At 40.1% G+C, this 144,179-nt stretch overlaps 2 protein-coding genes across 3 annotated transcripts in view; one reads left to right on the top strand and one right to left on the bottom strand.

Annotated features, from left to right (window-relative positions):
* ppm1j (protein phosphatase, Mg2+/Mn2+ dependent, 1J) overlaps positions 1-10,347 on the bottom strand; it is a 16,311-nt gene extending 5,964 nt beyond the window's left edge. The window contains exons 1-6 of the mRNA XM_069148318.1: positions 9,825-10,347; positions 2,920-3,034; positions 1,515-1,844; positions 1,117-1,229; positions 895-979; positions 372-490 (exon numbers count right to left, since the gene is read on the bottom strand). Of these exons, the coding sequence (XP_069004419.1) occupies positions 372-490; positions 895-979; positions 1,117-1,229; positions 1,515-1,844; positions 2,920-3,034; positions 9,825-10,087 (1,025 nt within the window). The 5' untranslated portion in view covers positions 10,088-10,347. The remainder of the gene's footprint in view (positions 1-371; positions 491-894; positions 980-1,116; positions 1,230-1,514; positions 1,845-2,919; positions 3,035-9,824) is intronic.
* A 7,616-nt stretch (positions 10,348-17,963) lies between these two features.
* On the top strand, positions 17,964-107,361 carry tafa3a (TAFA chemokine like family member 3a). 2 transcript variants are annotated; one of them, XM_069148342.1, is made up of 6 exons: positions 17,964-18,451; positions 19,141-19,266; positions 70,169-70,281; positions 96,955-97,104; positions 97,927-98,051; positions 106,414-107,361. In XM_069148342.1, exons 3-6 carry the CDS (start codon positions 70,170-70,172, stop codon positions 106,423-106,425), a joined length of 399 nt encoding a protein of 132 aa, XP_069004443.1. In that variant the 5' UTR covers positions 17,964-18,451; positions 19,141-19,266; position 70,169; the 3' UTR covers positions 106,426-107,361. The 2 variants fall into 2 exon arrangements, with proteins under 2 accessions (XP_069004443.1, XP_069004434.1); XM_069148333.1 differs by lacking the exon at positions 19,141-19,266 and having other exon boundaries at positions 17,965-18,451.
* Positions 107,362-144,179: the final 36,818 nt, after the last annotated feature.

The following is a 144,179-nucleotide window of genomic DNA, read 5'->3' on the forward strand; positions in this document are numbered from 1 at the left end:
CGAAGTCACAGAAACGGCTTGAAACAAAGATGACAGAATTGGTTGATTAGTTCGGAAACACAAAATACACTCTTCCTAAATTTCCCTATTGGCTGCTTTTCTTTATTTCATATCATTGTACACTGGATACTTAGGGTTTTGGAATTTTTGTTTAAAAAAGACTAAAAAAACTAACAGGAAATAACTGGAGTATTAATTGACATGATAATGATTGTGAGTTACTGCCCTAGTTTGCAAATTGTTTTTAATTTATTCAAAATACTCCACAGCAAAACTGTTCTGAACTTTTATATGACACCCAGTTCAGAGTGCCGTGTTGAAAAAAGTGATTAACTGTCAGAAATGTGATTAACAAGGATCTCGAGGTTTACCAGCCAGTCATGGTGTGGTCTCTGTAGAGCATCTTTTTGCCCACTTCGCTGTGCTGGATCCTGCGAGGAAACTCAATGTGAGTGAACTCATTACCCAGGAGCTCCGGCCTCAGGAAGCCCTGGAGTAACAGACAAAATAGGGAAGATCGTATTAAAGTGGAGAATGAAAAGCATTAAGTCACAACTTAGTGGGTTTTCTAAAACACGAAAGACTAGAGGACCGCATGTATGACAGAAGGTCTGCATTGCAGTACGCTGAAGATAAAATAGAGCACCCTATTTTAGCAGCAAACATCATCCACCTACTCAGTGAATCAGAACTACAAACAGTCACTAAAACAGGAAACAGATGATCGCTAATTTATTTCAGTGTGATAGGACTTTACACGAAACTGACGAGTCATATTTATACTCTTATTTTTACAGACAGCTGTGTACTTTCAAGATAAAAATATTCTGAAGCGGTACATGCACTGGTCTGTTGGTTAAATTTGCCATGTGTAACATCAAAGATAAAGAATACCAGATACTGTAGCCGCTGTCTCTCTGACTCTGGTGTGAATTCATTCGTCATAGGAATAGCTTCATTATTTCGTATGATTATGGCCCTGCAGAGAGACAGAGGGAGAGACGGCAGTGATGAGGCAGAACAATGGGAAACAGAGTTGATAGAAAAAGGTTACGTGATCTAAAGTTAACCTGAGGTGGCACATGAAGCTAATATGACGGATCCATTTCCTCTCACCTGCTGTCTCCAGCATTGGCTACGTAGAGTTTTCCCATTAAATCAATGGCGGCTAAGGCACAACACCCACCAGAAATGGCATATGAGGTTTTTTCCTTTTCAATTAGGTCATCCTGAAATACAGAGAGAAACATCAAAGTTTGAGCAAAAGGCTGCAAAATGTCATTGGTCTGAAAGCTCACTTTACCCCTCATCGCAATGAGTAGCTCATCATTTTCAATTACAGATGATAATGAGCAGCTACGTTAGTAAGCCACAAGTAAGTTGTGGGTGTGGAAGTTGAAATCGTTGATGTTCAAAGATGCAACTTGCCTAGTACAGCTTGAAATGTGAAAAGTGCTTTTTTAAAATTTTTTTACTTGTTTTTTCACATGCATTGTTAGTTATCATCTGCTCACCATTTGTTTAAAGGCGGTCTCTATGACTCCCATCACCAGGCTCTCCAAACTAACAACCTTCTCCATGTGGAAGCGCACTGTGGCGTCGCTGACGGCGTCGGGGTCCTCTGGTTCCTGTGCGGCTCCTTTCTTCGACTCTGCCTGGTACGGGCTGCCGTTCTTGGCCAGGCAGATGGGAGGTGCACTGCTGGGATTCTCCAGGAGGTGGCAGATCTCTCCAAGTCGGTCTCTGATGAGGCGGTGAAGAAGCTTGGAGGCCATGATGGCGGCGCCAGAACCCGCGTGTCCATCAAACACCCCCCAGAAGTGGAAAGGGATTCCTGTGCCATCCTAAAAAAAAAAAGGAGATGGACATAAAATGTTCCAAATAAATCTGGTAAGCGTAATAGTAGTAGGAATATATGACATAGTAGAAAAATAATTCCAATGTTTTCCAGGTTTAAAAAAAGCTCCCGCGAGATTACAACTCTGAGCAGAGGGCACAGATTTGTGAGGGTTTACAGGCTCTGAGACCACGGCTTTTGACATTTTTAATGCTAAGCAATATGTTTCTTCTATTTCAGGGCTCAATGAACAACAGCTACAGTCAGTCTTGACTAAAATATTATGGGAAACTCTTTGTGACATTGTTCAAGTCTCAAACAACATACTGCATTAGTGTTTGATTGGTACTGGATTAGTCCCGAAAACCACAAATGTTGACCCTCAGTATAAATCAAGTGCTCTGTTCTCCACAAGTGATGGAAAGACTAAAGGAAAATGATCTCCTTGTCCCATTAATGCTTCGTCTGCTCTAATATGAGGCAATAAGTGATGGAAGGGCGTTGCCACTTTTTTGTTTGCAGGCATGTTTATGAGCCAAGTTGGCCTGCCTGACGAACTAGCAGATAAACAGGCACAAGACATCTGCTCACCCCTCTGATGCTTGACTCAAGTGGGGGAAGGGTGCAACACGGGATGATGTCATTTATTTACACCAAATGGAGAAAATGCATGTTTGTGTGTCTGTGCAGACCCTGCAGGAGTTGTGGATCTCAAATAGATATACTGACCTGAATATAGTTTAGATTTCAGATTTCAGAACAACAGTCACTGAGGATGCACAGTCTGTCGTGTATATACACTTTTTATTTTATAATATCAAACCTGTAATGACTGACTTTTTGTCCACTTGGAGGCAGTGGAAACAAACTGTAAACACAACACAGACTCACTTTATTAGCATCTTTTAGGTTTATAGGGCATACGTGTTCCTCCATTTGAGCTCTTTTTAGGGGTTAAATGCAAAATTTATTCAAAAACATTATCACTGATTATTTACTATAGCTACCAGACCTTGAGCAGATATTTAATTCCTCATTGCCTGACTCCTGTTTTGTTAATCAGGAGTTTGTCCTTCGCTCACCCCGTTGTCCTCCTGCAGAGTGGAGTTGCGATGTTTGCCACTCGGCTTCTTCACGAACAGCTTCTCACAAGTGGCCTGGTCCTCGTTCAGCATGCTTTTCCCCGCATTGATCACCCTGAGGAGAAAGACACGAGGGAGAAAGGTGAGCCTGGACTCACATGATTTATAGTGTTTGCTCTCATACCTCTAACCACATGGAAACACAATAGGATTCAGAAAAATGGAGGGAGAGTCGAACGGTGAGGTAAAAAGTGGGGCAGGATGCAGTTATGTCCCAGAGGGAACTTGCAGGAGGGATTAAGTGTTTTTATTATGAGCTGATGCCTGTGGAGGATAATGGCTCTTGAGTAATGCACTGCCTCATACTCTCGTACCAAAATCTATCCTTGTGTGTGCTGCAGTGAAACTACCAATGCAAAACTGCGATGTTAAGATAGGCGAGTCTGCAGGAAAATCTCTTTAGCAAAATGGTGGTGAATTGTAAATAAAACATCCAGTTACATGTAATCTTCAGGTATGTTGAACAAGGGCTTTCTCAAACAATATCATGACACATTTAGTTTGGCCATACACGTATTTTCTCATGCTGTCTCTCTACAGATCATTTTACTTTATATTTTTAAACATTTTTAAATACAATAGTTTTCAGGCAGCCGCTAGTTATCAAATTCTCAATTGAAGCATGCTTGAGTTGCGATATAATTCATAGCTGATTAAAGTGATGGATTATATCACTACAGTTATACAGTGCAGTGACACTTCCAATCATTCTTAGACTTCCATAGCTGATTTCTCAGGGTATTTATGGGCACTTGAACAAGCTTCAAACACAATACTCTCACAGTATCCCCTTATCTTACAAAGTGGGAAACATTTTAGCCAACAGTTACACATCCAGCAGACACAGACCAACATTTGCGTACATTTGGAATCATGTTTTTGGCTTCCTGATGAACCTAAGACCAGTATTTAATGTTTTCACAGGTCTGTTTCCACCAGATGTTGGAGGGAAAACTCTAACTTTGTCTATCATTTGGAGTCCAGCAGTGAGACTGAACCAATGCAGCAAAGCGCTGGGCCTAAAATGGAAACATCTAAAAGACACCAGAAAGATCCATGAAGCTGAGGTGAGTTGGGAGATAATTCTTCGAGTTAATCCATTCAAACATGATATCATACATTGCTAATATCAAATATTGATCAGAGCTGCTGTAACTTCAGTTTAAGCAAGTTTCAAGTATCTCCTAATGGGTTTTCATACTGTAGTGAAGTAAATGGAAACTAATGGCTGTCTGGAGGAGTAGGAAAACTACATCTAGAATATGTTTTGCAGAACAGTGACTGTCCAAAATGGACCTCAGATTGAACAGAAGAATCTTGTATATGGTCAACAAAGAGTCAGATACAAGCCTAACACTAAAGTCAAGCTACGTCAGCGTCTGATTGCAGTTGCTTTCTAAGTGACAGTGGGCTCCATGGAAAAAGACCCAGGAGAACTCCACTGTTGAAAAAAAAACATAAAACAAAATAGCTGGTATTTACTCAAATGCATTTTAACAAGCCCTAATCGAATCCCGAATCTTTTGTCCAGACCATTTTTCTTTGTTTTCATTCGCAAATGTTAGCATGCTAACACAGTAAATTAAAATGCTAAATACAGTAAATATTATACCTGGTGAACATCAGCATGTTAGCGTGGTCATTATGAGCATGTTGGCACATAATTCCGTTATTTATTTTAAAAGGTCTGAAACAACTTTTATTACACCAAATGCATTCTGTTCAATAATAATAACTCTAACACTTTAGCCCTTTTAAAATCACAACCACCAATGTTTCTACAACAACAAACAGCCACAATGTGGTGCAGTTGTATTTTAGTATGTTTATACAGGAATGACGTGCAATTAGAAATATGATTTTTTTTTTCCTTCACAGATGTGGACAAATGTGTTTGTACCTTTATGGCTCAAACAATGTCTGTGTCTTAAATTGCGAAGTGAGATACAGCAAATGCGTCATTCCCCTGAAAAGTCATGGAATTTAAAGCAATCGTCTCATATACAGTATACCTACATGTCTTCGGTATTTCATAGACCTTTCATACACCTTTCATGTAAGTTGAGTTTTTTTTACAGCGTTTGGGATTTGTGGTGCATGGGCAGCAACATGCAAACACCCACTGGCACGGCCCTTTAAGCCTTGACATGAGGCAGACTTGGAAAAGGCTGCAGTCTGGACATCATGCTGGCATATTATGTAACATTTTCATTTTCAATTATAGATAAATGCCACATTAGCTGGATAATGGAGCATAATACCCATTGCGCAATTCAAGCATTGTCATTAAGATTCCCGCGGAAACTTCTGCAGAGAAGGGATTAGCAATTTATCAGTTACTGCTGGGATCACCAGAGGAAACATAAAAGAAACCGACTGAATAGAAAAATAAAAGGGAGGCTGACTGTGAATAGGAAAGAGGACAGACACGACAGTCAAACAAACTCGGCAGGAGAAATCTAAAGTAAAAGCTACGTCAAAGCAAAACTTATGAGCTCTCAATTTCCATATAATTCAACTGATTACAGTCATTACAGAAAATGGACACCGGCTGGCCAGAAGCCTTGATATCAGAGAGACACAAAAATAAGGCTCAAAATGCAACGGCTGCCCAGATCTGGATTATAAAAAGCCCTTCCACGTTCTAATCAGTTGAAAGCAGTGGACAGGCACCACAGTGTCCTGCACTGTGCTCCCTGCATTAGGACTAATGACACGGAAGAATTTAAAATCAGCCGATCGTCATCTAAACTTTCTGCCAAGGCCAGGACATTTTTCGCGCGATCTGGACGCAGGGTCGGGGAGAAACAACTCTTCATCTGTGTCAGAAGATGATCACAGTATATCCACAATGTTCTGACGGCACTCTTTGTTGGCCCAGCCATGTGTACTGCTTAGTTTACTGTGGCTTCACTCGGATTTAGCCAACAGCTTTTTGTTGAGGTCATATGCTATCTGTGAAGACTGAAAACTGCCCTGGAGTTGTGATGAAATATAAAACACATGCTTTTTTATTTGTTATTAAATACATCTGTTCTATTAACCATCGGAGGCCTACGGTATGTTTAGCTGGATAAAATGTCATACTAGAGAAATGATGAGACTTGGTTAAATGTAAAAGTAAATGCTTTCTTTTCCCCCTGTAATAAGCTCCAACACCAACAGTGAAGAATCAGCAATTACCCTGTTTAGAAAGCAGTCACATGGGCTTAATGAGCTATAATTGTACATAGTGTTGCCTGCGTGGGAGGATGCCTTTCCAAATGAAGATCTCAAGCCTTCCGATACTGTGACTTAACTTTTTCACATATCTGCCTTTCGGTCATATGTTTCCACAACCTGTGACTGAAAACCACATCGGGTCATGTCTGGTAAAGCAGCGTGTCTCTGTTCGATCCCTCCTACTGTATATTATGCAAGGAGAACTCAAAAGAGGAAGTTGAGAGTTCCAGTGAATTCTTGAGTTGCTTCTGCTGGGCGGTTTAACATCATACATTTGATGAAAATGTCCCTCTGTGGACATTATCTCACAGACAAAAGACACATTCTGTAGTAAACTTTTATAAACTACAGTTAATCTGTAAAAAAATGAAAAAAAACTGTTTGAAAAATTGTGACTTTGACTGTATAAGGTGCTATAATCAAAGATAGGTTTAAAAACAAAACAAAAAAACTTGTTTAAAAAAAAAGGTTTAGAGTCCACTTCCTGTATTATCATGACCTCTGACAGAGGAAGTTCGGTTTTAGTGACATAGACACAGCTTTGTGGTTCAATCCAAGGCAAATCAGTGGTGCATGTAATTTAGTGAATGGAAACCCCTCTGAAACAACCCTTTTAGATTTTGAGTTGTTTCCAGTCTGAAATATGGAGGTAACCCTTGTATCTGTGAGGCATGTTTGTATGTTCCTCTTTAGTTCAGGACTCATAACTGATTTAATAGAGGTTTAAATAACAACAGTGTGCCTGTCCCAGCAGTTTGGCCTGTTCTGGGTGTGTAATTAATCCCTGCATGTGACACAGACACATTTCAGAGTATAACAGTGGACTGTTACAAATTCAACATGAAAACGATGAATCCCTGGTTGCTGCTGAATGAAGCTGCCTGAGGTTGAAGTTGGCAGATTGACAAACACTGCAGGCCCTGTTATATAAAATCTTCTGCAGTGTCCAAGTAAAGACTTCATGAGGAACATTAAAGAATTACAACTAATCATACTCTGAATTCCTTTTCAGGGCGAGGGAGATTCTCTTCACATATGTAAGCCACATGATACAAGCAGGATGCGAAAGCTGACAGGCAAGATGTGACAAAACTGTATGTAGAATGAAAACAAACACTGCGGGGACTTGTGTATTCTTTAGAACACACAGCAAATACTTTAATCATAACATGCTGCAACTTGTATACTGCGTGTCACCACCAGTCTGGATCTGAACACAACACTGTCAGTTAAAGTGTGTGAACTATCAGAGTATAAATAAGGACAGTCATTCTTCACTGTTGTGCTCTTCTTGCATCTGTTTTTTCATGAATTGTTAATCATATCATATGGAGTTATATCATAGAGAATGATAAATTATATATGAGGTTATGAGTTTTTTTTTAAACTCGTTCCCATGCCGTTTTCAGCTTAAAACCAAATATATTTGTTATCCAAAATACTAAAATGATCTGAGTACATGAAATACTCTTTTAGCCTTTTGCATCTGAGGCTTTGCATCCTCAAACTCTCTTTTATGATCGCAGTGCCAGGGCCTGGAAGTGTGCCTCCTTATTAAAGAGTATTAAATAACCGTTTGATAAAAAGCCTTCTGAGTGGCTTACCGTAAGTGCACTCACATATTTATACCCACACAATGTTGCAGCACTAATGAGACTCATTATCTCGAGCATCCTACACCTGTGTGCTGTTAAAACTGTAGACACAATCTAGGTTCAACATTCCATTTGAAATTAAACCCCGTGTGTCAGTCTCATTTCTGAGAAAGTAATCTTGTGAACCGTTGTGCTGCAACCCTGAACCGAGACCAGTCTGACAGAAAACGTACTGAAAATCTGCTCGATCGCGATGAAGCCAGGCCAAGAAAACCGACCAACAATGAGCATGAATCCTCATTACCACCAGCATGACAGAGAGACACTAATTAAGTGTTATCAAAGAGAAGTTGCGCAGCATTTTGAACGCGAGCCAGAAGGGCAGCCTCCAACTGGACGGCATCCACCTGCACTGTTTGGTCATCATTGTTCTCACTCATTACAGCTCAAGGGGAGTAAACAGCACTGGGCAAAAGGGACGGAGCTGATAGATGCTTCAATTGATAAATCTTGCTCTGTGAAGATCATAATTTCAGCCACACTGATCCAGAATGGTCCTTTACAGCTAAATCACTGTTGACCACGCCACATGCATCTCAGTTAATTGAACACAGTTTAATAGCTTTGAATAGCCTTATCAGAGCTGTATCAATTGTGTGAGTGAATAAATAACTTCTCCAATCAATCCCGATAAACACTGCTGCACATTCCTGCATGTGTGCAACCTTTACAACCTGACAGCAGCAATAACAACGCTGCAGTTTAGAGAGTGGACAGAGTCTTAAGTTCTGGTTTTAAATGCTGACGTTTTAGTGCCATTAATTTGGGGCTGATGTTAAGTTTTGTCTGATCACAGTTTGAGCATTTAACACGGATGGGTGCAGATATTTTGGGGGGGATTTTTACTCCAAATGAGCAGCGGTGACTGCTGATGTGTGATCCGCTCAGCCGATTATGTTGTGTTGTAAACAGCACCGCTAATGCTGTGATTACAGCTTCAGTGACTTACATCAAAGTAATTTGGTGCAGTTGAATTTTGAGTCTGACGGTGCGATTTCCAAAAAAAAAAACGGACTTTTTGCATCAGGCTAACCTCATTTGACCCTTCTCATTCAGTCTTCTGAGACGGCTGTCGTCACAAATCTCATTGCCTGTCCCCTTGAGATATTCTGCATGAGTCAGCCTTTTTTTAATTTTTTTATTTCCACTCTGGGTCCAGGGGGACAGGCAGGGGGTGGTATAGCCCACATACTGTAAGACTGAAGCTATGCAGTCCTTCATAACGCTCCCCCCCCCCCCCCACTGTGGGAGAGTGGAATGTCTGAAAGTGTTGTTCCTCAGCAGGAATCACCCTTACAGCACTTTTTTTGGCCAATAGTGTGAATGAAGCGTTGCTGCATTGTTTCTACCTGTAAGAGCACTGCAGGTGTATTCGAGTATGAAAGCAAAGCAAGGACACAAGGAGCGGAGTTCTGCACTATAGGTCTACCTTACATATGTAAATGTATCATTGAGCCACAAAACCTTTTCTGTGTTTTTGAAAAAGACAAACACAACAAAGAGAAAGGCATTATATGCATCTTTTACCTATTAAAGACCATAACGGGTGAAAAGAAAACCCACAGACAGGTTTTGTCAGAGTAAGTAAACATTTCCTGTTTCACTTTTGTCTTGGCTTGCATTTTCAGTTGAAGCCTTTAACTTGAACTGAGGAGGAACCTGAAGATCTTTAATGACACTGTTTCACGATAGATGTTTTGTCTGATTACAGCAGAGACACACTGCTCCAAATGTACCCACATCATTTAGCCTTCAGCAGCTCAGAGGGAGAATACTGAGGCAGAAACTGTTCAATAGCAAAAGGCCATATTGGCCATCATTTGACTGCTGCAATGCACTCTCGGTGCTGCCGCAGCAACAAAACCACCTCACAGGCCTGGCACTCATCAAGCCTGTAAGGAAATTATTACATATCATTTGATGATTTTAATCAATGGATGATGTCACTGAATGCTTTGACCCACTCACTCTGCGTATCCTGTCTGCCAGTGAAGCCTGCTGCCTCTCTTTAACGTGAGCACCGGCCGTGATGCGTGCTCGGTGGAGTACTGCAGGAGCTCCGGGGTGAGGTCCAAGAAATCCGGCCGGCCGTAAGGGAAGCGCGGCGGCAGGCTGTCCGGTCCGCACGTCTGGCCGCCACCTGAGTGATGGTTGTGGTGGTGGTGGTGTCCGTGCGGCATCATCCCTCCCACCAGATTGGACATTGCGTTTTTAACTTTGCTGATCATCATCGGTACCGAGACTCGGCCAAAAAAAAGAGAGATCCGGACGGAAAATGAAACGCGATGCGAAATTACGTTAGAGAGGGAGAAAACAAAAACAACAATACATCGCCAGTGACGAGGATCATTTCAGGAAGCGATTTTTTTTTTTCCTCCTCGACCCCATGTGACAGCTCTCAGAGAGGCAGACGCGATGTTTTCCTCATTCACACAGAATAAAACCCTCACTGGCTGCGTGCAGGCTGTAATCCGGCAGGAGGCTATATCTCATCTCTCAGAAGGCAGGGCTTCACAGGGATGTGCAACCAGTCGTGAAATGTCATCAAAAAAACCTCTAACCACTCAAACCCTCCGCGGATACAAGAGAATACACAGAATTTAATGTGAAAGTCAGCTAAGAACAAATGCGGGATACATATGGGTTTACATGGACAGCTATAGCCTACAATACTGTAAGGGACTGAATTTATAATCCGTGCACACTATACCACCCTATAGGTTTTACAGATTAACAAACCTTCCTGGTACAGAATGTAATGTGGTGAAATGAAAACAAAATCAGTAGGTATACTGTATACTTAATTGTTCAGGTATAAGCCATAAATTAAAACAACTTTTTATTGTCAGCATGTGAAAAAAATATTTACTGACGTGACAGCTTTCAGCCAAATTAATAATAAAGGATAAGGACTGTCTAACTTTCAAATCATCAACTCTGCAGTTATAAATGTGAATGTGTAGTCACAGTGTACATAACTTTACATTATGTAATTTCTTTTATTCTAACTTAAACCATGGTCTCTTTCTAATGCTAAACCTATAGCCACATGGTTTTCGGTGGCTAAACTTAGAACACGTACTTTTCACGCCTATAAGCGATGCAAAAATATCCTATTCTGCAGACTGCTTGGTATATTATTTACTGGGTTGCATTTATCACAACGTAAGTGATGGGGGACACAATCTATTCTCGTTCCACGTAAAACTATGTTTCAAAGTTAATCGAAAGCCAATATGAGGCCTCAGCAGTCAAACAAGTACTGTCAAAGGTCAAGCCTTCCGTATTAGTGGGCTTGATACTGGCCTGATCGCAGGGGACTACCTGATGACCTGAAAAGTGTTTAAAAGACATGAGTGAATGGAAAACACCAGATTTCTGTCAACCCGGAAAGTTCATCCATAAAAATGGCTGATAACTGATCAATAAAGGACCGGTAAATACTCAATTAACCATTAAAGAAATTAATCGTACTGTATTGGCAGTTTATAGAGGGTACCTTATTAGAAAGTTCAGTATGAAAGGCCAGCGAACATATTTCACCATATTGCTGCCACTGTAGCAGCACAACCTTTCACAGTTATTCAGAGCACAAAGAAGCTGGAGTTTGGCATTAGACAAGAGTCCTTGTTTTGGTCCGATTTTCAAAGAAGAGCTGCACTCATGCGACATGAAGAGAAGCCTGTAATTGTGTTACATAAGTGTTTTTATCTGAGGTCACAGTCCATCTTTCAGCCAATCCCGCTCAAGGGCTGAGGCTGATATTTTTAAAAGCTCCGGTCGTGATTGTTTTTGCTCTTACGAATCAGTTTCCCCAGGTAATCACAACACCCATCGATCCATTTCTGCTTATTCCTACCAGTAATGTTATCTTTGTTATGGTTCTGCTGAAAATGAATCGCTTTGAAACTTTGTCTTGAAACACACGGTTTATTCTCTGTTACCATCTCTGCATTGTTTCTGCAGCACTTACTATTGTAGCAGTGCAGTGTACATCAGAGCTGCATGTCATCTGCAGTAATACTCATATATTATCGACTGTTATTTATTTCTTCCGCCAGTCCAACTGAAAGCAACACAGCGTCAAACCACTTTGGGTTTGTGCTGATTTGTTTATTTCAGTGATGCAAAGTACATTTACTTACTTAATATACGCATGTAAATTTATGAGGTACTCAACTATTTTCATTTTACTGTACACTTAATTTCATTGCATTTTTTTCACAGCTGAGATTTCTTACATATTAAGATTTTACTGCTCATAACCTATGATGACTTTGGAAATATGATGTCATATCACAGACTATGATCACAGTGTAAACAACAGTATATAGAGACGTTAAAGTTAATTCAGCCCTTAAATAACTAACATTAAAAGGATGCTCATGCTTAATGCATCAAGCATGATACACCAGTAACATAACCAGAACATGCAAATAACCCACTCTGCACAATGAGTGCTTTGACTTTTCATACTAACAATATTTTGATGGCAGTATTTCTTTAATATGACTCAATTTTGAAAGGATTTCTACTTGAATTGGAATATTTGTTGGCGATGCTTCATTTATTTGACTAAATAGTCTGAATCTAATCTAACCAGTTCTGTCTACATTACTTTGTGAAATAAATCTATATATTTCCCATGCTTCGCCACCACAAAACTGTGTTAAGTGAAGTAAAAAGAAAGCTGAAAATGTGTTTTGCTTTGTGTTAAGGTTGTGTATACTGTAATTTCCATGAGAGATGTTTGCGCCAGCATATGTTCTCCATTAGATGGAGCCAAAACACTACCAGGTGAAAAGAAACTTGAAAAGGAAAAACAATCTGATGTTGAACAAGAAACTAATAGGAATCTTTCCTTCATTGTGTTTGTTGGTATGTTTGTCATCTCTTAAACAGTTGAGATCATGTTTATCCTGCATGTAATATCTGACTCTGTATGAAACGTGTTTGTATGTTAACACATCTTTTCATCACATTTTTGTAAAAGCAGCTGTTCTGTTTCAAACGGCCTACAACACTACATGCTGGCAAGTGATAAAAGGAAATTAAATGATTTCCTTTGCCTCAAAGGATGGATTTTTTTTCTTGACTTTTATTTCCTCTTGCAAAGATAAAGTACTCCCAACATCCAGTGGCAGAGGATGAAGATTTAATCTCTTTCCTGATGAATGACCCACTACCTCTCTGACAGGGGCTGCTGAGGCAGACAACCCTGAATCCTAGTGAAACAGAGAAATGACAGGAGAATTTGTTTCTATGATTCCTCTAGCTTCCTCTGCATGTGTGCATGAGGTGGTGATAGCAGATGTTAGTCCCAGTTTAAAAATCCCTGGTGAGAAGAGACATTTGATATGCAGATCGTCAGGACGGAAAACAAGACAAAGGAAAAACAAGACATCTAAGGTTCATATTTTATGGTGTGACAGCGCGAAGTGAATGCTCTGTAGTCAGATCTACACCACGAAAAATGTTCATCCCAATGAGGTTTTCATCTCGTCTCATCTTTGTTTTGAATCACGTAAAAAAGACGTAGAAGGAAAACACACCGGTACTGTATTCTAGTGAGGTACTGGTTCACAGGTCGACATCAAGGAAAAGAGGGGAAAACCTCAAATCATAACTGAAATGTCATATTTATATTAGGTTTTAAGGCACTATTTTCATTTTTCTTATGCATGCATTACTTGACAGCTAAAGTTACCATTTTATGCAACTGTAAACTTTTATATTTAGTTAAATACTGTACCTTTCCCAACACTACATCTTTTTGACAGCTTTAGGTGCTAGTTACTTTTCATTCTACACAAAACAACACACAATCACCTCATGAAATAGGATTTATTTTTACATATTATTTCTGTGATTCCCAGAGTTTTTGGCTTGTGATGCCTGTCCATAAGTTATTTGCAGCGTTCCAGTGATTTTGCCTGGTCAAACTTATAATATAGGCCCAAAAAAAGTCACAACATCCAATGTTTTACAAAGAAAACTAGTTATTCGTTGTATGCCTCCACCAGCTGATCAAGTTACAGTTTACATTAATGTCTGTGTAGACTCATATAATATATGTGATGAAGACTGTGAAGGAATCCTTGTGCTCACATGCTTGGTCGATAAACCTGACTCACAGTAGACAATGCTTTGAATATGGATGCTATGGAGAAGCTATAAAGTCTCAAACGTGGATACTTGCACATCTTTAACCTGAAAGCTTAGAAGATCTATACCATCAAGGTGGACACCCAAGATGAGTGTCACCTATTCAGTATCCTACAAAGTATTAAATATGGTCACCATCTCCCCTTCTGTTCCTGACCCAGAAACGTTTTTTCCAGAACGTTATGATGTCACAGGGAAATTTACCTTTTGGATATAAAATGGCATCGCCTCACCGTGTTATCCTTTTAGACATTTGTGTAAACTTTTGTTAAAATTAGCAAATGACTTCCTGAGTTGCCACAAATCTGATTTGTGAGGTCACAGTGACCTTTAACCTTACTAAAATCGAATTGGTTCATCATTTAGTCCAAGCGAACGTTTGTGCCAAATTTGAAGAAAGCCTCTCAAGACATTCCTGATATGTCTGATTCTCAATAGGGGATAGAAATGAGATCAGAGCGACCTTGACCTTTGAACCTGCATCACCAAAATCGAATCACCTCGTCCTTGAGTCCAAGTAAATGTTTGTGCCAAATTTGAAGAGAGTTCCTACACACTGAATCACAAGTATTAACAATCCAATATTGTCAGATAATGACACGTCGCTTACAAGGGCCAATTTTCCACAGAACTACTACTTGTGCTTTCGACAAATACAATACATTTACTGACAATATCTCCATACTTTAAGTAGGATTTTGAATGTAACACTTTTGCTTGTAAAGGACTATTTGCGTATTGTTACTTTTAATTAAGTAAAGAAACTGACTCCACCACCAATTAAAATATAAAGTTTGCATCAGAGTAATGAATATGTGGCCTCCTCCGCCTTTCTTTGAATCAGTTGATTTATTGTTAAACTATTTTACCATGTTTTAAGGATGCTCTTATGATGACATTCTGAAAAACTAAAATCTCAGGACAGGAACATCACTGACATATTTGACATTTTATTACCTTGATAGCAAATATCTTTACTTGTGTTCCACTTGAATGCCAGACCTGCAGGACAACACAAGTTAGAGTTAGTTTTTGCTATGTAACACTTTCTGTTTTGGCGATGCCCTGCTTTTGTTCGTAAAAGGTGTACCCTCGGCGTTCACACTAAATTGAGCTCATATATTCTTACTTTATGTGGACATTATTTCTCTCTCTGCAGTTGCAGCGCCCCACTGGTATCTGAGAGTGTTGTTGAAGTTGGAAACTCCATTAGTGGGGGCCCCTGATGAAAACCCATTAATGGCTCTGCAATCGGGATTGAGGTCGGCCGAAGAGCTCGGCAGAGCAACCGCACACAAAGCCATAAAGCCTGATGTAGCTGCCTCTCATCGAGCATCTGCAGCTGAGGAAGAATGACTGTGTTGGTGTCTCCAGACCTGTTGAATTAAAGGGGGCATTAACTGCCGCTTCCTCTGCATTATTGATGGAGATCTCTATTCCTGAGGCCATAATGCCTCCTATTTTTCCCCTTGCAATTTTCTGCTAGATGCCTCACTGTCTTCAAACACACTTCCGCAATGGAGGCGCGTGAGGGTTCAGACAGAGTGCTCGCAATGCTCCCTGCAGGTCTCTGTTATTTTAAGCTGAACTACCAGAATCAATGCTGAGCCACGGAGCCCCAACAACTCCTGCTCCCTGTGTGAAGTGAAAGTAATCACAGGATGACAAGCAAGGGATGATGAGTGTTATGCAAGGTGCCACCTACAGCGACCAGACCTACAAAGGCAGCAAGGTTTCCTCCACAAGCTGTCAAATCACATGACGCCTCAAGTGCAGCGGATGTGTGTTCCTCCCTGTGGCGTGACCTCAAAGAGACAAAACCAGAGACTTCTATTAGGTTTTGATGCCAAATGCTCACCAACAGGTATTACCTTATAAGTCACCTCAGCTGCCACCTACAGCTGAGCCCTCTAACAGAGGCTTACACTTCAGGCTTTATCGGCTCTAACGCAGCTTGAGACTCCCTCACCTCACGGCTGACCTCATCCTGTCATATGATTTAATGAGCGGAGCTGTGTCACAAACCACAGTGTCAGGGGTGTGACAGGATAGGTCTATACAATGCACTAAAGATTAATGGGGTCACCTCCTCGCTCAGTGTGTGTGTGAGACACAAAGTGAGGAGGAAACTTGATGACTTTGGGGATCACATCATATAAATGATGCAAATAGAATAGAAATAACTGCATTTCTGTTCAAGTGTTATCATGTGAAACCGGGCGCTGGTCCTCATATCTGCCTTGAATGTTATAGCCCAGCCTCCTGGTCAGTGGTAATGAGCTGACATTTTTTTGTACTCTGTCTGCAGGGATTTGTGTGTTTTACCCTTTGATTCTGCTTGCTTGTGCGTGCGTGTGTGTGTGCGTGTGTGCGTGTGTGTGTGTGTGTGTGTGTGTGTGTGTGTGTGTGTGTGTGTGTGTGTGTGTGTGTATGGAGGCAGATGGCTTTGGCTTTATGATGATAACACTGTCTGAGGGTGGTCCAAAATCAATCAAATCCAAATGCTTGTCTCCCGTCTCTACAGGCGTTTCCAAAGGTAGGTATTGATTATTCCACTCGTTCCTGCCTTTCGGAGGGGCCAGAGGAAAGAGACTGTTTGAGAAATGGAGAGATGATAATGCAATTACAGCGGGGAAGCCTGTGTAGACCGGACAGTAATGCTTGAGGAGAGTGGAAGTTGAATGTTGAGAGACAAATTGTTGTGTAACCGTACACTCTGTGAGAAGTCGGGTGTCTGATATTAAAGTTCTTTAGCGTGAGGAAGTTTGCACAAATTGTGTTGTGCCGGTGGAATAAAAAAAAAAGGGGGAAGGGTTTTGCATTTTCTATTTTTGCTTATGGTGGTCTTCTTTGCTGAAACAGGGGAGGATCTTCTTTTTCTTACCCTGTAAGGATTCTATTCATTTCTATCTATTAAAGAAAGACAGATCAAATAGATTACAACAAAGCGGGGTGTTCATGTGCACCACAGAACAATGTTTTTCCCCATTTGCATTAAATATGGGTTGTAAAAATATTGCGGCACATAATTTTCACCTTTTCGCCGTTCACTCACATTTGGTGGCTACAACAAAGATTTATTTAACATCTTTTTTTTTTTATTCAAAGAGAAGACGAAGCCCTCCAGCAGCTGCATTTTTGATGAGAAAAAAAAGAGGAAGTGAGGTGAGATGACAGCAAAACACAGGAGACCTAATTTCCCATTTCCTTTTGACAGTCAGTTGTTTTTTTTCTTTTTAGAGCATGACCATGATTGTTCAACAATATTATCATTTATTTTGACTGAGCTTTTGAAGACACAGAAAACTGTGAGATTTATGAAACACGTCTTTGTGTTCTTGTCAAGGAAATGGGCAAACGATTTATTGTTTAATTCAGAAGATGTGTTTTTAAATATAGAAAATGTACTATTTTGAGATACTGGGGAGAAAGTTGCGAATGTCCTTATAATAATACTGGGGAGTGTCGTTATAAAATTAAAGAGAGCCTATTGCCTAAATTTAGCACTCTTCCTTACCTAAATAATTTTTACACAGCCCCGACATCTTTTTTTACGCCCACACGCTGATCCAAAATAGCTCAAAGCACTTCCTACGTCAAAAAAAACTGGTCTCTTTAGTTTGTTTGTATCTAAACATTAGAGCTGAAAACATCATATTAAATCGGATCTATCAACTTAAAAGGGCACAAATATTCCTGGAAATTACTCTGACGAAATTTAAGACATTTATGCTCTGAAACACTTTCTTTTTTTCTTCTTCTTTTGTAGTTTGTTCGCTGTTGCATTCAAGAGGGCACTCATCCGGTTTACCATCTTCTGAAGCTGGTTGAACTCTTTCCTGTCACCTCCACCACACACCACCACTGGATGGCGCTCAAACACCGGCGCAGCACCACCGGGCTCCCCCCCCCCCCACACACACACACACTGCGATGAATCCGGCTGCTCGCTCATCCGTCGGACACCTCAAAATCCATTTCTCTAACTGCACGAAGACGCTGCCAAAACCCGACTGCAAGCAGTATGTGGAAGAAAAGAGGATTGTGAAAGAAAGAAAAAAACAACCCCACCGTGCTTGAATGCAGAAACTATGAGTGACAGTCCGGCGTGGTGTCCAGCTGCCGAGGCGCTCTGGCGGATGGGAAGTTGTGAGTCAGAGCCGGAGGACCAGCAACTTTTATAGACTTTCAAGTCAACCGCCTGCAAGTAGCCAGCAGCTTCAATTTAGACTTCTTTGACTCGGGGATTGTGCGTCAGGAGAGCTTTGACATTAGAGCAGTGTGTTGCAGGTTATGTGTTGTCGGGGGCGTCTTGAAGCGACGAGGAAATGGCATTTCCCTGAAGAAGAGCTCTCTGGTTTTTGTGGTTGACAATGGAGAAATGAAATGAAAGGGACGTTTCCCGGGATTAACTGACAGAACAACGACAGGTACGTTCACATCGTACTTTGATTCATTTGTTCCATCAACTCGAGGCTTTTTTTTTTTTTTTTTTTAACAGACTACAAAATGACTTGTGGTTGTGAATTTTTAAAAACCTCGCAGCTCACGTGCGACTGCGAAATAGCCAAGTAGCAAACAGTCAAATCTATGATTAAGTTGGCGTATCAATTAAACTATTGATTGTTTCCACTGTGAGATATATATATATATATATAGTTATAGGCTACTGGAAACTAATAACTTAAGGTGGGGTACAGGTGTAGCCGCGGGCAGGTTCAAATTCATATTGTTTAAAGATTGAGAGCAAATCAGATCTGTGCAGCAACATGAAACCATCAGTGACTGCTTAAAATCGACAAAAAGTTTCCCCTCTGAGATATCTGCCTACTCCGATGGACCAAGGAACCAAATTAACTCCTTATTATGTGCAAATACATGCAGGAAACTTCCTTTTTTTTTTTAGTTTTAAAACACAAAGTGATCATCCCAAATGAGGGATTGCATTCAGACAAATGATCATCTGATTATGGTTTTAGAAATGAAGAGTTAAACCTCTGATCTTCTTTTACTGACAATAGTCTGTCTCTCTATCTGTCTATCTCTCTACAAAAAACAAACTAAATACAGTATAATATTCCTTTATCTCTCCGTTTCCATCACTTGTACCTTGGCTCAGGTAACCCCAGACATAAACATGGCTCCCCACCGTGAAGCACTATAACCAAATTAAACCTGGAGCTCACATCCTGGCCCGCTGTGCTTCCCCTCAACTCCAACGCAAGAGACAGAAGCAGCTCCAGCTGTAAGCAGCTTGTTTGTGTCTTAAGAAAAAGTCCAGTGCTGTTATTTTGTTGTATTATTTTGTGAATACGCGAGATGTCTCTTGTGTTTGCTGTCAGCTGCTCTGCACACAGACTGTAGACATTTATGATTATGCTTACACACCACTGTGAATATTTCTCTTTCTGCGACCCCCCCGTCTTTCCCCTTTCTCCCCCCTCCCACTTTGTCTCTTTCTCTCTTCTTCTTTATTTTTTTTTTTCCATCCCGGTCTATCTCCTTGTTCTTTTATCTGCCCTTCATCCCTTTGACAAGTGTTGTGCGGTCAGCTGTTTTTTTTTCTGTTTTTTTTCTTCCCCCTCAATTAGTGCTATCATCGCATTTCATCCTGCGGAATACGGGCATGGTAATAACCTTACACTCCTATTGCAGGGTGATACAATTCTGCTGTGATTAATTGAAGTTCCCTCAGAGAGTCAGAGGAGACGTAGATCTTCCCTTTCACACTCACTGTCAAGGCAGCCCATTATATTGTTTTATAGATCGCCGTCAGTAGCCCTTGAAGCTGCCTGCGGCACACTGTTGTTCTGGAGGGTTTTTATTGTGCAGGGTTATTGGTTGGTATTGCTGACAGGCAGAGCAAAGGCCACCCTGGGATTACTGGAGATGGGATTCCTGTGACAGTTCCACTGTATTTGGCAGTAACACTGGAAACTCAAAAAAGATTTGCTCGCTCTGCAGTGGCTGTTGTGAGAAATGGGAATTTGTTACGCAGCTGTAAAATAAAGTTGTGCCACCAAACCTTTGCCACACTGCGCTTTGGCACACATGTTTGTCCAACAAGTGGCGAAACAGATGTGGTGGCTCGTGCTGTGTGGAGGTGAGAAAAAAAAATACTGCATCTCTGCAAAATAAACATCTTGCAGAGGGAAGACAGATTAGTTTACAATTTCGTCTTTTTTTTTTTTTTTTTTTTTTTTGTAAAGCCACCATCACAGACATTGCAACAAACAGCAGTGCCTGAAGAAGGCAGAGCGCAGACTGAGGCTTGGAGAGTACTTGATATGCATAAGCCACCAGGTGATTTCCAGAGGAAGAGAACACCATGGATAAGAGGCTTGTCTCTAGTTTTAAGGAGCCACCCCAGGCAGTATTTGTGTTCTCCGCCAGCTTCCTGCTCCCTCTGTCAGATCAATAGGGCATACAATAAGAGGCCGGATTGTGTTTGTATGAGACACAACAACATGCACTGTAGTTTTTGCACTTTATACATCCATGTATGGTGCTGTGTAGCGGTACGTCTAAGATTGCCTCTTCATGTTGCAGTGCTTTCAGATGTCTCCCTGTGAGGCTGACTTTTTTTTTTTTTTTGCATTTCCTGTGGTGTGAGCATGCCTGATTATGCAGGATACATGTACAGTACATATGACAGCCCAGCGTGTTGTCACAGACTACATGGCACAGCAGCACCAGGAGTTAACCATAAAATCCCGGGTATTGCATCATTTCAGAAACTCTGTATTCACCACCAGCCCTGCAGATTTGGTTTAGTGGAACAATAAGAAGTCAGCCATCTAGCTACATGATTACACACGATTTCAGCACCTTAAGATTCGCTGCTCGCTGGTGTTTCATAGGCTAATGTGTTTAGAAAGCACAGTTTGTTCCACCTCTCGAAGCGTCGGCTTGAGCTGCTGGGGTGAATCCGTCGGGCGCTTAAAGGGAAAATTCAAAGCCCCACCGTAGCAAACGAAATGCAGCATTGTGACGCTCGTGTGCAGCTCCGTCATGTAAAGAGGAGGAGTAGGAGTACAAGTAGGAGGAGGACATGAGGAGAGCACATCCCATGTTTTATAGATGCCATTTAAAGGAGCATGCCCAAGGTGGGCTGGTTGAAATGAACTCTAACCGCAGACTAAACACGAAGACAATAAACAAGCAAATTGGTTTTGTGGGAGCCAGCAGTGTCCCACTCACTCGCCCCGGCTGATCCTCGCCGATGCGGCAAGCTGTTTTTTTCCTGAGAGATTAGGCTCTGAAGCCCAACTCCATCTCTTATTTATTCATGCTGATTTGCTGTGTGCATGTTTGGCTGTGTGTGTGTGAGAGAGAGAGAGGGAGAGAGAGCGAGCGAGAGAGAGAGAGAGAGAGAGAGAGAGAGAGAGAGTTGGGGTGCAGCAGTGTTTGTAGAAGTAGGTGTTTTCCTGAGAGGTTGTGTGAGTGATGTACGTGGGCACATCGTGCACGTGTGCGCAGGCTTCTGTATCTCCTGCTGCTCAATTAACTCCGTGCGTGTTCATTGTATTATATCAGCTGCCACCGTTGTCTGCCCAGTGTTCACAGACAACCATGTAAAGTTCATCCGACATTTCCGTTTACACCCAGAATAAACAGCTTGTACTTATCTTTAAGTATCTTTCCAATAGTGGCTTCACGTTCAAGTATTTTTTTTTTTTTTGGGGGACATTACGCCTGTTTCCACACTGCCAGTGATGTCACATTGTGCTGGAATACATCTTTTACATCACTGCAGCAGGTTAAACCTCTGGAGGTCAATAAAACAAGATAGCCAGGGGGCACGTTACACTTTAACTACAGTACAGCTCCCAAGATGCATTTCAGCATGAAACATCCAAACACAGAGTGATGATTGTTTGTGGAAGCTTAAAATAGCCGTTGAGAAAAGTAGTTGTACAGTTTTCTGCTAAACCTGTGGTGCAGATTTTGATATAAACAACAGAGTTTGTGGGGAATAATGTCTCTTTAAATTCCCTCCTTTGTTTGTTATATTTTACCTACTCGGATTGCTCTGAGTTTGGGCACCACTGATGTAAACAAACCTTTTAGTGTGTAGAGAAGTGTGACACTTCAAGATGATTTTTTTTTTTTTTTTTTTTTTTTTACATTTTGAAATAAATCCCACTTGATTCCCAGACTACTTGTTATTTAAGGACGACATATGCAAGGAAACCTGTATTTTCTAAGGCCAGATGTTCCTGTCCATCCTGAACTTATTCTCTATACAGCAAAGGAGTCACGAGACTCTGGCTGAGAATTTCTCCTGCTGGCTCTTAAAGTGTTGTGGACACTGAGGACAGTTAGGTTTGAGTGGAGAAGTGCTTCAGCAGAGAAATTCACTCTTCCATGGAGGTGGCTGTAAGCTCTGTTGGCCATCAGACTTTTCTACCAACCTTCCTCCGTCTCTCTCTCTCTCTCTCTCCTCCCTCAATCTCTGTCTGTGTTGCTTTTCCTTGTGGTAGTCTTTATTTGGCAGCTTTCACTCTCAATATTGTACCATTGTGCTGAATTCCCATCAACTTCTTCTCCAGCAGAGCACAGCAGCAAAGAAGTAAATTCTTCAAGCCCTTAACCGTGTGCCCAGTGAAAAGGTTGGGGAATTGCAGATTTTGAGAAGCCCCACTTCTAAGCCTTGGTTCCCAGGGGAGCAGGGTAGCAGGGGAGCTCTCTCTCTCTCTCTCTTTTTTTTTTTTTTTTTTTTGGCAGATTTTTTTCTTTCTCCATCTCTAGTGGTGCCTGAGGGTCCGTAGCAATAACTTTTTTTTTTTTCTCCTGACCCCCCCCCCCCCCCGCTTTTGCTGTCCAGCTCCACCTCGTGCCTGTAATCATTAGACTGTAATTTGGGCTAATGTAATACGGGTTTTAAAAATGGGCCTGTTATTTTCTACGCCTGTAATATCTTTGTTGGGAAAGAAAGAGAATTGCAGCCCTGATGTGATTATAATCAAACAAATCAGACTCAATAAGACTGGCAATTAATGTCAAAGGTCGCTGCTTGTGCCTCATGGAGGAGGGCTGGTTCTGTCTTTATTTTTTTCTTTAATTGAAAGATGGACGATTTCCTCCCGTGGTTTGTTTACATGATTCTGGCCCGTTTTTTTTTTTTCTGCCCTCCTGCCCCTCATCGTGTTAACAATCGGAGGTGGGGTGGATTCTCTGACCCGACATGGAGTGCCGGTTAGGTTTCTCATTACGAGAGCCCAACAATGGAAGAGCTGAGGACTCTTCAAAGCAGACTCCTGTTCTCAAAACGTCATTAAAAGCATTGTGCAGAAGCCAGCCTCTGAGCCTTGATCTGATGTACGAGATGAGAATGAGAGACAGAAATCTGGGTACTTGTGTTTTCTTTCCACCGTGACAGAATTAGCTCAGGGGTAGCTGTGGTTCATGCTCCTCTTTTATCCACTCAAACACGCCCCCTCTGGCAGTCAATAATGCGCAGTGTACGTGCACTATAAATACGTACAGAGTATTTCACTTTTATTTGTTCTTATGCAGTTTATTTTACCAGCTACATTTTAATATGACGAACAGATGAAGCGCGGCGGTGTGCGAGAGGAAACGGGGAACGTCTTGAGCTGGGTATGTCAGGTCGGAGGTCAGTCGGGCTCGTTAGTGCTTTTCTTGGTGGCCACTGGTCCATCGACGGGATCAGAAATAACTACCTTTGAAAACGGTTTTAAATGCCAAACGTTTCAAAATATTAGAATAATACAACAATTAATATTAGACATGAAACGTTCGACATAACTTATTTCACTTTATGTATTACAAGTTTTAAGATCACATGGATCCAAAATATGGGAAAGGACTCTCTTAATTTTAAAATTCATTTGTATCTAAACGTTTGGAAAAATTATTTTAGATATTTCAATTCAAGACTGTTTTTATTTTCACTGATAATTGCTGTGTAGTTCCCCCACTTGTGATAATAATGACAAACAGCTGGTATCTGACAGTTAAAGCTGAAGACATCAGGTATCACAACATCAACTGATGTTGACATGACTGAGGGCATCAGATGGGGAGGGGGGTTGTTGATACACGGAAAACAGAACAGAGCTTAACTGTGACAGAACCGCGGTGTAAAACATGGTAATCAAATTAACCCCGGTGTAAAGAAATTAGATTTATGAATAATTTGAGGTGTCATGAAGAGGTGTTTCTTGTCCTGTGCTCTGCCAAAAGATCACTTGTGGCAGTATGTTCTGGAGAATATGCTCACACTGTACAAGGAGAAAAATACAGGAAGCTTCCAGGCAGGCTTGTTGAATCAACCAGTGAGGTAGCTTTACACACATCTCCGCACGACTTGGTGAGATTGCGGAAGTGTGCAGGTTTTTATTATAGATTCCAGTTTAACCAACAAGATACAATATATTTCGATACAGCTTACGAAATCGCATCACAGATTCTGACCTCTCCATTGGCGACGACTGGGTTGAGGGAGGTTGCAGTGAATGTTTGTAATATTCCAAAGGGATCAATTTCATGGCATGCTCAGCCTCAAACCCTGTACGAGGCCGTGTGAACATCCAAGCATCGCTGCTCTTGTAGATTCTCTTATCGTTCTCAGTCGAACCTCTCGTGGCCACCGCTGTATGCGTACAGTTCAGTGAGGCTTTTCCTGTTACTGCGGCACAATATCTGATGCTGAGATTGATGTGCTTTTTCCACACCAGCATCAATTTTCAGATAGGAGGCGGAATTATAAGCCTTGGGATGAAAAACTATTTTGTTCTCTCATCTTCTCTGCTCTCTTTCGTCTTCCTCGCTCTCGCTCTTTCCTTCAAACACACACTAGGACGATCACAACAGCTCCCTCACTGCAGCGCGCGCGGTGACTAATTTCTCTTGGGCTTTAGACTTCGGCTTGAGAGAGGGTAAGAAGGAGAAAATGAAAGAGAGAAGAGAGGCAGTGGTGCGCTGGCAGCTTGGAGAAAGCCGCCCACATCGAAGCGCCTGATACCACCGCTCATGTCGCCTTTTGGCCGCCTGTCGGTCTGTTTTGTCTCATAAACCTGCGCGAGCCCTGAGCACCCTGCGTGCGTGTTGCCTCTGTGGGGCTGTGTCAATTTGATCACTGTTTACTCCCCAGTTTCAGGTACTGGAGATAAATCACAAGCACTGTGCATGGATATCCCATCTGTGGAGAGAAATTGAAATCTAAGTGTGCCATTTTTGCATCCAATTTGAGTTGTCTTGGCTGGATTCGGTGGAGTGGAACGGCTGCCAATGAGTGAGGCTTTGTTGACTCTCTGCGTCCTGCTGAGAAATGGCTGGTACAAATATCAGCTGCTGTAGTGTCTCACAGTGTGCCTTTGTACAATTTCATAAACACTGAACTCGAACAGGCTATTTGGCACAAAAATAACAGATTTATGTTGCGCACATGCATTAGTTACATAAGAAAACAACAGAGTGTTTTAGACTTAAAAGTCATTTTGGAATTCGTCTGTGGATTCATCATCAGATAAAATAATCAGCATTTGCGATGAAAGCTCAAGTCAAATAAATCTTCTTTTACTGAAATCTGTTTAAGAAGATAAAAGATAGCGGTTACAAATGAGTTGCAACCACAATTTCAAAGGCCAGAGTGCTTTTGCAGATCTGGATTGGGTGACGGAGATTGTTGAAAGTCTTGGCAGCAGCTCAGCAGGAACATTAAACTTAAAGACTTTCCTCAGATTTAGGAATATCAGTGAAATCTGGAGCTGCAGCGATAAGTTGATTATTTGATTAGTTCTACATCAGAATCCATTTATTCAAGACTAACATGCTATTAATGGAAGCATTAGTACATTATTTATTGAATATCATTAAAAACTTGAATGAGTGGTTGTATGATGGTACTGGCAATGTGGTGATGTACGTCAGAAAAAAAAAAAAAAAAAAGATGGCAGTCATCTCACTTGTTGGGACTACACCCAATGTACTGCTAAGACATTGAGCGGTGACTTCCTGTGATTGTCTGATTATCTGATACCCACTCCATGACACATGTATGCAAGTGTTTCCCATACCATTGTCTTGGCAGGGTGGGCCGCCCCGCCAATGGGACCTCCCGCCGCCCCTGAAAGAAAATAAATAGGACCATACTCGCAGAACTGCAGTTACGCACAGTACCTACTATTTATTTCATTAGTTCCTGTGCACCCGTTTCATTTCAGCTCAGTGTGAGAGTCGCTCATGCATTTTTCTGTCAGTAGAAGTCACTAATGTGTCTGTTTCTTCTGCTCTGTAGCGTGTCTGCGTATCATGAGGGGCGGGGCTGTGCCTCGGCTCACAGGCAACGCAGCAGTGCAGAGGGTGGACACGGGGGACCGTTACTTAAGTTGATGACAACTGCACTCATTACGTGACTATAAAAAAAAAAGCACAACACAAGTCTAAAGCTATAAATGGACAAAGCTCGATCTCAAACTGCTGAAAACCAGACCAGCATATTTTTTTTTTAAACACACCCTACCTGTACCTACTTAAAGTAGCAAGGATGCAAACGTTAGTGGCTCTGCTGCTGATCAAGCTAGCTGTCCAACACAGAGCTGCTGCAGGCCGTCGTAATCGTCAGGACCTCGATGTGTGTGCATGTGTGAAGATGACCCATCCGCCCCCCCATCCGCCCCCCCCCATCCCCCTACGCTGTCTGCCTTGGGGAAACACTCTGTGTATGCATTTTGTCAAAAATAATTTCCACAGCTTGAAATCTGAAGTCCCTGCTTGGGTGAAAAAAACAAAGCAGCGCTCTCGTATAATCCATCTGTCAAAGCTTAAATAGGACTTTGTTTGAACTTACTTAACACCACTAATGACATGACGTACAAGTCTTCCTTTTGACACAGACGACCTCTATGTTTCATGATTAGTGACACAATAGAGATATGTTGGCTGCAATTCCCTTTCTCCTTCTTGTACATCTCTTAACACCGCTTCCCCTGGCCCTAATGCATTTAAACATTTAAAATGGGGACCTTAATTATTCATGTCCCCCAGCCGTCTGTGGCCCTGGCCTGGCCTCCTGTGGCACCGTGGTGCAGAGTGTGTCTGGATGGACACATTCCCAGGCTGCTCATTAATTGATGCCTCAGTTGACACCGGAGGTCTAATGCAGTCTCGCTCTCGCTCTCCCTGCCGATCCAGCCTCTCTCTCGCTCTCTCTCTCTCTCACACTGAGGGCGTGAGGGGTTTTCACAGAGAGTGTGATGTCATGAAGTCGTGCTAAAAAGGTTCAAAGGGCGCCTTCACCCCAACGGACTGCTAAAAGGAAAGACTATGTTTGACAAGACTTTCGATCTGAAGGAAAACTCGGTTCATGGCCGGACCGCAGGAGTCAAGACTGGTGTAAGTGGACAACCTACATTTCTTTTTTTTCTTCCCTCCGTCTCTTAACTTCTGTCCTGGTTTTGTTTCTGTGGAGCCGGCACGGTATTCTTCCTCAAGCTCAGTGTGTGGGTAGCTGACACCTCCTCTGCTGTTGCCTAATTTAAAAAGCAGTCTGTACGAGAAGGGAGGGTTCGGGAGGGTCATTTTACTGAACATTTACTACAGAGAACATAAAACATGAAGAGTAAAAGATGATGAAAAGTTAAGTAATTAAGGACTGAAAAAAACGTACATGAAGAACTTTGTGTTGCTTCTACTCATGAAGGAAAGCATAAGATGGGCAGAACTGGCTTGCGGCAAAGAAAGAGTTAATGGTCTCTAGTCCTGATCATTTCTGAATATCAGTTGCTGAAAGTTCATCAAGAAATTTGTTTTTGTTATTCCATCAATTGTGTATTGGCATCTTTTTTCAGTCAACGACATTGTAGCAACCCAATGTCAACTTTGATGGTTATTGATAGAGTATGTTAAAGGGTAAATCATTGTTTTGATTTCAATACTTAAATCCAACACAGTTCATGTACTGTTTCTGCTACTGCCATGATATAACATTTATTCTAATCTGTGTTTAGCTTTTTGTCTGAAGGTCCCATATTTTTTCAGGTCCTGGCTCATCCAAGTACACTGGCTGCATGCCAGTCACCTGCTCTCTTACCCCTCATATCCTAGCCATAAAATACCAACAAAAATAATCTTTTAAAAGATAAATAATGTTTGTGCTTCTCATAGCAATCATAAAAAAAGTTGTTGTCAAAACACGTGCAATGGTTAACTGAGTTAAACACTGACACTTATTTCTGTCAGGCACTAAGCACATATTTTGTTTCAAATTTCTAAGTCATACAATGTCCCACAAACATGGTTCAGATATTGCCAGATAAGCTCCTTTACACAATTATGAAAAGATATCTCTACTTCCAGTATTTTATGGTGTGATAAATGAAAAAATATTTAAAAAAAAAAAGACTTATAAAATCTGTAAGCATTATCAACTCAAATAATGAAAGATTTGGATAGCCTAGACTGTTGTGAGAAAAACAAGATATAGCATGAATAGTTAGCTCCTATAATGACCAAGATATCAGTTTCAAAGTGAAGGTAGTGAAATTACCATGAAAATAGCTTAGAGTTCACAGGGTTAATGTAGTTTTACATGGCCTTTATAAGCTTCTCCGTAGCGCTCTAAAAACAACAGGTTGTTTTGTCTCTGTGTCTTTAAGGTGTGTTGATGTCAATGATCCTCTCTTCTGAGTGGCGCATGCTTCCCCAGCCAACCACAGGTTTTTTTTCACTCTCGTATCTCGTATCTCTATCTGTGATAGAACGGCCACGCAGCGTTTTCTTCAGTGGATGGTGGGCCGTGCTGAGAGCGGACATATGACATGAGCATTAGTTTGTGACATCACAAATCTAAGCAAGTCCAAATGACTTGTTTACAGGGACAATTGCTGAGTACCAGCTGTCTGCATTTCTCGGCGGACTGAGCGTTGTGACACTTCCACAGTATTTATATTTCACTTCAAAAAAAACTGTGTGTGGGGGGGGGCAGCTGTAGAGAAACTGTTGTGCGTTCAATGAAAATATCCAGTTTCACTTCACAGAGTTTATATTTAATTTGTAGACATACTGAGCTGACTTCATTTAGTTATTGATAACCTAAAACAAGGAAATGCCCCTTAGTGATCAGAGGGTTACACAACCACACGACGAATACTGCATATACATAACAAAAAAGAAAAAGACAGTGAATTTATACATAACCTACGAATTCATATTTGTAAAGGCTAATAATGCATGTATTGCTTTATTTCCACTCTGTTCTAGCACTTCCTGTTGTACTATTAAGACCGAATCAATGCAGAAGTTAAAAAAAGAAAACCCAGAACTGGATAGTTTTATACATTTAACGGTCTGGACCTGGTATGATATCAGTCCTTTTATAGTTTAACTTGAATAGATTAGGCATGAAAAGTTAAAATAATATATAAGCTTGAAGCACAGCAAAGCACAGATCTGAGAAAAGTCAAAAAAATTGTCAGAAAATGGTTTTGCTTTTTGCGTTTGCTTGTTAATCATCTCACGACCCCCCCCCCCCCCCCTCCCCGTCCACCCTGGCTCTTTCTGACCCTCAGGTTGGACATCATTTGTATATTTTTATACAATTAAAACATTTTTGTTTAATTATCAGTATTCATTTCATATAGTTTTAACTCCTACAGTATGTGCTTACTATGCAGCTTCAAATTTCCCAACTGGATTTTCTTCAAGGCATTTCTGTTTTGATTGCTCACACTTGACCTTGATAATAAACTGTAGGAAATTTGAAAAAGAAAAAGAAAACGAAGAAGCTTGACTCATAAGTGCTTCTTTTTTCTTAAAATACAAAGCCTGCAACACACAGGCCTGTCATGGATGCCTGAGTGCCAGCCTGACCACTGTATTAGAACTGTGCAAGAAATCAATTCGGGAAATATAGAGGCAATTATTTTGTCTCCCACATTCGCTGACAAAGTAGCAGCTAAGCGAGCCAAGAATAAAGATACAGAATTAAAGAGAAGAAAATAAATACGTCTGCTGTGGGGGCTTGGAGACTGTATAAAGAACATTTGTGTGATTTAAAATCCTGTATACCTCTGCAAACAGCTGTAATTAATGACGACTGAATGTTATTGATTTGCTGAAACCTGTACAGATATCTTACCGTGTGTGTGGTCGGAACAGAGTGTCAGAAAAGCATAAAATTTGAGGTCAAGTGAGAGTGTTAACTGTTCACTGTGGGTTTTTCTTTGTCTATCATTGTGTTGCTTATAGAGCCAGTGCTCAGTAACTGTTCTTTTGAGTGTATGAATCATGCACAGCCTCTGCGTTCATGCCCATCATGCCCATTCAGTGTTAGACAAGGCCACGCTGTAGAAAATAGATCTGGTTCTCTTTGTTATCCTCTTTTGGGAAAAGCCTATGTTTGTAGCGTACAGTTTAAGCTACTTATAGTTTCTGATGGGTGGAATTCATGGCAGGAAGACAGCAGCACAATAAACTTGGATGTTTACAGCTGGCGATTGGAAAGTTACTTGAGTTCAACTTGCATCGCCAAATCATCCCAATGTTGCAAGCTTCAGCCATCTGCTGCTACGATTAAATTAGATCTGATCAATACTTTGAATTTTAATTTATGAGTTCGCTGCCATAAAATCGTCATCATCGGTATCTTTTATTGTTCAAAATGAAATCCCCGATTGATTCCAACTTTCATTTCTGTCATTAACTTGTGTGAGTTCTAGCATTTAATCGGATCCCACAACTTCATTAAGCTCACAGGTCTCTCATGCGGAGCTTTCCAGCCTCTTATTTTCTTGTCAAATGAGGTGTGCAAAGATCAGCTGTAAGCCATCAGCAACAGAGGCCAAATGGAAGGGCAATATACCCCTCCTTATGCAAAGATGCACAGCTGCCATCTATGTGTTAGCATTTGGGAACAACTCAAACCTCATAATCCTCTGGATGATTAAAAAGAGCACTTTTCCCTTTGTATGGCCAATTATCTGCAAATGAGGTCTATAAGAAGAGAGCGAGAGTCAGAGAGACTGAGCGAGAGAAAACGGGAGCTGATATCTTGACAGCGAGCAGTTTGTGGAGGCTCCACAGAATTAATGGTGTGAGACTTGACAGGCAGTGATTTGGTATTAAGATATGGTATATCTTGGCCTGAAGGCCCTTTGGACACCGCTGGGACTAAAGAGTTTGACATGGACGGAGACATTTGCATTACACTGAGACTTGTGAAGGCATTTCCCGCTCACAGCTCCAGAGTGAAGCCAATAGAAGAGGCGGCTGCGGGCCGAGCATGTTCTTTCCAAAGAGCACATTCACTGACACAACTGTAGGAATTTGACAGGACATCATCCTGACCGCTGTGGGGAGGAGAATAAATGTTCGCTGAAAAGAGAATGAAACAGGTCTAGCTCACTGCTAATGACCTGTGATATGTTATAGAAGCTGTCTGTTCCATCTGTTAAGAAAAAGAAAGGAAAAACTGCAGGGATGGTGGTCTGTACTGTACGTCTCTTGTTCTTCCTTCTGTAGAGACATTCTGGTGTATACGCAACACAGCATAACAAAAAGCCACCTGTTCTTCAGGCGTGCCACGGATAAATAACGGTTCAATTTCCTGTTGGCACTACCGACCCGTATACATCAGCACTCAGGCAACATGGGTTTAAATCTGTAATTCTAACCATCAGCTCTATTGATGTTAACATATGGATATTAAGAGCAATTGTTAAGATAACTTTACGCCGTGTTTGTTGTTAACATCCATGACAGTTTAAAGACCAAATGTTTTCATTCTGCTTTGACCTCTCATACCTCGTTTGTACTCACAGATTTCCCGTGCGTGATTATTAGTGACATTACAGGTGTGCTCACTTTCACTTTAACCTCCAAATAAAACCTGGCTGAACGGCTGGCAGGTTTACTGCCTGTGTGATCATATTACTGCTCACGTTTCTCGACCCCTTAGTCTCATTTTTATAGTGTTGTTGTTTATTTTGAGATCAGCTTTGTACTTTGGTAAGTACAGTGTTGTCGTAACCAATAAAACTGTTGGGCAAAGCTACAAAAACAAAACCCAAGTTGGAATTAATTTGACTTTTACCAGAATACCACCAAGAGCACTATTGGGTACACTGACATTACTATATGCATTTGATATGCCTGCATTCCCCCCTGTAGCTTTTGAAAAGCACTTAGACAGTCAGACTGAACTACTTTCTCCTTTCACATTCATTCAGCCTGACATTGCATCCCGAAGGTCGTTTTACATTAAGACCAAGTCTGTAATAGTAGTTGATCCGAGCGGTTAAAGGAGCATTTTAGTGGCATCTAGTGGTGAGGTTGCAGATTGCAACTAAATGAACTCTCCCGCCCCAAGCGTCCCTTTCCAAGCATGTAGAAAAATCTACGGTGTCCTGGAAACGTCTCGAGAGCCAGTGTTTTCTTTTGTCCCTTCTGGGCTACCGTAGAAACATGGTGGCGTAACATGGTGGATCCATGGAGAATTTTGATCGGTACGCAAAAAAACAGCGACTTCACTTTTTCCACAGTAGAATCTGATCTACAAATCATGTACATAAAGCTCTTATACAGAGTGGGAAAAGAAAAATGTTCAGTCACTTTTTGCGCATTGTTTGTTATTATTTTAAGCATCAGTAGCGGAAGCCGTTTGCTTTTCTTCACTAATTGTCTTCAGATGCTCTGTGTGGTTCGAGGTTATGTTTATATGCCCTTTCATCTTTCAGTCTTTCTTGCCAAGAATTTCAGAGTTTGATCTATTTTACCCAAGAATACTGCTGCATTGATTATGTGTATCTTTTTATGTGAATGCACATATCGTTGTGTGTTTATTATATGTACACATAATTGTGTGTGTGTGTGTGTGTGTGTGTGTGTGTGTGTGGGAAGCACATGGGTCTGCTTATGCGAGTGCCCTGATAGTTGAGCCCACTGAAGGGGTGGAGCAGACACTGAGCTCAGACACACCTATTCATCACTCTGAAGCAGGGAGTTCATTAAAATAGCCCACGCAGCCTCCTCTGTGGCTCCTGAACCAAATCCAACCTTTCTTGCTAAACAAACAGGGTCAAAATGTGATCTCACCACACATCGATTCAGTTCAGCAACAACAAATGCCTAAAGAAAAAGAATAAACAGAAAAGTTTCTTAATGCAGATAAGATAAGATACAACATGTCACACTTTTTTTTGCTCAGAAACTTCCTCATTTAAATTAGATTCATCTTTATTTTATACAGACTTTATACATGCAAATGCCATGTATTGGTGTTACTAGAAGTTTTCAAATTTTTTTGTTTTAATATGCATGAGGCAATGTTTAACTAAACTGCACACATTTTCAGAACAGATATCTGAACATTGGATAAAGCCAGTCTTAAAAGTGTTGTTTTCTTTTGAGATAAGAACATTTTTTGCAACGTTTTTACAAATAAAGTGTTATATAAATCAGGAAATGATTGATATATGAACAAACTCTGATGTAAAAACCTTCATAATGTAGACGGAAATAAAATTGAGGAGTTTGGTGTGTCCAAGTGCGACATATCTTTTTATGTTCTTTTAGGTTGTGACACTGATATTGAACATTTTGTGGAGTACATTGATACATTATCGTGTCTTTTTGCAAAAGAAATTAAGATCCCAGTAGTTAGTAATCCATCTTGTTCTGCATGGTGCTGATTTTAAGAACTGTTCCAAGATATTTTACCGAGATATTTAAGCTAAAAGAGAACCACATTAGTGCAAGTACTTTGAAATATTAGGTTTTAACACCTTTATCTCGTATCAGACTTTTACATTTAAGGAGCTTAGTCTTATTGGATTCTCCACTTTGCACCAATCTTCAACAATACGGAGATAAAGAAGTATCAGCCAGAGAGAAACAATTTCTCTACTGACTTTTACTGACAATTTATGTGCCTAATTAACTAAATAAAAAAAAACAGAGGGACAGAAAATGCCAGCCTTGGTGGCTTGATGACCTTTTTACTTGTAATTAACTTATGATGAATCATAAATCTTCATCAGTTATTGAAAGTTGTCTCGGGGAAAAAAAAAAAGATTTAAAAAAAACAAACAGATTAGAGCTTCCGAATGTTGTTGCCATTAATGATGAAGCAGAATTGATCAAAGACCTCTACTATTACAGCAAAACAAAAACAAAATGTCCATTAAAAACAAGTTAAACGTCTCGAATAAGGACAGAAAGACAAAGCAGAAGGACGGGGAGCCGGTACACTGTAAAAGTCACAAAATAACCTCTGAAAATGATCACATTGAAGGCTGATAATAATCTTTACAGTGTCTTCCTCATGTAAACATGTGGTACAGCACAGTTCTGTATCTTGTAAACACTTTGTCGCTGCAGTCCGCCCATTCCTCAGTTGCGCTCTCTTTTAAATTCTGGCATCGTTTTGAGTATTAAAATGGTAACTTTAGAGGTAGAAGTTGCCAACATCCCTACAAAATGTATTTCATGTTGATGGAGACTTCTAACAATAACGGCAACAGCGGCGCGGCAGCTCCAGTTACAAATCGGAAAACTGAGCTAGAAATCACCCCGGAAAACATGTAGCTTTACAAACCCTGCACAGATGTTTAAATGTAGCTTAAAGCAGCAGTTGGATCAACACCACTCGTGTGTTTGAACGGTCAATATGAAGCCGGCAGCTAGTTAGCTTAACTCAGCATAAAGAAAGGAAACGGGGAAACGGCGAGCTTAACTCTGTCCAAAGATGACGAAATCGGCCTCCCAGCATCTCTGAAGCTCAAAACCCCCAACTAAAACTGCAGCTTATTGTATTACACTTTGTCTTATGTGCATAAACTCATGTGCTCACATGGTTCCCATGTGGAAAACATGGGAAACAGAGCATGAGTTTTTTTCTGTAAGGGCAGCTTAGCCTAATTTTGGAAACATTGTTGGTTTTATTTCAGGATAGAACAAACGATTATATTATACTGAAGTATTCTTTTCAGTTACATCTGCATTGATATTCATATTTATTGTCATAAACAATCAAGGATATGCGGTTTACAGGACAGTACTTCACGAGGAGATGGTTGAACCTGTCAAAACGTACAAAACAAATATTTCAAAAAAATGACTAGATCTGCTTTTTCTACTATCTTTTCATTGACGTTCATTAAAATCTGTCACGTCCCACTTTTTAAAAAGCATGAAAACAAACAAACATTCAGGACAACCCCCTAACAACAGGAAATATGAATCCTTGTGTGAATCTTGTTGTTAGTCCAAAGCAGAATAAGCAAAGCGCATTCGTTTAGTGTCCACTCCAGTGCAGTCCAGTTCAGACGATGAGCCAACCGAACACAGACAGTGGGTCAGATTTCGCTGGACCTCATGTGCTCTGTGACCAATGGGCTTTTGGTTCTCAGTGAGTGCAGCCAGGGTGACCTCTGAAGTTCTCCTCGGCCGTTTCTAAAACACATGACAGCTGCGTATGCATCATTTGGCTCCATGTGGAGCAAAAATGAGGTTATATATTTTTTTTATTTTTCCAAATGGTTGTCAGGATTCAGCATGAATACGTCCCCTGTGTGCATGCACTCCGTGTGCAAGTGTGCATTTACTGTATATATAGGAAATACTCTGTGTGCTCTGGGAGTGCTGGATTCGTGGTTCTTTTGTGTTTTACGGTTGGCGGATGGTGGTGCAGCAGAGCAGATGTGGCATTTAAATGGCCTTCTTTTTGGGGAAGCAGGTGGCTGAGTGTGATAGATCATAGATGCCATCTCTGGCTCCGCTTTGTTCTGTGTTAGCGCTACCCGAATGAGTGTCTGTCTTTGGTGCTTCACCCGCTGCACACGTCCTGCACGTACATGGACATCGAGCCATGCTGGCGCTGATAAAGGAGCGTTTCCAGTGCTGAAATCCCACAGTGTTAGACCCTTCCTCCTCTCTAATGACCTGTAAAAGTCCACCAGCACAAAGAGCAAATGTGTAACGTAGCTTGATGTGGAAAATGTCTGAGTCAGATGAACGCAATTTGGACAGAGACACGCGATTTCCAACTACGAGCCCGTAGTAGTTTCTTGCAGAATGCACCTAAGACCGTAATGACTTAACCCAACTGTAACAAATGAAACTAAGTGATTATTACTGTGTCTCTATCAGATTCCGTAATGATGTGTATGCCTGCGTGCGGTCTCCTCGGGGCCTGTTCCTTTTCGCTTCTCACGCTGCTGCTCTTTATTCCCGGGAAGGAGAGAGGGCGTTTCGAACGAGCCCACAGCAAACAGGACTAAAAATAATGACTCTGTGGCTCTGTTTGAGCTTTGCTGCTCTTTGCCTTCCCCTCAGGAATATCTCTCTAAATACACACAGCGCTGAAGCCGTGTTGCAGCTCTGGGCTGTCTGCGTGCCTCCTCAGTCATTTTCTTAAAATATCCAAAAGCTTTATTGATCTGGCCCCCCTTCAGACTCGGATGCGTGCGATCTCTCTTCTGACATTTTCGATATAACTTGTGTGTTTCTATGCATGTGTGAGCGTCTGGTTTGCTCAGGCTTTTGCAAACACTGAAGAAAACAAGTGAAGCAGAAAGTCGGGTGCGAGCCCTTGTGAAAGTGTGCTAAATTATTGTTATTATTAGCCCGAAATGACATCATCTCTCCGAGGGATCGTGAGCGCAGTTTGTGAGCAATCTTTCCAAAAACATCTGATTTCTTGTGCTGCCGCATGTTCTGACAGCACTCCCCGCTGCTCAATTAATTTTAATCAAATGTTTACAAAGCACTAACAGCTTGGAATTTTGTGTGTAATAATGATGCAAAATTAAACTTTGTTTGAAATGACTCCCCCAAACAAACATGAATTAGTTTGCGGTATGAGGTGATATATCGATGCTGTCCAATCACAGCCGGAGAGGGAAGCAGCGGGAAATGTGGATAATTGAGCTCCTACTGTTCTTCTGTCTGTCGCTATAGATCTTTGTGCCATACATTGATTTGTTTTTTCTCTTAGACTCATTTCACTGTGTCTTTTCCTCTCCTCTCTCCACTTAATTTCCCGTATCTCTTTCCCCCCTTCTCTTCAATTGTTTCTTAACTACGTCACCTCACCATTTTTACCCCGACTTTCTCCCTGTCTCCTGACTCCTTTCATCCCTAAAGTTCTGCCTTCCTCCTCGCCTCTCTCATCCTGCCGCTGCTGAATTCTTCATTTTCTGCCTCACCTCACCTGCCTCTTCACTCCCTCTTTGCTCAGTCAGCCTCCCTCTGCGCCCTCCTGAGTATCACTCCTTCAGCTTCTCCCACCTGTCTTCACTGAGCAGCACCGCCACACGTGGCCCTCTGGGCTTTGCCTGAGTACATTTTCTGTTTACTGACGCTCATCTCAGAGGTGGCTGATGCACTTTGACCCGGGATCTAGTCACCTGCAGCCACTGCGAGTTCGGTTTTTAACATCCAACTTTGCACCACAAATAAATAACATTTTGACAGATACGAAAGATGCACCTTCAAAAACACACTGGGCTTTCTTATTAAGTCGCTGTTGTGCTTTTGTATTTAAAGAATAGTTTTGATGCAATAGTTTAATCAGACTACATTTCCGAGGCTTGAGCTACTGAAAGGTGATTGTTCAGCTCTTTTCCTCTAAGCCACAAAAGGTTATGTCCTCTTTTCAAAGATAGTTTGGCTGGAAATAATTACAATGCTTAAAAAAAAGTGCCAACTCAGTGCAAGAGGAAGTTGGATGTCTTTGAGTTGACCCTTTAATAAATTAACATTAAAGCCTATGGATATTCCAAAATCAGAGAGTTATCAGAAGGAGTTCTGCAAAATCATGATTATCTCCATTTTTGTAATTGTGAAATTAAATGTGCCATTCATTTTCTTAACTAGTTAATTGGTTGAGATATAAAATATCAGGAGTAAGACCCGTTTTTTTACTGAGTTTTTTAAATCACTTTTTTTTTCCCCCTACCAAACTTAAAACTAATTACTAAACTAAAAACCTCAAACTGATAATTAAAACAGTTGACCAACATTTTTCTGTCGATCAATCTATCAATTAATCCTCCAACTGTTTGAGCTCTTTTACTGACCAAATGTTTATCATTTAATAAACTAAAAGTCTGATGCAAACTGAAATAGTTTATATTAATATTTAGATAGTTTATTCTAATCATGTGATTGCTTTCTTATTATTATTCATAGAACTTTAAGTGTTAATATAAATGCATCTTTTAGCTGCCGTTTGTGTTGTTGCCATTTTATAGTCTGCAGACTGAGCTTCAAGATGAGTTTGCAAATTCATAATAAAAGCCCTGTCGATTCTTCTGTGCATGTGCGGAACATTTTTCCAGCTCGTCTCAGAGAGCAGCTGAGGAGCGGGAGCACAGAGATCACACCTTTGCTGCTGAACTGAACTTGTTCTTTTCAGCTGAAGGTTGTCCGTGTAGGTGGAGAGAGCAAAAACGCAGTGATCGTATAATAAGGGTGAGAAAGCAAGTGTGTTTCTTCCCCAGAAGAAAGTGACAGATACACTGTTTAGTCAAACCTTCACATGTGTAGTGATTGCACCAGATTGTGTGCTAATAGTCCAGCGGCAACAGCTTGTGGACCAACTGTAAACTGTGTTTCTTCTGCGGCGGCTCTCTATCTGTGATTGCTGGGTGTAATCCAGGAAGGAATCCAGAAGCTTTCTGCTCTTTGATTGTGAGCGACTTACACCTACAACAAATCTGATGTTTACTGTTGATGTTACATCATGGTGGCTCTTCTGTTTTCAAACTTGTTTGTAGCTGCAAATATCGAAATGTCATGTTACTTCCCTTTTGCCAGGAAATGAGAAAAATAAACTACCGAGCAATGAACCCAGAGATGATACATTATTGTGCCAGTAGCTTTTTACAGTCACTGCTAGGTGTTGAAAGGTGGACTTTACAGCTGGAGTTGACAAAAAGGAAATAGCACTTGCATGTTATCTTTTTATATGGCTGTCTATTCATTCTCGCTGATAAATTGCCATCTGGTGGATTTCTCTTGTTGTTTTGCTTGAGAATTGTATTTCTACTGTTGGAAATTCCGGTCAATAAACAGTAGAGGAAGCAATAACTCACAAAACTCTTATTAAAAAAGATCATTATCAGCCTGAGACAACTGTTTAGTCCAAGCTGGATTGGCTTACTCAAAATCTGGATAATAGTGTGATGGATAAGACAATTCTTAAATGCTGTGAGAATCAGATGGTTGAGATTTCTCACTAATTCCATGAGAAATGATTTTCGTGGTGTGGATGTGTTGGTTTTTCGCTCGTTCAGTCCACCACTCCGGTCCCGACTAAAATAACTCAACATCTTCTTGAAGGATTGTAACTATGCCAGCGGATGTTCCTTGGTGGTGCAATGCCATATCCAACAACTCGGTAACTATCACTCACTTAACACCAGGTTTTAAATATAGATATTGGATTTATTTTCAAAATGATTTTCAGTTATATAAATATTGTACATACATACACCTGTCAGTCTACTACGGGTACCGGGTCAGTGTGATGTTTAGCGTATGACCAGTTTGACCTGGGTCAAAGAAGGAGGTGATAAGGCCAGCTTGGGGAGGAGGTCGAGGATGGTTGAATAAAACAAACATAGATCTTTCAACCAGAAAACCAGCGCTTGAGTCTGTAAGAAAGCAAAAGTCAATGTGAATTTCTTTTAAGTTACGCAAGTAAGTTACTTACATTACGCATCATATTTAACTTGCGTAATTACTTTAAGTAACATATTCAACATACTGTATGTTATGTTACTTATGTAAAATGACTTATTTTATTTTGGCAACTTACCCTAATTAAATTGTGACCATGTCACATTAGCACCTAAAGCTAAGGCAACTTAGTGTTTACATCAAGGTGAGGCCAACATGACCGTTGACCCGGCATGTCTTTTTTGGGGAATTCCATTCAATTATCTTTTGTTTTCAGGTTTCTTTAAATAAAAACAAAAACACGTTTGTCTTTTATGTACATTTTAATATAGTAAACTCTGCTGCAAACACATTGAGAAACGCGAACAACTGTGTGAAAATACATTTTGATCCAGATTTGCTTCCCACAGAATGTACAAACATTAAAACTCACTCAGAGCAGCCGGGACAAAGCAATCACGTCACGGCATTGATTGTGTGATTGCAGTATTAGCCTTGTCGACAGCTGTACTCGCTATGCCTTAACTAGCAGGAGGTAAATATTGTGCTCCATTGGGGGCTGATTAAATACGTACATAAAATTTTTGTCCGGAAGGGAGGCCGGCAGCCGCATCTCTAATTGCCTCAACCATTAATACAAAGTAACACTCTAAAGTTGAGAGATTTGGAAAACTGTGTGACCTCTGAAACACAAGGCTACAGCAGAAATAGAAATGCAGAGCATTTGTACCGTGATGGTGTAGACGTTCTGCTTCCTCTGGGTTTGATCCTTTTTGCAGCATAATGAATCTTTCTCCCGTCACTTGTATCTTGAATGCCTCCTCCAGGTGATTCACCGCCGCAGATCAGACTTTCTCTCAGTGCTCTCTCAAGCAAGACCAACTCCCTTTAACAGAATCTTCACACGGAAGATAGTCTGACAATAAAAGCAGATATTCATGCCCCGGCATAGCATTTTGTCAAAAGATAAAAGCTTTCCTCCCCTCTATCTCCCTTTTCATCAACACAAAAGAACACAGTGCGAAGGCAAACCCCATTTTCTTCAACACTGCGAGTATCTCCGCAGTGCAATGTGGAGGGTGTCATTTGTAATGAATAGCCCTGAGGTAATTAGAAACATGCCTCTCTTCCAGGAGAGAAACAAGATTGTGAAAAAGTGATGATGAATAAATAAAATAAATAACAAAAATTTAATAAAAGAACAAAAAAGAGTGAAAGAGGGAAGGGCCCTTCTGGCTGAGAAACAGATGCCGGGACTGTATTGTTGATAAGTCTCTGCTGTTTGGCAGAGGACGCGGGGGCTTCTGCCAATTCATTAACCAGTCTGGTAAGGAGGCTTCACACTGTCTCCAGCAGCACTCATAACACTACCTACTTGTCTTGTCACTCATGAGCATGTTTGGGATAACAGGGTGTTTGTGTGTTTTGGCATGTTTGCACAAAGTTCAAATCTCAGGCAGTGAACGAAAACTGAGACATGAGATGGGAAATTATTCATTTTAATTGAGAGCTACAAAGAGCAACGCTGTTTATCAGCCCCACAAACTACATTTATATTCTACTAATTGGCTTCTTCTCAACACGTTTAGGGGGAGTTGTAGTTGCTTCCTGTATCAACTTTTTATTCAGTGCACGGGGGGGATATTCCTGCACTGCACAAATGTCTGGAAACAATGTGGGGTGAATGGTTGTGTGTAGATTGTTCGTGACTTTGCCACCAGAAACAGTCTTTTGCACCCTGCTCCCTGAGTTAGGTTGGGATTACCAGTAAAATTTCACATAACACATCAAATAACTGTTTAATGTGAAAGGAGCCACTAAAGATGATGAACCCATTGAGGAAGATTACTCGACTCTGCAGCTCCTCTCAGCTCTGCAGAGCATTTTAGCTTCTTTCAGCTGGTATTGGTCTTGTAACATGCAGATTTATTTCTCTCTCAGCACCCACGGTAGGATCGTTTTTCACTGCAGGTGGCTGCTGCTTGAATCAAAACCGCTTTAGGAGATGGAAATAGAGAAACCAAAAAACAAATGTGACTATTGTTGCTCTGTCTGGTGGATGTGTGTTCAAAGGTTTGCTATAAAGTGGGCTATGTCAACTTTGATAATTGTTTCAGTGTTGTGGGTTTTTTAGCTTTCTTTTCTGCCCCCAATTGGCTCAAATGGTAATGCAGCTTTAAATTCCCTGCAGAGTTTTGGACTTCTAGTCTAATTTTCTGCCGCTTCGTTTCTCATGCAGTTGTAAAAGCACAAATGAAGCTGTATTATTATATTATTTCTTAAACCTGCAATAATGTTTTGCCCACTTGTTGGCAGTAAAAACCGGCTGCGAAAGCAACATTGGCAAATAATCACCTTTTTGATTTTGAAGTGATGAACTTGTTTGCAAACCGTTATTCCCACACCTACAGGAGCGACCTCATCGCAGCCTGACAGCAGAACTATGAGCTGAAGGCTCTGTGACGCTGAGGGAAGCTGCAAACTTGGGTGATAATTCTCTATAAACTTATCACCGTGAGCACCTTCCACACGATCACACTGACAAGCTCCACCAACGGTTTGAATACATTACCATGTCAAACTCGCTGCTTTGAGCTGTCTTGTTGTCAGACAGATTGATCCCACCTCACTTAAATGCAACATAAACTCCAGCCACATCGACGAGGGAAGGAGAGCGAGTTATCGCTGACTGTGACACATCAAGAAAGATGCAGACACTAATAGGGAAATCAATATTCACCATTTTGAATGTCGAATCAGGTTCCCCGGTCAAAAGATGGCTGACTTGACCTGATAACAGTCCCAGTGTTCACTCAGTCCTGTGCAGATGTGGTGAGGATGCACAGCTGTGCCTCAGGGCTCTTGAATGAGATCATCTTTGCACCCTTCGTATGTACGTGTTGATGAATATATACATGTGTGATTCTCTTGTGCGAATGTGTACGATATGTGAGTGTGAAGAGATTGTACTGGAGGAGGCATGATGTGTGAAAGATTGTCATCATCATGCGCGAGATGTCTGTATGTTTAAAGCTTCAGATTTCTATCCTTTGTTTTCTGGTCGTCCGATTGTCTGTTTGTCTCAGATGTGTCATTTTTAAAGGGCACGATACTCTTTTTTTTTTTTCTTTTTTTTTTTTTCCTGTTGTAGACACATCATTTATCATCCTGTGCATAATGCAGTTTTGTTGGGCGTGTGTAGTCAGATGCATGCAGAGTTTAAGTCTCCTTTGATTTCACAAAACAACGACGTCTAGTAAAAGTCCCTGGCTAAACTCAAAGTGGTGACATTGCTAGTTTTGGCCGTTGCCTTCAACCCATAAGGCAGTTGTGCAGTCTAGTTTGTGAAATAGTTATTTAAAGTGTGTGGGATTTTTTTGTAAATACTCCATGTTTCATTAAATTTGGAGGACCACCGAAGGATTTATAATAAATGAAGGGAATGAGTGTGAATCCTACCAGTTCCATCCTCGCCTAAAATAATTAGACTGTTCAAATACATGTCTAAACCCTGTTTAAGTGCCAGGACTTTGATTTTAAAGGGGCAATAAGAATATCCTTTATTAGGATTTGTTTACTTGCCTAAAATGGTCAAATTGCAGATTATTACTTAGAATTGCCCTTAAAAACTCACCACCTGTCAATAGCATGCGGTTGTTAAACGTAACCTAATCCTTGTTCAACCTCCCAAATTCCCAAATGCAACAGTGAGAACATCCAACCTCTACTGTAGCTACAGCTGTTGCTTGGAACCCTGGGCTATAACATGCTGTGTTCAATTAAAGGAGCCATTCTTCAAATATTTAATGCCCTGTTACATTTTATTTCATTAAGTAAAATAGTAATTGTGGCATGTGCAAAGGTTTGAGCACCCTCCTAAATCTGTATAGTCTCAGATATCACGTCTAGCAAACTATTTTTTTTTTATATAAAGAAACACTCTATTCTTGATTTAGGACGTTTAACCCACTCTTTTGCTTCAGCTTGTTTTTCCGGAAGTAATTTATTGTAGATTTTGAGGCCCGCTTTGGATCATTGTCTGTGTTTCACTTTCTCGACTTATTGCATTCACAGTTTGCTGATATTTAGTACAATCCATCCCTCCCTCTTTCTGTACGAGGTTTCCTACATCATTGGCTGCCACACAAAGCCGCATATTTTCCCTCCTTTGTCTTCAAACATAACTTTGTGATTGTACCGAAAGAGCTCACTTCTAACTTCATCTGTCCACAGCAACTGTTTCCAAAATGACTGTTTAGCCAGATGCTGCTTTGCAGACTTGTGTGAATAGTTCGCAGGTGTATTTTCCTTCTGATGCCTCCTCCTTCTGATGCCTCCTCCTTGTAAACCTTGTTTGTGCGTCAACGCCGCACAATGGGATGGTGCACTAACCTTCCTGCAGTCATAAGTGAGTTTTGTGTTGCCTTTTTTGTCCAGCCAATATGCAGTTTTATCTATCTGTATCTTTCAAGGTCCTCCACATTTTATCTTGACTTCCATAGTTCCTGTTACCCGCCATGTTTTCATAACATTTCAGAAAGTGGGAATTGCAAGCTGTAAGCACTCTGATATCTTTTTATGCTATGTAGGCATCAGTTAGCTTCATTTCCAGATGAGAACAGATTACTGTTGTTGAAGAGTCAGAGATGTATCAGCTCTGAAACTGTCATTAGCTGCGATTCCTAATGTCAATGCTTCATCCCCCTTACAAGTCTTAATGAGTCCATTAAGGTCTCACAAGTTAAGGAAGTTCTGAGACCAGTAAACAAAATAAATGATAGAATTAAAAATGTTTGTATACAACTTTATGGCTCTGTTTAGGGGAGATATGCAGATAGACTATTATTGTGGTTGAAGATTTGGACTGAAACCGTCTTTCAGTACCTGCTGTGCTAAAAACAGATCTTCACATTTCTGCCAACGTCACTGTCACTGATAGATATCCAACACGCTTTTCTATGTTTCACACAATACGACCTGTCATAAAATAACCTACCTGGAAATAGGTTTTATGAATGAATTTTATGAAGACGTGGAAATACTGACATTTATATTAAAACAAAAAATATCTGACAGATATTATAAATGTGTCAAAAATGAAAACGCGCTCACATTTTTCTTTGGCTAATATATCTGTGAACATATTGGTGCACAAAACAAGTAAACACAACATTATGTCCACATGAGGAATGAGTCAATGAAACATATCACTCATGTACAAACAAGCAGCGCTACCAAATGGAGCATGCCGGCTGTGTTAGTTGCTGTTATCTCCGTTTCTCCTCCTGGGTCAGAGCTGCAGTTCTGTGTGTGTCGTGTTTGTGCTCCTCTGTCAGGTGACACATTTCAGTTGTCCTTTGTAATGCAGTATAACAGAGCTGAGCATGACTCGATATGACAAGCCTCTCGGGTTGCAGGATGATGTCAATACCGGATCGCTACTCGGCTTCACAGCTGAGAAATGACCAGTAAACGTGCCAGGAATCAATGAAAGACTTGATTTCCTTTGGTAAATGATATCAGACGGAATGTATTGGTGTATGATGTATGCTGTTATGTTGCATGGCGTGTGGATACTTTGCATCAAGTCTACAACAAAGCCAGCGTGTTAAGTGCAACTTCTAAGGATGATTTCCAGTTTTTATAATAAAAACCTCATCTGAAGATTTTTAAAAAATCAAGAACAGCCACAAAACATCCAATAATTATTTAGAGACCAGCTCAGTGAAACAATTTCATTAAAATTAGTACATTTCCAAACTATTTAAGAAAAAGAAAGCTGAGACTAAAGGCCTTTACACACCGAGCTGTGACAATTAAATTAAACAAAACTGCGAACCACTCGCATGCAAATATTTAATTGTCAAACCTCTTCATACAAGCAGTGGTGTGAATTTGTGAAAAAAATTTTTTTGCAAAGATTCGCTGAACTCATTCTTCAGAAAAATTATGATTTCAACATCATCAAGTGATGAAGATCTTGTCCTACTCCTCCTGACTTTGCACTTTTTTGCTAATTAATCCCATAAAAAAAGCTCCGACTGTGTAGAGATGTTAAACTTTAGACGGATTGTTTCAGACAAATAAGTTTTGTACTTCTCTTAATTGTTAAGAAAGCTGGAACGTGTAGCCCAGTTGTTTGTCTCCCTGTCATGGCAATGTGCATCCACAAGTTTGGGGGGCAGATCTTTTAAAAGAGTACTAAAAGGAGAGGTGTATATGTTTGGCTGTTAAGTTCAAATGTTAACAATATTTCTCCAGAATCACTGACTCTACCTTAAATATAAGCTCCGGTTCTCTGGCTGGAATATTTTGTTCTTCAAAGAGAGTAAATCTGCACTGGGTTTATACAGTTTTATTTTTTTTTAACATTAAAAAGAACATATCTCACGTCCATATTTTATATTCACGCGGGCGGATTATTCACTTGATCCATGCTAATTCTTTGGTGTGCTTTTGCTTTTCTCAAACTACAAAAAAAAAAAAGGGTCATTCTCACAGCACCTCTCTCTCTTGGTTATCTGCACCTCTGCTGCGAAAACAGTAGTGCAGAAAAGAGGCTTAGTTTTGTGAGCTGCACCACACTCCTGTCTGGAAGGTGATACCGTACACTCGCAGGTAGCAGAACAGTCTGCTGCCAGGGAAAAAGAAGGCAGCAAAGGTGAGGAAGAGAAGGAGAAAGAAAGTACAGAGGATACTATAAAGGGAAAAAAGGAGGTGAGAAAAGTCAGCAGTACGCAACATGTCAAACAGCTCTTCAGATTTCTCTGCACAGACAAGAGGGCAAGGAGGTAGACGGCTACAGTAGCACACCTTGTTTTGTTATTTGAAATGAAATGAAATTCTCACTCCTCTGAACAAGACGTCTTTTGGAGTGCATCCAGTAAAAAAAACAACTAAATTTAAAAGTAATTCACCAATTAATTGGGAAGTAAGGTCATGGATCAACTTAAGTTTTAGCATGTTAGCAGCGAAAATGTGTGTGTGAGTTTTAGCATGCGGTGCATATGCTTACACCGCCGGGATTATGCTAAGCAAGCTTATACAATCCACTTAGCATACAGGCTGTAATAAAGTATTATCATGCACAGTCACAGGCCAAATAAATCCAGGATAAAAACAAAAAATTATGAAATTGCAACGCGTATTTCAGTCACACAATGGAGGGTTGATCAAAGAGACATCAAAAACAAAGCTAAGGCTTTGTTTTTTTCTTTAGTTAATCACAGTGTAAATGTATAAAACAACTGATTTTTAACTATTAGTGATGTAACCAGCTCGGATTGCAGCGCCCGTTAATCTATGATGATGTGCATCCCACCAAGGGTGAAAAATGTGACAATTATCATACAAGACAATGTGCAGGTCCTTCAGTATAACTAGAAGGATCTATTTTCATTTCTGGAAGCATCTCATTAAAATGCTCTGACAGGGACTATGATGTGTGCCATCTTCATCTCTGCCTCAAATCACACTCTCAGAAACGCGTCAATCGTTAAAGCGATTTAAAAAACACATGTAGAAATAAACCTCCATTAGCGTCCCGTCGGCTCAGATCAGCTGTCATTATTCTGCCTCTGTCACGTTGCTCTTTACACACAGCTTCTGTTGTTGCCGCTGTATGATTTTCTTTTCTCAGAGTTAAAAATGTGTGCGTCGTGAAGTGTCATCTATCCCATTGTTATCACGGTAACTGTTGACAGTCCAATCACAGCATTTGCATACGATGTCCCAGTGTTCACAGTGGATAACTATTACAAAAGCTAGAAGATAAGATGTGCTGTATGCATCAGTAGAATTTAGGTCGAAAATGATTGTCCACTAAGCCCCACTCTTCTTTTTTTACTATTGTTACATCTGCCAAGCTTTCCAGTCTCACACTGGTAATCTGCGAACAGTAGCAGGTTTATCTCTCAAATTCTTAGTAGTTTTTGAAACAATGAGTTTCAATGATTTTAGACGGAGTTATATAAAAGCAGCTTCTCGTTTCTAACTGTCAACCATTGATCTTTCAGACTGTCACAAATTTTTAGCTGCAGCTAGCTAATTAGGCCAACAGTTGTTCAATGAGTTGGTTGAAAACATGGTGTCTGACTGACTTTTTAATCTTTTTTTCCAACACAAACCATAAACAAAAAGGGTGTTAAATGTGTATATGACTGCTACGTAAATAAATCCTGTTTTGATACAAGACTGCAGCTAAAGTCCCAGGATAAAAGTAAGCATGCCCACGAGCTGACGAGTCTTGCAGAAGACATGGAAACAGAAAACAGAATTGTTCTTGCAAGGCAGTGTGAGCCAGTTAGTTTAATCATAAGTACGATAAACAGACATTTTACTTTTTCCACAAAGATGTGCTACTTGGACTTGGAAGTAACAGTAGTTAAGATTGCTAAGTAAGTCAGGTGACTTTCACATAGCAGTCAAACCACATTGCTCCAACTTCCATGTTCATCACACTGGCTCGAAAAGCCTTTTTGCCATAAACAATCATTAGAAAAGGAGCAACGGTAATAAGGTAAAAACCCCGTGAAAATACCCTTTAATTGTCAGAAAAAACAAGAAGGGCTGATTGTATGCTCTTTTTATTTTAATTTTTGAGAGGCAATAAAAAAGACACTGACCTATCTACATTACGTACTTTAAATACGTACATTATGTAATAAGCACGTTGTCTTTCGCTTTCACATAGACTCGGGCATCAGTCTCTCCGGTGAAGGACGTGTGTTTGTTCCATCCGACCTCCTCAAACCTTCTTCATATACCAGCATTTTGACTCTGACTACTTTGTCACATGACCTACTTCTTTGACCATGGTCATCCATGCGTGTACTTTTCACGACATCCTGTGATATACATTTGTATTACACACTGTAACTAGTTTAGCTCACTGAGCTGTGATTGGACAACTGCTGGAGGGACTGTAGGGGACAGTCAGTATGTCAAATTTTGTAACCATTCTTGGAAACAAATGGTGCACTGGGTTGGTAAATAATTATTATTTTTTTCCTCTGCACGTGTGCACTGACCCGAGGGCTCCCTGTTACCGGTAACCTACTGATCACAGCTGTTGCTGCATCTGCACTGCTTGCTACTGGATTCAGGCCTCCAGACAAATGCCGGTCCAGATGCCATTTTGAACACACAGTATATACACATGTGTGTGTGTGTGTGTGTGTGTGTGTGTATATACATATATAGTAACTTTATAGTATCTGTTGTTTTCCACTGCCGAATTAATTCAAACAAGGCTTTCTGTGTTTGCTCTGAAACGATCCGGTCAATAAAGAGCCAGACACAACAACACATAAATCAATTAGAGGATGTGAAAGTTTATTTAATATCACCCAACCTTCCCCTCTGCTCTCTCCTACTCTAAGCTCTAACATTTTCTCTGTAAACAGAGTGCAAACTGGATTGATTAAACCTTCCTTCTTCACTAAAACCCATCTGTTGGGCCAATCAGGCCTTTCCTAATGCATGACCCAGTCGATGTCCCAGAGCTGTGTTTAATCCGGCAGCTTACACGGAAGAGCACACGTAGAGTGGTGCCTCTCTGCTGCCGCCGCCGCCGCCACCGGCCGGGCAGACGCGTTCTGAGAGAAGTGGTTAAAGGAATTAGTGAGAGTCATGCACAGATCTGAGGCAGAGTGGACTCCTGATTTTGCGTTTAATAGCTGGCACTCTGCCTCTCCTCACCCTCCTCCCCCGACGCGCAGTATGTGCACGGCTAGTCCCCAGGGGGCCCGAGGAATATGGGCAACACTAAGTGGAAAAGAGTGTTAAGTGTGGTTAAAAGGAATAGAGGGGATAGGAAACAGGAGGAGAAGAGTGGAAATCAGCTGCTGCAGTACGGACAGCGTTGTTCACAGAGGTGGTGCAGTGTAAGGTAATATTTTAATGAGCAGTGTTTAGCAGATCATCACCGGAGCGCCGACTGAGTGTTCTCAGCTCTCGGGTCAAAGGAGAGAGACGAGAGGAACTGTCACTCTGAGAGGCTGTTAATGCTCAAAGAGCATGTTTGTTTGACTGATAACACTCTTCTTACTATTGCCCTTAATGGCATGTTTCCATTTCACAAACTCCTGTGTTGACTGTTGATATTTTGTGTTGCAGCCTGGCTCAGGGGATTGGTAGTCATTAAAGCAGTGTTACTGTTTACAGTGAAAGTTGGTGCCTCGTACGGTTTAAAAGAAGCGTTTTCTTCGCTGCTCCTCAAGGCTAACGAGACCTGTAAGACTCAACACGGTGACAAAACAATATTTCAGAGGTGTGTGGGGACCACAAACCGATGTCTGTATTACCTATCCATGTGCCTGTGATAGTAGAGCATAATTCATGTCAACAAATCTGGCAGGTTTCCTGAACATTTTCAAGGCTGCTTGATCACAAAGAAATATATTATGAAGCAGAACTTCTCAGTCCTGTGAGGGAAGAATTCAAGGCAGAGCTAGCATTCCTCACATTTCTGGGTCAGATAGCATCCATAAATCTTTCTTATTGAAAATGTCATTTCTGCCCCACCCAGCTTGCTCCCCAATTCAGCTACAAAAACAAAAAAAACAAGAGGATGAAATCAACAAAAATCGTCAGAAAAATAAAAAAGATTGTCTCGACGTGTTGTGGAGAGGCTCTCCGTCCTTTATGTGGAGATTAATTTTTCATTTATGGGATGAAGTACAAAGCTGAAGAAAAGCCTTCAAAGAGTCTCAGTGAAACTGATAACACAGCACATATCAACATTCACCTGACGTTAGGTAGAATGCCATTATAATATGTGCTGTGCTATCGTTTCAGGCCAAACGCAATGAAAGCAATTTTCAACCTTGGGGCCTTGAGCTCGCCTTGCAGGCTGGCAATTGTACTGCCAATTATTTCACCACAATGTCAAGGTTGCATACTTTCCACGTTTTGAGAACCTCCCCACACTATTGTCTCGAGCTGAATAACACTGTGTTTAAGTTTCATGACGTTAATGTTTGATTTTTATAATTTTATGTCTCGGCCTGATTGGCACTTGAGGCATTAATGTAAATGTCTTTTGTAAAGTGGTGTCAAACGTTGTCCGAGCTGCAGGATTAGACTGAGACGGTGATAAGTGAGCAGGCAGGAGCTAATTAAGTGTTGCTCATGCCTCCGAATATAGTTTCATATATCAGTAATCCTGTATGACCTCGGCCACTGGAGAGCAGGGATTGTTGGCTCAGGCGCAGAATGCTCACTTATATATAGAATGATGTAATAGATTTCACTTTGTCCATTAACAGATCATTTGACACTGTAATTAAAAACAGCTCGCAGTGATGAATTAATCAATTCCCCCGAGTGGGTTTGTAAGATAAGCTGAGAGCAGTTTCTCTCACTCAGGAGGTACACGCAGTTTTGAGATACTGTGGAGAGGAAATTGACAGGAACTGGGATTCTAGTGGCGCTGCAGCTGAACGAAAAGAGGGGCGAGGCGAAGTACGAAAGGGGGGAGTCGGGGTGAGAGAAAGCAGGAAATATTGGCAGCTAATGCAGTTGTTAAGCAAACACTTAACTTAAACACAGCAGGTAGTTCACATTGGATTCTATTGAAATCTTGCACCCCTTCTACTAGATTTGTATTAATTGTTTAATGTTGTATTAATTGTTTAATTGGCTGTATGTTATTGCTTGTTACTGAGCGACTGACTTGACACATTTTACAGTTGTATGTATGGGTTTTCTTTGATATTCTTTTATATTTACGGGGTTGTGCACCCAGGGTCAGACTGTCAACACTGAGTTCGACTGTGACCTTCTGAGGTATCTGAGGAAAACCTTTTGGCATGGACAATCTCAACTGAGGAGCTTTGGCACTCCGGTTCTTTAACATGACAACGTGCCCACTCAAGTTTCTTGCGGCAACAACCCCATCATAGCTTTCCACCATCCCTACTAGCTGGATTTTGCTCCCTGCAACTTCTTCTTCTTCTTTCTGTTTCCCAAAAATCTGATGCTCTTTGCTCAAGTTTCAATTCCATGGTTAAATTACAAACGCGCATATTTCAGGCGCTGACGTGGAATACTTACTCATAAAGGTTTTTGCTTTCCCCTGCTCCATGCATGTTACGGTGCTGCTCTCACGTCAGTGCGCAACAGGAAGGATCTTCCAACTATGTCATCAAACCTCGTAGAATAACCCTCATTATAGTTTGACACTTGCAACCCATCTTCATGAATATCTAGTTTATATTTAATTAATTTGCAGTACAAAATACAGTACGTCTTAGAAGCCACATTATTATTCAGACTGACTGTACACTACAGATCTGCAAAATGTTCGGAGTTCAAGTATTTAATTTGTTTTTGGTGCTGCTATATCTACGCTTGTGGCTACTAAAGCATGACAAATATTTGTACAGTTCCATTAGGAACGGCAATCAAAACATTTGGTCGGGGGTGAGGAAAGGTGATTTTGTTTAATATTCAAAAGGTGAATGTGTACCTAATGTATAAGCAGCAATTTCACTTCTAAGAAAATGTACCAAAATGTTATACAGATTGAAACTGTAGACTTCTACATATTTCTGTTTAATTGAAGCTGTTGCTGTGATTTGATTGCTTCCAGTGTTTTTGTGAAGGGTCATGAAAACATCATCCTTATCGTTATTTAATGTAATAAAGTTACACCAACTTCCACTTTATTTAATGCAGCTTATGAGTTTCATTGAAATCTGCAATTATATGCAGCATCCTCACACAGAAGTCAGTGGAGACCAAGCATCATCGCTCCAGTGACTATAGGTGAAATAAACAGTAAACTCTATTCCCACTTGCAATTGTCTGTGCACTCACCAAAAATGCAGCCTAATTTATACTTTAAATTAGCTTGCATAAATAGGCTGAAGTGTGCCCGGAAAACAGAAACACAAGGCTCCCCGCTGGAAAGGCACAAAGGAGCAGCACAGAACAAAATCTTTTGAAGGGACTCTAGAAGGGAATTAAGCAGGCCTGTCAAAAAATTAAACTGGCTCGAGTTTGAAAAGGGATTCTTTTAGCTCTTCTCTTCTTCCTCGCCATTCCTTCTCCCAGAATACATGGGGCCCTGCCAAGACACTGCAGTCCACACTGCAGATCTTTCTGCCACGGAGGAAAACCTCACACAGTCTGTTAATGCTGCTTATTGTTTCACAAAAACAATACTTGAGCTGTGTTTCTTCTTTTTTTTTAATCCAGACTTTAACGAATGGAGCCCGCGTTAAACCAGTTCATGTCTTGTTAATAAAATTAATTTGTAATAGTCCCCAATTGGTTAATTTAACCAGGGATTACCAGATTTATTTCTTTTTTAATCTAAATGATTATTTTTCAGATGTATTTTGTTGACTTGATAATTATTTTCTCTGAAAAGCAGAGGAGAGCTAAAGTAACTTTTGCCCGTCACAAATGATCTCATCACTTTATCTCAGATGGCAGTTTTATTGCGATATGATGTGCTGTATAAGAACAGCTTGTCCTTTTTTAAGTGGTCTATTATTATTTACAGCCTTTTTGATCAAAATGGTGACTTAGACCAAGGACTGTTCATACTACTGCACATGAATGAATGAAGTAAACAGAAACACATTTATGATGATGCTAACAAAAAGGAAAACAAAACCAAACTTGTATTTTCTGTGGAGCAGTCAGGTATGCCTGATCTTTTGTAATGTAATGTAATGTACCGTTTCTGAAAGCAGTCTGCTATATCAGATCATTGTCTTCCGAATGAATGACATCTACAACTGTATTTAGAAAGATATCAATATTTTATCAATATAGATTGAGTACACCAATATACATTATTATGATTATATTAGATAAACAGAGCAAGCTTAGATACCTCTAGTAGATGGAGATAGACTTTGTCAGTGCATGTTGATATAATATGATTCATGTCATAATTCTATTTCATGAATGGTTTTCCAGGCAAAGAAATGTTACCTTTAGGTTTATAAAATTAACTAGTTAAATTTTTTTTGATTTTCATTTATTCACAATGAGAACCAAGCTAAATCAAACACTTTGTGCTGTAAAAATATAGCCCAATACGTTCATATAAACTACACATGAAGAAATGTATCAATATCAATATCACATCAGAAAAACAGATAACATCAGCGTTTTATGCTGTTTATTAGAGGTTATAACCATAGACTGCATATGAAAATACATTTATATTCTATGTCTGAAAAGTGAGGCCAATGCAGAAGTGCTGTAAAGTGCAATACCACTGAGGTCCAATTGAGACTGGCTCCAAAAACCTTTGGCACCAATAGATTCCCATTCAAATCTGGTTGACATGATTGACATTCTTAGGGTGCAGTCAGGTTTCTGGTACAGGTGGGCGGGGCTAAATGTCCTCACGTTCTCAGTCAGATCCACCCCTCGTTCCTTACCAGCTCTTTTCTCTCCACGAAAACAAAATCGCAACGCACAAAATGCCAGACTTGAGGCTTCAAAACAGCAGTTCACAAACCAATGGGTGACACCACAGTGGGTTGCTGCTTCGTCAAACCATTGAATGTATATAAAAGTGGACGTAGCTTCTGGGTCTAAAAAGTGAGGCTAGTGTGAAAATCTGTATTTTTTGGGGGTGTGTCTGGTTGATTGACAGGCCTGTGGAGCTGTCAGGTTTCCACTATTGGTGGGCAGGTGTAGTGTCAGCTCGCTCCTTCCGAGCTCGTCCAAATATGGTCCCTTCTGGCTCCAACATAGTGAGACTGCAAAATCTGAAATTAAGGCTTCCAAAAAGCAGTTCACAAATCAATTGGCGACGTCATGGTCGGTTGCTGCTTGGTTCAACTGAGTTCGGTGCCCTTTACTGATTTGGAAATCAAACTGCTTCCAAAGGGGACGCCGATGCATTTTATGGCATGAATAATATCATTATCGACTTACCTAAAAACAATGAAAATAACAAACGACAAAGAGGCAAACGATGTCTCCAGCTCCAACTGTTGGCAGTATATTTCAATGCTCTCCAAACCAATAAGGAATTTGTAAAAATCTTAAGCAATATTTGTGAGGCTGCGATAAAAATCTACTACTGCCTTGTGATTATATTTTCATTTTACGTTGTTAACTGAACATCACTGGCATTACTTGCCTGCGTTTACTGAACTGTACCTCTGTGCCATTTAATTTGACCAAAATGAAAAATGACTGCTCACCAAACCCCAAACCAAAAATTGCACAAAGAAGCACGTAACTAATGTTTGTGTATGACTGTCAGGAGAGCACAGTGGCAGAGCTTTGTATAGAGTAAAACTAAAGTTCTAAATTGCTCTGAGAATTAGCTTGTCCAAACATGTCAGAGAACTCAGTTAGACATCCAATTACGGCTACTGCTCTCCCAGGGCTATCGGCTTGAACAACTTTTATTAACTACTCTCTTATGAAAAATGAATCCAAACATTCTGCAAATCCTCGCCAGTTTGGTGAGGGGTCGGGGTTGACGTCTAATCCCATTCGGAAGGTTTGTTCATATTCATGGCGTCAGTCACGACAGTCTGTGTGGAGCCCTCACCACGCAGCTTAAAAGAAGAATTAGATAAGAGGCAGCTGCATGAAAACATGCAATCGACCATGTCTCAGTGCATTTCAGCTTAGTTGTTGTAAGTGTCAGTGAAAGCCTCTCGTTGTACGTTATGAAATATCCATCTAAACTAGAGCCACCCTTCTCTGCTTTCTTCCTCCTGCCACACAGTGATTAGATTAGTTTAGTGGTGATGCGCCCAAATGCCACCAGAGATGCAAATTTAGGTTTTCTTTTTGTTGCCTGCTTGCCCTTGTTGGTTTTCTGTCTGCATTTTGTCATGGGGCGTTTAGTTCTCCACGGGTGATGCACTTGCATGGACAGTGTTTTACCATGCCCAGATTAAGCAGCCTTGTTCTCTTTCATGCTGTGTGACTGGGCTTCTCTTTTCGCTTGCTTTTCCCAGTTCCCACGTGTTGTGCTGCACGTTTATTATTTATGAATGCATGCAAAGCTACTTCTGCTGAAGCAAATAGAACGGGAACCTGCAATACTCCTGTGTAAATAATGTATTTGGCAGGAACTTGCAGTTTCTTAAAGGTATTTCGTGGACTTCTACACAATGGAGTACAGTGTCAACTTTGGAGCCCCATTTATACTGGCCCATGTCCCAAAAAGCTGCCCTTTGGAGTCTCTGGCATCTACTCTGCTGTCGTAGAGGGGGGCTAATGAGGTGCACTATGTAGTTCCAAGTTATTCTTTTGACCCTAAACCTATTATGATGCAGAACGGAGTGCAGCAGCAGCAGCAGCAGCAGCAGCATAGCAGCATGGGGACTCATTACTGAAGTGTTACTATGACTGCTTTTCCTAGAAAGCTCTACTCTGTCACCATCTTTTGATGAACTTAACAATTCGGTCAAATCATGCCTCTGAGAACAACAACAAAAAAAACTTCCTGATCTGAACAGAGAACCGTCACGCTGCTTATCGATGACTCAAAACTGATTAATCTGTAATGAGATCCAGAGCCATCGCCCCTGGTCAGCAGTTATGCAGAAGACCGTCCCCACTCCAACTCACTCTGCCAATATCTCACTTTATTAGAATCTCATTTCTTCTTACTGCTCATCTCTGGAATTGACCTATTTAAGACTCAGCTCAGCACTGTAACCGCTGGAGTGCACTGGGTAGCTCGCTGAATATAGACATGACATCATGAAACTGTCTTTTTTTCTGAGAGAATCACAACATTCACTTTAATATTGGTGCAAAATGTAGGTCAGACAAAGTTTGGATTCACCAGGTCCGAACAACATGGAGACATACAGGGGAAGGCTTGGTTTCTGTTTCTTTAGTTGTGTTTCTCCTTTTAACATAAAAAAAGAAATATATCGGCCATGGCTAAAAATTATTACACTTAATATGGGTTTCCCCCTACTTGCCAATTACAGAAGGCAATAAAAATAAATAGGAGCAGGAGTTTCCTGTTAAATTACAGCCATTGTAATGTTGGCCTCAGACTGCACCATTTTAAGATGCCACTGTGTGTTTTAGGAAGCCATGGAGTAGAAGTGTGCCAGAAGTGTGCCATATCATATTGTTCATTATAACATTGAATAATTTTCAATATGATAAAAAGAAAACATTTATATCGTGAAAATGGCAATATTTTGATTTCTTGTCGTAATGACGTCAGATTTTTCTGTATTTTGTCATTTCGCCAGGAGTGTTATCGTAGAAATACCCTGAAATATGGTGATATTATTATAAGGTTATTACACCCACTCCCTAATTGTAGTCGTATATTGTTGCGGTGACCTAGTGGAAAGTGCACAATAATTAATTCAGATCACGATTCTCTCTCACAAGATTTTTTCTTATATAAATGTATAGTGCCAAGAATGAAATTTTTCCTCACGAGATGTACCTCACATTTGAAGTCGTTTTGTGTCGACGGTTTGAATTTCACACATTTTATTATGACCTAAGATGAAATAACGGGATGTTTTGCTGAAAATTGCATGCACCTCTTATCACTCAATAATGAACACTTCAAATCCAAGTTTGATAGGAATCAAATAGATTTAGCAGCAAAATGTGTCATCATGGATGAATCTGACAAAAAAGATTGCATCTTTTTTAAACGTTAGACCTGCTACTTTGCCAAATCATTACAATGTCTAACTTTCCTTGCGGCTGTGCGCGATCCCGCGAGGTGCATGCAATTCTCAGCGGGCAGGCAGAATTTGGCATGACACTTAAATGCCATTTCATGAATCTCGTACTGAACATAAAAACAGTCAAATTCAGTTTGTCTTTTATCAATCATAACCTCTGAACAAGTATTTTTTTGTGTGTTTTCTTTTTCTTTCTGTCTCTCACTGCATTTATTTTCCTCACTGTAGGTTTTTTGCTGCTGCGCATCACAGGGTGTCACATCACGTTGTCACGTCGCGTCGTTATTTATTGCGGGAGAAAGCCGGTGCACTTGTTTTGATGCAGCTACAATCATTGCCTCTTAGGAATGAGATGGTGTACGGGCGTGAATCAGAATAGCTATTTTAATAGGATTAATTGTGCCGCCCGAGTGAAAAGACATCATCGGCTCTATGTTGAACACTCCCAGCTTTTCATATTTTACAACTTGCTTGATGTTCATTGGTGATTGCACCGTCAACAAATATTTATGCATGTAATCACAATTTTATCAATTTTGTTCCCAATGCCTCCATTGGCCCCCAATTGGCCTTTAGAGACGATATTATTTGGCAACTATAAAGACATTGCTCTCTCCGACTCCATTATTTTGTCTGCATGTTTGTTGATAAGAGTTGCTGTAGCTACAAGGAGGACTGCAGGGAGCAATCAGAGCTGCATTGGGCTGTTTGTGTTGTTAAAATCCAGTTTCATGTGGAAATGTGTTTGAAATGTTCCCCCACTTTACTATCTCCTGAAAATTGTTGAGGAGCAGCATTAACTTTACACAGAGACTGCTGGTCTGCCGGTTTATTGCCATCATTACTCATTTTTCTTTGGCTTCATTTCTCGATAGTTCTTATCTGCTCAGTCAGTCGTTGGAGCTTAATTGTACGAGTATGAGGATCGGAGTGAATACTGTTTATTCTAGAGTGACTTATATTGCTTTAAAGCAGCAGAATAATTTTCTGCTTCAGTAGACACATTGTTGGATGAAATGTGGAAATAAAGCTTGAAGATCCACTTGGCATTACTTTGATCTTATTAGAGCTTATGGCTGGCTCACACATTCAGTTTGTGTCAAAATACTTTTCACGGTTTTGAATATTCATTTAAGTCAGAGGTACACACAGCTCACACACTCCCAAACAGCATTTTGTGACTGACTCAATATCAGAAGTGACAACAGTGCTGCTGAGAGAAAATAATTTAGGAGAGTAACCCAGAACCATCAACAAACCTGTCTTAGTGTTTAAAATGCAAATTACTCAAACGTATCCACAAGATCATAAATTCTGTGTTAGCGAAATGTTGATGCAGCCAAGACCGCATTTATCACCATAATTTGGTTTCTGAATTCTGAATGGGTTTTAGGTTTTGAATTTTATTATTCTTTGGCAGCTGTGCCAGTATTTATGAAAAGGATCCTCACTCATACAATGGTACAAATTAGAGATTCAAACCTCAGAAAATCAAAACTGTAACCTTGTATATTGCACCAGTTATTAACTTAGAAGTACTCTGTTGGCAATGAAGAGCTGACTTCTACTAGACTCATGAAGCAAGCCTTTCATATTACAAACAGCAAAAATATGTGGCAAATACTTTTCTTTGATTACTTCATTTAGTATTTAGAAACAGTTAACCGCAAAATTAAATCTATTTATATCTTATATGGTGTGTATTTACATTGAATATAAAGATTTTATGTAAGTTTTTATGTAGCTATTTTAGAAAAAATACAGACCCTGATACATCAATCAACTCAAAAAGTCCTTCAAAGAAAATCAGCTAAGTTCATTTAATAAGGCCCCGGAGGGCCAGATGACTATTTAAACGGTAACCGCCCGTAAAGGATGCTGCCAGACGTAAAGCGAGTGCACCCCTAAGGAGGCAGTCACGATTTTATTGGTCAACGTCATACCTGGCATTCGATTGGTTGGTGAATTTCTTGTAGAGCCGAGTTCAGGATTTTTGCACGAGCACGGAAAAAGTCTGAGTGCGAGGTGGAGGGATTAAACTGGAGCACAGGAAAACTGAGTGCAGACATAAAGAGAGCTCTTCAAGTCGACTATTTGAGTCTGAGGGAAGTTTTTTGAGAGAGAATTTTACAATATTTTACTGTGAAAACAAGAAATCATGCTTTCAAATTGAAAGAGCATGTCCTGGATTTATGGCAGTAACACACCCCAATATGTAACTGTTGTACAAACAGTTGAATGACTAATAGATACTACAGTATATCAGCTGTTATCTTATGTACTGATATATAATGACACTCCTGAAAGAAAGCCTTTTAGTTATAAAATATTCCTGAACTTTTTATTAACTTTTGCTGCACATGTACAAATTACTCACAGCTGAGTTTGAAACCGTTGTGTTTAAAACTTTCAGCTTGAAGGTTGATAGATCGACTACATAATAGCTGCTACACCAGAGGTGGGTGAGTTATATTCACTCCCTTCATGTTACTGAGTTTCTTTTATAAGTTAATTGTACTTTGTGGAGAAGTTTTTATGCAGCTTACTTTTTACCCTGACTTGAGTAGATTTTTTTTTGGAGAAAAATATATGTAGTTTTACTTCTATGTATTAATTGGCTACATTTCTGACCTTGTGCGTTCGTGCACATTCTGTGAAAAGAGATGTCTGTGATCCCAGGTCTGCTGGCGCTCTGCGATTGTATCGCAGCACAATAATGGCTGAAGTTTACAACAGGAGATCCAGATGACCCTTTTTTTTTCCTTTTTCCACTGACGCTGGGAGCTCTTATTAACAGACCACAAGCGCAGAGGGCTGCAAGAGGATGAGTAAACACTGGTCTGAGGTCAGTACATCACAGAACCGCACTGACATTGAACTGACGGAGCAAAGTGGTCTCTGTTGTGTTTGCGCTAATGAGTTTAATACTGTATACACACAGTAGCCTATATTGCGCTTCCGAAGTACCACTGCTCCTCCTCATGTAAATACTGCAGCTAACAGTGTTTATCTGTCACGCAGCGTCCCGCGGCGAGACGTGGAAATGTTTCAACCACAGAAGGTCTTTTCAGGGTAAACTGAAGAGGCGAGCACATTCATATTTAGCAGATAAATCACGGTGAAACGTCACCTCATTATCCCCTAATGAGCCTAAATGGGCCATCTGATATCAGACAACAATATTCTTAATTGGCTGAGAAATGTTTCAACACACTGACCTCATATATCACACTGTTGTGGATTACATAGTTTTATGAATCGCTTTAATCAGGCGAATGGTCTGCCTGTGTGTGTGACTCCTTCTGTGTAAGCAAGGCAAGGCAAGTTTATCTTTATAGTACATTTCAACAACAAGGCAATTCAAAGTGCTTCACATAAAAAACATTAAAAGCATCAAAACATAACGCAAAAGAAAAGGACATTAAAAACAATTAAGAACAGTGATTAAAACATTAAAAACAGTCATTAAGAAATTAAACAAGCTAAAAACAGTCATAAAAGTTACAGTCCAATTTAAGAAATAAAATACAGTAGTAAGATGCAGAAATGCAAGAAATTAATCAACATCCTTACATCTGGTTCAATTAAAGGCAGCAGCAAAAAGAAAAATCTTCAATCTTGATTTAAAGGAGCTGAGGGTCTCAGCAGACCTGCAGCTTTCTGGGAGTTTGTTCCAGATATGTGGAGCATAAAAACTGAACGCTGCTTCTTCATGTTTAGTTCTGACTCTGGGAACAGAAAGGAGACGACCTGAAGGGTCGGGATGGTTCATAAGGTAGCAGCAGATCAGAAATGCTTTATAAACCAACAGAAGTATTTTAAAGTCGATTTTTTTTTTTGTTGGACAGTAAGCCAGTTTAAAGACCTCAGAACTGGAGTGATGTGATTTACTTTCTTGGTCTTAGTGAGGACTCGAGCTGCAGCGTTCTGAATCAGCTGCAGCTGTCTGGTTGACTTTTTAGAGAGACCGGTGAACACACCGTTACAGTAGTCGAGTCTACTGAACATAAATGCACGGACAAGTTTTTCAAAATCCTGTTGTGACATAAGTCCTCTAATCCTCGATATGTTCTTCAGGTGATAGCAGGCTGATTTTGTAATTGTCTTAATATAGCTGTTCAGATTGAGGTCTGAATCCATGACTACACCGAGATTTCTGGCTCGGTTTGTGTTTTTTCAGCATCAGTGATTGAAGCTGAGCGCTGACTTTCAATCGTTCTTCCTTGGCACCAAAAACAATTACTTCTGTTTTATGTTGTAAGATGTACAGTGTATGTAAACAAATAATGTGTAAACACTGGTGGACGTCTTTACCTTTCACTGAGGACGACGACTGAGAGGCGGCGTCAGGAAAATCTGCATCAATTGAAAGACCTGGGCAGTTTTTCCCACGTTATTCGTTACTCTGTGCTTTAACTGAAGTAATTATTTGACTACTTTTACTTGTTTTTACAAAGCAACAGTACTTTTAGTTTACTACAGTGTGGGGCTACTCACCCCACCCTTGACTGTTATAATGTTGAATTAATTATAATGTTATAAACTATTATTAGCAGGTTACGTAGTGCTTATTAATGCTGAATAGAGGGAAGTAAAATACAGTGTGACCATTTTATAATTTGAGGATGGAACCGTTTGTTTTAATCTTTAAGGCGTTTCAGGAGGACATGTTAATCTCATTGTTGCATATTAAAAAGTCCTGAATGGTGACTTATAAATATTAATGTAACTGTAAAGTCAGTCAATAATTAATTTCTCCCTTTTGATACTTGGATGGAGATGTAGAGTGTGCTGAATGCAGTTTGCCTTATTTACATAAAATGTGACTCGATAAAAAACAAAACAAAGGGCAGCGCTCTTATGGTAAACTTCCAGTTTGAACTTGCAGTGGCCGACTCTGCCTGTGTTCCCTCGTGCCCGTGCAGTGTGATGATGCAATAGGACAGCTATCTGATCCCTGCTGCGTTGTACCGTGTGTCCGGTGGCACAGAACATGCTGTGCGGACACAGGATGAGTCAGAAGCGAGTAGACCTTCGCTGAACCACAGCAGCGTAGGAGATAGAGAGATAGAGAGGGACAGAGCGAGATAGAGGGACTAGCCAAGTGTGTCAGAGTTCTGCAGCTCCACTGAGACGACCTCTGCCTCTGCACCGGAGGGGATGTTTTCCAACAGGTCTGAGCCTAATGTTGGCTTCTGGAACTAAGTACTCGGCCTCCTCTGGTCTGCCGCTTCCAAAATAACACCACATCAAGCCCAGCGGGGAGTAAATGCTGGAACGAGGCCACAGTCCTCCACCCCTGCCCACTAAATTTACTGCTGTTTTTCATATCTCCGTTTTTCTCTATCAGCATTAGACACAATGGGAGCCGGCGAGTCACATAGAGTTTGATTGTGGCTAGTTATTGAACCAGAAATATCTTGCTCCTTTATCTTCCTATCTAAATAACATACATTCATACCCACAAATTCACGGTCCAAAAAATAGTGTGACTGGAGGGCAGTTTGTTCACCAGTTGTCGGAGCCATTCTTAAATAGTGTGAACATAAAGGTCTTCAAACACTGTCGTTGTTCTCCCTGAAAGCACAGTGGGACAAGCTGTAATTGATTGGTCGAAAAACACAACTAAAGGAGCTTGACACACAAACTTGGCTACATAATATTCACTGAATTCAGACATCTTTCCAAAATACTACATATTGTTCTCTGCCTTTTTTCTCTTTTCATTACGTTTATTGTTATATTACCATCTGTACTGTAAAGTGCATCTTCCTTGACTGCGCTTTAGTTCTTGTCTATGTTTGTATTTACAGTTGTTCATATTTTGGCCTAAAAGTATAAAGAAGTACTTTATTTTTTAGCCAATAGGACTTTCCTGCAGTATTAGGCCGCATATTACCCAACAAACTCCACTAAAAATTATAGAACAGCATGTATGTTGTCTGAGAGGCAAAATAGTCGCCACTGTTTTGTAAAGTTTGCTGTGAGCACAGGCTAAAATTGATTTATCAACATGTAGATTAGCTCACAATTTCTTAAACTGAAACTGAAAGTGCAAATTATGCTCTTCTATAAAGAAAAGTAACCATGATCTAAAACCAAATGATTTCCATCTGTAGTTACTTGGGTGTGATGTAAAAACAATTGCCAATGCCATACTGCAAATATTTGGCCTTATATTAAGGATAATTATTAAATTGACAAAAAAGAATAAAAATGTAATATTATTGTCTCATCTTTCTGTTTATCATGAGCTCAAACCTGCAAGTTGAACACATTTTTTATTAAATTTATTGGATTTTGCAGCCCCTCCTTTTATATGATGCTGTTGTATTTACATACTTACATCAACATGCACTTGACTGCCAACTGAGCCATATGCTGCCATGTTAATTGTGCATTTGATTACATGCCTGCACTATTCCCTGAGAAGTTAGAATTTTGTCAGGTAATCAGTCCTGCTGAGGTAAAGCTGTCGCTGACAGGCTGTGTGAAGCTCATCTGTCACTTGTGACTTTTTTTTTTTTTTTTTTTTCTCAGCAGTCCGTTGTGTAACGTTCAAATCTTTTTCTTCTTTCTAGTTATCCGTGGGATTGCTCGGGATTTGTGGGTACAAAACCAAGCTCGGAGCAAATTCCATCACTTTATGGAAATGGCCATTCCCTCAATCCATTCATCTTGGGATTTAGCAGCACACTTTTCCCCTCATCCTGTCATTACAATCCTTTTGTTAAGCAGGCGTTCCAGCAGCGCTTTGGATCTGCTGCGTCTGTTTTCTGCATTTCAACTCATCGTTGTTATCAAGAGAGAGGTTTAAAAACGAGAAACAACTGCATTTCAGACATATGCCAGAGAAGATGAAAGCAAAATTAATTATCTTCATCGTAAAGATACTGTAAGCATTCATTTCACACCTCCATTAAATGAGGTATCTCCAGCAGTTCACCACTGACAGGTAAACCCGACATTACAAGTGCTGTATACAGCTGTGTCATACAGTAAGAGCATATAATGGTGTTTTGACAAAGTGATTCACTAAACTACTTAATAAAAAAATAATTGGGTTACGTATTTGCTAACAGCAGTACATTATGTACCTCAGAACATCCCTCAGGTCAAACTCTGAAAACTTACGACTCGGGTAAAGAAGAACTACCTAAAATGTTTTAATAACATGCGGTACTTAGGTACAACGCTGCAGATATTGTGAAACTGGATGGTTTTAACAACTCTAAAGCTACTAAAGCGTTTAAATTAATTCCATCGGGAACAGCACTGTAGACATAAAGTGTGTCATATAATATATAATAAATAAAGTCTGAGTTCTACCGTTCAACAGCTCCCAAACTTAAGATTTATTGAAGTGGAGTGATTTACTGTGTTTCAGGAGACTCTGTAATTCTGCACATATTTTTCGTGTCAGTGTAATAGCTGTTTGTGTGACTGAGGGGAGGCTTGGCCTCAGGCTTGACTCCTGGTACACAACCAACTGTGTGTCATATTTAGATAAGAGGTAAACAAAAATGCCTAACAAAAAACAACAGTAGTTTTGTTTTGCCGTCCAACCCCGCCAGCCACCTTGAGCTCATCCACTCTGTCATGTATCAGTTGTAAACACACTTCTCTGTCTTTTTGGTCCCATTGACTGGCTGCTGCACCAAGGCAAGGTGCTTGAGGGCAAGTTTGTTGTGTGAAAGATTTTGTGTGTGTGTGTGTGTGTGTGTGTGTGTGTGTGTGTGTGTGTGTGTGTGTGTGTGTGTGTGTGTGTGTGTGTGTGTGTGTCCATTATGTCTCTACATTAGCCTGCAATCAGAGAGGTGCCATTATTTCACAACGTGAGAATCACCAATAATAGAAAGAGCAGGGGATCAAGGGTTACTACATCTTAGGTGCTATCTTACTGTGGTTGCTATGCAACACAAGCATTCAAGATATCTATTTACTATCAAATGATTATGCCGATGTAATAATGTGGATAAAGTTATTGAAAAATGACTGCTGATTGACTTACAAGCTGAGTCTCTAGTTTAATGTGGTTTAATTATGCTTTCTGTTTGAAACCTGTATTTAGTCAGCATCTGTTTCAAGAGAAAAACACTCAGTAAATTAATTATATGGTGTTCATACATTATTTAGCTCATTTGTTCATATTGGAGCCAGCCAAGGCTGTCACCTAAAAACAGCTTTTATCTACTATTAAATAGGAAACATATTTCTCAGTCTGATTGGTTTGTTTGTTATTGTAAACAGTGAATGCGCTGTTTGCTTTTTAAACATCTAGCCATCATCTATACCTGCTTTATCCTCCAACACGTAGCTCATGAGCTATCAGTAGCTCACCACCTGTCTCTGAGTAGCTCAAGGAAGGTTTGAACGATATGCAGTGTTTCCCACACATAGAGTAACACGGGCGGGCCGCCCAGGTATAACGGCGGCTGCCCAAGTATATTTGGCGATCCAATTCAGTATTTTTTTTTTTTTTATTCAGTATTTTTTTTAACCTGTCCGAGAGAACAATGCTGTCAACACGATCAATTAATGAGTGGAAAATCTCCCCTCGCGCCCTTTACCTGTGTCTGCTCCGCACAGCAGACGTTTAGCTGCACCCCTTCAACCAATTTAAAATCACCAATTAAACTAGCACTCCCTGGAAATACCCGGGGAAAACCCACAAAGGAGAACATGGAAACTCTGGTGCTGTGTGGCAATAGTGTGAAACCCCTGTACCACCTTACGCTGAAAATATACATGTATATATTGTATATCAATCAATTTCATGTAAAGCACAGTATTAAAATGCAACATAATCCCAAGACTCTTTTCAATTACAAAGAATACATTGACCAGAACCAAACATTTACAATAATAAGTTATTGATATAGACAAATGTGGATAAATGTATAAATACTGAAATAAGACAACCAAATTAAAACACCAATGTTAAAAAAAGGTTAAAGCCACATGACAGGTAATAGTGGTATACAAACCAGTTGAGGAGAGGTGCTCTGTTCATCATCAGAAACTTTTTCTTAACCTTAAACAAAACATGACTGACACTTTGGTTGCTACAGCGATTTATTATTTTAATGAAATTTTTGTATTAATAATTGATTAAAGAGGTTAATGTTTTGATAGTGGATTCAATATGAATATTGTTGGTATTTGTAGTTAAAACGTGCTTATGTTGTTTAAAAAGGGGAAATCTGGAAGGTGTTGTGTTTAGTTCACAGTAAACTGCTCTTACAAAAGTTGCATTTTAAAAGTTGGCACAGTCACAAAACATCAGGCCTTTAGGCCTTAGTTTATCAAGAAGAACTCAAGAATCAAACTACTGTGAGAGCAAATTCACATTTTCATACTCTGTTGCTTCATCAAATGTACGCTGAGACGTTACATGCACAGTTGAAGAGGGTGTAACTGCCATCAATTTACTACAAAGTTTATGTATGAAAGGAAACCAAAGATGCACATGTTGGGGAAGACTTGTGGGCCGTAACATGACGAGGCTGCTTTCCAAACAGATCCCCACACTTAATGTGTGTGTGCGCTGCCGTCTTGTAAAAATCTGTCTTAACCCATCCCTAAAATAGGTTTACCCTGTTCAGGGCATTTCATGATGAGCCACCTGGTCTCAGTGTCACATCAGTCAGGTGGAATAATTTTCCTGTTAACCAGCTCCAATAAGCCACCTGAGCACTACCAGACACAAGATGGAAATTGCAGTATAAGATGCGGGAGTAGATTTAAATTTGGAATAAAACCTGGCATCCTGCAGCCCCGACCAAAAATCTGGCTCAGCTGTCAGAGCAGATTTATTAGTTTTCTCTCTTTCCTGTTATTAGTAACTGCAAATAAGTGAAACGAAGTGAAGAATCTTCTTTTTTAATCATGTTACCACTTCATCTGGTCTGGTGTCGGAGGCGGTATGTGTTGGTGTTGTACCGAAATTCAGGGACTACAAGTGAAAATGAGTTTTCTAACTCCGTAGGAGTTAATTTGCCTGGCCAGTCCCCGCTGAACCAACGGAAAGATTAAATCAACCACTTCGGTTACAATAGATGCAGCACAGAGTATCTGTTAGTAGTTTTTTAATGTACAGCTGAGGCCACACAAATTCAGATTGTGACTGTGGGCAGGTGTTAAAGCAGTTTGGAAGCAGACAGTGTTATGTTTACGTTGAGCGGCAACCAACAGTGATGTCACCCATTGGTTTGCGAACTGTCGTTATGAAGCCTCGAGTTCGTATTTTGGCCGCCGCCATCTTTTTAGTTCGGAACGTTTTAGAGCCAGAAATATATATATTTGGCCGAGTTTGGGAGGTGAGAGCGGTAGATCTGAATCGATCTGATTGGAACCCTGACCACATTACATCCCGCCCACTGACTGCTAAAACCTGACTGTGCTACAAGCCTGTCAATCAAAGAGATATGCCCTGAAAAACATCGCTTTTTGAGGCCTAAAATCAAATTAACGACGGGATTATTTTCAGATGGACTGCTAGAAAGAGAGACTTAAGCCAGAAACACCATAACAACTTGTGGACATTTTTTGGGGACTTTTTATTTAATGAGAAAAGTGGGAGTCTGTGGAGCCGGAGGGTTTTTGGAGCCTACTCCTATTGGCCCTCTGTGGTGCTGCAGTTTATAGCACCGCCACTTTAGTCTCATTTTTCAGACCTGGAAGCTACCTCCACTTCTTTATACAGTCTATAGTTTACAGTCACATCTTCTTACCAACATGAATTGTGGGATTCCTTAAAGTCTGTTATAAGTGAATGTATTTCCTTATTCATAAAACATTTTTTTTAAATAATCTAAAACTCACATCCAAGTTTGCTTCCTCTTATTTGTTGGCCTATTGCCTGCATTTTTTGGCAAAGTATTACCTCAATATCACATAACCAACATTTAACATCAGAAAGCTTTTTTTTTTTTGGAAGCTGTCGCAAGAAAAGCTGTCACAAGAAAAACAAATGCAGTCATTCATTTGACATTATGTTTACAATATTGTCTCAAAACTATAAGGATTATTAGATTAATGCGGTTTACGTGGACGTTCATTCGTAGGCACAGTTTGCCTTGATTGACAGGCAGGCGTGTCAGCCCTCACTTTCACCTCATCTCAGATCCACCATGCTCCTCTTCTTTCTCCAAACGCTTGATTATTTGGTTTGAGCACATGACCAGACAACAACAAGCGTCAACCTATAACACCCCAAGCTTCAAGTATTCCTTTGATGAATTTGTGGGTGATGTTACAGACGCCATGTCTATGTTTTTCTACAGTCTGCGTGCTCATAGCATCCTGATTGCGTCAGCCGTCTGAGCCTGTGCAGAATTAGAGCGTCCCGTTAAGATCTCACCAGCGCTGGCTGTCAGTACAAAGGCAGTCACAGCAAAATATCTCCTTCATATGCAAGCCTCTGCCAGATAAGCAAGAGTTGATCTCTTTGCCTGAAACCAAGCATTTCACTAATTTGAGTGGCTGCACTGGAACAGAGTTCAAAGCAGGGCTGTGATTTGCAGCTGCCTTCGCACGAGAGAGGAGGCCAGCTCTGTTGGCAGTACGATCAGCCACTGATTGCTTGTTCCACTCTCTGTGGGACTCTCAGATGGAGATGGAGAGTATTACTGGACAACAGTCTTCTGAAAGTGCATGAAGATTACTGAGCTTAGCACATTAACATGGACCACAAAAAAAAGCATCACTCACCTCCCAGGTAGTACGATAACAGCAAGTGGGAGAGAAAAGAAAACGACTCCATTTGTTCTCTAAATTGGTATTATATGAATTGCAATGTATTAATAGGTTCTAAAATAATCACTGTTTCTGCAAGAATGTAGCCAGATATTTACTCATCACACCCTACATGTCGGTAAATATCATGACACCTGAACACAACCTCATGTTTTGTTGAATCAATGTAATATGAATTAACGTTTTCTACTTATCTGTTTATTTTGTTCAAAAAAGCAACAAAGTATGAATCATCGTACGGTATAAGAATGTGCAGATGACTGTATGATAAGAAAGCCTCATTCACACCAGAGAGTGACACAGCAAAGTTCATCTGCAAATTGTTTCCTTTTTTTCTTAAAGCTCCATGAACTGCTGTGCCTACTGAGATATTTGGTGAACTCCAGTTCATGAGGAGCTAACAGCTAATGCATTAGACAGTTGGAACAAAAACCTCTTCAAGTTTCTTTCTCTCCCTGTTCTGTTTGGTGAAGATAACCCCGCTCGCTAATTGACAGCATGCAAGCTTAATAGCTTACTGGATCGATTTGTCGGATTTTGTGGCATCAAGCAGTAAAGTTTGCAGGTTGCAACCAGCGGACCACTGGGTCAAACACTGTCAAAACAAAGTGCAGTTGGTCAGTTGAACAGTTCATGCAGACTTACACATGACCCTCGGAGCGAATCCACCGGTCGCCACTATTCTTTTATATGGAACCAATTTCTCTCTGAAATTTCTCCTCTTTAAATGCTGCTGTGAAAGGATGTTCATAAAAGGCTTTTGTTGGTGTGTGCTGTCATGGCACTTATTTGAATCTCCTGGTGGTATGCTGCCACATTTTGTGCACGATGGGATGCCCTGTTGTGTGTGGCCCTCAGCAGGCTAATCCTTAATGCGGTCGAGGCGTCCAGTCAAAGCTCTGTCGATCCGAGCTTTGTGAATTTAGGAGTTACTCTAATTGACCACCTGTGAAGGCCAAGTCAAAGCTTTGGGAGCTTGTTGGCTTAAGGCCAAGTGAGTCAGCCTGCATATCTGAGTGTTCATGTGATGGAAATACTGTACGACTCACTGCTATGGTTTCTCTTCCATCCTATTTCTTTCAGAATGCCGGAGAGGGACCTACAGAGCATGTACAGAAGGGCGCTGCTGCTGACCGTCTGTATGGTGTCTCTCTGGGGACAACTGACCAGTGCATCATCACACAGAAGCCACATAGGTAAACTGCATGTGCTTCCCATTGTTATTTTTTCCAGGTAATGATGACTGAACCAGGATGTATTGCTTTGGGCATCTTGCCCAGAACAACCAAAGTCTGCTACCACAGGATAATCAACACCTCCACAGAAGAAGCTGAGAAACTGATGTACAGTAACTGTATTCATTCACACTTCTGACTGTTATGATCCATGAAAAGCCTAAAAAAACTGATCTTTTGACCGAAAACATTTTCTTTATGTACCTTTGAAAATAATGAGAGCTTTTGACAGCCAGGAGGGAAGGAGAGCAGAAAACAGCAGCTTCCGTCTGTGGCAAATACACCAGCAGGAGAGATATTTCATGGCAATTAATGGCAATAAGCACAAAAACATACAAACAAACAAACAGGGCTTCGGTACACTAGCAATATCCCTGAGGTTTCAGGTTGAATAGAATTGAATTATTTCATTCAATTTATTGATGGTAAACTAAGCATCAGTCATTGAATTTCCAATCATAAATTTTTTGGGAGATAATTTACCAGGATTTTAAACCAGTCAGTTCTCAGCCACAGATGTTGTGTTATTAAATAGTTTCTTGTTAACAGCTTTTTGAAAAAGTTGTATTAAAACAAAGAAAGACAGAGGTTTTTTTTGCTCCTAAAGACAGAATAATATGATTTTATTGCCATTTTTATTCACACTGAACTAAAACTCTTCGCAATAACATAAGGGAAGTGCATCAGAACAAATTCAATTCATTAAGGAGAGCTTATTAGGAGTGGAAAATGATTAATTAAAGTAATGACAGTTTGACTGTAGGGGATAGGCCAGGGCCCTCATGAGCCTGGGCGCTGGAAGTAGTGGAGTACAGTATGCGTATGTCAAAACTTTTTATTTATGTAGCACAGAATCACTTCATAAGAATTCTCAAGGCACCCAAAACAGGAACACAACAATTTAACAATTCCTACATGATCGACAGCTGGAAGGAAAAACTCCCTTTTAACAGGAAGAAAACCTTCGACAGAACCAGCCTCGGAGGTGGGCGATCATCTGCCTCGACCGGTTGGGGAGAGGGGAGATTGGAGATGACTCAAACCAGAAGGATGAGGTGGTGAATCAGAGGAACAGGGTTCAGGCTCCGGAGGTCTGAAAGGCCGAATGACCAAATTATAATGATATTTAAAGAACAGGGACGAAACACCGATTGGCTCAAAAAGCCCAGGCCGAAAGATCACGGGGAAAGTATGATGACGACGAGATTATGAATGAGTGATTAGACAGCGTGGGAAAGGGGAAGTGACGAAGAAAATAGAACAGCCAGAAATGCACGGCCACAGAGGAATGGAGATGAAACGTGAGGGAACAGATATTCTTATTGAATTTACACATACGCTTCAAGAATAATAGTGTGTCAGTAAATAGTAGGACATCATGTGTGGGGTGATGTGGAGGGATTACAGCTGACCTCTTTCACTGACTGCCTTCTGAATAAATCAGTATAGCAGTCCCAGGTCAGTCACATGTGCTGTCCACATTTCACCCCACGGACTCCGAACAAAAGGAATCGATATGATTAACTCGACATTCTTGGTTTTTGGGCTGAACAGCGAAGCAGAGATGAACTGCGAGGTTGTGTTTTGTGCACATTAGAATTCAAATGTTTAGCAGTCATGCAAGTCAAATGGCAAAAAGTAATACCGGTACACACTAAGTGTGTTCATGCATCTATCGCTACAGTATGCATGCGTGTTTGAAGCAGGGGAACAAGACCTTTCAAAGCGATTTTCCTTAATGGAGAGATGGCCTGATCCCTGGGCGTAACGTTAGAAACTGTGACTACACATTGAAATAATGAGCCTCATTCCACTGGAGGACAAACACCATCAATGGTTAGAGGGAAATGGTTCCACGTTAACCGAAAACAAAAACATGACCTGCAAAATACTCTGATTGGAGGAGAAGGTGCACATTATATGAAACAACATGGATTACAGCATGTACCTTGTCTGGCTGCGTTTCGAATCAAATCACAACACGATGAAAAGGTTTTGCAAATATAAATAATTTAAGTATTTAATATCTTTATTTCAGGTTCACCTGTGATACTTCAGGACATGGGAAGAGAGTAAATGTTTTTTTTTTATTATGTTATTGTTCCATTTTTTTATTGATAAGGAGGGTACGAGCACATTTCATTTCCTGTTAGTGTGTCCCAAATCCACACTTTTCACAATTACTTGTACGTTTTTCCATCTGTATGCAACCACACAATTTTAAACTAATACGGCACAGGAAGATCTCGGTAAATATAAATATTTAATGTTTAGCGTGTAAAGTTTGATTTACAGTGGGATGATCAACTCAATATATTAAATTATGTTTGTTTTTTTTTACAAATTATTCATGTCAATTTGATTTTTATGCCACTGCAGGGTCAGTCGTTGTAGCCGAAGGATTATGTTTTCAGGTTGCCTGTCTGATTGTTTTTACATACGTTCTTACGTACGTCCTGTTCTTGTGAATGCGATATATTAAGATCGCCTTGAGAGAATTTCTTTAAATTTGAGACAGATGTTCACTTGGACTCAAAAATGAATAGATTTTGGTAATCAAAGTTCAGAGGTCAAGGTGAGTGTGACTCGTTTGTGGCCATAACAGAAAATGCACGCAAATTGTGACAAAACTTCACACAAATGTCTGACAGGATCATTTTTTTTTTAATTTTATTTTTAAATTTTTACATATTTTTATATGTATATATTTTTAAACGGTTGCTCCAACTCTGTGGAAAGCTCTTCCTCTCGATGTATGTTTGGCAGCGTCAGTTGATGCCTTCAAAAGACATCTTAAGGCATATCTTTTCAGATTGGCCTTTGTCTCACCTCTTGATATCTAGTGCTTTTATTTCAGTAGTCTGTTGTTGTGTAGTGTGATTGTAGGTTGCTTTTAATATTGTTGTATTCTACTGTTATTTCTGCTGTGAAGCACTTTGTGACTTCGTCTGTGAAAGGTGCTATTTTAAATACACGTACTTACCTACATATATTATGAGTCTGGACAGATATAGATATAAACTAAAACTTGACTGATGGCCCGAGGCAGACAGCCGCAAGGCAGTAATTATATTTTTTATGATATAAAAGGATATCAAAGATAAAATACACGATATGGCCAAAAGGAATCTCTCCATATGCTTTTGTGTAGTTTTGCTATGGGTCTATTTTCCACATGATATTTTAAACGATAGTGTGCTTCTGACTTTGTGGCGACAGGGACACACATTTTCCTGTTTAAACAGGACTGTTCACGAAGCCAGTTCCATAAAGAAATGACTGGTCTGCAGAGGCCTCACCTCACCTCATCCAACAGCTTTGAGATTAACTGGAACACTACGTGACTGAACAGGAGGGAATCCCAGCAGAGGCATCGGTTGCTATAGCAAAACACGACCATTTTTTTTCGTCACATGCATGTATGATATGCATGTGTCCTTTTAGCCATGTTTAATACGTCTTTCGGGCCACTGAAAATACACATGACAAATCCTCTGTTTACTTTTAACCTTTTTATGTGATCATCTAATCACTTCATTTAATATTTTCTGAATATATTTCATCATTGTAGGCTGACAGTAGAGCACCAAATCCCACTTGTTTGACTGCAAACATGTCGGATAAACCATTTAATCTTCGGGCTTACATTGCACTCTCTTTGGTTTTGCATTTGTCCCGCTCCTTTGCTTTGTGCACTTATTCCTGTGATTTATTAGGACAGAGAGAGAGGGCCAGTACGAGTAGCCTGGCCCCGTTCTCCCCGGGCTACATCGACACTTCTGTAATCACGCAGCTTGTCCCTGAGCTGCAGAGGTCAAGCCAAGGTGGGCCCAATAAACAAACCTCTTTAGCCCTTCTGTTTATTGAGGTAGGGGGCTTTGCCAAAGCAATTGAACCTTTCGCCACAGCCTGGCTGGAGCATGCTGAGCTTACAGCGCGCACACATACCCTTGTAATAAGACCACTGCATCCCCCAGAGCACCATCTACATTCATTAGCTAGTCATGAAAGAGTGGAGAAGGAGAGGACGGGCGAGAGAGGGTGCCAGAAGAGAGTGGTCTGGAGAGAGAGTGAGCGCGATAACAAGTACCTTTCGGCTGTACAATTTGTTTCGGTCCCATCGATAGGGTTTAGACTGATGATGTTACCAGGTCAAATTGGAGCTTCATTACTCAGCTATTTAGATACTCGGACACTTTTTTCTTCGCCGTAACTCACTCTGTCTCATTTAAAAAATAGAAATCAAGCTCTGTGGTCTGTTGGTCAGTGTCTGCGAGGGCAAATGTGGTGGAGAGGAAAAGAGGCGTGAAAAGCACATTTCCCACCGAGGCTGTGTGATGCAACGTGACAGCAGCTCGCTCTTCTTGAGATAAAAATGCTCTAAGCACAGATGTTTACAGGTCGTAAACTCCGTTAGATTTTTAGATGTAAAGTATTTAGCCGCATGGCTCATGGATAGCTCCACAAATTGCAAAATGACTTTGGAGATCAAGTTAATTCTCCTGTTCTATATTCACACACACAAAAGGGGCCACGCTGCCTCATTAATAAGATGAAACCGTACACTGGCTCTCATTTGAATTGAGTTGAATATTTCCATATTTGCTTATGGTGGAGACTTTATAAAAACTGTGTGATGCACTCTAATGGCTCATTGTCAAGCTGGTTTTCATGCTAGAGGGGATTTTTTTTCATTCTATGCAAATTGCCTGAAACTTTTTTGTTTTGCTCTTCATTTTCAGTGTTTCATATTATGAACAAACTCAGGAGCCCAAATTAATGTCAGAATCCTACACCAAGTTATTATTTACTCCACACTGTCCCAGTCAGATTAATTTCTGGAAGAGATATATTAGGATGCGTCACATTAATAAAAAGAAATATAGATTAGAATATGCTTACGAGATGAATTAGCGTTGTCGCCGTCCTGCAGGGGAAAAAGCCGATGAAGAGAGCTTTTCATGCTTGATGGGCCTTGATGAGAGGCAGCAGCATAGTACGTTTTTTTGTTGTTTAAAGGCTCAGATTATTTTAGAAATTTAGAACATTATATTTTGTGACAGTCCAAATAACTCGGGTGGATTTAGTCATTGTGTTTTTGAGAAATGAATACCATTGGATTGTTTTGTTTTTCTCAGTGTGCTAGTAAAGAAATTTAAAAATAAATACGTTTATTTTTAAACTGCATGGCAGTTTCTTCTGGGCATATTTAACCATCTTCTAAAAGTAAAGTAAAGACTAAGTAAAAACAAAAGAAGATATGAATTGATGAAGACGATTAAATACATGCCCTCGAAGATGAAATCAACATGAAGATAGGCTAGTATACAAATATGCTTGCTTTTAACATATAATACAATATAATAGTTAAAATATACTTGCTGGTAACATGGTGCATGTGTGTAAGTAATTTATATCATGTGTCACAACACTGCATATTTTGTGTAAAGCTAACGCTGGACTGATGAATGAAATGGTAATATTTATGTCTAAAAGTGTACATGGTCCCTTTAAAATAAATAATGAATCTGATACATTTTGTTAATTTTAACTATATGTAAAAAAAACCCCAAAAAACATCATTCTAAGTATTTACATTTTTAGTAGTATCAGTCAAAGAACATAGTCACTGCCAAAGGAAAAAAAGGACCAAATTGTGGTGCTAAAAGAACTGTCAGATTAATTGTCAACTACAAAACACATCATTGGTTTTATTAGCGGCTCCACAGATCAGTTCGCGCCTCATTTGTCAGTTCCCCTACACAAACTAAGGCAAAGAATCTCAAATTATAAAACCTAGTATGGGATTATTTAAATCCCAGCCAAAGTGGATTTACACTTTGTGCATGTTCTACCTTATTATTTCTCATCAGCAGCTTCACCGTATGCGCTTTCTTCCAGTTTACTCGCTCGTAAGGAGTTTTGTAATGCAGCGCATGTACTGTATCTGGACCTCAGTTGGTGTTTGATAGCGTACATTAGCGTGCAGCACACTCCACATTGCAGGTCAGTGTGGAACCCTTGCCCAGAGATAGCATGACATTATACCGAGCGGCTGCGGAGCAGGTCACCCCCACCCTGGGGATGTGCAGGGATGCGGCTGTGGAGCATTCGTCCTGACATTTGGAGAGCAGGTGGACGACACAATGGTGGGGAGCTAGCAAGCAGAGGGAGATTGAGATGGAGATGCGGGGCTGTTTGAGATGCACTGTGGGGATGACAGGGGTCAGCTCGCCCCATCTCCCGGTGGCAGTTCCCGAGATTAGAAAACCATCAAACGTCCTCTGCTATACACATCTGAATGGCAGCTGTATAGATGAGCCATGAGTGGCTGCGTGTGGCCTGGGTTGTATCCTCTCTGTGTGTGTGGCTGGGTAGCCCACAGAGGGGAGCTGGGGGACAGTATGTGCTGAGAGAATATCAATAGTTTTATTCACAAACTCAGAGGAAATCAAAGTTTACGCCGGAGCCTGGGGGTTATGTTGCGGTGATAAAAAAAAAAAAAAAAAGAAGAAGAAAGAAGCTTAGATTACCATAATACAAAGTTTAAAAGGAAGTTCTAGTTTCACACAGGGTGGGTCATACGTTTGTGATTTTTGGCCAAATCAGAAGGTAAACGTCACAGTTTACAGCCTTTACTACTTAACTCTGACCAACCTCACAGCTGCTCAAATTTTACTTCCCTTGTGCCCCGACTGGCCGCATGCAAGGGCCAACATAATCTTATTTCATTGACTGTCTGTGCCCGTGAGCCCAAAATGACTAAATGAACTATAAGTAACTGTAACTGTACATGTATCAAGGATTTGCTCTTAAAAAGAAAACCAAGTGTCTGCCCCGTGGACTGTCGCTGTCAGTGACAGACAGGTCAAGCCGTGCTCGGGCCAAGCCCCCCTCATATTATCACAGCCGACCGACCCCTTACAACTCCTTCTAACTTTCTTCTCGTGAGAAACTACAATTAGCTCCCCCAGCGCTAATCAGGCTAGCTGCGTAACAGTTCTTAGCCGTCCCGTAAAGGAGCACGTCGCAGAACGCAGTTTCCTGGCGTCAGCTGGGCATTAGCTGGACGTTGCCGAGTAAGTCCTTCGTAACGAAGTGAGCTCATTTTTTTCCCCCGGTGGACAACAACAACCTGTACGAGGTGTGTAAACCGGCCACGGTATGCCCAGTCTCACCGCGGCCCGTTTACAAACCTCGTAGTCCAGGATGCCGAGGGAGCAGAACGTGACTTGTACGATGGTAAAAGGTTTCCACCAGCTTCGCCTCAAGCAAAGCAACTTTTACCAGCAGTCCCTGCTTGCATGAAAGCAATGAGCCGTTACTGGTCAAGCCCTTTCAAGAGCAAACTTCCCACAAAAGGCTGCTCGAAGCTGGAGATCCAGGGGATGGGTGAGCTAGGGTTGACCGAGCCCCCAGCGGTGGAGCCTTTAGTGGCTCATCAACTTCACCCTCACCGCCGTTCCATCTGAACTTCCTCAAGCATCTCCCTGCCTATTAAAATGGACCAGCTAACAGCGTCCATTTTTCAGAGGTCGTATAAGTATGCAGCGCAGTCGGTGGGGTCCCTCAACGCTGCCACACTGCTGTCGGCTTATCAGGGTGAGATCCTGGAGGAAATGGGACGGCAGCTGGATTCAGTTACACCCAACCCGGTCCTCTGGGATGACATATTGTATTGTGCGCTCCTCCAGGGGCGCAGTCCGGGGTTCTGGTCGAGTGATGGGGCTCTCAATCTCAGGTGAGAGAGCTCTATGGTTAAACCTGTCAGGCCTGGGTGACGCTCAGAAGGTTGAAGTCATGGATTCGGCCTATGACCCCACCAAGGGTCTCTTCGGCCCAGCCTGGGAGAAGATGAGGGAGACCAGCACCTTCAAAGGCTTTCAACCTCTGCCTTCCACGCAAGCCCACCGCCCACCCCCAGCAGGGGCTCAGAGCCTGCTTAAGGCCACAACGACAGCAGTGATGGGGCGCTAATTCCCATCGTGAAACACCTCGCTCTGTTATCAAAGAACCAGGGATTACGTTGAGTAACCCGACGTTCTGTGGCTGCACATATGAATCTGGGAAAGTCATAGCAATCCTGGAATTGTATTTTCATTCTTGGTATTTAACTTTTTCAGTTAGTTCTGTCATGGAGAACTAGAAACTGGATGTTTCAGCTGTTTATTCTGACAACCTCGTAGGTAATCTGAACAATTACTGTATATTGTGATAATATGTATATGATAGTTCATCCCACTTATTTGTAATCTTATTTTATTTTTAATGTTCATCCTAAACTAAATATGTGGCTATAAAAAGTATATATACTTTGTAAAAACATTATTTGTAGATGGTGGCTGTAAATCACTGGATAAACTGTTGGCTTGTTCTCAACCACTTTGATTGTCTGACTGGGGTGTTACAGTGTTCACCAGATCTCAACATTTAACTTGAAGAGAAGCCAAAATCTAACCAAAACTTTGGCCAAAAGATATTATGGTCAATTTACATCTAATCAACAAATGTCTTTACTTAACCTTAAAGATCCAAGTTATTATTAGCTTGTAAGTATCCCATTTGTGTTTTTGATTGCTTTATGCAAGTGATGTAACGAAACACAAACAATGGCGGCAACAAGAGCAATTAACTTCTGGAGGGAAAAAGTTTTGTCTTTCGTTAATGACAGAATTAAATATTCTGTGCAGTTTAGATGGAAAAAGCAATAAAATGCTGACCTACTAAAGTCTATTGTATACAGGACGTCAGTCACAGCTTCATGTTTTCATGCACTGCTCCCTTGTCCTACGATGTGGCAGTGACATCTTAACACCGGTCAAAGTAGAGGACATGTTTAATATTTTCTGTCAGTCTCTGCTCCCATTGCTGGCAATAAGGTGGATAAGCCAAAGCCGCAATGCGATCGTGGCATATAATAGTGCTAAGCCAAATAGCATGTAGTAATCAGTAACCAGGACATTGGTATTTATCCTGTAAACGGGGATATGAATAACCAGATTTCTCTGTGTCCCATGTAAATGTTACAGGCGCCATATCCCGAATATGATCAAAACCGAGATAAGCCTCATAACGGGGATACTTGAGTCCATGCAAACATGTTTTCAAGAAAACATTGGCTGGCGTTATAGCTCAAAGTTAAGTCTGTCCTTGTGTTTCTTTCCAACAGAAAGGACCCCCACTGTGTCAGAATCAGACCCGCCAGAAGTCTTCCATCTCCATTCTCTCTCTAATTACAACTCAAATGTAAACCCATTATCCCTCGCCACGTTATGAGTTACCTCTAGCTATTCTGAAACTCAAAAGAAATGAGGATTTTTGGCTTTTGATAGTCATCGAAGGAAAGCCTGGTGATAACGATTTGAGCTGATGAATGCAATTAGGGAAAAAGTGCTAACAGCATGGCAGTAATTGGGTCTTACAAACTAAAAGGCCTGCCCTTACCCAGCAATTAGAGCAACCTCCTTTAAAGTTAGTCAATTGCATTGCTGTTAATGGTCTATGCTTGGGTGAAGCTTAACAGAAGGAGATACAGTCCCCTTTCAAATTGGCCACGACTCTGTTCCTTATCACAAGGTTTCTGTGCCGTGTTGAAGTTTTAATGTATTGAGGAGTTTTTGAAATGAATAATGTGTTTGTGATGGTGATTCAGTGCTCCACAGACTGTTATATGGGCAGCTGTTTGGTGCATATTGCTCCATAACATTAACTTTGGAATGAGTTGCCTATCTGCAGTTTATGTTTCATAAAGCAGAACAGTGCGATTGTTCAGCTTTCAAACATATTGTTCTTAATGTGCTGGTAGCGTCGCTAGTATTAAATGAAGGAGGGGGTAGCAGCATACTCATTACTCCGATACAGTTTTTTAATTTGTGACTACACGACTTGTCACGGTGCATCATTCAGGTTTAAAACCACTGGAATAACTAGTATAGTTAGAATATTGAATATATAAAGGACATGTGATTGAAATTAATGAGCAAACAGGGAAATCATAGATAGACAGACAACAATGGGAAACAGCCTATTTACCTGCCATGTGCAGAGGAATCACTTTCAAGTTGAGAGAAATAGACAGTTCGATAGGAAGTTAAGGGTCACATAATAAATTGGTTGTTCAGACTCCACCAGACTGCTTCGTGCATCCTCTGTAATGTTCAGGCAGGTGATGTATGTCCTGCTCATGAATAAAAAATAAAAATCTAAAGCAGAAAATCATATATTACCCATCAACTTATCTGATGTGTGCTTTCAAAGAAAATTTCAAAGACACTCATTCTTGAAGAAGAAGCTCTGAGCAATGAGAATATAACATGTTAATACCTAGGGTGAGTCATGTTAAATGCTGTATAATTTTTTTTTTTTTTTTTTTTTTTTACTGTAGCTGAGTGTTTTCTGGAGGGATACACATATGTCTGTAGTGCGTATCATAGCAGTTTAATAGCTTAGGCAAGGACATGATGGAAAATGAAGCTGACAGGTGCAGCTGTACTCAGAGAAGCCTGAGATGTGTGAGTGCAGAACCAATTAGATGGAGGAAAAAAAATACAAGGGCAACCAAAAAACACTGTAAAATAAACACAGTAAAGACTTTCCATTTGTTGAAATTTTAAGGGAAGGTTTTTAAATTCAATGATGTACTTCCATATGCCGTAACAGCACGGGTCACACACCTTTTCTATCTACATTATCCAGTCTGCCACAACAGTGCAGCTTATCCAGATCCGGGGCATCAAAGTTTAACATTAACATTTTCATACAGAGCAGATGGGACAGAGGAAACAGGTATGAAATGATTGTCTGAGCAGATTGTTCAGTAGTTTGAGGGGGTTTGCATTTCAGTCCTAACTACAGTGACTGACTCACAGACTGATCTGTGAGGCCCCTATCTTATCAAGCATATTTGATATTTACAACCTGATGTCTGCACAGTTCCTGTGGAGCGGGGGGATTACAAACTTCAAAGAGCAAGACCAACTGCTGAGTTTATACTGAATTTGAGCCAAAGATTCATAAATAATGTCTGTAAGACACCGAAGGTGTTGATCTTTCTGGTGTGGTCCTAGTTATAAGTTACAAAAGTTTTGAAACAGTGGTTGATTATTTATGAATTTGCCCTGAGAACTCGGGTTTTAACACCAGTATCAACTTAATTTAAATTGCAGCGTGGTCAAGTCAACTGAACTAATGTAAAGTCTTTAGTAGCAAGTGCAATGGATATGACACTAATATCACCCAATGTTTGTTACAAAAAACAGAAATTAATTTAAAACCCATAAAACATTGCTGGGAATCAGAATGTTCTTCTGTATCAAACAGGGCTCAAATCAAACTTTACTTGAATAATCTGATATCGATTCATAAATCCAGAGAACCTTTAGTCACATAATGTTCTGACCGCCCACTCCCATGACAATGATCGACGCTTTGTATAGCCAATGAGATTCTGAACACGAGTATATGCGGCTTCAGTGGGTGGGGTTTATACCAGAAACAAAATCTTGTTGTTGAGAAGACTTGTTGTTGTTGAATAATAAGGTGCATTAATATGACTGCTTTGGGGTCTAGTCTTAATGTCAGCACAATGTTAGAGGGTTCCTTGTACAATTTACAGAATAATTTCTCTGAGATTCTGTTTCATAGCCAAGAAAAATTGGTATTGTAACTGAACCAAATCAAATCAAATCAAAGGGGGACCTTGTGAATCGGAATTGAATCGATTTGGGAAATCAGTGGCAATACCCAGCCCTAAAGTCATCCAGTAATTGTTACTTACAAGTATGTATGGGTAACCTGCAAATATTCCCTACATGCAAATAGCTAATTGGCAAATGTTAATTGTGTCAGTTTAGCAAACTACAAACAAATTGAGGCTACAAAAGTAGCTCAAGTGGCTCAAGTAGTAGCCCACAACTCACTGAATCAATACCACTGTCTGTTAACATCCCCCAAAGCATTATGGGAACTGTCTCAAAACTTCGGTTTCAGGTTTGAAAGCCTGTCTTTGTCTGAAGGGTAGCCATTATTGTCAGCTGTTAAAAACCCCTGTTTCAGATCAATTCCAAGTGAAAGATGTTGCTTTGAGTCGCGTTACGTGTTTGTCATGATCAATTGAAATTCATCTGAAGGATTCTCTTTTTCCTCTGAGGGCTGCTTTTTGTGGCTCCTCCATCATTACGGCCGGTGAAGGCTTTCCACCGGCTCAAACATCTGTCTCTAAATTGGCACATGCTATTATTTCAAGATGTCTGAGAACATGTTGGGAAAGTTTAACATCCTCTCTAAACGCTAATTCCCCGTACTTACTATTACAGATTTGCGGTCCCCAATCGTAAATTTGCCTTAGAAACTGTCCCTTGAAACCTCTTTTCCGTGCAGTTTGATCATATAAATCCTAACGGACATTTATGAGTTCTCATCTGTAGTCAGGCGACGTATGAGAGGAAGTCGAGGAGAAACTCTTTCGCCGTTCAGCCTTGGGTAGGTTCCTCTTTTCTTTTAAAGTAATGCTACGCTTCGGCCTGCTGGTTATTCACAAGAGGCTGGATACTGACTGAATAAAGTGAAATATAAGCTTCTGAAATGCAGTCCATCAATTGCTTTTCTCCATCTTCCGGCTGCGCTCCATGACTTTTCGCCTTCTGGCTCACATCTCCCCAGGAATGAAGTGCAGTGCTGAGTGTCCACGTCGGACCATAAAAACAGCAGCCGAGGCTGAGCATCAAGTTTATGTGAACGGACTGGAGCATAAAATGTAATGGGTGGGACCGTTGGAGTTCTCCTGAAATGGCTTTTTTAAAAGGTTTGTCGACATATTTTTCAGCAAGATGGTCTATTAAAAAGAGGAACATTTATATTGAGCTGTCAGTGGGTGGACGGGTCAGATGCTCCTTTAATAGTGTCCTCAGGCGGCCCGCAATTCAACAAGGGATCAGTGCCAGTGGCTGCCTCACCACTAACGAGAGGATATTGTTTCCAGAGCAAGGTTTGATTTAGAGCAACTGGTTAAATATACCTCTCAGTTAGGAGCGTTGTTAATGTAATTACATGACAGTTTGATTTAGAGGAGAATAATCTCTGATGCTCAGCTATGAATAATTTGAAGCCAAACCATCCTTTTTATTTTCAGACTCTGCTTGTTGCTCTAGTTTTAACGCAGTCTATCGTTTCCTCCGTCTAATGAAGATGGATCTGTCTGCAGCTCAGATCGCTGTGCTTCTGTCATTGCTGCAGAAATGTACAGTTTAACTGGAGACCCTCATCCCCCTTTTAGTTGAACCAATCCTCTGTGTTTCATGACACCGTGCCTGTCACTCAGCTCCGAGAGGCATCAATGGAATCTGCCCAAGATGAAAAACATGGGAATCCAGTTGGAGAGCAGAGATGGCAGCCGTTTAGAGCAGACATGACATCCTCTTGACAGATAACCAGTGTGTGTGCATGTCAGATGAGAGACCAGAGACGGGAGTAGAGGATCTCTGGCTTCTCTTTTGTCTGTCTCTGTGGAGCCCAACATAGACATGGGGAAAACTTGGCATAAAGAGCTATTGATAATGCTTAAAAAAAAAAAAAAAAAAAAAAAAAAAAAATCCAGTATCAGACATGCATTATATGAGTTATACCATGTATTTAAATTATTATACACAGAAGTGGGGTTTAGACCTCATGAATTTAAATGTGAATATTCTCCCTCTACATAAATAAAAGGGCTTGGGTCTTCTGTTGAGTTGGGCAGTCACTGATGTGAACTTAACATACAATGGAAACTCTGTCTGTTCATATTGAGCTCCCTTCCAATAGAAAATATCTAGTTTGTAGGAAAAGTAATTCTGCTGAGATTGTTGTGCAAAGTGTTTTTCTTTCATATCAATATATGTTTTGATCACTTGAGCCCTTGGTCAATTTTGTTGATGGCTAAATATTGAAGCTTGAAGCATGAGATGGAAACCGTTGATTTCTTCCCTGATGTTATATTTCCTCTGGAGTTTTGTTTTCACAGTTATATTTACATTGTTTTCCTTTAAAAAAAATAAAAATGCATTAGTATATGCTTAAGTCATAACAAACAGTCGCCAGGAATGTGTGTCTTTGTGTCAACAGTAGGGTTGGGAACCAAATTTTTTATACATATGTGGATACTATCTTCCACATTTCAACGCCTAAGAAGTACATTTCATGAGTGTCAGGGAGCCAATACAGCATTTACCATACATAAGCTATACTTTGGCAGCTCACCCAAATAAGACCACTATGTTTCAGCTGATTAAATCTTGCAAAGGAACCCCCCCATTTCACTGTTTTGGCCACAGACTTCTCTGAGTTGCATGTGCTCCTGCAACTGAGTGGGGACTAGAGCAGTGATGTGTTGTTTGCAAACTAGTTGCCCCTTTGAGTTAGCTCCTTTCTGTGTGAAAATAATTCCATCAATAGATATTAGTCCTCCCGGAGATGTATATTTGAGGGTGTGCCTGGTTTGATTGACATGCTTGGGGTGTAGTCAGGTTTTCAGGATAGGTGGGCAGGCATAGTCTTCTCAGGTTCTCAGTCGGATCCACCCCTCACTCCACCCCAACAAAATGGCAACCACCAAAATGCAATACTCTGGTTTACACTCTTCCCCTCTAAACTGCAAGAGTCTGCATGCACGTCTGTCACACACAGTGCCACCAACCAACAAAATAAATGCTTTACCTGTGGGAAATACTGCAGTACTCATGCAGCATGCTTGTACCAAGATCTAGTTTGGCTGTCTAACATTACACTTCGTAGAGGCATGCAGGAAAAACAGTTACGCCCAGGGAAACGGCTCACTTCTCAGTGTTGTTGTATTTTGAGGCCTAACTGTCAAAATGTAAAAATGGAGCAAATACAGCAGCCTACGATGCACAATCTTTAGATTTTTTTTTCTACTTTCTAGGTTTCTAGGTCTGAACGTGCATTCAAATACATGTAGTGGCTGTTTTCACTGGAGTACTTGCAGGTAACAAGAAAGAAAATGTACAAAAATGCCTTCTATCGAATCTTGTGTTAAATATTAAAATGAGATCATGAAAAATTTGCATACAGTACCATATGCTAAAAGTGCCGGAAAATCATGTGATGAAAAAGACTATAATGGGTGTTTGATCGTCTACCTGAACACTCCTTATTACATTTTAAGAGACTGTCTAGAGAATGAGTAACTGTGTCAAGACAACACTTTCTTTGCACAGGGCTTTGTGTCTGTGTATAGGTCTTTTTGTGCCTCTCTGCTGCTGCCGCTGCTGTCATTGGATTTAATAACTTCAGTAGCCTTTCACTTATAAGGCTGTATGATTCCTTAAGGGACTCCAATTGATCAGTCAGTGGTGGGCTCTTACATTGTGGCAGCCAGATGAATGGTACTGACATGGACTTCATCTAAACCACTAAAGCATACACTCTGCGAACATGAGAGCACACTCATCTGTTTCTATTTTCTTTCTCTTTAAAGACCGTCCTCAGTGAGTAAAAGATTAAATAATAAAAGAACATTTTGTCTTTTTCACATGGCCTAAGAGAATGAAGGCAGTTGAGCAAGCAATTTATTTTAGAAACTGAAAGTCTCCATGCTGCTCCCTCATTTTATACTCTCGGAACCTTAAATTGGGTTATGATTAGCTTGATTTTTGGTTTGGTTTTTCACACAGGATTACTGAACTACTGGATATAACACACTGCATGTATTCTCTAAAGGACAAAGCCTTGGGTGTTATTCTCCAATTTTTTTGTTCCATCGTCACCTTTTTCTCCGTGGTTTGTTTATAGATAATAAACTCATAGAATTCATCGACAACTCTGTTTAAATAGCAAAATTGCTGGCCAAAGAATATTGAGCCAAGTCAGTCTTAAATCACCCAGTCTTAAATACAGATACTGATCCCCTGGAAATTTCGGTGGCTGTTGTAGCAGACTACATACTGTAGCTGATTTACACAAACTCTGACAGTAATTGGTAACATTGGCTAGAAAGTGGACCCCTTTTGGGTCTGCTATGCTTAGCTACACAGATTTAAGATCTCATTTCAATTTAAAAGGCAATGACCAGTTTTTAGCCATTTTGTCAACTTGCAATTCAACAAGCTGTAAACACAACACTGACGATACAACATTATCATTTTATAAATTGGTAAGATGAAAGTTGCCTATTTGCATATCTAGCACACACAAAGCAACATTTATTAACATTCGAGTCATGTCTCTTTCCACCCGGCAAATTTAAGGCCAACGTATGTTCTCTTTTTAGCTTTGTTTTTGGTCTCCTCCAACTGGGAAATGTTTGTCTCTTATATGTCCACCAGCTTGTCGCTAATACAGTCTGTCTTGTGTTTGGTGCTAGTAAGCTTGTGTATAACAGTGATCAGAGAAGTCTTAAGTCACTGCACACACCCAACCTCGACAGACATGTAGCCAAAAATCTGTTTGAAAAGAGTGAAATAAAGAATTATAATAAAACATTTGGTTACACCTAAGTTAAAAACTGAGTGCTTTTTTTTTTTTTTTTTTATGTATATCTATAAGCTTAATAAGCCCCAGTTTGCGAGCGATCATCTACTCATCACGTGTGGCCTCCAAATTGCATGAAAATTAAAGATTTGTACAGTGATGTAAAATATAAATAATCGTGTTCTTTAAATGGATTTTATAAAATTCATATCAAAAAAAATATTAGAAGCTGGTGGTGCAGTCAGGGTATTGGTCCTGGTATTTTTTTTGAAGGCTACCCAGCTCTGATGTTTACGATCCCTTTTTTTTTTTTGAACACTATTTTGAACACTGTTTGAGGTTCACCATCCTTATATCTTTATAGTGTCTTCCCAGAATCCACATTTGTTTTATCTCTACAATCTTAGAGGAGAGCTAAATTTGATCTTAATCAATATTCATCATGTTCAAAAATATGAAGAATAACACCCAGGCTGATTAATACCAGAATTTCCCTCTGAACTAAACTTCAATTCCGTCTTTCTCGGATGTGAGTGCATTTCTTGACGCGTGCTGGGCCTGATTGTCAGCTCAGCAGGTTTACAGCTGGATAGAAATGAGTCAGTCTTTTCTGAATATGGTAATCCAATTAAACACTGGTCTTGCGAGAGATCACTTTGTGTTTCTCACCAGGCGAGAGGAATGAATGTTGCATAAACCAATACCTCAGTGTGTCTCTAGTATCTCTGCTGCCACATTCACAGATTTTTTTTTAATGTGGCCATTTGAATTGTTTCACGTGGATCTAGTTTTACTGCCCACTCACGTCTCCTTTTAATGACTTTTGGCTGCGTGAAGCTGGCAGCTGTGGTCCTTCATAGGCTCGGTTTTACCTGGAAAATATGCTGCATTTAGCTGTGTTCAGCATGTGGAGGCTTTTGTGTCGACCAAAATGAGTTATCGGCATTCGTCGGAGCAAACAGGATGATTTGAATCATTATTAATTCATAGGGTGTCTCTATTGTATGGCCTACAACCTCTGTTTTTATGGCTGCTGCTGCTTCTGCGGTCGGGCCCTGTGGCCAAGACGTGACTCTGTTTTCAGTGATTTGATCTGCTTCTGCATTCGTTGACTGAAAAAAGCTGACTGGCAGCACGCTGCGTGAGGCGGGAGGGAAACAGAAAATGCCCACTGCGTGTTTGGCTCTCTGTCCCTCTGTGGTGAAAGCACAGTGAAGCTGGACTTGTTGCTTCCTGCCTTAGAGGTTTGTTCCCTGTTTGGTGGCTACATCTGTTCATATCAACTTGATGCCAAAAAATAACATTGGGTTTGACGTTAATTCAACTGAACATTTTTGAGCAATCGATTTGGCCTCCTGGTTACTAGAATCTCTCGCGTGCTTGTTTGATCTCTGCACTTTCAGATGACCAGGTCCTGTGACTTATGGTAGAATATGGTCTAATTATTATGCTTTAATTAACTTTATTAATCATGTTTTTTTTTTCCCCACACAGTTTTACTTCCCTGAGCAGGTTTGCAGTACAGCTGATAACTATAACCTACTTTGTGATTTACAGTGCTTTAGTTCTTTTTAGTTTTCAAACAGTCATTAACCTTTTAAAAACACACCTATTTTTTTAGGCCTCTGCTCGAAAATTGCATACCCATAATAAAAAAAAGAGTATATCTATGCAACCACAATAAAAAATTATATACAAAAAATATTTGTAATAATAAAGGGAACACTTGTGAGATTTGTTCAGATGTCAGTATATATGTCCATATTTTAATAGTAGTTTTGTTAAGTCTTCTCCCTGGTCCCCAATTGGGGGCCTCTAGGGCTTGAAGGGTTAATAATCCGTACTGTTGTTGCTCTGATGTCATTGAATCAGCATGACACTGGTGTAGCAAACCATGAAATAATTGCCCAATGTGAATATTCCCCTGTCTGACGTTATGTCATTGATATTCCATATTTTGTGTCTTTTTTTAATTACCATGTGTCACTTCCTTGATTAACTCACTCGAGGACCGCGAGGGAGACTTGGTAGATTTCATTGTACACTTGTGAAAAAAACAAAACTATATATTTCATGACCTTCACTGTTTCCTTTGGCTGCCCATTGGAGCGTTGAAGCTTTAAATAAAATTTTAAAAAAAATGTCATGTTTATGTATTTGAATTTCTGACATTACAGAGTTTTACTGGAGTTGTAAAGATGTGCGTGATGTTGATCTCAGACAACTGCTACATGTAAAATGGTGACAACAGTAGTAACACAACAACAATTAAAATGTCATCACTTCCAATTGTAATCAGTGACTGTTGTAAAATATCAGCAATTAGACAGTTTTAAATTACTTTATAAATAAATGATCTATGATAATGTCAAATACTGAATATTTAACAACAATACAAATGTCAATTATTAATATCTTTAATGAAATTTATATATTTATTATGCTTGTCGTTTGTTTCTATCATTCAACAAAAGTTTGCGGAATCAAACTGATAACGCAGCAGTTTTACATGGTGTTGGCGTAAATCTTTAGGCCAATGGACCCCCTAAATACACCTTTATTACCATGAACAAATACCGTAAAAATATATTGTTCAACACTCTGTGGGAATACACTTATTTACTTTCTTGCCAAGAATTAGATGAGAAAATCGATGCCGCTCAGCTGAAACTATAACAAGCAGTAAACTAGCTTAGCTTATAGTATGAAGGCTGGAAACAAGAGTAATGAGCCAGCCTGACTCTGTCTAAAGGAAACAGACTTTGCCTTCTAACACCTCGTATTCACACTCGTTACGCATCGGTAATTCTGGTTTGTTTCATCTGTTTAAAAAAAAAAAAAAAAAAAAATGATATAAAAAAGACAGGTTGATGTGTGCAGGACTATACAGTATCTGGGCTTTTACCAGTAACTTGAGGGAGTCCCTTCCGGTTGCCTGGCAACTCTATGGTGCTGATGAGACTGCTCCCAGCCAAGGAAAAGATAAAATTGCACTTTTTTTCAACATACAGATGTATATGGATTGTTTTTGACATCCCTGTAATCTCATATCTGTATTCATGTGTGCTGAAATTCATAGTTTTTATGATAATCAAAGGTCAGCTTGTCCTTTAATCTATAGAGCACAGCTCAGGAACGGCATATTTACTCTTGTTGCAGACACATTCTTGCAGTTCAAACGTGTAGATTGGCTTTCCCAGGATGTACCTGTGTATTTAACAAGTTCCTCTGTCGTCAGTCTTTATCATTTCTGTAAAAAAAAAAAAACTAAAAAAAAATGTTCAGATGTAACATTAAAGGCCCTGGTACTGCCGATGTAGTGGTAAAATCAAGGCTATTGACTTTCATGTGTGCTTTGTGATGTTGTTTTGATGTTTGTTTTTTAATAAAGACAAACTTTGCCTGCGGTCTTAGATAATATTTTTCCTTTCTTTTGTACCTTGTTTCAGACATGTTAAAGTAATTAGCAGTTTTGAAAAGATGCTAACAAAAACTGCTGCACAAAGAAAATGACCCAATTCCAGGAGTTCAGACATGATTTCATCTCGTTGACAGACCTCTTTAGGACTTGATAACAGACTTGTAATAGATGTCTGGTTGACATTGGATGTCTTTTTTGAGACAGCTCCTGAGTGTCACCGTGACAAATGAAACATCCTGTGCATCAATTTTGGCACATGAAGTATTTCTGAGTCAGGTTTGTTGCGGTCGGTGGAGTCGCCCTGTCAGCATTAGAATGAACACCACGCTTCTGTTTTTCTCGTATCCCCTGCTGTGCTTCCATTACTGTATGTTGTGCTTGACTGTCCGGGTGAGGCTGATGCAGCCAGTCATGCAGCTGACAGCTGAACAGTGTGTTGTTCTTGAAGCCTCTCTACCTGCACGTTAGATCAATTGCTTGATTGCCGTAGAGGCTGAAAGCGACCTGTGGCTCTGTGTTCTAAGCCACATGATCAGGTCTGTGATAAGGACAACAGGAGAGCACTTTACACACTGACTGGCGACAACTTTTAGAAATGAATGCGCAGCGCTGTCCCAAACGGTTTCGGTCTCCAGTGGAATTTTTCAAGGGCTTTCTGCTCTGCTCAGAAAGCCCTTGAAATGTTTTTATTTTTAGTTGGAGGACAAATTACTGTATGTCCTATTTATGTATATATGGCCTATATAAATACAATTTTGCAGAGATCAGCAATATTGTATTCACAAACTTAATGTTAGCTTGATCTTTGATTTATAGTCATTGGTATACTTTTAAAAATTGTGAATATCTAAGTTTCTAATAAATGTTCTTCATGCATAACCAGAGTTAATCTATTCAGGCCTTTTTATTATTCCTTAATTGTGGGTGCATGTGAAGGGCAACTGATAGATTAAACAGATCATTTCCTTATCCACATTAGATTTTCCTGCTTTACATAACTGTTTTTTTTTAGCAATATGAAAATATGTTTTTGAAAAACCAAATGCCTGCAAATGCAAAAATGCTGCTTTTTAAAAATAAACTCAGGGGCTATGGTTCTCTTCTTCCTGCCTGCCTTTTGTCATCACGTTAGCAAGTGTCTATGTGAAAGATGATATGAAGTCAAAGCCAGTGGGCAAAGTGACAGGTAAAATAAGCAAACCGAAGGGAGAGTGCATCCCTCGACTTCCTTCTTTCTTTTTTTTTTTTATGCATCAGAGGATTCACAACCTGCAAATTATTTTAAATTGAAATGGCATTTTCCCCCATAAAAGTAATGACAGGTTCATATTTTCTACTTTTACATGTTCCCAACAAACCTGTGCAGAGTGCTGAAAAGTTCACGTTGTTTGTCACATACTGTTTACTGCAGTCAGTTTACTCACTGCTTGTCAGAAACATGGCTTTCATTCTTTGTCTGTTCATTTTAAAAGCTGTTAAACTTCACTTTGCATTAAAAATGCAAAAGAAAAAAGACTTTCTGCTTTACAGAGTAACAGAGTCAGTATAGCTCATCTGTTCCCTCAGGTGGATTACTTTTATGTTGTCCATATGTTGTATTGTTTCAAGTTTGGTAAATTAATTCTTCCTGCCCAGAATTTGATCTTTTTAAAGACATTTTAGGTTTTGCAATAACTTTGCATGACAGCTTTGCTCTGGTTAATGTTAGAGGAAAACTGTGATAATGGCAGATAAACTAAAGGGCTAATATTTAGTTAAAACTGGGCATCTAAAACAGTTAAGGTTTTGTAATGGTTATGAAAAATGCTTGCAGGGAATGTGGGTCTGTGATTGGATGCAAACTCAAGTCTCCCCCATGCAAGTCGTAGGAGCAATGAAACATGTTTTTTTGCCTCCATATACAATAGTAGTATATCTTGGAATAGGAAGCACAGGAAATCAGCCCATTTTCTAACTTCACTGTTAGCCTGGTCATAGCATTTAAGTAGCCTAAATTATATCTTTTTTCCAAATAATAAAGACACGTATTATGATCTATTCATCATTATTTAGGCATACAGCAAATTTAAGTTTGGTGACTCTCAGACCAGAAGTGATTAAGAAGATAAAAAAACAAACAAGATAATAACAAGGACAACCAACAATAAGCTGTGTTGTTTTTCTGTTTCTGAGTAAAAACAGATACAAATATATCCCATTAAATTAGAATTTGAATTAGATCAAATTTTTGTACATGGAACTTTCACTCCATCAGTAGCTCTTTTTGTCATGTAGGAATTATTGTTACTATCAGGAAATCTTAAAATCTACAATTTGGGATTACAACAGGAACACTGAATCAAATGGTGCTTCTTACTGAATTGCTGCTCATGAAGTTTTGCAAATTGAAGTTATAAAAGTGATTTATATCAGTCAAATTTCCATTAATTGGTCAGTGAGACGCTTCCCCATTTTTTTGTCTCAAATAACTTCACAGCCTCTAAGATGAAGGTGTTTTACTTCAAAAATGAGATAGTAGTTTTGTTCTTTTGCTGTTTTTGTTGTATTTCGTAAAATATGTGATGAAAGTATTAGTTTATGTCTATGCTGCCAAACTTGTGTCCTTTTAGGAAATAAAATACAGCAAATAAACATCTAAAAGATTCTTCGATTATTATCAGTTTAAACGTATACAGATTCAGGTTTTGCATGTTTTATGACCCAATCCAAATTCCAATCATTTAATGCTGGAGGACAACCTGGGTCCTCAAAAACAAAGGCTTTACTTCTGCTGTACTATGTATCTAATGTCCGAGCAGGTGTTGTAATAGAACATTGGGAGATTCCCTATTTTTCCCTCTCTAGCTCTGTGTGGGATCTGGTTGCATATTGGTATTTGTCAATCAGGGCTTGATGAATATGATTGTAGGACAGAGTGCTTTGCTTCAGAGTGGTATTGATTGGCTGAAGGGTTGGGCCTTGTGCCACTTCTCATTAGCGGCCTCTGTCCTTCCACCTTTCTTTGGCTCTCATGTCACCCTCCTGCTGACGTGGGTGCCTGCTTGTTCAAGCTGATGGTAGTCCTAAGTGCTTTAATAAAAGTGTATTGATCACAGGGCTTTTGAGCCATTTACATGGCTACCTGGATAGTCACGTGCAGAGCAGACAACAGCCAGCCTCTCTCCTTCATGTATGTGTTATACAACAGTTGCTGCCATTGATGGCATAAATATAAAGGCTGGTTTGTGCGAACAAGGTGACGGGGTGACCTTGGTTGTTAGACAGACCATTTTACAACCAGAGAATCAAAGGTTCAGTGGTCATCCCATCACTGCCGAGGTGTCCTTGAGGGAAACATTGACCTTTTACCTGCCCTCAGCGGCAGCTCTGAAATGTACGTAATCATGTTTTTTAGACTTAAAAGGGCGAGTATTTCACCGAAAAGTAGATGTGTGTGAGTCGGAAAAATTATTTAGGAGCACAACGTGTGAGTAAAGAGTACAACCTTCCATACTCTGTTGTTACAAACATGTCCGCTGAATACAAGACAACTAGGATTATTAAACCAGAACTGAATGAGTTTGCTCCGAATTAGCAAAATGGTGACGGCCAAAATCCAAACTCAAGGCTTTGTAACAGCTTTATGTTATAAGGTATGGTAGTTAGTGTTTTTTCTGATGGACACCAACTCCTCTAAATGATGGAAATGATCTGACAAAAGACAAGAGAAATCGACCAAACAGGGGAAATCTACTGCTGAGTTCACAGCATAAATTTGCATCAGCACCCTGGGTATTCCATTGAAGCACCCGTGGGCGGCTCCAAATCTGCCTTTTTGTATTACTGGATGTATTCAAACACACTGTATGGCTATGGCAGGAAAAATGCCCATCATAAATAACTAAAAACTGGTTTATTTTCAATAAAATCTTGATGATAATACCTTTAAATTCTTTCTTGAGTTTTTTTTTTAATACGCTTTCCCTGCTTCCATTGTGTCTCAGTGCCGGCACCCAGTATGTAGTTACAACAGTAGTCAGACAGTTCATGGTTGTTTCTACTCGTATTGATCGATACTGGGCTGACCACCACACCCTGCTCTCTGACCTCCCATCCTCTCCACACTGCATGGTGTTTTGGGGTCCAGCCTCCGAGTCAGCGACCTTGGCCAGCAGTTCCGGTTTTAATCAGCAGCTCTCTCCACACGGGCAACCCTAACCAGCTGCTTCCTGCACCTTAATGAGCCGAGAGTCCCAGGCCAGACCCAGACGCTGCCCATGCTGTAGATCTCCTTCCTGCTGTTCTGCTCGTGGTGGAGCGGGCGTACACACAGCATTACTACATGAATGAAGCCCTTCAACTCTTTGAGTGTGACATCTGGTCCTTGACGCTCCTTCTTTTTTTTTTTTTTGAGTAGTTATATTTCATAGTGTAATAGACGATTATCTTTTTACATCACAGTCTTTATTTGAGATTTGTAGCGACTGGCCTTTTAAAACAACGCAGTACTTTCTGTACACAAATTTGTTTTCCCTCACAATCAGGTGATTCACAATAATTGTCTTTGCCCACTCCACCTCCTGTGATTGCCTATTGTCCATGCGCATCTATCTCTTAAACAAACTTTGAATATTCTATCCAAGCTATTCCAACTTTTGAAATTAACTTTGACCGGGGGGCGTGCTGGTGGCTTAAAGATAATCACATCAAGGGCATGGAGCCTGACCTGTTTTTGCATCAGTAAGTTTCTGCTCAGTGAAAAGCACTCAATCGGCAATTGTTGTCTTGCCTTTCGTGGGAATGTGAATAGCACCTTATTGATTGGAAGCAAAATGTTTTTAATGTTGTAGATGAGATTTCTGGATTGCTAGCTAATGGGAAGATGGAAGCTTGCTGCAATCTATTTTCAAGTCAAGTTCCAAATTGAAAATCTTTACAGGCATAATTAAAGCTTATCTGAAAGGAATGTCAAAACTTTTCAGATGCTTTTTTTGGGGGGGATTTCTTTCACTCATCCAGTCCTGATTGTTATTGTATAATACACAAACATGCTCAGAATTGTGACAGGTCTACGGAGTCATGAATATAAAATAGACAGTAGTATTGATGTTTGATCCAACCTAATGGCAGTGAAAACAGTGTCCTTGTAATTTATATTGTGATGTTCGTTCACATAAATAAGCAGTCCATAAATGTTAATCAAGTCATTATCTTGAGGTACATATGCTCTTCATGTTATGTAATTGACCACATCGGCCATACCCCAACGGAGAGCTTCTCTTTTTGTCCTCTGGTTGGTGTGCCGGGTCAGTGGATTAAGTATGTTGTTCAAGGATATGTGGACAGTTGGGGCTGCACTGCGGTTCAAAGCCGGGCTCCTCCACTTGGGGGATGTCCTGGATTTAAAGTTGCGATTGTGTTCACGTTTGAAACAAAAATTCACTGAGGAAAGCGTCCTCGTAGACTCCGTTCGACCTTCTGTAGTGCCAGATTTATTTACTGACAAAACAAGAATCTCAGTGATCATCTCTATTGAACATTTGCTCAGAACTGCATGTTCTACACTGTATGAACACCTTGTGGATCTCTACATAATACATGGCTGGTTGGTGAGGTTTGAACACCTTAAGCATAAACACGGGAGATTATTAGAAATGAGTGGTTTGATAGATTTATTAGCTGGATGACTGCCAGCATATTTCAAAACAAGGCTGTGCAGCTTCCCTAAAGGAAAACATGAGCATTTTAGAAAATATGATTGGTTGCTTTCATACAAAATATCCTCATATCTGTACAATAAATATGAATCCACCACCTGCAGCTGGTTAATTTATCTTAATTAGTACAAAGACTGTAAATAGGGGCTAAGTGTCAAGTATAATCTCAGGGAAGACAACCAACAATGAAGTGAGCGCTCTAAGGAGCCAAAGCCTCATTTCGTGTATTATTCTTGGCCACAGACCTTTACTGTTGTTGAAAAACCTTAAAAAAACAAAACAAAAAAAAAAAAACCACATGTAAGCCACACTGTTGCACTGTTGGGTATTATATTCATTCTTTACCATCAACATGCACTGTATTACTTTATTTTTAGCTGATCCACATACATTGTCCTACTGCTGTAAATAGTCACCAACAAATGCACTATTCACTCCTGTAATAATGATATAATATTAAAAGTAATAAACTATATTTTTATGGCATCTTTCATACATCAAATGCAGCTCAAAAAGCTTTACAGGAGACATTAAAACAGAGACATTTAAAATGGAATAATGCTGGTAGTAATATAAGTTAATAACTACAAACAAACTTTAGATAAAAACATCTAACTTTACTAAAAGTAGAGAGAATGAGTTGTTTGCTAAAAGCTAAAGTGTCCATCTGTTGTAGGACATTACTTTGACTATATTAGAAATGAAACTATGTATTTGTGACCAGTTTTGAAAAATGTTTATCTTCAGTAGGTAAATAAAAAGTTTAAAAAAAAAAGTAAATAAAAATGACCTAATGCTTTTCATATTTTAATGTGATTTTATGGACTATTTAAAAAATATACAATAATACCAGCATTATGCAAATCTATTATACAAATTAAACAAAAAAATGTAATGGTTTTATACATACATAAAAGAAACGATACAAAGAGGTGTATACAAACCACATCATTACCGAGCTGTGGCTCTATTGTTGTGGTGAGAAACATTAAAAACACAAAGTGGATTTACTGTCGTATGCACTCTAACCATCGTGTATATTTGTGCTTCCAGTTCATGTGAAAGCAGGAACCTGCGAGGTAATTGCTGCACACCGATGCTGCAACAAGAACAAGATCGAAGAGAGATCCCAGACTGTCAAGTGCTCCTGCTTCCCCGGACAGGTGGCGGGAACAACGAGAGCGGCTCCATCCTGTGTAGACGGTATGCCAGGCTTCTCATTACAGTTTTGGTAATGATTTGAGACCAGCTTCTGATTAGGCTGGAAATGTGGCACGGTGCAAATCTGTCACACCTGTCACTGTGCCTCTGGTGCTTATTCCACTGATTATTTGGGTACGAGAGGTTTTATTGTATGAAAGAAGAAAAAAATACGGTGTTGAGATTTCCATGATCCTGCTGTTGTGTCACCCAAAGGCTCATAATCTTCCAAATCGAATCACCGACCAGTTCATTTACTCCACTCTTTGTCTGTTGAGCCTGTATCAGACGTGTTCAGCGGAGCAGACAGAAGGCCAGGTCATTTAATATCATGCCAAAAGTGGCCTCAGTTACAGGTGAATCGATCCCTATGTCCCCTTTTTCACTGCAATAGCTCTCACAGGCGCCTCCTCAATTTTGACAGTTCTCTCTTCACTTTAGAAATGTCAGAAGAAGCTCTTTCTTCCCTGCAGCCCTCCTCAAAGCAACACAAGACCTTGACGCGTCAGCCTCCTGTGTGCTTTCTTCCCCCTCCTCCATACAAACATGCACCCTCCTCACACTGAACGTACCTGCCCACAACACTCACTGGCCTGACATTGACCCATAGCCTGTAATTCAGACCTGAAAACACACCGGGGCAGGACTGACAGGTCTCCACCGTCAACCACAGATCAAGACCCTCTCTTCAATCACTGTGATGTATACAGAAGCCGAAGGCCCTTGTTGTTGCTTCAGCCAGGGCAGAGCCGCACTGCCCTCTCAAACAGCGTGTTTTTTTTTTGTTTTTTTTTAACTGTTTTTCTTCCTTTATTTCCCTCACAGCATCCATAGTTGCACAGAAGTGGTGGTGCCAGATGCATCCCTGCATGGATGGGGAGGAGTGTAAAGTGCTGCCAGATCTCAAAGGATGGAGCTGCAGTACAGGAAACAAAGTCAAGACAACCAAGGTGGGTTCAATTCTATATTTGCGGGCAAATAGTGGATATTCTTAAGGTATCTAACCCTTGATGTATAGATTCACAAGCATTTGAAGAGTTGATGACGTCACTACAAATTCCTGGCCCAGAAATAATAGTTGTAACACAATGTGATCTTGGAATAATAGAGGAGCGTCAGGGTAAAAGAAAGGAACAAGAGCTAAAGTGAGCACTGAGATTTTTTGTATTAACTTCAAATGAGTGCAGAGCAGAGTAGACAGAGTGGGAGGCAGCGGGAGAGGAGGATGTGACTCACAGGGGAGAGTCAGTGAAGTGTGTCTTGAAGTGATCAGCTTACAACACTAGAAAGAGATGAGGTAAGTTCAGCTATCTACATATTTAGCTACACACCCATTTTGTTGTAGAAGTCAAACTACAGTGGGGTATTGTATTTTACCTAAGCTGCTAATTGGGTTGAGCCAGGTAGATCAGCAACCCAGGAGCCTGTGGGACAGAGCAGGATGTACTGGTGAAACTGTTCCCAAACCAGCACCAAGACATCCCCTCCCATGCATTACAGTTAAAACCAAAGAATTCTGAACACAAAAGACAAGTGTCAGAATATGTTAAGTTGTTATATGACATTTTTGAACCTGCATTGTTTAATCCAATTATAGTTGAGACTGGTTCATTGTCCCTCTTGATACAATTTGTTTCAGACTCAGCAGTCATACCGGTGTGAACAAAAGCACCTACTAATGAGCAAAATCAACATATGAGAGCAGCTAGTCAAAAAATGAATCTCAGTCTGACCTCGACTTGAAACAAAGTTTGTTGTCTTCTTCACATCAGACCAGTGAGAAGATTGAACGTTCTCACGAGGCTTGGAGTTCGCCTAAATTTATTCTCTGCAAAAAGAACTAAACCAAACCACTGAACTTATCTAGTGTTTCACACCAGGTCAAACAAACTGTATGTAGAGGTCGGTAATTCAAACAATTTGTGGTATGTTTTCTCATTTGGTTGGATTAATTTATTCTGGAGTGAAAGCTGTCTTCTGAAATTTGTTGTGGACTCAACCAGCGGACTAAGACTGCCTGAAAGAGGAAGACGATGTTCTGGATCTGCTTCCAAGTGGTCTGTTTATGAATAGATTAATTAATATTTTCTTACTTAGCCCACATGGACTTAAAAAAATTATACTTATATTATCTTCAGAAACAAGAGAAGACAAACAGAAAATACTGCACACGTGTGTGAACCCTATTATATCAGATATAAACTGAACAAATGAAGGAAGCAGCGCTGTCATATGTTGATGGGAAGTTTGTTTAATGTCTTGTATGTAAATGTGCTGTAATCTCTGTTCATTACGCCTATCAAGTTCATACTAATATACTCCTTATTGTCTGCTTCATTTGGCATTAGTAGATGAGCTGTCTCACTTTATTGCATATTTAGTAACCGTTAACCATCATTCAGAATAATCTGTTAATATTTAGAAGTCATTTTTCCCTCTTTATGACATGATGTCATTCATTAAGATACATTTTTCTGACTTTTAGTTTTAAGCTGTCAAACTTTGTAATTTTTCAGGCAATTATAATTAAATGCATTTGATTAAAAAGTGACTCGTACTTAAAAACTCATTTTAGTTTGTCTGTTCTGTTTTGCCAGTGTTCTCATTAATAATCATAAAATAAACTCAGGGTTTTTATTACGAGCTGACATCTGAGATGGTTTTAAGACAGGACCTAACTACACCGCAGAATATTTTGTGTCAAAATTATTTGTGAATATTAATGATGTATGTCATTAGCATATGCAACAAGACATTTGTCTTGTTTCTGCGTGAACTGCTGTGTAATTTCACAAAACTCTGAATTACATGGTTGAAAGAATATATGAAGATGATTAAATCAGAACTAAACTTTCTGTTGATAGAATATATACAAGGCCATACTAAATAGGAAAAAAATATCATCACACCCTTTTGTCATTGGGTGGTTTAGGTGAGAAATGATATATGGATGCATATAGCACAAGACTACTTTGTAAATGGAAACGCAATTATCACTTCTGTAATAGAGTGATTTTACACCAGTGAGGTACAAGTTTGAAACTGCAGCCTCTGGGGAATAATAAAATGTTGCTGATGACTTCGCAGAAATCCCACTCACATGTATCCATCTCATCTCCGAGCTTTTAAGCATTAAGGGTAAAAGAGAGCCGGCTCGAGTCACGTCCTGCCTTTGAACAGGCTTGCATATGACTTCAAAAGTGCCAGCGAGATGCAAAACAAAGGCAAGCAAAGGCAGGAGAAAGACAAACAAAAACAAAAATCCCTCCAGGAAGCACAATTGTCGAGTGGGATGTGCTGATACCGGGCAGGAGGGCTCGAGCTGTAGCACTTCTAGGGATTAATAGAGGTTATGTGTACGTGTGTTTTGGGTTTCAGGGTGTGGTAAACCTGAGTGGATGGTAGGTGAGGAGGAGAGGGGGTGGCACAGTAGGCCCTCAGCCATCCATCACAGTCCACTGTTTGACTCACCAAATGCCTGTAGTTGAGCTGCCTCTTCCATTATTCATTGCTACAGGAGGCCTGGATGAAGCAGAGCTTTTTATTTTAGCTGGGTTAATAATTCATGCCCTCTCACACAGCCACGGGAAAGCAGAAACACAGCCACGGACAAGCAGGGGTCCAGGTGGCTAGTAGAACCCGTCAGAACCTCGACTCTTTTTTGATTAGGGAGTCAGAGGGGCTCGCTCCATGCTCATGGCCCTGCTGCCTCCCACAGAGAGCCAGCAAGGGACGGCTTGTGTTTGCTGGAGGGCTCTGTGCCCGAGCTTCCTGGACAGTTAACATCATTCTGAGGAATGAGCAGAGGGCTTTCTGAGGATGGAGCTCAGGTTCCCAAGTGGGCCTTTGGTGCAGCGACCCTTTCTGTCTTTTATTCTCTGAAGCAGCTTCTCAAAAATGTCTTCCAACATACAAAAATCAAACGTATAATGCCTCGTTTCCAACTTAGTTTAATAGATACAGAAAAAAACCTTACTTAAAGATGTGTTTTACATTTCTGTTTTCACATAATATGCCATATTTTAGCACGTTATCTCACCAAAATAACCTGCATTTTTTTTTTTTATCATTTAAAGTGTTCGATAGGTTTAGTCCAGTAGCAATCGGATCTTTGTCAAGTCTTAAGTCCTCTTTTTGCGTAGTATTCAATATTTTTAGAATACAATATGATCAAATAATTATGTGTCTGTGAAAGGGTAGTGACAACCCCCCAGAATATATTACCTCAGTCCACAATGTGTTTTAGTTCCTTTCAGCACATTGTTTTGTTTTTATTTTTTCCTTTAATGACTGGTGTTAGTGTTATCCATTTCAACATTTTCATTGTTTCTTGATCTTGATAAGCAGCCATTGGTTAACATGGTTGTCACAACAACTTTATGAGATGTCTATATATATGAATATATATATATAAAATGACAATATCTGTATTTACAGTTAATACAACTTAAAGTCCGACTTTATTCTGAAGCCTACAGCTTTGCAGAGTGTAAAGTAGCTCTATTGTACATTTTGAACATTAGAAGTAAAGTAAATATCATAGACACTGCAGATGTAAACAAACTCCTCACTGAGGTAGATGCCTCATACAGTACTATAAATCCTTACTTCTTTGATTTGTGACGGTGGCATTGTTGATAAGAAATGATGTTGTCGTTTCACCTCATGATGAAGTTACATCAGTAAATCAGACGTCTTAACGCCCTCTAGGCCCCTTCTCAGACAACTCCAGTTGTTCCCTCTGTTTTTTTGCATGTCTGGGAGCAGCTAGTTTTATAGTCCTGCTGGTAATGTCAGGAATTATAACCCCGGCGGCTCCTGCTTTTCACTTCCTATCAATCAGAGGACAGAAGGCAAAAGGACCACAGAGCCTTTCCACTTGACAGGTGTTATATTACGCTTGTAGGGAATGTGTTGAAGTTTGGTGATGGATAGCTGTCCGAGAGAGATTTCTTCTCAAGACACAATGAAAATAGGCCTCACATTTGCGGCACCACAAAAAAGATGTGTATTCTAGATTTAGTATTCCAAACACACTCTGAAGGTGCAGTTTATTTCTATGAAATTGACAGGTTGAGAAAATAAAAAAGTAAGCAAAGTTTGTATAGTATTGCACCTTTTATAGAGCGAATGTTACAAAGTGCTTGGCAAACATCAATTTATTTATACAAATATAAATATATAATATAAATATAAATATATTAATAAACAGCAAAAATGTATAATAAAAACACTTTTAAAAAAGTAATAAAAACAGTTAAAGACATGCAATAATAACCAGATATTGAATACAATCAATTCTATGGCCACATTCTAAACCAAGTTTATTACTCATAAAATGACAACTTATATTTTCAAGACAATATGATGAACAATATTTTGGGAAATAACAAAGATATTAAACAAACGACCAAATACATACATTACTCACTCCAGCCATTTGAAAATCCAGCCAATCTTTGAAATACTGAGGTGAATGCATTATAAATGTCATTACAATGCACAACACTTACTGTCTTGCAGTGATTTTACAATACAATCAAGTTCAAATTTAACATTCTCACGAGAAGATAATAATTCAAATGGAAGATCCCATTATACCCAGATTCCTGCTGTCCAAACCAACCAGTCGAAGCCGCCACTGCTGTGATGACATGATCGCTCACAAACACTATCAGATGTGTCTGTTACGACATGCCACCAAGACATGAACTGTACTCTGGTCTTGTGGACGCATGTTTCATCCTTCTCCTACCTACAAGCCTGATACCATGTGGTTTGACCAAATTCACACATACTGTTTCAGAGGGTTTTATTTGCTGATCCATCAGTAGCTGTACTCCCAGCTCACTCTTCAAACCGACTTCAAATAACGAACTGATGTATGAAAACACCTTCTGGGGTTGCGTGAAAAGGCGCATTTTCAAGAGCATTTTAGCTTTATGTTTATTTTTTCATGACAAATTAAAATTGATGAAGCTGAGGTCAGTTGTGTATATAACCTATTTCTCAACTGTGTTTTTCCTGTCAGAAACTACATGTGAATGAAACTGGTATTTAGTGTTTAAAGGCAGGAAAATGGTGTGAGATGTTCAATCAATGGATAGCTTGAAAAAAGGATCTAAATCATTCCATTGATGATCGATTTGTTTTTTGAGACATCGCTGCAGGCTGAAATCGTGTTATTTGTGATTTTATAGCAGCAATGAAGACTAACAAAATTTAGAATATACCTCAGGCTGAGTTCAAACATGCATTAAAACTGTGAATATTCAGAGATAATTAGTATTTTGTTACTTTATGTAAATAATGATGACCTCGGGATACACAAAAATGTGCACATGCACCCACACGTGTGCTTCAGAAGCTTTCCTTCAAAGGTAGGGTCTTAGTTTGTTTGTCAATGGGACTTTGAACCTACAGCTGACCAGTCAAGTGTGGTCTTTCATCTGAAAGAGCTTAAGCATCAAACCCTGTGGAGCTGCCCCGCGTTCATCTGATTCCACAGTGTGTTTACTCTCCGATAACCCTCACAGTGACACCCACAGCACCACAGCATGCTAATTGCTTTGATAAGGTTTCTCCATGCTTTACATTTTTGTTGCCGATGACTTTTTTTTTTGCTTTGTTTTTGTGTGTTTTCTCCTTTCATTTGTCTCTTTCGAGGTGAAATATCTGCTCTTCCTGTTAATTGTTTGTGTTATTATGTTTTGACTTTCCTTTTGCGCAAAGACAGCTCTTATATGTTTATAATAAGCTCCGATCATGTTTGAAGTAGAAATCTTGTGCAGGTATACGTAGCAATCATAACATAAATCAGTATCGCACTGCTTGTAGATACAGAGAGTGCTTGTTGCACCGCTGCAGCAGTAGAAATATGTTTTCTTTTTATAATGTTGAGACGAAATAACACGGCTTAACCTAATGCATGAATATGCTAGGTGTACAGCATGCTGCTGCAACTGTAGCGAGACCGACTCATTTTCAGATTCTCTCTCACCATGATTCCCGAGGATGGTCACATAGAAGTGAAAATTAAATTGTGGCTCCCCAAACAGCACGCACTGTCATCAGCTGCAGCTCAGAGCAACAGAAAAATCACACTTCCACTTAGTTTTAGAATTGCATTGTTCAGAAAACTGTTGTTCACAAAATTGTTTGTGTTAAGGCCCCGTTAATTCAGCTAGTGATCTCCCACTGAATGGCACGAATGTGCAAATATTCACAAGGGAACATTGGTGCGTACGTGCGTACGTGCGTGCGTGCGTGCGTGCGTGTTAAATTTTGGTTAAAAAACATATTTATGAGGAAAAACACTTTGTGAGGACGCTTAGGCTGGTCCTCACAACTTTAAAGTGGAGTTTCAGGGTTAAGACTTGGTTTTAGGGTTACGGTTAAAATAGAATTAGGTTAAGGTAGAATTAGGTTAAGGTTAGGGTTGAGGTTAGGCACATAGTCGTGATGGTTAAGGTAAGGGGCTAGGGAATGCATTATGTCAATGAGTGTCCTCGCAAATATAGAGAGACAAGCGTGTGTGTGTGTGTGTGTGTGTGTGTGTGTGTGTGTGTGTGTGTGTGTGTGTGTGTGTGTGTGTGTGTGTGTGTGTGTGTGTGTGTGTGTGTGTTAAAGTGCTTCCTACATCACAGGCCAAGTCAAAAAGTTACCTGTGTTCTACTTTTTAAAGGGCAGACCATAAAGGAGCAACATTCACCAGAGTATATTTAGAGTTTTGCTTAAAGTGAGAGAAGTCCAAACTGTATCTTTCAATCCTTTAGATTAATATTCATGAAAACGTCTGAGCCTACTTATGCCAGCGGTATGCCATCATGAATAATAATATTCCCCGTGTTTGCATGGAAATCATCGACCATGATGTACATTGCATTACATCTGACTTCTAACTGCTGAATGTCTTCCCAATTTCGCTGGGTAACACCACAGATGTTTGAATTATAAACATGCCAGCTGGGAATATGCTCACCTTGAACCTGTCACACTTTTGACAGATAGACTATTGCTAGTGGTGCAGCACCAAAACAAAAGCTTGTTTTATTAGGATCGCTTCAGTTTGAAGGAGAGATACGATTATATGCACTCAAAGCTGTTAGACAAACTCATGACGAAGAGTCTAGTGCCATCCTAATGAGTCTTTAAGATTATATTCATATACACAAGTGATTTGAGCTCAATGATAATGCAGCTATCCTCGTTACAGAAAATGCTAAATTGCTGATGTTTAGTGGGTATTGTTATCATCATATTTTAATATTAGATGATTATGATTATGTCCACTTTAGTTACGTGTTTGGCATGCTAACGTTGACTTATCAGCATCTGACAAAATGTTTTGAAGTTAAGACCTCTCGCAGCCATATAAATAATCACAATCTGTTGTCCTGGAGAAGCAACACAGTTCAGATCACGTCTGTGATTTTGTTCTAAGAAGGAGGCAGGTTGGATAAAGCAGTGGATTTGGGAGCGGGAGACCACCGTTCTTTTCCTGTTTACAACTGTGAGCTGGGACACTTTTGTAAAACCACGTTTACCGTTGCTGTAAAACTGTAAAGGGGTAGTAAGTATAGCGTAAAACATGGTCTAGTCATCAACCCAAGCATATTGCAAACATAGTGGTTTTTATACCTAAACATAACCAGGGTAAGTAATTTAGGAAACACTCCTGTGGGTCGTATTCGAGGGTCGGCACAAACTATGGTCGTATGGTTTGGATGAAATGTGACCTGATAAAAAAAAAAAAAAAAAAAGGGTTCGGGGGTTATTACAATTCATCCTGTGGGGGACACGATCCAGTCATTTGGATTCATTCTCAGGATGGTGTGTGTAATGAATGTCAAGGCAATCACAATTATAGAACTATTTTAGTCTGGTGGATGAAAAGATCAACACTGCCATTTCTGGAGCCATTCATTCTTTAGCCTGGCTAAAAAAGTCAGCAAAAAGTTTAACAATGAATTGTCATTTAAGCAAATTTGTATACAAAAACACCCAAAATCTATTGTTTTCTTTGTATTGAACTTGAGTATTTGTAAACTTTATTGGTCTTCTATCATATTAAACTAAATACATTGCATTCTACTGATGAAAATAACCTGTTTAACAATCTTAACTTGAGCTTTTGTGGGCATTTTTCTCTGTTTTATGACATTTTCTAAGCCAACATTTTATTGGTCAATCATTAGTTACAGCCAGAAGCTTGGATTTAATTTTTTTTTTACCTTTACCAAAGGGTTTTTGTCTTGATTTCAGTGTTTTTTTCTGTTTCCTAACTCTTTTTCCCTTTCTCTTTGTTTCTAGGTCACCCGATAGTCGTCTGTTTCTAGGATAACCTTATTTGGAACTAGACATTGTTTCTTTGACCAACACCGTAGGACATTTGGACATCATGTGTTTTGAGGAAACCCTGAAACCAGGGACCAAGAAGGAGGACAATAATCACGGACATTCCAGTGAGCAAATGGAGGAGAAGGACCAGGGAGCGTCACGTAAGACGACATATCCAAACAGATCCCTGACTTTCGATCCAGTATCAACAGTAGCCGTCTCTGAGCTCTACTGCCCACCAAATCTCTCTTTGTATCATAGTTTTATTCCTACGGACTAGAAGACTCAACATTGAAGATATTATTTATTGAATAAGAGACTGTGGATTACCCCAGAAAAAAAAAAAAAATCACCCTTAAAAACAAAACCATGTGATGTGAAACTTTCGTGTTATTTTCTTGCTACAAAGAGCCCCAGGACTCTTGATGCATATCTGTGTTGAAGATCTCATGAGATCATAAGCATTTCCATTCCTTTTAGCCTTATGGAGCAGATATCTCTTCTGGTTATTTTTGTTCATTCAAAGTGTCTGGCTTTTTTAAGTTTGTTAGGTCGTCGAGTCTTCTTTTCAAAGACAAAAGACGATGCCACAATAATAAAACCCAGAAAAAAAATGTAATGATGTTTGACTACCAGTCACCAAGGGTCAACATAGCTGAGTTCTGCCAAAATGTTTTAATGGTATCTGTTGTTTTCAAAGCCTGGTGACTACTATTCATTACAATGTCAGTATTATCTCAATAAATCTAACTCAATGGATATCGCTGTTAAGAAATTTTCTTTTTTTCCCCAGTCTGTGTTAATGCATAATGCATTTGTATATCAGGACATAGTGCTGTATAGGCAGAAGCTGTTGGGACTTAAAATTAGCTGGTCAAGCAAATAATCTGACAGAAGGAGGAGGAAGAAGAGGAGTAAGAGGAGGAGGAGGAAGAAGAGGAGGAGAGCTCACAGCTAATCAAGGTTGTGCTCATGTTGGAACTGAAATGTGAAAATCAGCAAATGTAAAATTAGGCCATGTTCAAAAATACAAATGGGAAAAATCTCACTAGTGTTTTTAAAATGAACAGACTTCACAAAAAGCCATCTGAAATCTGTTCCAGGGAGAGATGGCTAATTAGCTTGCACCCCGAAACAACCCTCATCCTGTCTGATTAATTTCCCAAACTATGTTGGTGTCATCCGAGCCTGTATTTACTGTTAAATTAATGCTATACCCATCACCAACCAAACTATACCACTTTTTTCTTTCTTTTGGGATTCCCTGAGGCATTTTCTGTTAAAAATCCCCAAAATGATTGTTACCGTGTCTCATTATATCTTATAGAAAGTTCGCCTTCTGAAGGAGTCAGGCAGGTCGGGTGGGAGATAGTGGATGAATGGAAAAGTGGATCAGTGAGGTTCAAGGGCAAATATAAATGTCCATCCATACTGACACGTATAATGTGGTTTCTATCAACGTGAAACTCCATTCTCCTCTCTGTGGAAGCCAAACATCAGAGACAGGTTTCTGTAAGGAGGCAGGAGACAACTGGGGATGTAGTTATATTTCACCTGCATGTAACATACTCCTTAGAGACAGGAAATCACATTATATAATGCAGGGACCCCCCCCCCCCTCTCATATGGTAATTAAATACATTTTTGAAATGTAAATTGTTTCTCTAGCTGTCATGTTTATGACTCCAAGACACATGACATCATACCATCTCATTTAAAAGATTTCTTCCTTTAATAAAAAGACAGTTGGTGCTAAACTTGCATGGATCCATACGTTGAAACCACTGGAAGCTTCAGTCAATTAATAGTGTGTCTAGACTCCGAACAAACCATCGCTTTATGGGGAATTTCATACTTTGTAAGTCAATTTCCATCAGTAATTGAAACGGTACATTCACCACAGAATGCTTCTTATACTAAACACAATTAATTAAGCAAAAATGTAGAAGGCTTGCTCCCGAAGATCAGACCCAAGAGACCGCCGCTGAAGGGGAGGAGTGCAGAGGAGTGCAGAGGAGTTGCTATGGTTAGCGATCCAGGTTGCCTCTTGTTTGGTTAGAAATCATTAAATTACAGTAATGACTAATTTCTCATTCCTGCATGCAATTCACCGGAGACCACCATGGATTTAATAAAGAGCTGGCGATGAATTACAAACAGCGAGCGGCTGAGGAAAGGCTACGTGATTATACAGAGTAATTCAAAAGTGCATTAATAAAACAATACAGAAACATTGCTAAATCATTTGAGATAAAGGTTATTTGCATAATTCATTAAGATTAATCAGACCAGGCAATCTACCAGGGTGCTCCGAGGAACGGAGAGAGAAGACATGAATCCATTCCCCTGGAAAAACCCTTTCTATCTGCAAACAATGATACAAATCTACCCTTGGATCAGAGAATTAACCTCTGTGCACTTTACAGCCCTTGCAGTGTTGAAACACAATTCTTCAGTCGTTCACCTTTATGTGGGCTAATATTCTATTAATAATGAAAGATCTTTTCATACCAAAGCTCCTCTGGGTTTTGTTGCTCTGCCATAAAAAAACCTTAACAAAAGTTGAATGGAAATGCCTTTTTACGTGTTTGAAAACCACAATGTGGATCTGAGGTCTGGCTGTCTGACAGTTTTGTGCATCGCACTGCGAGGCTCTTTGTCGCATTAATCTTGTTCAACTTTTTTTTGCCCAACCACCCTGAGTTTTTCCATCAAAAGCCTGACACCCGTGCTTGCATAGTTAGAGTAGCTTTATTCAAGGAGTGCAATTTTTTTTTTTTTTTTTTTTTTTTTACACAGGAATGACGACAGCGTGAACACAGGATTATCTGGTTTATGTTCAGGTCACAGCAAACCAAGGCCTGTACAAACACTTTTTATATGGTTACTAGTTTGACGTTCAAAGTTTTTGAAACGGTTCTCAAAACATGAATGGTTTTGTGTTTTTAATAAGCTGTTAATGAGCCTGTAAGTACAGTGAATCATTGCTGAGAGAAAACGGTTCGATGTTCAGTCACCAGTGCCACTGCTGAACACAATTGATTGCTTCAGCGATTAGCCTGATCACCCATCAGTCCAGTAGAGGTTACTGCGTCAATGTCACGTTTTGCCTCGCCTAGGTGGGAAAAGTACACACACGCATGACCCGGATCAAAGAAGGAGGTCATGTGACAGAGGACATACGACAAAGTACAAAAGTGATGTGATGTAAGGAGGTACATCGAGGGTGGTTGGATTGATTAAACGTTCACCTAAGAGAGCAGGGATGAGTCTCTGAGGAAGCGACATCAATTTCATTTTTCATTTTCATGTCCTAACTCGAACCGAGCCGTGTTTTCGTAAACGTAACCGCTTGTTTTTTGCTGGCTAAACCTCAGACACCTTACTTTTCTCGTCCGGGCAACACAAAACGCGACACTGACACGGTACCTTGTGGTTAACTGACAGCAGTATTACTCTCTTTGGCTTGATACCGGGATGCAGTGACTCTACCGGTTCAGTCTATCCAGTTCATTTTTTTAAGATTTGTTTGAAGAAGCACTGAACACCTATGGGTCTACTCTCATGTCTGCAGGGTAAATATTTTTCTACAGCCAATAACATTACATTTTTGTGCTGAATTTTCTTTAAATGCTGCAATTTTCCTGTCAAATTATTCAACATAATGCCCGTTTTTCTTCTTATCGGGAAGGAAAACACCTCGGAAATTGCATTTAAATCATCCTGCACATTAAGCTTCTCCAATGTATCTCCTACTAATGGAATTCTTTCAGGTGTGTTGTAGTATGTAGGTCATTAGCTTACAGCTGGTTTCATGGCAATTTTTACAGACTGATGCCTCTCAAGCTGTTGATTAAAATTCTCCCATAACTCCTCCCTGGAATAAATCCCCTGGTCAGCCTTCTGAGGTGGGAAATAATAAATACAAATTATAAAATGGTATTTTCGAGCTGTGGTCAGGGAGGTGCACACGTCTTATTGGAAGTGAATGACACCGACTCACCAGACCTATTTTTATTCGCAGGACAATATTAGAACAAATTTCAACCATATCTCAGAGTTGCAGCCCTCTATTTGTCATATTTTTTATTTCAAAAAATACAATTGAAAAGAATTAATGATTAAATAAGTCTGCATCATTTTAGGAGCACAAACAACCAGTTTGTTTATGTTGTTAGGCTTGTCTAAATCAGACAAGATTGTAATCAGAGATTGGTTGAGACAATTTTTCCCCACCCAAAGAAAAAAGAAACAAAAAACAGTGCATATTTAGAGCTAAATCAAGAAGGGTCTTGCACTTTACAAAGTGCTCACGCTGAAAACAAAGCTCTCAGTTACACAAACACCATCTGGTGGGTTTGCCACGGCTTTATCTTGACAGGATGAATTAGTTTGAAAAACTGTCAGATACACCAACCAAAATTAGATTTTCTCATTTCATAATGAAAGCTGGCAGACTGTAATGAAACACCGCTCGATCTTGAAAACACCTAAGATGAACTGTAAAAGTCTGTCTGGAAAAACTTTCCTGCTTTTTAAAAAAAAATGAATTGTGTTATTCTCTCTTTTCAATATCTGGGCTGTTTTTCTTGCCTAAATTGGATGTTCTAATTCGGTTTTGGTCAAAGTTTGATGTTATTTCTGACGGCTGTTTGTGTTCTCCTCGTCAACTGTAAGCAGTTTATTTTGAAGTGAGTTGTGCCTCTCACTGTGTGTGCACTGCTGTGACCTGAGGCATAACGGGATTATCCTGCTCAAGGCAAGACGTAGATGCCTTGAATTCTAATATCAAAGCCTTCCTTGCTGTACCTGACACCTCCTCCTCTGTGTTTCTCATGCCTGGCTGGACTGAGAGGCGATTAACTCATGAATCACAACACAGCCCGCAAGCTACTTCCACAAGTCATTCACACATTCTGTTGAGGCCTCCAATCCAAATCTTCTTTTTTTTATCTGGTTGTTTACAATAGCACATACTGTACTTTCACATGCACCACCAACAAGTTCTATGTGAGGCGAGTGCCAGCTAATCATACTTCACACTGGGGTATTCTGTGGCCCAAAAGGCTGAAGAGGAATCTGACTGAACCACCTTGCTCAGCAAGTCTGAAGCTGTGCAGTGTCCTATAGGCGCCCCGTTTCCAAGCACGGTGTTGACAAGACATTAGTGCTGGCTGCTGCATTTGCTCCTGCCTCTCATCAGAGATGCTCTCAACTCCCAAACTGCATTATCACAATGCCCCTCGGGTCAGTGAAAAGGCCTGCTGTAATTTGAAAAGGAAATTATCTTTTGTGGAACTTACTCAGACAGACCAAAAGTAGGGGAAGAAGAGGAAGAGGGCGGGTGAGTGGGTATCAACAGGCCAGGGGAGTTGATCGAAAGGTGAAAAATTTGCCTTCCTCTCTTGGCAACCTGTGAACGGGTTAATGGGAGCGAGGTTTGCAATGAGCTGATATCTATCTGGATGGGCAGAGAGGGAGAGCCAGAAACACACAAAATGACATTCTGATGGATTTCTAACGGGCTTTTTTTTTCTCCTTGGCCCCATTTCACGATGCGTAACTGTGCATTTATCTATTTATTTGCCTCATTTCTTGACACTTTAAATAGAATCTATTTCTTTTGCTAATGGTCAGGTTACACTGCACCAGGAGCAGGGCAGCCCCAACGTGACCTTGCGATGATTTAGCGGACCTGAAGATGATGGTAATGAAATTAAAGCATCTATATATTTTTTTTCTGTTAGAGATCGGTGGGGTCAATGGACCGTCATTATGCTAAAGGAGGTCTCCATTGTGTTTATGGTTTACAAATTTCTCTGACTGGTGTGAGATGCAGGTGGACTGTTTGGGATTGTTTTGTAAAGCTTGTGGCTAGCTGTAGAAGTGGCAATGCTGTCTACAGCAGTCTACTGTTTTAAGAAAAATATCACCGTTACAACTATTTGTACATAAATTCGTTGTGCCCAAAAGGATAAAATCCCGTAGACCACGAGGTCGACATTTTTCTTTCTTAGTGAAATGTCTTCATAACTTTTGGATGGATTGGCATGAAATTTGTTGCAGACACTGATCTTCCTCTGGCTTTTCATCTAGCATAATCATCAAGTTAGAATTTAATCTATTTGTTTAAAACTTTATTTGATAACCAACTAGCTGCCAAATTAATCAACCGCATTGTATTTTATGTCTAGTACTAGTTATTATGTGTTACCTTGTGAAAACGCTTCTGTAAAACAGCCTCACACAGCTGCTGGCTCTTTTTTTGTTCTTGTCGTCACTGACATGGTCTTGTGAAGTGACGTTTATGAAATGGTGAGAGGTGGATACAGAAGAATCCAATCAAGTACAGCTCCATGTTGGTTCCACTTTGACAAACACTCAAAGCACCTCACTGTCACTCAAGTAGGAATCATACCCATGTCCCAAGCTACAACTGTGGAAATCCACCTTCCATTGAGTTTTGATGCCACTTGCAGATGCTTATTTTTGCATTTCAAATAAAAAGGCACTTATTGTCCCTTAAAAACGCCCAAATATTTGATTTAGTTTCGTATCATGTTAGTTTGTCACCACACTGGGACTGACGCAAGTTCATGCACCACCCTGTCATATCCATATGGAAGTGTGCAGGTGGACATCTGTGATTAATACAAATGATTTATCAAAGTAAATAGCTCGAGCCGCTCACTCTCGACTCTGAGCCAAAAGAGTGATTTAAGATCTGCTGCCCATGAGTTGCAGGGGAACTTCCTCCAACAGATGTTCTGGACTAATTATCTATTGTAGCACAGATCCCACAATCCCTCAGTTCCTCTGTTGTCTTCCGATGGGAGGCTGGTCATCCCTGTTTCATATCCTTGGCTTGGTCTCCACTTACCTGAGGCACTCCTCTCCATCTGTGAAGAGAACCACAGAGATGCACAGACTAGCCCACCAGCAACATACAATGCCATACACACACCTTTAGCTGTCATTTTCAAGTGCAAACACCTCTCCGTCCTGCTGTTTAGGCTCAACGGGAGAGGAGTTATATAAAGAGCAACAGTCTACAGCTTTCATGCAAGTGAGCTTTGCAAAACACAAGGGGGAGGTAGGCAGTGATGAACCCATGTGGCTATTTATAGAAACAGACCTCTGAACACATTTGAAACAAACTCATAAAATTTTCATTCAGATTTAATTTATACGTCCAATTCAATAAGTAGAATTAACACAAGTTAAAAAACGTGAAACAGAAAAACAGATTGTTTTGTGACATGATTCAAAGGTACTTTAACAGCAGTGTGCAGACTTAATGCGATGTGAATCCCTTTTCAAAAGAGTTTAGCATCTGAGACGAAAATGAGTTTTCTGCTCCGAACACCGTTTCTTACAATGAGCATGTTGGTACATTTATTCCAGATGAATAATTTAACAAAAGAGCATTTACATGGAGAGCAAATTGAAACCGCGTGCGCTTCACAAACACAGCCTGAATATTTCAGGAGGCGAAGGTCAGAGAAAATTGGCGGGTTTAGCTGCATAACATGAACCGACAGACTTCCTGTGCTTCTGTCAGCTGTCTAAATCTCCCCGGCCTGTACTAGCATCTTACATTCGGACTAATGGACTATCTGGTCAAGGAAACCCCTCTTGTACGCGGAGAGAACTCCGGCTGCACCTTGGACAACACAGGCTAAAGCAGAGCTACAATGGATTAAGATTTGCCTGGCTGCCTTTCGCAGTCCTGTCAATGTGGGCTGGGTGTCTTTGCTACACAGATCAGAGAGACACAGGAAGGTCATCGCCGCTGGGAAAAAAGAGGCAGTGAAAATATTGTCCTGACAAGATGTAGGGTGACTTTTGAAACCCGAGGCTTGCGTTTCAGATTAAACCATGTTGGCTGATAGAAGAGATGAAGTCAAGGGAGGTGTAAAAGAGCGTCTTGAAGGGTGTTGATGCTGCCACCTTTGAATTCGCAGTCCCCTGCTTCAAACCAGTTCACGTAAGAATTTTTAGGGGCTACATAATGAGAGCTCATTAAATTTCCTGCCAATCATACATCTCTGGTTGCTTTGTGTTAAACCTTAAACAATGAATTCCTTAATTTAGTAACACAACACAATACAGTAGATGCAAACACAGGAAATGAATGTTGTCAACATGCTCTGTAACTGTGTGAAGCAAATATTTTTGTCATTTTATTATTGTTTTGACTCTTTTTAAGCTCTTTATTGTCACCATGTCTACCAGCCCAGCCCAGCCTCACTCCAAAGCATTTACTATTCCCGTCAATCCACGAGAAGTAAACATGCCTTTAGCATGACGGACGTGATTTGACAAGTTACAAGAGTGATAAAGTTCAAACAGGATGCAGTTTTTAAATGGTTGAATGGATCAAACCCAGGACTTTTACCCAAGAGACCAGAATTTGAGACTGGAAGAAAGCCATGTGGATTTCTGTAAAATAAATATTTTCCTGATGCTAACTACATTTTTGTTTTCCCTTAAACCTAACCTTTTTTATGACGCCAAAGCTCGACACAGACAGAGCATGCTATACTGACACGTGTATTACATGGGTTGGTGTGACACAGGGTTGCTCTGCCTTGAATCAGTTTATTCCCAACAAAGATCTTAGAAAATGTGTCACAATTTTTTTTTTTTTTAAAGGCTTTGTACTTTACTGAAAAGCTGGCGCTGTGGATTTTAGCAAATGTTTCTCAAGTATCTAAGTATTTGTCAGGAGACTGTTTCCAGCCACAGATTAATTTAAACATTATTCCCAAATAATGGAGCATGTCCATTAGTACAACAATATAGGTCAATGTTTTTTTTTTGTTGTTGTTTTTTTTTACATTTATGGACACATCCCACTTTGGCTACACAGGAAAACATTTGTTCGTTGGATCAATTTCTTTTTTGGTATGAATCTTTATAGAAGTTTAAGAAAACAAAATGATCACCCTTGTACCCACACATATCATATTCTTTCGAAATTTTTCATCCCTTGATGTATTTCTCTCCTGTGGCAGGCATTGCTACCCCAAGGGATGGCTTGTCAGAGATTAAAAAAAAAAAAATTTGAAAGTGACATTGTTATTAGAATGATCTCAGCTCAAAGATCTGTGGGCATGCTGAACTAAATGTGGAACAAACAGACTTGTGAATCAGAAACAGCTCACCACAAATATAAAATGATAAATATAAAGCAAGCAGATTCACCACAGATAGACCGTATCTCATAAGTGACAGTTGTTTTTTTGTGGTTAAGGGAAAACCTTTTAATCAAGTTCTGTTTCATGCTCCTCGCTGGGTAACCCTATTTTTTTCCCCCTTTATTGCTAATAGGCCTGCTGGTTATGGAACCATCGCGCCGGTCTTCCTGTTTATTTCTCAGCTAGGCGTGGTTTCGGGCTTCGTTCAGAAAGACCTCACCAGCACTCTCCATTAGTTTGGCTGATTCAGAGTTGTTAGCCATTTTTTAATTTCCCATTAGACCTCCAAAAACTCTATCCATGTTCTCTCTCAGGTATCATTAATTTACTGTGATGCATGTGAGATGGTGAGTGAGGGCTTCTGGCCAAAAGTTGGTTAGCATTTTATGCATAAACCAAATACAGAGTGGAGCAGATGGTTACATTAGGGACTGATGATACTGACACAATGCAACGTGAATATGTCTGCGTGACTGTACGCAGGTGTGAATAAATTACATCCTCGCTATGTGTGTGTTTATTATCAGGATATTAGGAAAGTGATGATGTGAGTGGATCCCATATTGCTTGTATCTGTGTGTGTGTGTTTGTGTGTGCAATGGATAAAAGCTGTGAACAACCTGCCGCTGTCACTTCAGGTTGTCAATGAATTTGTACAAATGAATTTGATATGAAAGCAAAAAATGAAACACTGAGCGATGCATCGAATCCAGCAGTGTTTTGACCACAAAGAAGGGGAATGCTCGCGCATGGAGATGGAACATTTTTGCCTGTGGTGTCTGAACAAGTGAGGCTTGACAGAAAGCTTGGTTGACTACACACTGCAGGACTTCACTTTCACTAAACTCCAGTCTCAGCACACTTTCCTTTGTTCAGCCCATCCTCTGCACTGTACTTCCATTTTTCATTTTGCTGTACACAGTTGGCTCACCACGGCATGACTCCGGTTTATAAATGTACCGTATGCTAATTTGGTGGATTTAATAATATGATATAGCTTCGCAGCAGTGTGCAAATAAAACAAACCTCATTGTGAATAATAAATCTAAACTTCTTTTATCACATGGATTCAGAGGTGCAACTAATCGTTGTTTTTTGTTGTTGACTAATCTTAATTTTAAGATCATAGTTTCCAAATTGACCCAAAGCTGGAAACATTAAGATACTCAGCATTGTTGATTTACAAGTGATGTAAACAATTGCTCACTTATCAATATGGAAATTGTTCCATATTCATTTACTGTCAATCAAATGATGAATTAGTCATCTTCAGGGACAGAAATTCTCGTGGGCTTGTTTTTTGGTCAGAAGAGTCAGGTCTGACTGACACAGAGTCTTGAGGGGAAGATGTCAATGTGCTTAAATGAACCTGCCAATAACACAAAAAAAGTGGCAAAAAAAAAAAAAAAAAAAAAAAAAAAAGGGTCTCTGAATAAGAATGATATTACAATGAGCAAATACATACATCTAGATAGATCAAAAGACAAAAAGAAGGATGAAGATGATTTATCGACTGATTCTATGTGTGCCTGCCCATTTAATGACTTCTTCCCTGGAGTTTGGAGGAATGTACGAAAGCTTCTGCAAATATTTGGACAAAAGGAAACAAAACAAAACACATTATTTTAATAATCATAACAATAACCAGAAATGTGTCATTTCAGCATTTTAGGTCAAGGGCTTCCAGAGGACCAGTTAAAACAATCAATAACTCAATTATAAGATAAATACACTTGCAAATAATGCATTATAATTACATTGGCTGACATCTTAAAAGACCATTATTATGCTTTAATCTACAGTTGAGATTCGCTGGCTGTTCTGTATACTGCTTTTTGCTTCTAGTAATCTGAAAATTACAGCTTACCTAAAATGTTAATAGTCACCCAAGGCTGAAACCAGAGGGAATCATTAGGTTTTCAGTCCATCATGCAAACACCCTCTTCCAATCATTAAAATACATCTTCTCATAATGTGCCCACCCTGTTGTTATGTTTGCCATCTTTAGAGCAAACACATCAGACATGAAAGTAGTAATCAGTGCGAAGATGAAAAGAAACAAAGGAGCCCTCATGGAGGAACCTCTGAGGGGCAGGAGACATTGCAATTATAGAAACTATTGACTTGTGTTTCCCGCGGTATGATCAATTGCAGTGAAATAATGACATCTCTGTGTTGTTTTGACCCATTCACAGCGAAGGCAATTTATTTTGTGTGACAGGAGGCTTGCAAGGGACAACTCAGCCGATGTGTGCCAGAGATCCGGGAGAGGAGAGATCTCAGCCGGAAAGACAGAGAAGAGAAGCGGAGGAAGGTCATTACTTTGTATACTGGCCTCCGTTACGATGAGCCTCCGAAATGTTTTCACGTTTTAAGTACCCTGCCTCGGTTAAAGGTTAATTCAATCGTAAATAACAGAAACTAGCATGTTTGTAATCTCAGTCAACACACATAAACATGATTTCTGTGTCATATTTTACAACTAAAAACTTCCACACGTCATCTGATGTCATTTCACCAGACGTAAAGGCTCGATTATGTGGTGGTTGGATCACTCTCAGTGACAAGAAATAGCAGGATGGAGACGGACAATTTTCTTAAGCATCACTTTACTGTTCTCCACAACTGCCCTTGATTCTCCACTTGTGCGCTATATCGTGGACTATGCAGTGGACAAGTCACCAAACGCAGCATCTTTAATTTTAGGCTTACATAGGCTATTTAATTGTAAAATACTGAATCTGCGTGATTTATTTTGGAGGCTCAGACGTGGTAACTTCCTTAGTTAAAAAAACAAAAACAAACAAACAAAAAAAAAACACCTGCAAAAATCGCCTCAGATAAGTGTATTATTTGTAATGTTGCTGAAGATGTGGAGCATGTTGTCCTAAAGTGTAGTAAATACAATACTGACAGGAACATTTTGAAGGAGAAAATGTGTCAGTTGGGATGAAGATGCAGTGAATGAAGAGTGCTGCAGGGCACTATTCTGTTTTCTTAAAGAAACAGGATTAGGCTGTAGGATTTCTTTTTTTTTTTAAATTTTTTTTTTTTTTAATTATCATCTAAAACAGTTATGAAAATATCACCCTGAAACTACAAACTCCTTTACGGTAGGTGGCGGTATGCACCTATTCAAGTTGGCTGCGATCCGCCAATCAAATCAGAGAAGAAAAAACAAAAACAAAAACCCACCTCATGGAAAGACTAATTGGAGCTGATCGTTATCTCAGTCTCAGTATCTTGCTGCGCCGCACCACCGGTTTCACCAGTAAACGCCGCTCTTCATCAAGTAAGTCCCGCTTCTTTAACGCGTCCATAGCGGTGTCCCAAGTCCGTACATTGTGCTGAATGTAAACCAGGTATTGATTATTAGTTTTCATTCTGGAAAAGTTTTGGACTCAAGTCACTGACTTGTTTGTACCGCCAAATGTTTGGGTTCCTGTGTGCTAACGCGACATAATTGTCCCACATTTTGACTTTGTCTAATAGGAAATCACAGGTGTTACCACCAATGGTGCCACGCCAGTTAAAACAAAAACAACAACAAAAAAAAATTGAAATAAATTCTCAAGCACAAAAATAGGGGAAATGGTACTGCCATAACTAAATAGATTAATATAATTTAGAGTCCAGACAAGTCTTAATAAAACATACAAGCAGTAATATACGTTGATTATTTTGTATTATAAGGCTAAATACTGTATATAATTAGTATGTATAGATCTGGGAACTGCTTGTGTGCACAAACGTCGCATTGCCCTCTTCTGCTTAATGTCTTGGCTTCTGCTGGCTGCTGTTTTCGGCTCTCATGCTTATTGTGATATGGATGTGCGCTGTGACTGTTTGCTGCAGAATTAATTTCTTTTTCTGGGTTTGCTGTTTTTAAATTGCTATAACTCGTGCTGATGATTTGTGTGGTGGGGAAATGGTGTAGTTTTTGCTTGTATTGTGGTTCTGTGCTGACTTAATTTTGCAGCATTGTTTCCTACTGTTGTTGCCTTTGTTTTTAAGGTTCACTGAAAATGTTGTTGTGGAATATAATTTATTTATATATATATATATATATATTTTCAATATGCATTAGGAATGTAAATGTGAGTGATGGTAAATTTACATAATGTCTTCACTGTTTCATGGGGAAACGCAACGTGGCCTTTGTCACACGGAGCAGGGGTACCATCATTTCCGGACTATTGAGCGCACCTGAATATAAGCCGCACCCACTGAATTTAAAAAAAAAATAAATTTATTTTTAACATAAATAAGCCGCACATGTCTATAAGCCGCAGGTGCCTACCGGTACATTGAAACAACTGAACTTTACACAGGCTTTAACGAAACACGGCTTGTAACAAAAATAAAAAAAATTAGTGGTAAACAGTAGCCTACCAAGAAAGTCATTGGTCACTATCTTCCTCCTCCTGTGCACTGAAACCACTGAAGTCACCTCCTTCGGTGTCGGGAGTTGAACAGCCTCAGAATTGCTTCATCCGATGTTGGATCGTTTTCATTGTCGCTCTCGTTACTTTCACCCGGAGGCAAATTCCCCGCTGAGCTCATGCTGCCCTCTTCAACACGCAGCAGTCCAGCCTTTCCAAACCCGTTGAATCCATAAATTAGCCGCGTCATTGTTTAAGCCGCGAGGTTCAAAGCGTGGGGAAAAAAAAGTAGCGGCTTATAGTCCGGAAAGTACGGTAGTTACATTCACATTTTCTCCTCACACTTCACACTAAGCCAAGCAAACATCAGAGATTGTATTGTGTCCAAACATTAGATTTATGTGACAGCTTGCTCTACTTTTAAGCTGCTGAGCTGCGCTTTATGCTGCTCTGTCACACACGCACTTCCAATCAGAAGTTCAAATCCGTGTACTAATGGGTGCGCTCAAAACGCCTCCCGGAGAAGTGTGAAACGCTCGACACTTTCCACCCTATACGGTCGCCATCTTGGCTCCATAGAGGAAGGGGTGGGGCCACCGGCGTGAATAGTTTTCAAATTAAGGCGTCTGGGGAAGCTGCAGCTGTTCCTGAACAAATGTGTTTCTTTTTCACTGCTGCTGGACAGAAGAATCAGTGGATTTATTGAGTGTTAAACAGAGCGCAGAAAATTACGTTGATTTCTGGGTAGAATAATTAAAGCTGCAGATATTTTGACGGGTTATGTGTTCACATGCCGAGGTCATTTCCAGTCAGTGCAGAACGTCAGTGTGCGGATTGAAACAGCACTACCCTGTCAAAATTAGTAAGTAGTCCTAACATAGAAGAGCACTATTTGTTCATGTACTACGGGAAGTATGTCATTTGGATCAAAGCGTATGTCTTTCTTTTTCTACACTAGAGAGGGTAACATGTTGTAAATCTGGCTTCAGGCCTTTCTCCAGCTATTAGTAACTCAAAATTAATGTAGTAATGAGTTATTGATGGTAAAACGCCACGTGTAGCACCTTTCACTCAAACTTAAAATGTTAATAAATGGAGCTTTCCTTGTGGACTTGTGTGTGAATTTCTGGTTTCGATGGAGTCGCGGATCGAAGTGATCATCACTTGGATGCGGTTTCCAGCAAAACGCTCTTTGAAATTAACTCCTCTCTTACACTCAGACATCTGTATTTCGCTTTGACACAGACAAATGGGACAATTGGGGACAGTAGAAAAAGTACTTCAAGTCCTCTCGCCTGCTCACAGAAAACAATCCATCAGGCACCCGCCGACCCCCTCTGCCTGTGCCTCTGCCTTGTCTGCAAATCGCTTAAGTCCCAATCCCAGTCCCACCCACACATCCATCCTCGCTTTTTTGCCGCTTTCTCTCGTGACTGAATGGCACATCGTGGGCACAAGAACCCTGTAATCCCTCTACAGGAGGAGCTCGAAGATAAGCTGAGGCTAACTGGTGCTTTACTAGTCGCTTGGCAAAAGGTTAATCTCCACCTGACAGATGAGTCGGGTCTTGAGATGGATATAGCGTCGTTCAGGTTCTGTCCATGTGGCACACTGTGTGCTTATTAGGGAAGGGATGTGATTTTTGAATATTCGAAGAGTCATTAAATATAGTTTAATTTAATATAATAATTAGTACACGCGACTATTGTTCTAACTTATTTCCCCTGTTTTTACCGGCACTTGGTTGTAATGCGTCCCATCACACGGTGGCGGTAATGCACATGAAAGCGAATATATAATTGCATATTTCCAAACGATTTTTAATAGTATTTCTGCTTGAAATGCTAATCTGCTTATGTTGTTTAGGAGGTAATTAGCTTCATCAAAACATTTAATCCAAAATAACGAGTTAAATCTCTATTGCAAACACAAAGTGGGTCTGTTAGGTTGCATAATTACATAGTAACTCCTCTTAACTGTTTGCCGATTACTTTTAACCTGGGCTGACACAGATTTGTCTACGTTATGTTATCAAGAGTTTAAAGACTGAGCTACAAAACAGGAAGTCAGATCATTTTGCAGCGTTTGGGCTGACTCGCCTACCGTTTGGGCACAAAAGAAAACTAATCACCCGACCTCCTCTGTGGCTGACAAAATGTAGTTAATCACATTTGATCATTCAAATATTACAACCTCATTTTAAAACAGTGGTTGGGAATGTAATTAAGTTTAAGTATTGATTTAAAAAAAAAAATGGCAATACCTAAATGTTTCTTATTCTCAACAAATCTCATGAAAAGAAGAAAACCAAAGTCATGCTGTTAGTGGCATGCTCCTTCTTTAAAATGAACAGTTTCACTGTTGTTTATTTGGAGTAAGCACCACATAAACTACCCCACTGTTGTAAATACTGACTAGTGTAACACTTAGCAACTGAAAATAGTCCCTAACACATTCACTAGTTACCCTGTTTTAATAATGTAGGTACCTGTTTTGGTTGTTTAGCCTTTAAAAAAAAAAAAAAAAAAAAAAATATTATTATTATTATTATTATTTTGTAATATATATATATATATATATTGATTCTGTGTGTTTGTCTTGTGTACCAACTTCAGTAGGAAGGAATGAGCTTTGGTTTTGAGATCTACAGGTTGGGCAGGCCAGAAAATATTATTGGATTGTTTTGATGAAATTTGTTGATAATAAGAAAAATAAAGACTAACAGCAGCCTAAGTGTTTTTTTTTGTCTACCCTTAGATATTTTAAATGTACGTGCTGTAGATGCTGCAGTTACAATAGCCTGAGGTTAAAGTCACAGTTACTTTGCTCCTTGCACCTCATTGTGAAGTCTATGCTTCTGGCCTATTTCTGTATCTGTGAATCGGAGGCTGTCATGTGTGATTAAACATCTCCTCTCCTTTTAACAGTGTTTATTGCTTCCTCATTCGAACATTTTAAAACGACATAAATAAACAGGACTTCGCTTAATTTGTTGGGCTGTAGAGGTGATATCTCACCCTTTTAATTACACCTGAAAAGATTTAGCGATGTTGGTGTCTACCTCCAGCTGTTTTATCTCCTTTCATCTGTCGGTCACAGTGGGGGGGCGGGGGAGGAGGGGTGGTCACGGTTTTTCACACTTTTTTTTTTTTTTTTTTTTTTTTTTTTTAGTTGTCATTGAGTGAGAGACCACGCAAAGGTCTTCACACAGTAAACATCAACAAGTATGTCATGCCGTAAGTGGAGCAGTGAGAGGGAGATTGACAGTCGCTGCTGTTTTCTCAGTGATGAAGGGCTAAAGGGGTGATAAGAAGGAAGCACCCATTTCACAAGGCCTTTTCTTTAATTAGTCGCCAGAGTCTTAAGAAAACAAAAAAAACAAAAAAAACAAAAAAAAAAACAGCAGAGAGAGAGAGGAAAGGAGGTAGAGATGGAGGGAGATGAGGTTGTTAATTCCACTCCTGTCTGCTTGCATTTGAGTACTCATTAATCTGAGACGGGGCACACCCTGTTGTCTTGCTGAGCATCTTTTATAGAAACCAGCATTAGCACTTCTGCTGTATTGAGAAATTGTCAGTGATGTTTCACAGGAGAGATGCGCTGAGAGTGAAAGAGACGGATGCCGTTAGCATACTGAGCTTCTCTGCTCTCCCTCCTCACAACACTCGGGGCCTCCTAGCCAGCGAGCGAATCCATAACACTTTTCCACACAAGCAGAGCTCCTGCACTGTGACCTTCAAAGTTTACCACGGTTACCAATCAGGTGTGACCACCTCAACATTTAAATGTATCGTTTATTGCACAGTTAATTGAGTTATTTTCGGCAAAGACGAACGAGCTCGCTCCATTTGTTTTGCCATTAGCGCTGATGTGATACCAGGAATGATTTCGACACATTTTCTTTTCCCTCAATTAGAATAATGTAATCTATGTTTACAGAATACATCTCCATTCACTAAAAATATCCATTGTAATTGAAAGCCAGACAATTAACTTTGCCCAGAATAAGTCAATTGAAATTGAACAAAGGGTTACATTTGTGTCATTAACTCGGGGCAATTGGCAATTCATATGCTCTGTGTTGAGCTTGTGAACATCATCTATGTATGCATGCGTTACCTTGACTCATTAATTTACAGAGCAAGAAGTCTGAACAAAGGTGAATGAGAGGCTGAACCTTCTTACCATCCATCATTATGCCTTGTAGAGGTACACTTGCAGTGGTGTGTGTGTGTGTGTGTATTGGCGTATGAATAAGCGTGGAGAGGGTTTGTCGTCTCCCAATCCTCTCTCAACTCTACCAGAGGCATTGGCAACTCCTCTTGTCCTGGAGCCTTGTCAATAACACCTCTGCTGCCTCGATTCTGCCCAGAGGAGAGCACCACTCGGCTGGGTCCAGGGTGCAGCCAGACCCCCCTCTCCCACTGCCATTAATCCACTCCTTTGGCAGACAGAATCCATCTCCCCTCGGCACCTGTTTGACAGAGGGTAAAAACAGGGATGAGATAGCAGGGCACGGATCAATCCCTTCGATCCCCGTCTCCATCTCGACAGTCATTCATCAGCCAGTGGTTGTTGTTGTTGATGTTGGTATTGTTGTTCTGCACGGTGCTGCCCTATGCCCAGTCGCTGAAAGTGGAGTAGCTGAATTATGGTTAAGCAGATGAAGATCAAAGGGAGACATTGTTTGGGCAACATTTTAAAGGATATATATATATATATATATATATATATATATATATATATATATATATATATATATATATATATATATATATATATAAATTACATGGTATTATTATTTTTTTTTTTAATTAATTCTCTAATTAATTATCTTAAATAATTTTCTGTGGACAGAATAGGGGATGTAAGGGGATGTAAATTTCTGTTGACAGAAAATGATTTGGTAAAGTCATGAGTGATTTTTCAGGCACAAATGCCAAATATTCTCTGGGTACATGCTTGGATGTCAATATTTGCATCTTTTTTAAATTCCTGTTTTGGTAGACAAATATTTTTGGGGGATTATTTACGAAACAAGTGATTGTATGCTGTCACTTTGTACTTTGAGTACAAGGTAACACCCTAATTGTAATAGGTATTTTTTGTTCATTATAAAAAAAAAGTTATTGTATTGCAGGGGTCTCCAACCGGTAGCTCACAAGAGTCGTATGCTGTATTTAAGAAATACTACAGCTACAAACTTTGCAGCATCTGATATGGGTGGATCTTTTGAGAAATGTAAATAATCTATCATGAAAAAAAATGACTATTTGTGATTCTCCCAGAGTCATATTTTTTTTCTGTTTTAATCACCATTATATCTAATGCATTCGTCTTTGCATACCTGTCAGGGAGGTCTTTGATAACCCAAGGAGAAACGCTCACCTTCAATTATAGGGGATGTAAGTTTTACTGTACGTGTGTTTGTAGTGACCTGTATGCCCTAATGTTCCTGTCCCTGTCACTATGCCCCTTTCTTTAAATGATACAGTACCCATGCAGTGCAGTGCCGCCACTGCTGACAAGTTGGGGCCTTAGCTTTGATGTTTGTCCTTTGTGTGTCCCCAATAACACATTGCAGCTTTAAAGTGATTGGTGAAGGGCGGGGCAGCGGCTCTCCTCTAACCTGACTTCAAGGGAGAAGTGAGAAGAAAAAGCAAGTCATATCAGAAAAGGCGATCAGATATATATATGAAGCTGCATGTAATATAAATGCACACACAAAGGTCATACACAAAAACATGTTTACATGATGATTTTGCAAGAATAACATTCAACCTTTTGACATGTCGATTAGATTCGATTTGATTAATCCCACAGTGGGTAAATTCGGTAATTTTTATTGATGGCAGATTAATTAATGATGAAGCAAATCAATTATTCTGTTCTCAAAGTAGAGTTACTGAACTGATTGGTACTGCAATCAGTCTTGAGTGTAGGCATACAAATTGGACCTCAAATGAGAAGGTTGGAAAAAGATCAACAAAATGATTCGTAATTTTAGAAACCCAACAATCTACAAAGTTCAAGATGTCTGATAGAATGAGAAGTTAATCCTTTGTGGTTTATAAATAATGTGTTGTATTACTCCGATTCATAATCCAGATGCTTCATTGCTCACTTGTGTGACAATGGATAACACAAACAGGCTTTCTGTCCAAACAAAAGAAAGAGCAAAAAGAAAAAAAATGCAGAAAAAGAATAGAAGATCAAGTGTGATTTAATGCCTTGTGTTGTCCCCTTTAGGGAGATGATTACACAACACGGAGTCTGCAACAGCGCAATGATCCCAAGAACTATTCGAACACAAAAAGAGCATCAGTCCAGCTGCACGTCATCAAAAGGTAAGAAGAAACGGCGACAGCCAAGGCTGGACCATGCATGATCCTGGAAGACTAAGAAAGGCTCTGAACTTGAGATGGAAGCCTTTGTTGAGAGATGAAAGGGAGCATTTGAAATGTACAAGAAGTCACAGAGCGAGTGAATTCTGTGACTTTCGTTAGGAGAAGAGTTAATGAAAGACATCTGCTTGCCACTTGTTCTATATACGATGATCAATCTTTCAGCATGCTGAAGAAGCTGCTCCGTGTTTGTGTAGGAACACTCTTTGATCAACATGTCCAGCATGTCTTCAGAATACAAATCGTACACGTTTTTTGTTTATGGAATAAACATTTTTAGCGCTTTAAAATTGCCATAGTTTTTATATTGACAGGTATTCAAATGACTAAAGCGGAAAGGTCCGCCTACTGAGAACCATCCGACAGCTTTACTCACATCGTTTTGATCATGGTTAATGGATTTGTTGTTGTTTGACTGGATGTAGCCAAATCACCTGATTGAAACAACTGGATAGTACTTGTTGGTACAGAGATTGACAGATTATCATAACACACAGTGGTTTTATGAGGGTTTTAGGGCTTTTAGGTCCTGTTTACATTTAGTTATCTGAGCAAGAGAAGTCAAATGTTATCCCTACTTTGTATTTGTATATGGACAGGTTGACGCTGAAGTTATCTCGAGTCTTCCACACTGGGTTTTAAAGAACAATATGGAAGTTACTAGAAGAATATGACCATGTTTTTTTTTTTTTTTTTTTTTTACTAGTCTGGTTGTTTTCCCTTGCACGTATTCTCTAAGCTAGGCTAAACTTGGATGATGTAGATATTGAGCCTCTTGACGGGGCAAGATGGTGAACAAGTATATATCCTAAAATGTTAGGCTGTTCCAGCATTGTGGTAAATATACTGCATGAATCCATGCTCTGCATTTGGAGACTCTACCACGGTGTTTGGAGGAGCAAATGTCAGAGTTGTGGGCGTAACCAGTCCAGGAAAGTGTACAGCTTTAGCTACAACTCAAAGCAGTAAGAATAGTGATGGTGTTTCACTGCTGCAATGTGCCACTTTAAAACAGAAGGTATTTGGCAAAAAACTCTTTTGTAGTTATTGTAGTCTTAAAGTTTGGTTTAACAAAACACTTTGTTAGTTTATTGTTATTTATATCCTCCTCTCCATTAGTTAGGCAACTTCAATACCAAAATCTATCAATACTAACTCTCGTTATAATTTAGATTAGTTGGAATCTGGGGCAATCTGCATCTGTTCACAAGTGTCCACTGTTATTTTTAAGTATTGTTTTTCTGCCTTGTTATTTTTCTTCCAACTACCTGCTATTGTTACTCATTGCTTTTGATGATCACTGTCAAATAAATATACCGTATACAGTCAGAAGTTGCATGCTGCTTTTATATGAACGTTTTTGCACAACAGTTTAGCCAAATTAACAGAAAAAAACTACGCTGAGAGTTCTCTACAGCGCTGCAGGGAAAGAATACCTGATTAGCCCAAATATGTGAGTGTTGCCTTACATTTGTTGACTTCTCCTCCATTACTCCATCCACTTTGTGCAATGTACCAGTTCCACTGGCAGCAAAACGGCACTGGAACATGAATCTACCATCTCAAGACTTAAGAGTTGGTGTTCTCGGGGTTGAAGGCCTCACCTTTATTCCTTCAAACATACCTCTGGTCATTGTGGCCAAACAACTTTTTCTCGTCTCCGGAAAGCTTTTTCTTTGTCCATGTGGTCAGCTGCAAACTTCTGTAGATCCATCAAGATAAATTTTTTTACGAACATCATTACAAAAATCATAGATTGACGTTTGCAAATAATTTCAGATTCGTAGAAGATGAAAACCACACATTAATCTATCTTTTTTTTCCTTTTTTTTTTTTCCATCCACCCTTAATGAACCTTCCACTTTCTTTTTTTGTAAGGTGTTGCCAGAATTTCCAAGCACCATATTGCATTTTAGAGTGAGAACACGAGGATGCGTAATATATATTTTTTTCTTTGAGGCACTGAGATGCAGAGTGTATGCACTTAATGCATGCTAAACCACTGGTGTCTGAGATGCCCTTGTGTGACTGAGTGGGCCATCATCACTCCCTGGTGTGATGTGCAGGCTTTCACAGTGCGCTGTGGGTAAGGTGAGAAAACTAGGAAGCGCTATGATGTACTATATCAAGAGCGAGCTCAGAGGGCTCCTTTGAGCCATGAGATGAGAAAGATGACAGTAGGGATGAAAGTGTTTCACTGTATTAAAATAAAAGTTCTAAATAAAACAAATGGTGAAAGAATTTAAAATTTACAATGGGAATTCTGGGTGGTTTGAAAAGCCAGGGATTCCTCCTGTTTATATGCCCACCGATGGAAAAAAAAAAAAAAAAATTATATATATAAAACTAACAAATTTACAATTCTGTAGTACATCAGGCACTAGAGGCTAAATCATAGTTAACATAAGTTGGCAGTGGACCTTTAAGACTGTCATAACGTCCAGTATTAGCTGTGGGGTTTTTACGCAGGGTTCACCAATGGTCCGATTCTGCTCTTTAGTAACTGCAGTGTTTTTCTCTGTCCTCTAGCACGAGATCATTATTTCATTTCCAAGGTTTTAATGACTGGCGCAGTCTTGTTTAAGACGTGACAGACTTGTTGGTGTCAGTGATAAAAGGTGTGATTGCTCCAGTAAATAGAGACCACTAAACCCCAAGGAATGGAGTTAAATAATTGGACCAATTACTTTTGCTGAAGTTTCCGCTCTTTCCTTCTACCATTTATATGCTAACCATGTCCCCGAGGGTCCCTCCCTTTCTGTTTAATTTCAGCTATCCCTTTTTAATCAATTTTCTTTTATCTCACAGCAGTGTGAATGCAGATACATTCTATTTCGTTTTTTTTTAATCAAGGGTACATGTGTGTGAAGCATCAATTATTTGATGAAAAAGGATCCACAGAACAAGTTTTGCATTGATTAAATAGTCTCCCACCCTGAGAAGATTATGTTTTCTTAGAGTAAGTGAATGTGATGCTTGTGCGGTTCATTGGCTCGTAAGGTCAAAGTCAAAAGAAACAGTCTTCGGAGTTAGAAAGCGACAGACCGAGAGGGACAGGCCTGGGCAGGCTGCCGGTGATGGCAAATGATAATACAAACAGCAAGGAAACGGCGTGAGAGGACAAGTTTGCGATGAAATCGAAGGCAACAGAACGATGTCTAACCTAGTTGTTTCGGTGACGGGCTGCGGTGAAGATGCAGCATACACTGAGAGCGGATCTGCAAATTGACTCACTATGAAGGACACAAAGAAGAGCTTTAAAAAAAAAAATCCATTAAAGTGCACATAGTTGTATGTGATGTAAAGTATCAAATGTACTCGCCTGAGTATCTTGCGAATTAAACCGTTGCAAAAGCAAATCCCTGTGGCCCTTTTTGGTGAAGTATTTAGAGTTTTTGTGACTGGGGCGATGGCAACAGCTACCATAAATACATTCTCAGGTTGCCACACAGTAGATTTAGGGGCAAACCACCCACACTCGATGCAGTTCCTTCCAGTAATCAGTGCTGTCTCGTTTGACCCATTTAGTGTAACATTATGCTTACCCAGCTGGTATGATCTCAGCCCTCTATACCCTCCCCTGCCATTTCCTCCCAAGCAAACTACCCAGATGAGAAATTCAAGGTACTGATGAACAGGCATGCTGTTTAAAAAAATAAAAATAAACAACTTTCATATTAAGTCCGTAGAACATTAGCCCTCCTCTACCTTGCTTCTATTCTCCCAGTGGAGGTGCCAGAGCCTTGGTTTGGTATGCAACAGCTGCAGCTGCGTGACCCCCAGAGAGGGGTCCAGGGTCCTGGCTGCCTGTGAAGAATACAGATCAACCTCCTACGTGTCCTGAACCCTGCCCTTTCCACTCATTACCCCTCGCATTCCTTTACGACTGGGTGGTGGGGATGCTGAATGAACCTTCCCTTCACCATATTTGGTAAGACTGTGGATGGTAGCTGATACAAAGTGAAGAAAACGGATTATTTATGCCATTTAATTTTGTAAAAGTATGTCTTGTATAATCAGCTCATCTAGCTTCTGAAGGGTGAAGGTTTTCTCTGTTGTCGTGTTTTAATGCAAGAGTTAGCAAGAGCAGCTCTCAGCTGCTGTAAACGTCTACAGGATGACAAGCAAATTCAATGTTTATTTCCATCATTTAGGATACATAGTGCATCAGCTTGATAAGTCATGGCTGCTGAAATCCAATACCTCTATAAAGTTAACTATTAATGAATAACAATAAATAACATTGGAGGCAGTTCAGTGCTTCAGCGGTTTGGCTTTGTCTCCTGGTCGTGAGATGTTCCCACAGATATGTAGTCATCAGTTACACCATAAACAGGTGGGACCAAGTTATTGCTTGGGGAGTTCAAATTTAAACTTCCAGTCTTGGCACTAAAGTCCATGACTTGAGGCTATGTGCTGTTCACCAAATGTAATACCATTTGAACATTTCAACACTGGAGTATCAGTAATGGAATTGAGAATTGTATAGTGTAATAATTTTGGTTTATAAACATCTTTACTACTACTTTTCCAGCTAACAATGTTTCAAAATATTTAAATTTTTTTAGGAAATTAAAAACCAAATCACTGAGGATTTTCTTAAAATGATGTCCTTTCAAGGACAAACTCTTTGTAGTTTTGAAGGTGGTGATTAAAAGTTGGCAATTTTAATTAATGTCAGTTATATTTTGAGAAGAAAAAACAAAATTGCCCTACGAGATGGGTCCTTTTCTCTGCTGTTCCTCATTATACTCAGTAGTTCCACACAGTCACATTTGTATAGACACCGCTTGTGTTTGTTGCTCACTAATAAGTGTCATAAATCATTTGCGTTAAGGTCACTTGACTGGCCTTTTTGGATGTCTGTTGCATCAAAATTCATTTATCTCACTTGTTTTCAAGATTGAAAAAAAATTACCCAAAACAATCTGGGCACCAAAGACATTGTGCTTCGTTTGCATCGACCCATTCAGTAATACTGTCTTTGTAGATCTGTTCAAACTCAAAAAGTTGATCAATTTGGCAGCATTACACCTGCAGAAGTGGATTTTCTCTGTATTCAGATTGTCCAGCTGTGAAAGCTCAAACAAAGCCCACTTCATCATAATGGAGCTCTGTCACAGTGGATTGAAGGTCCTTGTAATGAATAATTATAGCATGGGGAAGGAACATGGCAGAATACAAAACAACGAGGGAGTGTGGGAGGGGGCAACTGTCGAGAACACAGGTGTGTGCTTTGAATTAAACATCTGGAGAAATGCCACCATACTTCAGATGAATGCATTTCAGATTGTCTTGTGCTTGCTTATGTTTGCAGTCACCAACCGCCTGATGTTCAGTAGATGAACCCAGGACACGTGAACAGGTAAACAACCCAAAAATATAGAATGTGGTCACTTTCAAGGAACATGGCACACTTTTATGTTTTAGTTAGTGATGCACTCTACCTTCGGGACACTTTGTTAATTACGCTACATGGAGATTAATTAGGGAGGACACATGCACCACGTGCACATGCCGACTAGCCTGTGCAGACACTGTCTTGTTAATGACACACAAACACAAACCACAAGAGCACCTACGCGCGCACAGCTCTCTCTGGTGTCCTTGCTCGGAGCCGTGCGCCCTGTGCTGTGGGTCGCAGAGGTGGGCGCAACAAGCCGTGAAGCGGGGACATCCAACTCAACAGTTCTACTGGCCCCTGACATCCCCCTCTGGCCCTGATAATAAACCAGCTACCCCTGGACCGAGGGGCATCTGGGCTAACCTATAAAAAAAAAAAAAAAAAAGACTGAACAAGACTAGCGTGTCCTACTAGTCTGGCCACAAAAAACAGCCAGATTACATTTTTTTTAATAAAAGACAGAATCATGGATCACTTGTAATTCTCTGTGTCACTGCCTTTTTTTTTCTTTTTTTTTTAACAACCTCTGGTGTAAAGGCAGATGTTCTGCAGATTCAATTATCGTGATTGTTAAAAATGAGTCAAGAACCACAAGATATCACACTTGGCAGACACCGTTACTTATAAACCAGATATTATGGGATTTTGGGCTTGTTGAAAAATGTGTGCCTCATAATGCTTTTCTAAAGTTATTGTACATGTTTTTCAAAAGCAATCATAACTGGAAAAAGAAAACACTTTTGTTCTGTGCACAAACATTGAAACAGTTTCCCGTATCACTTAAAAACTGTACTGTGATTAAGTAAGCATTCAGGGGAAAAAAGAAGTGTGCGCACTGAAACAAAGTCCTCAACAATTTATTGGATATGTAGAAAGGGACTGTTTTGATGATGCTGGGTCTTTTCCTGGGTAACGGCCAATATGACAAAGAGCAATCACTTATACAAATTGGTTACATTATGCTGATGCCATAACATGAACAGTTCATGAAGTAAAATCATTATCTGTGATGGAAGAAAATCACATGTTACAGTCACAGTTCCCACATTCATGCATATCCTGTCCTGTCAACATTTTTTTGTAAAATGTAATAATTATGAGAGGAATGTACAGCAACGCAAGACCATAAAAATCTATACAAAACTCACTTTAAAACAACTAATAGACCAAATTGACACTAAAATGACTGCATTTCAAATTATAATCATAAGAGGGGAAAGAAGGCGGGGACTTTGTCATATCAACTTCCCAGTTCCACCATACGATTCAAAAGCCATTAAATAAATAAAGATAAATGCCAGGTCTCTAAATGGCTTCAGAAGGCGAAGTTTCCAGAAAATGCTTTACATCAAAATCCTCACTAAGACCACTAGGAGAAAAAAATATATCTGAAAAGTATCCTGTTGAGAAATAATTTTGAACATAATCTTTGTTGTTTTCAAACAAGTAGCTACACACACTACCAAGGCCAAGACATTGCAGCACAAAATCCCAAAGGTTTGCAGTCGTTTAAAAACGGTAAATACAATTTATAGATTGTCCTCCAGAGCACTCCAGTCTGTTTTTCCCAACTCTCTGACCTACATGCTTAGCATAGCATGTTGTACTATAGACTGCTTGGCTAACACTTGGCGAGCTTAGTCTGCTAACTTATTTCTGTAGATCTTAATCGTCCAGATTCCATCATTCAGCTTTTTAGCTCTTCAGGTTTTCCTTTTCGGGGCAAGAACTTTAAAAGTTGGAATAAATGTTTTAAGTCACTATCTTTTGCCGAATATGGTAACACAATGGTACCTGTGGCCCACTGATGAGGACCCTTTACATTTGCATCATTATGAACTGAACCAGCTGACATTCCTGACAAAAATCACAAGCAGGGCGCATATAGTGATGCATTTTCCATCACCCAGCAGCGGCTGTTCCTTCAGAGAGGGTTGGTGGACCAACTCCTCAAATCTGCTGACTGGCATTACTAGGACGACACTGTTTGGTTCTCTGAGAATCAAAGTGGAGTCCAAAAACACTGTGTATATATATAAAGCCAATAACTGCTTATCGCCACAGCTGAGAATGAAAACGTAGATCTTCAAGATAGGACATTTTTTGTCATAACAATTTGAAAATAAAGGTCTGTTTCCTAATATATTAGACAAGCAAATATTAATGAGTAAACATGGCCCGTTTATTTAACTAAAACCAGGAACAGGGACCACATCACGCCCTTTTAGCCTCCTTGCACCGGCTCCCAGTATATTTTAGAATTGATTTTACTGTTGACTTTTAAGTCTCTTCTTAAAACAGCTTTATCGGAAAGGCTTTTGCTGAATTTAGTTGATTTTATTGATCAATTCTTATTTCTTTTATACCCCGTTTTAATTGGTTTTTAATTTTTTTTTTTAATGATTGCTTTACATGATCATTGTGTTGTTAAGACTTGTTAGAATGAAGTTTAGGAAAGTGCTATACAAATAAAGATTATTATAATTATTGTTATTATTATTATTGTTGTGCTAAAAAGATCCTTATCCCGCCTTCAGAAAGCAAATATTTCAAAAGAAAGCTCGGCAAAATGTTTTGAAAACATTTTTAATTCTGCTGTTACAGAAAAAGGTAACAGTCGGGAACGCAGCTCCAGGCGGTGTTTTCTTTTGCCTTATTTTTACGCCCTCAACATGTTTGACTAATGCTTGCTGAGGACCTAAGCCATAGTATTCTTGGAGGACTCTGGAAGCATGTTAAGTGAATATATGTGTCATCGTAATTGGACAGTCACCTTATATGCAGTATGATGTTTGTAATAGTGGTGTATATGATATACCTTGAATATCAGCGGTTAATTTGAGGATGACTTTGATCTCAAATGACATCAATAAAATATGACAAGCAGGTATGTCAGCTGCGAAAGACAAAGCCAGAAGACAGCTGTGTGGGGGAATGCAATGACTCATATTTCATATTTCTGCTCTCTTGGATACCTGCACAGAAAACGACGCCGTGTAATGTCGACAGTGGCAGTAGTTGGTAGCCTTTCAGTCGTTTTTTAATGCCGTGATTTGAATGTAGTCACTCATTCACGATCCAGAGTGAAATCCCCCCTCATGTAATGACATAGGATTTTCAGGATAGAGATCTTTTAATCCTTACTATTGTTGGATTGTGCCTGGACTTCTAGTATGTATATGTGGATGTGGATATACCCACGTAAGCACCTCCAAAGAACATGCTGTCATAGGCTGTTTCCAACCTTCCTCTGCCCGTCCTTGACAGATCGCGTGGATATTGACTGCCTGGTTAAGAAATAACACCTCCTATCAAGTTGATAAAGGAGCTCCGAGGAGCCTTCTTCTTTTCCTCTCTCTCTGGGATGTTTACATCCAATCCTCCAGGTAGCCGTCTCGGCAACGATCATGTATTCAGTGGGGATTTGGGGGTTGGAGGGAGACGGGAAATAAGGGTCACCTCTTTAATCTCCGACATGGGGGATCTCTCCAGCCTGTGTGCGGGGACGCGTGTTGTTATTCTGCGCATTGTATGGGCCACCTGTCAGCTGTTAACTGTATACATTACACGTGTGTTGTTGGTAATCTTACTGTTAGTATGGGTTCTTTTGTTGATGGAATAATAAGGAAGGTCAGAGAATGTTGGTGTGTAAAACTGGCCTTGTTGATTATCCTCTGAATTACGGGATGCATTAAGACAGGCTACCTTCAGACACACAAAGGAACCTTCCTCACACCGACTTGTCCTCAATGTGTTCGTCCAAGCGAACGAGACATAGTGGTGGTCAGAAAACCCCTGTTGACACATTCTTGCATCATAGGCTTCACCGTAGCCCACTCTGACACTACTGTTGGTTCTGTAAAATGCTGGATAAAATGTGGGGGGAAAAAGGTGGATGAAGGAAGTGAAAGGTGTCACATCTAGGGATGGGTCATGATTTGCGAATATTTGAATAGTTAAAAAAAATTCAATCTATAATTGTGTGTGACTTCCGTTCTTCCTTATTTCCCCTGTTTTTACTGCCTGGTTGTAAAGTATGACTCCCATCAGAAAATGGCAGTAATGCACCTAAAAGTAAAGAGCCGTCAAAATGTTTTGTCTGCAATTCTATTATTAGTCGAATCGTACAGATCGTTTATCGTATGGTTTTGCTTGAAATTCCCATTTGTAGGCACAACTCCCACAAATTTATTTATTTCACTATCAGTCGTTGATCCAGTCAGTCATATGACATTTGGAAAGTCTAGAAGAGCTGCATGATTGGGTTATTTTAACCCTATTCAAGTCAGCATAAGGTTAAACTGGAGACTTAAATTACGTCCAATTTGCATTGTGACCAGTGCTGGAATGTTTAACCAGACAACAGATGTAAAAACTCAGTACACAGTGAGATACTGAGTTATATGCCGGCGATTAGCAATGCGAGAACTCATTTGGCAAAAGCTTGAATGTAAGGAACGCTCATTTATATGTAAAACAACAGTGTTAGATATTTGTCAAAATATCTTGAACTGTTAAGTCTGTTTCTAGAAGTAGTCTATTCGACATTCTTATACTGTAAAAGGTCTGAGAGAGCAGGTTGGGATGGATCATCTAGAGACGATCTGATCTGAACACCAGAGACGAGTGCTTCCTTCTTACCATAAAGATGATTTCTGTCTTCCCTTAACCTTCGATACTGATTTTGGAAGTATGCCTCAGTTCGTTATAAGGGCAGCTCCAGACCAAAGATTCTTCTGGTCGACTAGTAGTCATTAGTTCAGGCCAAAATTCAACTCGTTGTGACACTTTTATGATGTTAAATCAATTATTTTAAATATGTATATTTTTGGGGAATAAGAAAACGGGTTAAGTTCCAGAGCTGACAAAGAATCTAATAACCAAGGTTGTTAACAGTGTGCTACATTACAGAGAAATACAAAACCATAACAATGAGCTTTTAAAATAGAACTTTTACAAACTGAAAGACTAAGTGAGCTGCCTGTTAACGACAATGCTAATGGTAAAAGCAGTAATGATTCTGAATGTGTCGGAACAACCAGCAAGGAGACTGAATATATTGTTCATTTGTTTCCACAAAGTATATTTTATCTTTTCCTGACGGCATGTGTGTTTAGACGACGAGCACATTATTGACAGCCCGGGCACAGAGGACCTGCACCCTCCAGGCTCTGTGTGTGTTTGAGAGAGAGAGAGAGAGTGACAGAGTGAAGAATAGAAGGTGGAAAGTACACACAATTCAGAACGCCTATATTCCAAAGCCTATCGCAGGGAATGTGTTGATTTTCCTGGATCCATGGCTCCTGACTGTAGTAGGGTCTTTACTCGAGCCTCTATGGCTCTTAGCTGGTACCTAATCTCCAGAGCAACTCTGCAGTTATGATGGGATGCAGAGACACCGTCGTTACTTTCCTTGAACCGGGCCTTTGTTTCCTTTTTTTTGGGGGGGGGGGGGGGGGGGGAGGAGTGAACGAAACCATTTAAAAAGCTGTTCTACTGAAACCTGGGCTCATCTCGACCGTTTGTTGCTTATTGCAGTAGCTTAGTCATCGCTGTTGATGTGCACGTCATGGTGTAATGTTGCTTCTCATGCATGCGAGCGTTGCTCTCTTCCCACGAGGTGCCCACTGGCCCTATGACACCCGCTACCCACAATGCCATTTTCCCAAAGGGAAAGACTCGGCTGGTAACACCTGCTTCCGTAAGTTACCACTAACATCGCCGACCATCAGCAAAATGTCTAATTGAAATCTTCAGGATAGGGTCTCTTTCTAACATGCAGTGCGAGGCTTAGCGTGGTTTTAGTTGATGGCATGCATAGTGTCTGTTGGTTAAGTTTTCTAGTGCTGCTCCTGTTCTGCACAAATAACAACTTTGCATAAGGCGAGTGCGCAAGTTGACTATAAATGATAACATCAACTGAAATCTAGAGCGATAACAGCTCCACTCTGCCCAGTATACGAACATTGGCATGCAGACGTAATGAAAATATGTATGTATACTGCGGTGTCTTATGGTGGCTGCTTGTTGGATCTTTCGTATACTGTAATTCCACTGAAGAGGAGGTCTGACTCACTGAAAGTTTGCACGGTTATTTCTGACTTCAGTCTCTCAGCTGCTTCGGCAGCTTTAGTGTGAAATCCTCTGGGAGTTGTTTCTACAAGAGTCACCAGCTTTTTAGGGTCGAAGCTCTTAATTATGCCGGGTGTAAATGAAAGGACTGAAGAGAGAGCTGGCGTGGCTAGCCAGGGGCCCCATGTGAGGGTGACAAAGCTTATAGCGGCACAGTGGCGCTCTCAGCCTGAGGCTCTGCACAGATGAAAAGAGGACAGAGGAAAAGACAGAACATAAGGCATGTATGCTAATGTGTCAACTCAGTAAGCTGGCAAGTGGATGAATAAAGCTGCTTCATCTCTAGCAGTGCAAAGCAAAGCTGCTACATTGAGACACATTTTTCCTAATTACATACTGTATGTGTGCTTTTAGATTTATATGTTGTCTCTGATATGGAAACCTGTTATACTAAACATTTAGTGATACAATAATTAAACAGATGATTTGAGAAAACGTATGAGTGTAGTCCATCTGACAATGTGTGAGTTTGGAGTCATTCAGCCTCGTTGCGGTTTCAGTGAACAATTAAACTTAACTAAGGCGAGAGGAAAATTACACGTAAGCACGATAAAAGGCTATCATTCCCTAACAAATATTGATTCTAATAGACCTATTAATTTGTCATATCAATGACAATGCATCATAAGAGGCTCATTGTATCTCACGACAGTTTGTAATATATGTATTTTCCATTTCTTGCTGAGAGTTAGATGAGAAGTCTCATACCTCGCTCTAGAGCTGGGACAGATGGACAAATTCAAGAATTACATTTTTTTTTTTCACCAAACATTGTTAATTATTGTTAATGTAGTTAGTGCGACAATATTAAAGGGACCATTAGTACTTTCACAATATGTTTACACAAATGTTTGATAGGTAATCACTAGTAATTTGGATATATTGAGGTTTACATCCCTTTACTGCAATGCAGCCTTTTAAAACAAGGAAAAGACAACACTTATAGTCACGATATTACAATACCAAAAAAGTTAAGACGATATCTAGTCTCATCACAATATCAATAGATGTTTCATATTCGTATATGTTCGCGAACTATGATGATGGAGCCATCAGGTGGTTAGCTTAACATACAGACTAGAAACAGCTAGAATGGCTGTTCCCCACAGTGACATAATCCACCTACCAGCTTCTCTAAATCTTAATTAACACGTTGCATGTTGTTTCCCCCTCTGGTTGTCTAGCAACCTCACGACACAGACAAGACAAAAACCAAAAAGACAAAATGAGAGCGGTGTAGATAGTCTGCTCTCGGTCTCTACAACAAGGCAAATAAGTGCATTTTCAAAAATGTCAAATTGATCCTTTAAACTTTTAATATTTTTTTGGGGGGCTCTTTGTGGGAATTTGAACATCATGAACATAATGTAATGTCATCACCCTTTAAGTTGATATTGAAAACTTGTTCCCAAACTGTTGCCTCCGTACACATCCAGCAGACACAGAACAACATGATCTTTTTTAGACGTGCTTCTGTCCAGCAGAAAAAATGTATTCCAGCATTCCCTCTATGTTTTTTTCAATCTGTGATTTTGGTCTCTTCAATTGTGTTCACTAGCTAGTCACTGACTGTGTCTGTCTGCCAACAGTAACGTTTGGGTAATAATTCTCTGCAGGTTCATCGCTGCATGTAACACCTTTCGCAATGACACATTTGTTTCAAAAGAAAAAAACTTTAGAAATCTGCAGTTCTTTGTCTCAGTAGTACTTCTGTCAGCATTATGTTTCCCCACTTGACTTTTCTTTGAAAAATGTGTCTGACTGGGTAAACTCCCATCACCCACTACATTTATTATTCATATAATAAATGGATGGAGAGTGTGATAACTTTTGCAGCTTTTGCCACATGGCGAAATGTCTTATTTTTCAGGTTTGGTTTAGAGGTGTGGACGGCGAAAACTGTGATTTAGACCAACAAACAGAAAGTCGTATTCTTTCGGATAAGTGCTGGATTCAAAAGCTTTGTTTTCCCTGGACTGAAGGATGTGTGGAGAAGGAATCAGCCCGCGAGTGGCTGACGGGAAAGGAGGAAGATGCAGTGGGGAGACAGAAAGATGGAGAGAGAGAGAGAGTGAGAGATGGACTTGGAGATCGACAGAGATGCAAGAGAGACAGCAAGAGAGAAACTGAGAAGTTGAGAGAAAATGTGATTTGGTCTGGGTGTTTTGGGCTGCATGCTCCATTTGCCCTCCCTGACAGAGAGGGAGAGTGACGAGCATTGGCAGGAATTGAATCAGTAGATTAAACACCCCCTCCTCCTTCTCTCTCTTCCCATCTCCGCTCCCCTCACCTCCCCTCTTTTCTCCTCTCCAGCTATTCTCCCGTCCCTTTGACTGGGGAAATGTGGTGGAGATTGCAGGCAGAGATGTTCTTGCCAAGTGTAGCTAAGGAGCCTTTGTCACAGGTAAGATTGATTGGGTGATTAAATATCCAGCAGTAGAGTATTAGTAGCCACTCTTGACCATTAGTGGCGGCAGCAGAGAGGTATTAAGAAACTGTCTGTGGCAAAGGCAGAACCTCTACTCCTACTTATCAAATCCTGCGTGCTCTCATGATGGAATTCACTCCTATGTAGCAGCAAAAATCGAAGAGTCAAGATAATAAAAGCAAAGTCCTTACGCCGAGGCTGTCGGGGGGAAAAAAGAAAACTGATAACCCTCACCGTGGACAGCACATGTACTGCACAATGAAAGCACACACTGTGTATTTATGTGCAGCTGGCGTAGCTTTCATTTCATTATATGTCGGGAGAAAAGATCCGCATGTAGATCTGTCAAGATGCTGAATGAAGTCACCCTTTTGTAAGGTGAGATGCCTCTAATGTCTGTAATGTTTAATTCTGCTGACGGTGCACACGTAGGACGACTCGTACGACGCGACCCCGAGTGACATATTCAGCCGTTGAGAAGTTCCATGTCAACACAAGTAATGAGAGCTTTCGATGCTCCAGGTACCATATGCTGACAGGCTCACGGAAAATGGTCCCAGCGGACTCTTAGGTAATCAGTTGTTAAGCCAGAAGTAACAAAAATAATGCCATAAAAATGTATTCCTTTTAGGCATTAATTGAACGCTATAAAAATGTAAAGCTATCAATATAAATGCTTGTTATAACCTCCCACAATCTAAAGGTTAAGTGTGAGGTTAAATATGGGTGTGTTGAGGATCAATTTGTTATTGTTCACGTAAAAGAAGTTTATTCAGCTGGTTTGATGGAGCTCGGTTAGCGTCTGACACTTTCATTTTGTCAAAGTAGCTCTGAGGAATAAAGGTTGAGGACCCTGATTTAAAGTGACATTCACAAAGTGCCTGTTTTCTTCTGCCAAAAACCACCAAAATGATTGTTGTACTATTTTCTCCTCACATGATAGAAGGTAAAATTATAAAGACATTTTTGCTTAAAGAAATGTGTGAATATTGACAAATTATGACTTGTTGCCAATCCATTTAAGAGCCCATCTTACAATCACAGCACATCTATAGATATTTAGATGCTCAATTCTGTAACTTACACTTATGGGAAGAAAAATCCAGTTTGTTTCTTGGGACTTTTTTTTTTGTGATGGGATTTAGGGGAGCGCCAATAATAAGCTCAAATAATATTACGATATCTATGTGCTATAGATATTTTTCATGATGTGAAAAAAATACTGAAAAATATTTGATGATTGATTTTCATTACATACAATTTCAACAAAATAAGTGTTAGGCTATAGTTCTATATGTTGGCATACGGCAACAGTTTGTCTTTAAATATTTAGAAAAACTAAACGAAAAGGATCTCTTAGTTCTTTAGTTAGTAAACAAAAACAGGAACTCTGTAAGATTCTGCATAAAGCGCTGGGGAGGGTGCAGCTGTATCAGCAGGAGGGCTGCACCAGGATTAGCAGCAGAGCTTCTAATTAGTTCCTTGCAACTGTCGTCAGATACATCATCAGATGTTTTGGCCATTCGTCCATTGATAAATCATTTTTGGGCTTCTGCGGCACGATTATTTTTGCTTGCAGGAACGTAACGTGCCAAAAATATTTAGCTGATCCTCTCCATTGCTTTGCGTGCGGAGCTCCGTGTTGTGCGGATCCACCCTTCGTAAAGCACCTGTTTAGGAGATCAGAGATTTAATTTAGAGTGTCATTGAAATTATTTGTTGAAGATAACCCACACTACTTCCAAAGCACTCCTTTTTACCATACATTCACACTTACTTAAAAAAAAAAATTACATTTCAGTGTTAATTGAACTGACACTACGTCTAACTGTTTTTAAGGCCCAGCGTGTTCACTTTACCGCACACGCTGTGATTCAGCAATGCAAAGAAACGACTAGGAGCTGGATTTTCTATTCCAGACGTTTGAGCTGTCTTGCTATACGATTTAAAATGTCGTCTGCCTGCTTGAGTGTCACACAATATGTTTACACATTGCATTATATGCCAGTATGCTCACATATTCTCACAAAATGATGAGCACGTCAATGACGGTGAGCTTCAATTTGTTTTCAGCTTGTGACTGATGTTGAATTACTGTTGCATAATGACTGCGATTACATGCCAGTTTACACGCTTGATAACCTTGATTAAAGAAAGTGTGGTTGTAATGAGACAAGTAGGTGATAAGTGACATGTCTTCATGTTGAAAGGGCAATAAGTGTTTCGTCGAGTCTTATTTCTGGAGTAAGTCGAAGTGATGGTGGATGAAATCCACCCGTGTTTTCTCCCATGTGCCCTTTGATATCACTGCTTTGATCTCTATAGCTGTGTGGTGGAGTTGGAGACTCCAGATACACAACTATTGGTGGAGATCAATGGAGCTGTGCTGGCAGGGTTGTTTTTTTTTTTTTTTTAAAGATGCTGTAAAGCAAATTCAACAAAAGAGTTTCTGAAAGCATGTGCAAAGTTTGAGAACATTGTCGCACTGAAATGTGGAGTTAGACCGTTAAACAGTTTCTCGTCCGTCTTCAGCTCGGCTTTTTTTAGGCGGGGATAAAAGCCAGCTTCAGTACGTCACCGAGCTACCGAACAGACGGTTTATAAAACCTTCTGCGTGGCTCCTCCTCCTCACACGGTGAAATGCTATAAAAGCCTGGAGCTCATTTCCATAAGACGTCATCCCACTCCACTTCAGTTGCTACTCCTGCCGTAGTCAGATTGTTATTGTACATCAGCCGGCTGCTACAGGACGTCTCCCTCCACCCGCAAGTTCATCTTTCCTGGAAGCGAGAACCTCCAGAGCAGCGCCGTGTCGCTATTTACATTCCCTACTGATGAAGAAAGGAAAAAGAGGCGGATTGATTTCGTGAAGAGCCTCGCAAAACCTTAGGATTAGCACCAACAGCCATTTCACAGCGGATTGTTTCACCAACTTCCACTGGAGACGGACAGAGTCCATGGACACGCCGCTTCTCCTGCAGCGCGGAGCCGAACCGACCGTCGCCCTCCCTCGATGTATAATAACTTTATTTTCATGAAATGGGAGCTAACGTGCTAATTAGCTTCTATTGAGCTCGCAGCCGAGCAGAGTTCAGAGGAAAATGCTCCGATAACCGCAGATTTTTTTTATGCGTCTCAATATAGCTACGACCAGGAACTATAATATATGTAACTCTGTATTTTACGTGTCGGGATGATGGTGAACATGGACCAGAGGACACCTTGTCCTCCCGATTAATGAGGGTTGTTGTTTTTGTACTCCGGTGTAACGTTACAACCACAGACCCTCTGGGTTACATGTACCGGTACCGGTCCGGATAAACGAGCCCAACTACATGTGCAGGAGGCTGCAGAGAGGAGGTGGAGGAGGTGGAGGTGAAGGGACATCAGTGGATGAGAAAGACTTTCGGCTGGACCTGAGCAGGTTCAAAGTTTGAATTGACGTGATGTAATGAATTAACATGTGATGTAATGCATTGACATGTGATGTAATGAATTAACATGTGATGTAATGCAGCGTTGTTCATGTTGCAGTTGTTACAGAACTAAGACAACTCCTCCGCTCTTATTATCTCCACTGTTGTAATGCAGGTGGTTAGAAGTAGTTGGAGACTCACTGTCTGCTGTCTCTGGTGTCCAGTTTGACTCCTGTGTTACAGCTCAGGGGGACAAGCTGGATTTGTTCGCATCTGTATGTTTCACTCATTGGACAAATAAATTCTAATTCTATTCTGTTTTCACAAAGCAGGCTGCTCCGTCCACCAGAGAGACAGAGGGCCAGTGGGACAT

Source organism: Embiotoca jacksoni, unplaced genomic scaffold (assembly GCF_022577435.1).
Source record: "Embiotoca jacksoni isolate LCO1_2020_lvr unplaced genomic scaffold, fEmbJac1.0.p SCAF_1, whole genome shotgun sequence".
NCBI classification, from domain to species: Eukaryota; Metazoa; Chordata; class Actinopteri; family Embiotocidae; genus Embiotoca; species Embiotoca jacksoni.

Bases quoted from the DNA above. Each gene is read 5' to 3' on its own strand.
- tafa3a (XM_069148342.1), top strand. From the start codon at position 70,170: ATGCCGGAGAGGGACCTACAGAGCATGTACAGAAGGGCGCTGCTGCTG. The intron at 70,282-96,954 runs GTAAACTGCATG...TTGTGCTTCCAG, and splicing joins ATCACACAGAAGCCACATAG to TTCATGTGAAAGCAGGAACC. The intron at 97,105-97,926 runs GTATGCCAGGCT...TTTCCCTCACAG, and splicing joins GGCTCCATCCTGTGTAGACG to CATCCATAGTTGCACAGAAG.